This window comes from Argiope bruennichi, chromosome 10, assembly GCF_947563725.1.
Source record: "Argiope bruennichi chromosome 10, qqArgBrue1.1, whole genome shotgun sequence".
In the NCBI taxonomy this organism is placed as follows: domain Eukaryota; kingdom Metazoa; phylum Arthropoda; class Arachnida; order Araneae; family Araneidae; genus Argiope; species Argiope bruennichi.
Window position 1 is genome coordinate 44,089,674 of NC_079160.1, and position 102,333 is coordinate 44,192,006.

The 102,333-nt window shown below is 28.8% G+C and overlaps 3 protein-coding genes and 1 non-coding gene across 7 annotated transcripts; 3 read left to right on the plus strand and 1 right to left on the minus strand.

Annotated features, from left to right (window-relative positions):
- The first annotated feature begins 1,320 nt into the window (after positions 1-1,320).
- Positions 1,321-23,055, plus strand: LOC129988898 (lysozyme-like). The gene is made up of 4 exons (XM_056097181.1): positions 1,321-1,497; positions 8,072-8,127; positions 15,102-15,213; positions 19,805-23,055. Exons 1-4 carry the CDS (start codon positions 1,437-1,439, stop codon positions 20,017-20,019), a joined length of 444 nt encoding a protein of 147 aa, XP_055953156.1. The 5' UTR covers positions 1,321-1,436; the 3' UTR covers positions 20,020-23,055.
- On the plus strand, positions 13,078-13,149 carry Trnad-guc (transfer RNA aspartic acid (anticodon GUC)). The gene has a single exon. It is a non-coding gene; the product is annotated as a tRNA-Asp (tRNA).
- Positions 23,056-28,148: 5,093 nt separating the features above from the next.
- LOC129989134 (lysozyme-like) lies at positions 28,149-41,088 on the plus strand. Its single transcript, XM_056097465.1, has 4 exons — positions 28,149-28,277; positions 30,128-30,186; positions 38,534-38,669; positions 40,792-41,088. Exons 1-4 carry the CDS (start codon positions 28,217-28,219, stop codon positions 41,007-41,009), a joined length of 474 nt encoding a protein of 157 aa, XP_055953440.1. The 5' UTR covers positions 28,149-28,216; the 3' UTR covers positions 41,010-41,088.
- A 10,501-nt stretch (positions 41,089-51,589) lies between these two features.
- LOC129988363 (PI-PLC X domain-containing protein 1-like) lies at positions 51,590-84,279 on the minus strand. Of its 4 annotated transcripts, none has more exons than XM_056096569.1 (4): positions 84,240-84,279; positions 55,394-55,515; positions 54,165-54,476; positions 51,590-52,537 (listed from the first exon to the last, which is right to left on the minus strand). In XM_056096569.1, the coding sequence occupies exons 2-4, from the start codon at positions 55,494-55,496 to the stop codon at positions 51,618-51,620; spliced, it is 1,335 nt and encodes a 444-aa protein (XP_055952544.1). In that variant the 5' UTR covers positions 55,497-55,515; positions 84,240-84,279; the 3' UTR covers positions 51,590-51,617. The 4 variants fall into 4 exon arrangements, with proteins under 4 accessions (XP_055952544.1, XP_055952546.1, XP_055952545.1 ...); XM_056096571.1 differs by lacking the exon at positions 84,240-84,279 and adding an exon at positions 84,046-84,168; XM_056096570.1 differs by lacking the exon at positions 84,240-84,279 and adding an exon at positions 70,871-71,155.
- Positions 84,280-102,333: the final 18,054 nt, after the last annotated feature.

Sequence of the window (102,333 nt, forward strand, 5' to 3'; positions counted from 1 at the left end):
TTGTGTGTGTGTGTGTTTGTGTGTGTGTGTGTTTGTGTGTGTGTGTGTGTTTGTGTGTGTGTGTGTGTTTGTGTGTGTGTGTGTTTGTGAGTGTGTGTGTGTGTGTGTTTGTGTGTGTGTTTGTGTGTGTGTGTGTGTTTGTGTGTGTGTGTGTGTGTGTTTGTGTGTGTGTGTGTGTGTGTTTGTGTGTGTGTGTGTGTGTTTGTGTGTGTGTGTGTGTGTGTGTGTGTGTGTGTGTGTGTGTGTGTGTGTGTGTGTGTGTGTGTGTGTGTGTGTGTGTGTGTGTGTGTGTGTGTGTGTTTAATTCTACAGAAGTGCCTTTAACCTACTATCTCTATCATTTACGAACTTGAAGAATTTCCATAAATTTCATTATTCTTGCTCAATTTAAACAGAATCAAAACTTTATGAATGCAGCTTCAGATCTGAACAAAGAAAATCTGCACATAGTTTTTGAAAGCAAATGCCACTTACAAAATTTCAGGTTTATCTTTAAAAACTTCATCTGGATAATTAGTTTCCAAAGTAAAAATTTTCCTTATTCCGAACCATCATAAAATGAAGTTTGTTGAAATATTGCATTAAAATGTTTTCTGTAATGGTTTGTCTTAATAGGTAATTGATTACCTATTGCACAACTGCGTGCAATACATCCTTTCACCAAGAATTATCTCCACATACGAACTCAATAATTCACAACTTGTCAAATGAGAGGAAATGTGAGTCATTTCAGTTTTTCCCCCTAAATTGACAGACACTTACATTCCAATCTTTGTTAAAACTTTATATCCCTAAGGACATATTTGTCCTTACGAGAGCTCTAAGGTTATTCCAACGTCCGGTCTCTGTGACGTATTAAATTACCTTTCGTATATGACACGCCATATGCAAATTCAGGTGCATATATTCTACTATCCTTTCCTTTATACGTGATATAACGAGACAAATTTGTTCTAATGTGAATACTAAGTAGATAGGCTGAATTTTTCCATCCAATACCTAATTATAACAACTGTCCACTACGCCGACAAAACGGGTTCCTCATATTCCGTGCTATAGACAAGGTTACCTTCACTTTTCTGTTTGTTTGTTTCTTTTTACAGAAAAAAATGACAATTTATCTTGCTACTTAATGTCGGAATCACCCGAGGAAATGATATTTTTTTTAAAAATATTGATGATCAAAGTAAAACGGCGCATGAAATTCCCTAAAATCGCTTAGCGCCAATTTTTCAAATCCTGGACCTCCCCATCCCTCGCATGATGCAGTGAGAAATTCCAATTTAGTCAAGGTTAGATAACCGGCAATGAATCACTAAATAAAACATCTGCAGCAAAAAAGAGCAGATTACTTTCTTATTGTTTTTATATTCTGTTATTTTGTCGTAGTATTTAAATCAAGGTGACTTGTTTGGGAAGTATTCAAAACCGTAACTATGGATTACAGGACAGTTGTGTTTTTGTTAAGTCTTACGGGCTTCATTGCCTTTATAAGAGGTAAGATTAATCTTATTGATTACTTAGTTTAAAATGATTAATTTACATGATAATTTTCAATCTAAAATCATTTACGATGCAAATAACTTTATAAATTAGGTAATTGAGAAAGAAAAATGTCTAATCTTTTCGATGCCTTCTCAGATAATAAGAAGGAAAGAAAGGCCATGAATTCTGTTTCAATAAATGGGAAATTTTATGTTTCTACTCTTATCAAAAATAGCTTAATAACTTTCCATCTTTCGTAATTTATTTCTTAAAGTTATATCATAATCATTTATTTGAAGTTTAAATTACGTAACTCTTTTTTTCCCCGAGAAATTTAGTTTTTTCTGAATTAATTAACAGATTTTTCTGAAAAAATTAAGTAATAGATCAAGGGGCTTTATTTTAATTTTAGTTTTCTTACCTATGAAATCTAGCTATCTTATTTCAGACTAAAATACAAATTTAATTTCTATTTTATAAAGAATTCTTTCAATTTTTACATTTCCAAAATATACTTTTTTCTAAACTTATAAGCACAAAACATAAATTTCAAAATAAAACATAATTTTAAATTGTATTTTTGTTTATGTTATTGGAACGTTAAAATACATTTTATATATTTCTTAAATTATGTGCATTAATTGTACGGGAATTTTTGTGTTTCATGTACAAATTCGAAATTTCATTCGAGTGAATATAGTGTTAGAAAGTTTAAATGATACTACAATCCATCAATTGGAGTGAAATTAGGCCGCAAGTCGAGGATACCTTTTAGCGATTCAGAAATTTACTTTCAAATTTAATTCGCCATATTAGTTTTAATTGTCCTTCCTTTAAGTGATTTTTGTTGCGTCTGATGCGAATTTTAAATAATTGAAATAATAATGCCTTTTAACATTAATGATGTACATTTTTTAATGTATTTCAAAAGTTATTTTAAATAGAAATTTTACTTTTAATTGAGTTATAACTATTGAAAAAGTATTTACGAAAAATTTAACCTCAAGGTATTGATAATTTTTCACGTTTTAGACCTTGAAATAAAAAAAAAAAAGATTTTTTTAAAATTATGTCTATTTATTTTTCTGTATTTTAATATATAATTGAAAAAAAAAACACTCACAATGAAATTTGTGGAAACCTGAAATAAAGGAAAAGTAATTTTAGCCATAAAATAAATTTAATAAATTATATTTATGGTAAGATGGGACAAATAAGTTTAGCTGATATTTTCTTAAGGCAGAGTCGCAATATAATTGAAATTAAATACAATAATTAAAAACGGACTTAATATTTTTACTTGTCGAGAATGGAACATACATGCTGAAGTAATCTAGACCTACGAAAGTAAGTAATTATGTGTGTCTGTCGGCGCTCTTCAGAATAAAATATTAGAGAAAGAGCTACCAAAATTGGCGTAAATACAGTTTAACACCTTGGGTGCAGACTTGTATTTGGAACTGATTTCATTTGCTGATACGTGGATTTGTATATAAAGGCTATAGATTTTGTGGGAGCATTCATTTGAGCAATATGGTATATATATATATATATATATATATATATATATATATATATATATATATATATATATATATATATATATATATATATATATATATATATATATATATATATATATATACTAGCCGCCTTTGGCGACCAGCCGGTTCGCCAATCTTAATGTTCGTTAAAATTTTAATAATTAAATATTTTATGCAATTTCTACTTTAATAGCTTCTTCATCAAAATATTTTAAAACTTCAAATTTTGATTATCATATAATTCATTCATAATATTATAAAGGCCTTCAGTCATAACGTAATATGCATCTCTCTCATTTTCTGTTAGCACCCGTAGAATTTAGGCTTTAAATTAAAGTGGAACGAATTTATCTTCAATTAATATAATAATATTTTTTACTGAAACAAAGCATTTTTTTATAATCTGATTACTGAAAATAGAGTCACTCAGCGTTTAAACTTTATGGGCACTAAAGAATATCTTTTTTAATTTATGTAATATCTCAAGAGTTGGTCAACAAAATTTTCTTAGATTCATTATGAGCAGATCGATTAATTAACAATGTTTAAATTTAAATGCATCAAACACTAAGAAAATAAAACGAATCGTTTAAAATAAACGGTTGAAAACAGGTTTTAAAAAACTACTTAAAAAACGATGTACTTAAAACTATAAGCATATACAAAAAATATATAACTAACATAAATACAATTTACTTACAAAAGCATGCAACTAACCCAAAAATAATTTAAATCTTCCATTGATAACGTTGTCATGGCAACAATCAGAACAGAATGCGCATGCGTGAATTTTCTTCGCCGGTTACGTAACGCAAATACGTGATTTTTTCTACGCCCGTTGGGGTAACGCTATGCGGATTAGAAATTTTTAATTTCCTTTATTCTGTTTTATTTTAATTCAAAAGTACTTCAGAATGAATCTGAAAGATTGATTCATTAACAATGTTTAATTTTAAATGCATCAAACATTAAGAAAATAAACAGAACCGATTGAAATAATCCTCCGAAAAATTTTAACCCTAGCCTCATTACTGTTGGGAGAAAAACAACTGAAGCCTTTCTCGTTTGGCGCTGGGGATAATGGAAGATTTTTTTGGCGGAAAAGTTGGCGGTGGGGAAAATGGAAGATTTTTTTGGCGGGAAAGTTAGTTTTTAATTAATAATTAAAATTCTAATGAAAAATTCGAAAAAAGAAACCTCAGGTGCACATTCCCAACCTCCAAGGTATACATGTACCAAATTTGGTAGCTGTATGTCAAACGGTCTGGCCTTTAGAGCGCCAACACACACACACATTGAGCTTTATTATAAGTATATATATATATATATATATATATATATATATATATATATATAATATGTGTGTGTGTGTAAATTTACCTTTTGAATGAAAAGGCAAGAATGTGTACTTCGAAGCGTTATTTTTAAAATTTTCATTATTCCAAAATTGAGCGAAATTTTGATATTTTTCTTTTATAACTTTCAAAAATATAACGCAAATTTGATTTTTAAACGATTTTGAAATGTAAAATATTTGTTCATTTAATGATGCCAATTTATTTACTGTATAATTTTTTCCCCAACTTTTTTAACTTATAAAAATACTTTTTGCATGAATTTCAATAATCGATTTATTTTATTATGATGAAATTAAAGTAATTTTCATCGCTTCATAAGATATTAATCTCTTGGTTTTCTTTCATTTTTTAAACTTGTGAAAGAACGATTTTACTAACAGACATGAAGCATTAAAAAAAAGTGGTGATTTCAGCATTTTCGGAATTTACTTTTATTATTCTTAAGTCGATTACTCTTCTCCTACGTAACAATTCTACAGCAATTCTAAATATCTCATACATTTTCATATAAATTTATTCATTTTATTATTCAATTAATAATGTTTATTTTATTTCTTGGTGTTTCGCATAATTCATAACTTTATGAATTTCAGCTTTATTTGCTCTAAGCCTCTATCATATCAGTACTAATTATCTGAGTAAATGCCATAAGGAGTTAGATAGTGAAGTTACATTACCCCCCAAACCAACGTGCAATTCGAAATAGATTACTGAAATAAATTTTTAATGCCGCTATAATGTCATTGGACTCAATTTTATTTCAGCAAATGCCCCCTTTTTGAACTTTTGAGATCTGCATACAGATTTAATTTAAATAAATCCCAATCATTATTCTCGACAAACCGGTTGATCGCCAAAGGCGGCTAACATTTGTTCCCTAAATTATTTTTATAATGGAAATAATTCTTCCGACAGATGTATATTACGGATAATATACCTCGTATATACTACCCATAAATGCCCTTATGTATCAGTTATTCAAATTTCATATCACATGTTGTGAGAGGTAGTGTTATTAGTTAATGCAATTTGGATTAGTGTTAAGGTCTGTACTATAAAATTCTCAGAAATCAGCTTCAAATTTTAACTTTTCGGCTTTCCATTTTTTTTTTATTTGATTTGATTTACTAAATAAGGAATTTTTGTGTGATAGAAAGAATCAAAAGCATGTGATTGAAAAGTATTTGAAATAAGAATTCAACCATTGCCCTTGGCTAAAAGTAAGTTTTCGAATACTAGCCACATTTAGCAACTACCGGTAATATTGATTGTATTTAATTTAAATTAAATCGCTTATGCATGTATTATGTATAAGTATAATCACGTATTATGTTTCTCTTAACAAAAGAAGCATTTGCTTAATGAAACTCTATGACATCACAGTGTCATTAAAAACATAAGTAGCCCGGGAATCTGTTTTAAATTACACTTTTTGTTTTGCGGTAATGCAATTTCGGTTTCTGATTTCTCATGCATATCGCCCAGATAACTAGAATGGTATTTCACCCATAACTTTTAGCAATAAAAAAAAAAACTTACATTCTTTTAAATATCTGGTGAAACAATGAAAACGGATTGAATTTCATTGTAATAATGACATCAGTTTTAGAAAATCATGCAAAAAAAAAAAGTTTTATTTTTAAATAGTACAGATTCACTAAAAATTTACACGGCAAAAAAAAAAAAAAAAAAAAAAAATCGTATCCTTAAAAATGTAACAAAAGTATATATATATTTTTTTTTAATTTTTAAAATGGTGAAAGAATTAAACTACGGCAAGAAAATATCAGAATGTTGCTTCATCTTTAATAAATTAAAATTTTGAAAAAAAAAAAAGATTTAGAGGCGCTCATCTCCAACTTCTAAAATATACCTGTATTAAATTTGGTACCTTCAGCTCCAATAATCTGTTCTATTAAGAGCCGACATACGTACACAATATTCCTTTAACTTGTACTAGTCGCCTTAGGAGACCAACTGTTTCACCGGGTATATTGGTTATATGTGATTTCAGATAAATCATTGAGATATAACTTCGTGTCCGTGGTTTCGCCAAGTTTTGCATTAAAGCCATGCTATTTTAATAGTTGGACTAGTTTGGAACTTTCCATAACATCAACGCGCTATTAAAAATCAAAATAACCGGTTCGTTTATGTTCAGAATTTCGAGATATTCTAACTTCTTTTTTATTTGTCTTGTAAACTACACAGTTAACGTTAACGTTAAACGTTATCCTTCTTTAAGTTTTTGACAATGGAGGAAATTAAATAAATATTTAATGAGACGATGAAAACGATTTAAATTTCAGAGCAATAGTAAAATTTTCAAAAAAAAAAAAAAAAAAAAAAAAAAAACATTGACAAATTGGACATTTGACAAATAAATATATTTTTTTTTAAAAAAGGCCAAAATTTAGGAACATTTTAAGATTGTAAATAAGGAAGTTACAAAAATAACTCAAAAAATAAAGAAGATTGGCCGAAAAATCAAGTAGAAAAATGTATACTATACCATAATAAAAAGACAACAACAACAACAAAAAAAAAACTTTCATGGAGTTATCTATAAAATTGGCGGAGAATAATTATGATTAAAATTATGAATTTTCCGTGACTTGAAAAAAGGCTGGCTCTAAATTCAAAAATATATCCTCTAGTTTTATCATACTGTTTATCCGAGTTCAGCAACGGTAAAGTGAAATTTAAGTAACAAAGAAAGTAAACATAAATTATGAAAAAAAAATAATTCTGGAAAACCCTTTTGGGGTGGAATACCGGCTTAATTTGCCTGGTGGTAAGGTCACGGCTTCGGAACCGAAGGGTTTCAGGTTCGTGACCCGATTCCACCGAAGAACCATCGTGTAAGGGGGTCTGTTGCACGTTAAATTCGTCATGACCAAATGTCCTCCCGCTGGTGTGGTGTGGAGAGGGGGGTGCCAGCTCAGGTGTCGTCCTCGTCATCTGACCGCGATTCAAAATGACGAGATCCGTCCCAAAATAGACCTAGTGTTGCTTCAAACGGGACATTAATATAACCAATGCGGTTTAATTTAAAATTAATTCTAAAGAAAACAATTTTTTTTTTTTTTTTTTTTTGTATTGCAAAGTTAAAGTAGTAAAAACAAGTGACAGAAAATTCTAATGAAAATAATAATACTGTTCTGAATTTCATTACAACATTTTATTGTATTGACTATTTTTTACAAATTGTAACTAAAAAAAAATTAAAATTGTGTTAAAATTAATTTTTTAAAAAGTCGTGATTTTTTTTTCTTTATATTTCTGAAAAATGATTATAGTTATTATTTTTAATTTTTAAGTAATAATGGATTTTTTTTTTTTTTTGCATTTATATATTCTGAACATACAGGGAAATAAATCAATTTTTTAAAAATAATTTAAAATCTAATTAAAAGTTTAAAATTTCTCTCCTAGCGGCACCTATTACTGTAAGTGCTGCGTGTTATATTTGGTAGTTCAAGGTCCACCATTCTTTGCCATAGCACACGGCATTCTGTACATAGCATCTCACATGGTTTCAAAAACTATGGCTGCTTGAAAGAAAATGTTAACATTTTCTAAAATTAATATAGAAGTAGCAACGAAACTGAATTTTAGTTTATTACTTTTATAAATCATTTTTAATTATGTATATATATATATTTATATATTTAATAATTGCAGGGCAAAGCCATGGAGTTGGGCAAATCATGGACGACTGCTTGAGTTGCATGTGTGAGGTATGTTGATTTTAAGTTGATTACGTTGATTTACATAGTCTATATTTTCAAGTTAAATTTATTGTTGTATTTGTAAGGTATTAATTGTCTTTATCATGGGAGTATTGCTTTGTGTGATTTCAATTAAAATTTGTCTATATAACTTAGTGTTCATGATTGTGCCGGAGAATAAAAACGGGTTATTTTATTAACTTTATGCGGCTATTTTAATTATTCGGTGATTAAAATTTAAGTATCGGTAATATACTTCTAATTGCATGTTGTCTCTTTTCGGTTTTGAAATTTCACTCTCTGATATCTCATCTAAATTGCTCAGATAATTTGCACTATCTCTTTTCATAAAGTTTCTATAATAAAAAAAAAATTCTCAATAAAATTTTTCAAATTTCATAGTTAAAATAAAATTATTTGTTAAAATTTTGCAAAAATACTTTTAAAAGTATCGAAATTCATGAAAAATTTACACAACAAATAACTTGATCTCTTGAAAAAAAAATATTTTAAAGCTTAAAATAAAGTAAAAAATTTTAGTAACAGCATTTTATTGCCGTGCAACTTTTTTCTCATTTTTAATAATTTTTTTTTACGTTAAATAAAATATTTTTGTCCATTCCATTTTCTTATTAAAATACTAGCCGCCTTTGGCGACCAGCCGGTTCGCCAATCTTAATGTTCGTTAAAATTTTAATAATTAAATATTTTATGCAATTCCAACTTTAATAGATTCTTCAGCAAAATATTTTAAACTTCAAATTTTGATAGTCATATAATTCACTCATAATATTATAAAGGCATTCAGTCATAACGTGATATGTATATCTCTAATTTTCTGTTACCCCTCGTAGAATTTATGCTTTAAATTAAAGTGTAAATGATTAATCTGCAATTAATATAATAATATTTTTTACTGAAACAAAGCATTTTTTTTAATAATATGATTACTGATAATAGAGTCACTGAGCGTTTAAACTTTATGGGCACTAAAGAATATCTTTCTTAATTTATGTAATATCTCAAGAATTTGTCAACAAAATTTTCTCAGATTCATCATGAACAGATCGATTCATTAACAATGTTTCATTTTAAATGCATTAAACACTAAGAAAATAAAATGAATCGTTTAAAATAATCCGCCGAAAAATATTAACCCTAGCCTCTTTACTGTTGGGAGAAAAAAGAAACTGAAGCCTTACTCATTTGGCGGTGGAGAAAATGGAAGATTTTTTTTGGCGGAAAAGTTGGCGGTGGGGTAAATGGAAATTTTTTTGGCGGGAAAGTTAGTTTTTAATTAATAATTAAAATTATAATTAAAAATTCAAAAAAAAGGGACCCCTGGTGCACATTCCCGACCTCCAAGTTATGCATGTGCCAAATTTGGTCGCTGTAGTTCGGACGGTCTGGCCTGTAGAGCGCCAACACACACACACACACACACACTTTGAGCTTTATATGAATATAGATTGATGGACTTCCTTCTGTTTATGTACAAAGACAGCACTTAAAATGCAAAATTTTGGACCAAATCCGTGGAAGGGATGACCATCTTCGGCCAGTATTTCCGTATGCATGCAGACGAATAACTCAAAAACACATAAAGATAAATAAATGAAATTTTTTATGTGTTATTGTGACTAAAATTTTATTTCTGTGTCAACTTTTCTTTTCAATCGATCAGGAAAAAGATGACCAAAATACAAATACTATTTTTGGGTACTCGTGCACTAGCCACATACCGTAAATTAATCGTCAAAGACCTCACGATAGATTCAATGGAAACGCTGGATCCACGCCAATAATTAGTATTTCGTAACAATTGTTCGCCAGTGAAATGCAAGGCGAGAGGGGTAAGGTGAAAAATAACATATTGTTACGAAATTTCCGTGGGTTCGTTTGGATAGTGGGAGTTATATGGTGTGAAGAACGCTCAATCACCAGGCGGCAGTAGAAAATAAAACAAAGACGTTTATTTACACGAAGACACACAGGACAGCACAAAGACGACAACTATATACAGCACAGAAGACGATTATCTTCAGCCGAGACGTGCAGCAACAACAGCATACACAGCAGCATATAACAAGACTCTGTACTGCAGACAGTAGCGCACAGCTTAGTTCAGCACTAGCTTGACTCCGTCGCTGCTCCGCTTATCCCTGGAAGACCAGTTCTTCACCGTCGCTCTCGACTACTCTCTGGTTCACGACTGTCCCAGGGGAAAAAAAAGGGACCCCAGTTGCACATTCCCGACCTCTAAGGTATACATGTACCAAATTTGGTAGCTGTATGTCAAATGACCTGGCCTGTAGAGCGCCAACACACACACACACACACATTGAGCTTTATTATAAGTATAGATTGAACAGATTTCAAGTTAGTTTCTTCGGGTATTTTTTACTTCCGCTTTTATTACTTATAGTCTAGTCAAATTGTTATGAAAAATAGAAAAATGCAGAAAAATTCAAGGCGGCAATTTTATTGGCTTGAATTATTTATCCAGCTATTTAAAACAGGTCTCTTAGGTTTGGATTCAGATATTTATCAGATGGTTTGCGTATGTGTGTGGAAATTTTTAAACCAGTTTTAAATTTATTTAAAAAGCTATTAATCTCAGAGAAAAGGTTTAAATGAAAAAGATTCTAGATACTATAAATACCTATAGAAGAAGCGGTAAAACATAATGATTGTATAATTAGATAAATAATAATTTTTTTTAAAGTGTTAATTTGGAAAAAAAAAATTTTTTAAACTTTTTTTCAGTTTACAAAATGTTTTCAAATTTTACACAAGTACTTGTTATATAGAAGAAAATAAATGGTAAAAATTTCAAAGCAATATTGTGCATAAGTGTTTCTTTTTTTTTTTTTAATTCAACTTTGTTGAGAAAAGTAGGGTGGCCGAAACCCTACTTTTATTACATATTACCAAACATATATTACCAAATACTGACACAATTTTTTTATTCAAATATTATAGAATAAAAAATCCTTTGGGTTGTTATTTTGATTATGGCTCGAATATAAAAACTTTATACACGTTTTGCTTTTGTTACTTGTATACGTTTAGAAGGAATTGACGTAGGTATAGCTGGTATTGCGGCTAATTATATATAAAAAACTCATTAAATTTAATTAATATTATCTTGTTCAAACGGTTGTATATGAACTGACCCTCCCCCTGTCAGCTGCATCATAAGAATACGTTTCTTGACGAACACAAACGGTATGTTACATTTTTCTTATCAAGCTGTGTAAAATAAATCTAGAGTTGTCTGTTTCAACGGTGTGATTTTTTTTAAACGTTACTTAATGCTTTCTGCAGCATTCAGATTCGAGACATTTTCAAAAAGTTGAAATATTAAACGCAAATGAATCTATTTGTTTTCATCTATTATAACTATTAATGTTTTGAAATTTTTATTGCGAATTTTTTTTTTCTTTCTTTTTGTTATCAATTTTTTTTTTCAGCACTATTTTTAAAATATGAAAATTAGAAAAATAAATAAAAAACAATAGGATTTAAAATACTATAATTAGCATTATATTATAAGAAAAATCAGATAAACTTTAGTGTTATATTTATTTAAAGCTAATTACTTTTATTTCTTTATATATAATATAGTGCAACGATTACCAATTGTTCTTGCGTTTTTTGTTTTTTTTGTTTAATAAAACAGTTGAATATTCAGAACAACTAATTTTGAATTAAAAATTTTTTTTAAATTAAATTTGTAACTTTTATCTCATAATAGTTCGAAAAATGGCAATCAGGTAAGTTTTGAAAAACACCATTAATATAGAAATATTGTGACAATATTAATTTTCATTTCAAAGTTGTAACCAAAAAATTTTAATGAATTTTAATAATTTTTAATTAGAACTTTTAATTAAATTTTAATGTTAATTTAACACTTAAATCCAATAACTCCTTATTAATGAATTAAAATAAAGTATAAAAAACATTCAAACATTTACATTTTTGTTTAATCTTTAAAGGCAATAAATCAAATTTACGAATTTTATTTATTTGTTTATTTTTGTTTAAATGTGTAATCATTCAATCTTTTCTAACAATATTCATTCCGATATTGCTACTTTGTTGAATAATTTTGTTAAATTAAATTTCCTTATTTTGTATGACAAATAAAGCATTTTCTAAAATTTTCTTCTAATGCAATTTTTTTTTTTTTTTCGTTCCTTCCTTTTTTTTATTTTATTTTTCGTTATAAGCCTATTAAAAATATGATTGATTTGAAAATTAACTAAATTGAATTTTGTAACTGGATGATTGCTCACCATCTTTTTATCTACAAGCTATTTGTGAGAAAAAATATAAAGTTCCTTGAAAGACACACGCTTTTTTTTTTTAAATTCTGTTTTAACTACATCCCCTTCCACACACACTCACACTTTACTCCTAAATTCATATGAGTAATCGAATTTAAACTGTGGGCTTGAAAAGTATTGATTCCGTTTGGCAACGCACTAATTTTATGTAAGGCAAGTATTTTTTTTTTTATAATCGTCTGAAATCTGGAATGAAAATCCAAATTTCAGCTGCTCATAATTGAAGTATCGTTTTTTCATTTGAAAAGATGTTTTTTTTTTTTTTTGCTCTCTTTGTGCTAATTTAATGAGTTTTATATATATAAATATTGTGTGTGTGTTTCCTGGCGGGACAAATTTAATTTTAGTTGGGACAAATCAGTACTTCGAATTTCAGTTGATGAGTTTAAATATAGGAATTATACATTGGTGCAAAACGAAATAAAGAAAAGAATAAAGCCTTCCACATTATTAAAAGGCTGAATAATTTTTATATTTTAGGCAGTGCATTAATGTAAAATACACAATAACTTCAGATAAGAAATATCCAATTAACTTAAACTTATATTTTAGCAGTATTATTCGAATAAAGTTTGATAGAATGCTTTAAATGTTACTTCAAGGCGTGTCCTCGGTAGTATAGTGGTCAGTATCCCCGCCTGTCACGCGGGAGACCGGGGTTCGATTCCCCGCCGGGGAGGATTTTTTTTCTTTTCTTGCCCTAAAAGTTATGAATATTTTTTTTTTTTCTAAAAATGCTTTAACATTTATAGGTCCATTTATTAATGACGTAGCACTTCTATTATTCCACATTATTTTTTTTAATTTAAAAACATATTTCTGGAAGTGTAAATAATTTGAAATTTCATTAATTTCTACACTTATTATTTAAAAAGCAAAAAATGATAAGGAATTTCTGAATGAATATTAGAAAATGGATACAAAGAATATGAATCACTATCCTTTACTGAATGCAATGAAAATTATTTTTGTGTTTCCCTGCATTTACTTTTTTGATCATTACATTATCTTTACTGTCAAAATTATTTATGATTTTCAATAAATCCTTTAAATAGTTCAAAAATTTATTTTTCCAGAGTACAATTACTTTAGAGAGTTTTTTTTTTCTTGTTTCTCTAAAATGTTAAAATGACTTTCTATCACATATTCGAATTTATATATATATATATATAAATATATATATACATACTGAAATTTATTATTATTCATTCAGTTTTGAGGTCTTTCTGCCAATAGATGGCAGCATGAATTATTTTGAATGATTTCCCTGTGAGCAATATATTGTAACGTCGATAGAATAAATACCATTTAACTAATTCCGATGAAAACGGATTGTTGTACTTTCAGTGTCAGTATCTCGAATTTTTTCTCAAGGCTCTTGAATTTCCTGTTCAATTACTATAAAAGTATCGTCTATAATCTGAATTTGTTTTGGTTAATTTGAAATCAAAATGGAAAGTAATAAAAAAAGTTCACAAATGGTAGTGAATCACATGAATAAATTATAAAGCACAAATTTATTTATGAAAAAAAAAATTAATCAAAACTTTTCTCGTTTTAGAAATTTTATAATATTTTAATATTATTATAGAAATTTAATAATATTTTAATTATTTGTAAATATTTTAAGTAATTTCGGAGAGTAGAGAGGTTTTGACATATAATTTGATTTCGAAACTGTACACCCTATTTGTTTATTAAAATTACTAATATTTATTAAAATTATTATTTTTAATTATTAAAAATTTTCTTATAATTATTATTACTTTTTATTAAAGTATATTGTATAATTTTAATAAATAAAATAATAATAATGATGATTTTTTACTATGTATTCTTTATTCCAATTGTCCATTTATAAATTTTGCTTTATTTATTTAAATTTTAATGCTGTAAAAATAAAACTTCACTGACATTTTTAATATAAAGTTTTATCGTCATCTTTTTTATAATTAATTTTATATCAAAATTTTAAATCGGATTCTTGAAATAAATTGAATTTCTATCGTGGTAACAGTTATTGAATTTTTATTACGTGTGATTTATTATGATTACAATTTTGTACCAGATCACTTCGAGATTTGAGAATCTATAGTTCCTGATACATAGAAACGCAATAATTCAAATAAATAAAATTTGGTATGTGGTCTCGTGACTATAATTGAAATTCTATGCCGGATTTTGGTTTTATTCATTTGGAAAGAAAAGGCTTTCCAAAATTCATTTCCGATTTTCGGATACTTTTGTCCGTCGGCGATTAATCGCCAAAAAATCGCCGCCCACATGCTAGATTTATTAAAAACGCTGTATTTACGCCAAAGAGACTTTTCGTATTTATTGCTCGCCAATTGCTTGTAATTAATTCACAAATACCTATATCTTTAGTTTACCTGTACATGAAGCGCGAAATCCTCGTGTGTGGAAATAAAAATCTGAGCACTAGTGGCGTTTACGGCCTTGTCCAAGGTTTACAATTTTATACGAAAGCAGAGGAATTACTTTTATTTTTATATGAAAAGGTTCCGCTGCTCCCCCCCCCCCCCTATTTTCTTGTCGGCAGTATTTTTGTTCATCTATTATATGAAAAATTAACATAAATAAAAGTAATATTTTTGAATTCTTTTCATATAGGCTTCATCCGAATGTGATGATGAGATCGAATGCCACGGCAGAGGGGAGAAATATTGTGGACCCTACCTCATCTCATATCTCTATTGGAAAGATGGAGGCGCACATGGAGATGGTAAGTTCTATTCTCTGCTAGTCGCCTTAGGCGATCAGCTTATCCATTCATTAATTTTATGAGATCTTTGATCATCGACGTTCTTTTTATCTCTAGTAGAATAATACTTTTACCAAAACAACTGGCCAAGCACAGCAAGTACAACCTAATGCTGCGATTTGTTTGAGATAGAGCTAGTAACAGAACTAGAAATGAAAATTTTTGATACACCTACATATATCATCACCCTTTTCTGTTTCGTAGACTTATAATGGGGATTTTGATCCTTCTTGGTTTAGCTTATCTGAGCAAATCCCAAGTAAATGCGGGGCAGGTGTGTTTGTACGTGTCTTGTTCATTGATCAACGCGACCTTGTTGAACTTATGTAGTCCCTGAGATGGAAACCACTCATCAGAGTTAGTTTCAATGTACAAGGTTTCCATTCTAATCGTTGCCTAATAGCAATTTTCAAAGCCTTAAAAAGTAGGCATATATTTTCCAATGGGAATGTACTTGATATGACGCAAATAATTAATATTGTGTGTTGTTTCATTCAGTAAAATTACCGGTGAAAAAAATTTTGAAAACAAAATTTTTATGCAACTTTTTGGCCTTATTAATCATGTAAAATCGTCAATTTGAAATAAATATTAAGTCTAAGTTTCAAAGAAAATGTATAAAGAAGGAAATGTTGAATCCGGCCTGAAGACTATATCAAGGGTCACTCTCAAGGTGAGAGGTATTGATTCTTCGAAGGGTCAATACTTGGATGAAAGTCAAACTCCTCACAGAAAAAATCCCTGGTTTGAATCCCTGGCTGAGGGTGACCTTTGACAAAGTCTTCAGACTGGATTCATCATTTCTTTCTTTTTTCTTCATTTTTTTTTTTTTTTTTGCAATTTAAATTTAATATTTATTTCTAATTTGGTTAAGTTCATTTGTGCTTTAGATGTAGCAGCATTGGCGCGCTTTAAATATAATATATCTTCCTTTTAATAATTTTTGTTTCAGGAAACATTTACTTTATAAGTTAGTTTTATAAATATTAATCTAAAGTTTGTAGTTTCATGTAAAATAAAATATTTTTGATTACTAAAATTTTAACTTAAAAGAAATCCCTTCTTCTGCGATAAAAACTAACCGAGTTATGAAACTTTGAATATCATTATTTTAGACTATTTGAAATCACTTCAACTGCTACTTTAAGGAATAATATCCAATCAGTGGATTTCCACATTCTCAAGGTAACAATTAATTGGTCTAAAAAATGAAATACAAAAAATCCTTCATTCCGTTATTTATCACAAAAGAAGGGAACTTTCTAATATACAATACCGGTATATTTAGAATTCTTAAAATTAGGCGACTAAAAAGAAATTTAGATATCTCAATTTCTTCATTCTACAATTATTAATAAAAGAAATTTAAAATACAATTCTTTAAGTCATTTAAAAAAAATTTCTAAATGGCAATATATATCTACAATGGTTTAGAAATTACTATTTCTATATTATGAAAGTAAACACAATTTTTATTGGAATCGTTTGCTTTTCTCCGAGAATTTCAGAGAAAACCGACCACATATCTGCATATTTCTTAGGAAAAAACGGAAATTATCAATAACCTCTCCGCCTTAGAGAACAAATCACTATTGGTCTACCAATTTTTGAATGATGCTGGCTAAGAAGACAGTAAAAGAATAGTAACCATAACCCATTTTTCTTCCAATTTATGTTCCTTGTAATTTTGTCATGCCTTATTTCCTTAGACAAATGGTAGGCTGCTAAGACTTGTTCTATGCGTTATTATAAGGTATGAAATAAGCTTTTGAATCTTTTTTCGGAATATATTTTTGGATAATTATTATTATTCAGATTTGCAAATATATTTAACTAGAAATCTTAAAATTCTAGCTGGAACTTCGAAATCTATACATTTAAAGTAATTAAGTAAACTAGAGATCTAATCCTCCAGTCTCAACCACTGGTACGATATCGTGAAATTTAATTTCATTTGTAAATTTCTGTCCCATTAAATATGCCATCATTTATCACTTGTTCTCCACCACATTTTCAGAAAATATCTCAAAAGCATTACTGCACAATTTATTTTCTATAGGTATGGGACCATAATGGCGTCTTCCAACGCCACAGTCATTTAATGAATTTGATTAATTTTTTTTTATGTGGAAGCTCACGACTACTAGATTCGTCATCAGTGTTTGTCTGTCCCCAACTATCCCCCGTTTCCCGAAAAAAGTTTCGTAAACACTACATTCACTGTGTAATAATAATAATAATAATAAAAATGGCAGAGAACTCTGGACGCATCCACAGGACCGATTTCGCTAGCTTGTGTTTTATATGAAAACTGATGGACCTAAGATATGCCACCAATGAATACCTAACTGCCCCCTCCCACCCCATTATTTTTTACTCTTAAAATTCATAAAAAATTGAAACTTTGGCAACGCTTCCAGCCTTTCAATTTGGCTAATTTCTTCACTTTGTAAGCATATCAAATTAATCAGAATATTTTGTATTTATTGTGCAAGTATAAACTCTACTAGTAATAAGGTTGAACGCGTAAGTGTTGGCCTACTATAGACAATTTGACCTGGAACTACCAAATTTATGATATATAAACTTTGGAGGATGGAGTTTAGCATCTCAGAGCGATTTTTTCAATAATTTTAATCACATAAAAATTAAAGCCAAATTTCGATGTTTTTGCGCCACAACTTCCGAAAACATAATAGTGAATAGGAAAATGATTCTTATATTATCGTGAAATAAAAAAAAATTTCTTTTAAATGGTGCTAAATTTTGTTGCATAATTATTTTTGTAATATCAGTTAACTTTTAATAAATGTAAGCATATTTTGCAACAATATGATTCAGTTTTATTTTTTTTTATATATATTTTGAAGGGTGAAATTGTGCACTCTGAAACGAGTTTAAAAAGTTTTTATTAAGTAAAAGTTAACCGAATTTTTGATATTTTTTCTTGATTATTTCCAAAAATATAGTAACACAAAAATGATTCTTATGTAATTTGAAATCAGTGATACTAACTTTTTACCGTATAATTGTTATTAACTTTTTAAATTAATTTTTGAAAAATGTAAGCGTATGTTACAACAATATATTTCATTATTGAAGTAAAACTCGAGTCACTTTGCGAGTAATATTTCATCCTGGTTCTTTTTTCATTGCTGATGAGCAAGATATAAAGATTTGAATTTTTTTTTTCTATGTTGAATAGATTTTAGTATAAAATCATGCTTTTAATAAAATTTTTGCAAGTTTTTTTTTTACTTTATTACAATGGTTTTACTTCAGAATCAAGTACAATGAATTTTTTTAAAAATACACCCTTCTTTAAGCACAGCTGCTTCTGAGATTTCGAAGGTATATAAAGGGTGTCCCAAAGTTAACGCAAGATTTGAATGTGCCACCATTCGTACAGTAAAGGGTTGGTAATCCTATTAAAAAAAATCATGTGACAGTTGATAGTTTAGGGTTAGTAAAAATGAAGCATTATACGATAGAACAACGTGTTTTCATTGTTGAACGATATTTCAAAAGTAATGGAAGTCTGGTGACCATAGTTCAAAAATTTGAGAATTGGTCCTGAAGATCACGTGATTTAATACCCTTGGCAGTTTGCAAACCAAATAAAAACAAAAAAAAATGCATTTTTTTTTCATTACATTGTTATATTTTTATTGAATCGTAAAGTACACAAGATAGGGTTATGTATGGAATAACAGGGCAAATGGACTCCACGGCTTTACTGGCACATACGCACTCTTTTGTCGAAATTTTCCATGATCACTTTGCATAAATGTGGCTGAATTTCGTTGATATAGCGTTGAATTCCCTCCTTCAATGCACGCGTGCATGTGGGTTTGTTGGCATAGACTTTTGATAGTAAATAACCCCAAAATAAAGAAATCCAAGGCTATTAAATCACGTGATCTTCGGGACCAATTCACAAATTTTTGAACTATGGTCACCAGACTTCCATTACTTTTGAAATATCGTTCAACAATGAAAACACGTTGTTCTATCGTATAATGCTTCATTTTTACTAACCCTAAACTATCAACTGTCACATGATTTTTTTTAATAGGATTACCAACCCTTTACTGTACGAATGGTGGCAAATTCAAATCTTGTATTAATTTTGGGACACCCTTTATAAAATACAGACAGAAAATCAGTGAAATACATAATACAATGAACAGAATGGTGTAAACTTTCTAAAATAGTATGAGTTATCTGTCTATCAAAATTCGAAGTTTCAAAATATTTTGCTGAGGAAGATATTCAATTAAATATTTAGTTATACAAAATATTTAATTGAAATCTTTAGTAACCATTCATCTCAGTGAACCAAATGGTCATCAAAAGCTATAGTTTAATATGAAACTTCTCTTTTATTATTATAATATGTAGTTCATTAAATTTAACATGATTACGTTGATACTGTTATAATGGTGGGCTGACAGATGGCGTCAATTAAAATATTGATATTTGAACTGGTTTGAAAGTCCCATTTATAACCACAATTGCTTTTTATTTCAATATTTGTTTTTCTTTTTTAAAGATTTCGAAAAATGCGTGTCATACAGGCCGTGTGCCGAAGCCTCCATCAGGGGTTACATGCGCAAGTGGGCCTCTGATTGCAACGGTGACAATAGAGTGGATTGCTATGACTTCGCTCGTATCCACAAGACCGGAGGTCCTTCCTGTAACAGCAGCTGGGTCCTCAATACTGATTATTGGATGAGGTTCGAAGCCTGCTACAGTCAGATGTTGTAAGCAATACATATCAACACAGGAACTGAGATTATAATTGTATAGTCTCTTGAGTTTTATTTTTATGCATTTAAAGTTCTTAAAAGAGTGGTTTTTAATTTTTTATAATTTGAGACCCGACTTTTAGCTTCAAATTGAATTTCATTTCATTGATTTTTTTAATTGAATTCTTGCCCAACCGTACCATTTTTTGCCCGCCCTACCTATTGAATTTTTGCCTGCCTAAGTTTTTTTTAAAATTGGAACAATTCTTTTCTTTTATCTTTGCTTATATTCCGTCACCAATTGTAAAAAATCATGGTTTTATAATAGTATATATTTTAATAATATTGTATATCTATATTGAACAGTTTTGCATTGCTATATTATACAGTATTGTATATATAGTATATATACACTCATGTCCAAAATTAAGGTCACAAACATAAAATATGCGAAAAATGGAAAAACTATTCACTGTGTTGCCACGAAATTTGGCACAGAGGTACACTACAATGGAAGAAAGAACATAGACACATAACAATATGGAAAAGATTTTAATTGGGAATTAAGAAACAGGATATATCAAAAAGTGTTACATTATAAATCAGAGATAAAGCATTTATCTCGGAAAAAGCCTTTCTAATATGGAATGTGACCACCGTGCACTGCTATGCAGGCTTCACAACGAGCTTTCATACTGTTTGTGAGGGTGTCAATAAATGCTTGGAGTAACAAAGACCATTCTTCAAAAAGTGCCTCTTTTAACTCTTGGAGGGTATTAGGAGGGGAGTTAAGCTGTGCAATGGCTCTTCTGAGACCATCCCAAACATGTTCAATAAGATTGAGATCCGAGGACCTCAAGTTCCAGTCCATACGTCGAATTTCCTCTTCCTCAAGAAAATTATCAACGATTTGAGCTCTGTGTGGAAGCGCGTTATCGTCCATAAACATGAAGTCTGGGGCAAAAGCACACCGGAACAACCTCACATAGGCTTCAAGATCTCATCCGTATAGTGATGTGCATTGACAGTACAAGCATTGAAGACGTGCAATGGTGTGGAACTGCCCAACATTATGCCACCCCAGATAAGGATTCCTCTGTCACCAAATCTATCGATTTATTTCACATAGGAGGGATGATTGCGAGCTCCTCGCTCTCTCCAGATGAATATTCGACGAGTGTCACTCTGTGTGGTAAATCTCGATTCATCACTGAAACGAACAAGCCCCCATTCTTGCTGTGCCCAAGACTGATATGTTAGGCACCACAACAACCGGGCTTTTCTGTTGGATGCAGTCAAAGGGACGCACTCAACTGGTCGCCGGGTATAAAGAGCCCTCTCTGCTAGACATCTGTATGCTTTTTGTCTGTAAATTCTTATTCCAGACACAGCAGCAGGGTCACGAGCAAGTTGAGGAGCCGTTGTCAGCTATGCCGTCGTGCGCTTAATGCTAAATAGCGATCCTGTGCAGACGTCGTTGCTCTGTGACGGCCTTGTCCGGCCTTCCTAGCTACAGTACCACTTGTTTGGAATTGATTCCACAACTTGGATACCACTTTCGGTGTCACTTGTAACCATCGAGCCACCTCCGCTTGAGACTGCCCAGCTTCAAGCCTGCCAGCGGTTCTCCATCTCAAGAAGTCGTCTAAACGATTATGAGAACTCATTCTCACTTGAAACAGGTTAAATTTTTTGTTTTAATGCAATATTCACAAAATTGCAGAAAAAAAATCCCATATGCCTAAACGGTCTAATTTCAGCAGTTCCCTAAAAACTAATGCTAAACAACATTTTTTCTCACAACAAAGGTTAGTATTTTGTTAGCGGTCCTACACAATATATAAAATATAATTTGTTTAAATTTTACCGGTAGCCATTTATAATTACTTTGTAAAACATTTTTGTGACCTTAATTTTGGACATGAGTGTAGAACGATGTTGCTTTGCTATATGCATTCTATATTTTGAATATTTTTTTATTTTGTTTTTGTTTTATATGCATTTACGATTGTTGTTGTTGTTTTCTTGTTGTTCATGTTATTTTCATTTTTAAAATTTTAACATAGAATATATTTTATGTTTTATATACGGGTCAACTAGTTAAAATGGGACGTAAAATTTTATTTGAAATTCTCAAAAGTTTAGTTATTTTATTACCTTTAGTGCTATTTCAGCGGAAATGCTGTTGAAATTTCTAAATAAATTCAGGTTCGAAAACAAAAGTTAGTTGGCATAGTAAGCGTAAAGAATACTTCATCCCATCTTTTATTATTTGATAATATCCAGTGTTCAAATACATAAACTTTCTGCGCTTTTGCGCATGCGCCAATCATCTTTTGATTTTGCGAAAATAAGGATGCGATAAAATATACAAGAAGAAATTGTTACGTGTCTGACAAAGAACTTCTGAAAAGAGTTCTTCTTACTGACAAAGTATCACCCCTCTGAAGATTAAAATTATTTAAAAGTGGTAATCGTGGCTGTATTTAATGAAGAGTACTTTGTATGGTAATTAATTTCTATAAAATTACCATGTTAAAATAATTTAAATATTTAATCCATCGCAGTATGGATAAAAAAAATAGCTGTTGCCACGACAATGTGATTATAATAGATATAACGATAAAGCTATTTAAAAGTTTAATACTATGCAAAAAATATTTATTTCATCTTAGTTGCCACAGCAAGGCTTTTTCAATGAAATTTGTATGATAAAGTAATTAAATTAATTAAACTATTACACTGCTGAAAAAGTCAAAGATAATTGTCATGGCAATGCAGTCATAAAGTATGTTACCATGATAAAGAGCTTTAAAACTTAAAGGATTGCAGTATATTAAAAATAAAAAAAATAGGCAGATAATCCAAATGAAAAAAAAAACATTCTGACAATGGTTTGTTATCAAATAAACTTAAAAAATTCTATGCAAAATTGGTAGAAGTAGAGATAGTAGCAGCGTACATTTAGCTATAATAATAATAATTCTTAAAATGTATACTTATATTGTAGCTACCAAAAAAAAAAAAAAAACATATTCTGTATTTTTTGTTGATCTCCTTTCGAGATATATTGTTATTTTTTATTTTATTCATAATTTAGAATATTTTGTTATTTTTATCATTTATTTTTCTTTGTGTTTTTTGACTTTTTATTTTTCAAGTTTGTTATTTGTTTTAGAATTTTAGTATTCACATGCTTTAATTTTGTAATTCTCATGTTGTATGTTGTAGCACATGAAGAATGAATTTTGCTCAATAAAATAAGATAAAATAATTAGATGATAAATTTATAGCCATCTGACACATATAAGACTGTGTGATTGTGTTGTATATAAAGATGTATATAAGAAATAAAATGAAAAATCTCAAATTTCGAACCCTCTTAATCGAAGAATGATAATATTTTAGATTTTATTTACCTGTTTTGATGACATCAACAGGTGTATTATGTTATAATTATATCACTCTACGTGCAGAAAGAAAGCTGAAAATATTTATCTTATCGACAAAATCAAAAGTGAAAATTCTACTTTGTTGCTGTTATCCAAAGAAAAATATTTATTTTTTAATTTCAACTTTCACATTGCTTGAAGACGACATGTAACAGATTTGACTAAGCAATAAAACTGATTAATAAGTTTGAATTCCGTTATAAAAATAAAAGCATTAGTATCAATCGTATTTTAAAATAATAGTGAAAAATTTATTTAAATTAGAGAAAATATAATTTAGAAATAAAATTGTCTAAAAATTCGACTCTTTAAAAAGTTTTAATCCTCTACGGGCCAATTGTTTTGATATAATAAATTCTAGGTGCGAAAAACTACCTTTTAAAGTAAGTAAGTCCGTATGTGTGTGTGTGTGTGTGTGTGTGTGTGTGTGTGTGTGTGTGTGTGTGTGTGTGTGTAAGCTTTTTGTTATCCAAAGAAAAATATTTATTTTTTAATTTCAACTTTCACATTGCTTGAAGACGACATGTAACAGATTTGACGAAGCAATAAAACTGATTAATAAGTTTGAATTCCGTTATAAAAATAAAAGCATTAGTATCAATCGTATTTTAAAATAATAGTGAAAAATTTATTTAAATTAGAGAAAATATAATTTAGAAATAAAATTGTCTAAAAATTCGACTCTTTAAAAAGTTTTAATCCTCTACGGGCCAATTGTTTTGATATAATAAATTCTAGGTGCGAAAAACTACCTTTTAAAGTAAGTAAGTCCGTATGTGTGTGTGTGTGTGTGTGTGTGTGTGTGTGTGTGCGTGTGTGTGTGTGTGTGTGTGTGTGTGTGTAAGCTTTTTTTTGTTTGAAGCAGAATGCAGGTCCGAAGACATAGACGAGACATTTTACATTTTTAAATTCATTTTAATCCATCCTGGGAAGGCAATTTATTTACAAGCAGGCGCGGACAAAACACATCCCAACAGTGCGGAACAAAAGCAGAAGTAAGGAAGGAACGAAACAAATGATCACTAGTCTTATATAACATGGGATTTCCGGCCACGTGTCGATTGAATACTCGTGTTGACCTTGGATAAGGGCACCGAAGGGATCATTTTCACTTGACACGTGGAACTGATGGCGCATCATTTTTACAAAGATTCAACAGTGGAAAGGGGTCAGGAAACAAGAGAACACTTTAAAATGACCCTCACACCGGCCGAATTAGGCAAAAATTTAAGAAATGAATGTGGATTAAATTAGATATTAAAATATTATTACATATATATATGTGTGTGTGTGTGTGTGTGTGTGTGTGTGTGTGTGTAAGCCTAATTAATTTCCTAATATTCTAAGATATATATATGATGAATTCAGTATTTTCTCATGCTTCGAGTGAAAGGATTAAGAAACCCTAATGCTCACAACATCCTCTCAAAGATATATAAGATACATTTCCTTAAGTCAACATGTATAAAAGAAAACCCTATCAAAATATCATAGTAAAATCACGGAATGGAAAAATTTCTGGTGAAATGAATCGAAGTTAAAATTTCAAAAATTTCTTTTCCACCATGAATCTGCTATAGTACTTTACATACACACACACACACACACACACACATATATATATAGTATATATATATATGAACCATAAAAAAGATAACTGCGGGATTTTAAGAATATATGTATTTAAATCTAAATTATATGATTTTAAACTGAATATGAAAAATATAATACGCAGATAATAAGGTTAATTAATATATGAGGCTTATTAAGTAATTTAAAAGGGTTTTTGGATCATAATATGTTCCGAAATTAAACGCGATAACTCAAAAATACAGTAACTTGGATAAATTAAGTGTGAGTATGTAATCTTGTTGTTAAAATTTCTGTCTAAAAATGTCTGTCGAAAAAAGCGTCCAAATTGCATACTCGATTTTCTTCACAAAACGCTCATGAGCGTTTCTGAAAATAAACATGACATTCTCAATCTGTTCGATAGCTCACAACTTTTATATAAGGCGGGGGGGGGGGGGGGGTAACTCGAGAAAGCATGCGAGAAGATTTCTTAGAGACCATTTCAACTCGTTCGCCCTACAATGAATAGATGCGTGAGAACTAACGAAACATATTGTCATTAAAAGTGAAAAGTGAAAGATTCCATTTGGTACAAATCCTTTTTTATCATTAAAAGATGTCAATTTTCTAAAACCAAAGACAAAACAGCTGCTAATAAGGTAAACAATGTTGTGGAATAGTTGCCCAAAAGAAATTTTTAATATGCCACCGTTTGCACTTTGATTAACCATATGCAAATTGAATCCTCGACGACTTTAATTCGAAAACAAAATATAATTGGAGTGGTTGAATTTTCTAATTAATGCATCAAACAATTTTGAATATATTTGGCGTTTGAATACAAAATTATTTCGATCTTTGGCAGCATTAATTATTGTTATTAATTATTTTTATTTATTAAAGGAAATAAAGTTACTAAAATATAATTATATTGGATCAGTAGAGATAGAATATATTGAATAAGAAGACTAAAAATAAAGTTTCAATACTAAAGTAAGAGTAAGAGTACTTTCCATTAAATCCGAATATTCGAATCTTATAAATCAAATGATTATTTAAATTGATTTCAATAATTTCCTATTTTTGAAAACATTTGAGATTGCGAATTTTGATTGGGTTATCACATTTCTTTGAAGGCGAATATTTACATAGTTGAATGTGCACTATTCAATTTTTTTTAACTTATTAAAACATTCTAGAACTTCTCTAGCCACAGGAATAAAAATTTAATAGCTTCATTAACACACTTAAAATAAATATTCTGAGAAAATTAGAAAAGAAAAACTAAACAGATAGGAAAAGCAAAAAATAAAAAAAACCATTAAGTTACTTACCCATTTAAAATATTTTTTCTTAATTTCACTAATTCATTAAAAAATGACATGTTTCATTCATCTTACACTTTTTCTTCAAAAAATAAATAATAAATAAATAAATTAAATAGTCTCCTAAAGAGATGGAGTTCTAAAAGCCAAACGATTTCCCAAAAAAAAAAAAAAAAATATTATTCCAAAAAAAGAGGCAAACGATTTTTTTTATTATTATTATTAAAATGGAAAGCCAATGAAAATTTTCATTTATGTGATGCGTTAAACTAAAATAATAAATAAATTTAAATTCTATTTAAAAATCTGATTAAAATATTTTTTCGTTTCTTGTTATATTATTTTTAAAAATTATTCTTTGCATATTTATTTGATCGATATTTCATATTTTCCATTTTTCTTATAATTCATAAAATTTTTCATACAGTTTTAAGTAAACAATTCAATGAAAAAAGCAAAAAAGGTGAAATAATTCAATGACAAAAAAAGGTAAAATAATTCAATAACGTCCCAATCAAAATTTACATCGTTGTGAAGATTATGGTTTGAATTTTAAGGTAGTGTATAAAATATTATTAAGAACTAACATTTTAAGAAATTATTACCGCAACATGACAAAATTTCGCTTAAATTATATTCCTATCCTCATCAGACATACGCATATTCGTTTTAATTATTAGTAATTATTCAAAGATATCTGAACATATGGAATAATTCATCTAGAAAGTGAAACCAAAATTTTAAATAATCCAAAAATTGCTGAAAGTTTGTATAGCTTTCAGAAACAAAACAATATTCATAATGGTCAACCATCTATAGAAAGACCAGCAGAATGGCGGTTTTTATAGTTTAGAAACTACAAATATTTGGAAGAAATATTAATATTAATTATGGCTATATTTTACACGTAGGAAATTGAGAACAGTATGAAAATTCATTGCATTCCAAATTGCATTGCTCTTATGTTTCAACGTATTAAGTATATCCACTAATTCAGAAGTAACTACATATCAAATGTAATTATCCAAGGTCCAATATCTGCATTGAAAAGCGTTTTGAACGATTTTTACAGCATGTATCTCGCAATCGGCATAAAATTTCCAACCGCTAACATATTCATAAATATTCAAACATGTTTTAATATACAGTATAAGTTTATTAATTATATCATCCCCACGACTACAACGCACGAACAAGACACGTTGTTTCAAATATTTAAAGACAAGTTTGCCAGTCAAAGTAAGAAGAAGCAAGACATCCTGTTCCAAACATGACTTTTTATAATTTTCACCCATTGTCATTCGAAATATCAAATGTAAATTTTGACTTGCAAATTTCACCTTTTCATTCGAACGTGACGAAATCAAGAATTCTTTCATCCTTCTTTTTAAATATCAAGAAAAATCGTTTGAATTTTCCCAAACGAATATCTAATTATAACAGATATTTACATAACATTTGTTAGTGCCTTACTAAGAAAAGAATTGCATAATATTTCGTGATAAATACACAGTGAAGACGCCACCAATATCTTTAAACAAAAGAAAAAGAAAAAAAATTATACATTTTCTAAAACCAAGGGGGAAATTTTTGTTAGTTAACTACACGAACGGTTGGGCGTATGTTAAAATCCTCAAAAATCACTTAACGTTTCTCTTCTAGCTTCAGTTCTTCGATTTTCTGACCTTATCCTAACCTTTTTGTTGACGCTTTGAGGAAAACCGTTGTGGTCAAGGTTAGACAAAAAAGGTGATGAATCTCTTAAAATAAGTATCATCTGCAACAATAGAACGAGTTGCGTATTACATCATAACAAAAGTATATAAATGAAGGTGACTTGTGGTTAAATGCTCGCAAAATCAATAAAATGGATTCGCGAAGTGTTGGTTTCGTTCTTTGTCTTGTGGGCTTTGTCGCCTTTGTAAATGGTAAGTTGAATCAATGATTAATTATGTATTGAAATCGATCAATTTGTATGAATGTGGTGTTGGCTTGTTTAAACTGTAATTGTGTAATATTTCATTTTTGAAAAAGGGTTTGTAAGTCTGTACAAATGAATATAAAGAATACACAAAAAATAATTAAGAATTTAACTTTGAACGAGTTTTTAAATTGTAATTAATTTATTAGAATCAGTACAAATTTAATTGAAATTTCTCTAAAAATTACTTTCTATTTTCTATTTATTTTATAATAAAAATTTGGAGATCTGAAAAGATATTGGGGAACTGCTTTCCTATTTTAAATTTTGGTCAGATATATAGTCAAGAAATTTAAACTTTATCAATATAAAAATAAATAAAAAAAACAAAAAATTTTTTTCAAGAACTTTATTAGTATTAGAAACTGAAATAAATTGAGATATTTTACATACAACAAGGAATTTTTCTTTGAGTAATAACAGTTGATAAAATAATAAACTATGTTATATAAAAATTAAATTTTGAATTTTTTTAAAATTCTCTTAATAAAGGAAGTTAAGATTTTAGTGTGACTTGTTTTCATTTACACATATTACTTTTCTGAAAAGAAGTTATAGATAAATGTACCGGAGAAATACAGTTAAGAAATATAGATAAATGTACCGGAAAAGAAGTAAAGAACTCATCTGTGGAAATATTTTCTTTTTCATCACACCCTACACTAGAGATTTTTGTCCTTTCATAATAATTACTTCAATCATGAATTACAGATTAATTTGTCATGCATTTTTAAAGGCATAACTTGCTTTGTTGCCAGCCTAATGGAATGAATTTAAGATGAAGAGTTGCAATTGGATGACATATAAATGCGCATGTCTAACTGCATGTTATCTTATGCTTTGTAATAACAACACGTTCTTTTTTCTTTAGCACAATGGGCAGTAGACTTCAAGATTTAAATCACTAAATGCCTATCACATGAACATAATCTAAATGGCATGAATTCTTTAACAGATATATAGCCGTTAATATGAATATTATAAGTCGGTGCGTCCATATCGTCGTTATAGGGTTAAAGTAATCAACAGAACATTATCTACCTCATTTTTGTCACAGTTGAGGCATAACTCTTATGGTTTATTCATATTGCCCTTCCAATAAACTTAATTAATTTATCACGCAGAATCATGTTGGTGTGTTTCACATAAAATATGTTTGCCTATTTAACTAAAAAATTCATTGAATACAGGAGAAAAACTTACGTGATATTTCAGTACAACATGAAATAAAAGATGACAAACGCTGTTACTTTTGTCATGTGACCTTGATGTCATGTAAATTAATTTCATTATATAATTGCTCTGGACTTTTTTTTTCTCATTAGAATTATCGTGGTTTAATGTCTATTATATCACACACATATAAAGAAAACAAATTAAATATAAGTGAATACAAATGATAGTAAATTATTACTATTATTTTTTTTTCTGAAAATGTCATTTTTTAAAATGAAATATATTGTTTTCAGAATAAATTGCCTTGTATTATTGATCTGGATTTTTTTATAATCATCGCGGTTTAATGCATTATTATATTATACATACAATAGAAATATAGAATACAATACATATATAGAAACTAAAGGTATATATAAATACAAATGTCAGCACGTTATTGCTATTGTTTCTTTTTAGAAAACGCCACTTTTTAGTATAAAATATATTGGTTTCCAGAATAAATAAAGCCGAACAGTTCTTAATATGACTGTATTATTTTTGTTTAGAAAATAATGTAAAAATTATGATATAACTTTTACTTCCTATTTCTTACATAAATATATTATTTTCTCATTACAGGACAAGGATTTAAACCAGCTGGACAAATATCAGAAGCTTGCTTTAATTGTTTGTGCGAGGTAAACTTGAATTTACATTTTCAGTTTTTTTATCTGTTTAGTTTTATTTTAATATTTTTTCTTTTCATTTAAAAAAGAACATTGTTTCATTTCATTTTTGTGTAGTATTATTTTTTCATCAAATGCAAATGATTAAACTAGACGACTGTAACAAAAAAAAAGGAATTTATACATTGTTTTGAATATTATAAAATTACCAAAAACTATTAAGCCAATGATATTGATACTGAAATTTCTCTTTTGAGGAATCAATTTAAAACGAAGAGCATCTCTTCACAATTTTTTTTAAAAAAATCGAACATTTTCTGAACAACCTAAGTAAAAATTAAAGGACGTCGTTTTGAATAATTTAGAAAAGTGAACACAGATCAATGATTGAAAACAAATAATATTTTTAAAAGAAGTTCAAAAATCGGATTAAATGACTGAATTCAGACTTCTATTTTTATCAATATTTCTCTTATTCACACTTGTAGTAATGTTCATATTTACAATGATTCATTTCCTCGAGTATATTTTATCAACATTTAAATATTATTGCAAAATGGGCAGATAACTAGAATCAAGGAACAACTGGTTTGTTATATAAACAAAAGTTTTTAAAATGCAGATATGTTAAGGTTGAATTATTCAACTGTTTATCTGCTGTAAAAAATGACCAATTGATTATTATTTTCAATAACTGATTGTTGTTTATACATATATTTTCTTTATTTTATCCTTGACGCTAGCAGATCTTATGTCATTATGATATGTCCGAAAACAAGAAGCGGTTGCTTCAAAAAAAGAAACATGGCTTTTCAATTATAAATATTTCGTGAAATAATTCTGTTATTTAACTGTTTGGCAACTGTAAAAAAAAATAGGCTGATAATTTGCCTTTTTTATATCACTTGCTCGTTTGTACACTTCCGGTTCATCTTTTTTTATGTACTGGTAACAGAAATTATCTTTTGATTTTTAGATATATTTTGTCATAAATTATGTATAAGGGATTCAATAATAAAGATAAAATAATATCTATATGAAATAAAAGATAAAAGCTTCTTAATGTTCTATAAGATGATAAATTTTCATTGCCATTTAAAGCTCGTATTTCTTTGAAGTACGATTTTTGTTATAATTACTGTTTCTAACCATTTTAATCAATTTTAGTTAACCCTTTCTAGGGCCGTGGGAAGTATGCTTCCCACCAAATTTATCAATCTTTGTATGAAATTATGTAGGTTGGTATAAGTTCTGACAAATTTGTTTTAGTAAGTCAGAAACTTAGATGCTTCTGTTCTTTATCTCAGACAAAATGATGCGTCTTGATTTATTACTTAATTATTAATTAACCAAATTAATTAGTTAATCAAATTAAATTTATCTAATAAGCTACATGAATCCCTTTTCTTATTCTAATTTCAAGCCTAAAAATATTTGAACATAATATGAGTAGAAAAAAAAATGGCCCTTTAAAGGGTTAATACAAATTATCCGTTGTCTCATGAGGACATAATCATTCTTGTAATAAAATACTGATTTATTCAGATCAATTTACTGGTAAATTTCTGCCGTTAAAATTTAAGACATAAGAAACTTGCTCCTACATATTCTATTAATCATCTATGGCGACCAAAGCAGATATTGGCTGTATTTAACCCTTAACTGGGAACGTGCGGTCTGTGAGACCGCTAGCGATGTATTTTTTGTCACCCCTATTCTATTTTTAGCTCAATTGAATGGATTGACCCTGTAGCTTCCTGTTGTGTGACCTTCAATACACGTGCACTTTTTCAAGCGATTTCAGCAGATGCTTTATAAAATAATTCAGTTATCTCTTCGAGGGCGGTCTCTAAGACCGCATCTCCCTGTTAGTGTCCCAGTGATAAACAAGGCTTAGAGCAGATGGCGCTAAAACTTGGGCCCCGAAATATCATCCAGTTTATTGATCCTATTATGAAGCAGTGCTCCAGACACTTTTAAATGAAACATAAAGTGATTTTAGTGATAAGGATAATCGTACAGAAGAGTTTTTCGATGAAAGTTCGCATTCAACTGATTTTGATATGTAGGTTCAAACATAATTAATTTTTCTAGTGATAATGTATTTTGAAAAATTTATAAAATGTATTAATATACCAAGTGATATATATGCAGAATTTATAGGTTGATATTTATATTAGTTCTTAACCTGTATGTTTAAAATGAACTAGAAAACCGTGCTATGAAAGTCACACAAGCCGATAAAAAAAGGGCCCATTTTACCCATTGTCATTTTTTTTTCATATAAATGTTGAATTTTACATCATATTGTCTTCTATATACCTTCATATACTGTAAAAACAAATATGATTTAAAAAGTAAAAAGTAATATGCTTTTTCAAGAATATTATTTATTGTAACATGTAATTTGAAAAGAAAATGTATGCTCCAAGGTATTTGCTTTTTTCAATGATAATATATTTTGAAAAATTTCTAAAACATATCTATATATCAAGAAAAATATCTGCAAAATATATTGGCAGTTTTTCATATTTATACAATTATTAGAAAATTTAATTTGAGTGTAAATGAAATGCGGTCTCGTAGACTAAATTTCACTCTCGTCCTAAAATTTCACCTACGCAGTTAAGGGTTAATTTCAGCTAAATGGCTTTGATATAACTTTATGTTCATGATTCCATTCAAATTGTCAATCATTAAAGCCATGTCTCTTGCTTTTATTCCATTCACTGTATAAATGCGCTTTGCAAATGAGACCAATCCCATGATATCAAAGCGCTATTAAATACTGTTCATCCACCTTCTAAATTTCGTGATATTGTAACTTCACTTTTTCTTTTGTCTTGTAAACAACTCAGATATTAAATAGAATCTTTATTCTTTAACTTTCAACAATGGAAGAAAATCATTCATACGCTTTAAATCTTTGATGAAACAATGTATTCTATTGTTAGAAATCAGGCATATATATATATATATATGTGTGTGTGTGTGTGTGTGTGTGTGTGTGTGTGTGTGTGTGTGTGTGTGTAGTACTTTTTGAATCCTGTCGACTAAATAATATGTAACATAATTTTTGGTTGAAGCAGAGTGCAGGTTGAAGACATAGACGAGACGTTGTATTTTTAATTTCATTTTATTCTCTCTCGGGAGGCAAACATGATTATTTACACGAAGGCGCAGCTCGGCACAAACGCAGAAGGCAAAAAGGGACGAAACAAATGATCACTAGACTTATATAACATTGGAATTCTGTCCATGCGCCAATGCAATACATGTGTTGACCTTGAGAAGAGAAACGGAAGGATCACTTTTATTTGATACGTAGTTATGATGGCGCATTAGTTTTACAGAGGAATTAATTAAACCGAAAGTGGAATTGGATCACGAAATAAGAGAATATTTTTAGAATGAAGTTACTATGGGCTAAATTAAGATAAAGTTTTGGAAATTAATTTGGATCAAATCAAGAGTTTAAAATATCATTACATATATATATATATTTAAAAAAAATTAAATTCACAAAAAATTGGTGAGATTTTTAAGTTTGTATGATTAAAAAGATACATTTTTAAATTTTGAAAAGTTGCAAAATACATTTGCGAGCAATAATATTTCCGGAAGTTATTTCAGAAAAACACCAATATTCAACTTAATATTCAATTAATTAAAATTTCAAACAATTGTTCCTAGATGCTTATTCCCACCTTCAAAAATATACTTGTGCCAAGTTTGGTAAATCTAGGTCAAACGCTCTGATCTGCAAACCACTTAAATACACACATTCCATTTTATTACTAGTGGAGATAAAGATGTATAACTGTACAAAAATGAGATTCTTTTAGACATATTAAGATTTAATAAGTATAAAGTATTAATATTTAATATGTCTAAAATATTAATATTTAATATGTCTAAAATATTAATATTTAATATGTCTAAAGTATTAACATTAATTTTTTCAAATTTTAATGGAATTAATTGTTGTGGCATTACTACCACATGTTAAACATACTGAGAATATCATGTAACTACGCTATCAAATAGTAACAACTTTTCCTTTTGCTCGGAGATGTGTTACAACGGAATTTAAAATTAAATCGGCGCTCCATGTTAAGCATGCACCGTTTTATTTCACTTCATTTCTCTTAATTTAGATATTCATGTTTCTCAAATAACATGATTATATGACACCATTTCTGTGAAATTAATTTTTAGCTTAATTAATAGTATATTAATTGACTTCTAACACTAATTTTATGAAATAAATTTCTAGCTCAAATAATATATAAATTCATAATTAAGTGCTCTAAAATTAATAAGGTGGGCTGCGGTGGTCTGGTGGTAAGGTCTTGGCTTCGGAACCGGAGGGTTTCAGGTTCGTGACCCGATTCCACCGAAGAACCGTCGTGTAAGGGGGTCAGTTGCACGTTAAATCCGTCATGACCAAACGTCCTCCCGCTGGTATGGTGTGGTGTGGAGAGGGGGGTGCCAGCTCAGGTGTCGTCCTCGTCATCTGACCGCGGTTCAAAATGACGAGGTCCGTCCCAAAATAGCCCTAGTGTTGCTTCAAAACGGGGCGTTAATATAACCAAACCTAAAATTAATAAGATGTCCTGTGGTCACTAGAAATTAATAATTCCTCAAAAGTTCAGAACTCTAAAACAAGAGGAAATAAGTGAAAAATCGATTGCAAACTCACAAACATGGAAAATGCAAAGTCAAACAAAAAGGTTTAAAATTGTTTACCAAATTGGCCTAACATTCTGAACAGTTTACAAGCTATCCTCCTAATAAGGATATACGAAGGATTTACGCATTTCTTTACCTATATGAAATACTTCCTTCCTTTATTTTCTATTAGTCGTCTCAGTCAACCAGCTTGTTTGCCAGGAATATTCGTGATGTTTGATTTCAAATAAATCATTTAGATATAACTTGCCCATGATTCCGCCAAATTGTCCCACATTAAAACAATTGTCTTGCTTAAGTTCCGTTTATTGTGTACACTAGCCGCTTTTGGCGACCAGCCGGTTCGCCAATCTTAATGTTCGTTTAAATTTTAATAATGAAATATTTTACGCATTTCCAACTTTAATAGATTCTTCATCAAAATATTTTAAAACTTCAAATTTTGATAGTCATATAATTTAGTCATAATATTATAAAGGCCTTCAGTCATAACGTAATATGTATCTCTCTCATTTTCTGTTACCTCTCGTAGAATTTATGCTTTAAATTAAAGTGGAAAGAATTAATCTACAATTATTATAATAATATTTTTTACTGAAACAAAGCATTTTTTTATAATATGATTACTGATAACAGAGTCACTGAGCGTTTAAACTTTATGGGCACTAAAGAATATCTTTTTTAATTTATGTAATATCTCAAGAATTTGTCAACAACATTTTCTCAGATTTATCATGAACAGATCGACTAATTAACAATGTTTAATTATAAATGCATCAAACACTAAGAAAATAAAATGAATCGTTTAAAATAATCGGCCGAAAAAAATTAACCCTAGCCTCATTACTGTTGGGAAAAGAAACTGAAGCCTTACTCATTTGGTGGTGAGCAAAATGGAAGATTTTTCCGGCGGGAAAGTTAGTTTTTAATTAATAATTAAAATTCTAATTAAAAATTCAAAAAAAGGGACCCCAGGTGCACATTCCCGACCTCTAAGGTATACATGTACCAAATTTGGTAGCTGTAGGTCAAATGACCTGACCTGTAGAGCGCCAACACACACACACACACACACATTGAGCTTTATTTATAAGTATAGATGAACTTTTCTAATGGAGACCAGTCTATAATATCGTAAAGCTATTAGAAATATAAACCTATTTTCTAATAATCTATCATCTAATTTTTGTTATCTTGTAACTTCACATTTTTTATTCATCATGTAAATTATACATACATACATACATATATACATACATACATATATATATATATATATATATATATAACTCTAGTTTTCAGAAACGGTATCATGCGATTAAATATTTAGTGAAACAATGAAAGCGATTTGAATTTCAGGATAGCAATGTAAAATATTGTTCAAAATTAAGTAAAATAATAATTTAAAAAATTACCAAAATTTAGGAAAATTTCACATGATTATTAAATTCATATGATTAAAAACAAAGATTTTTAATTTTTAAAACAATGTAAAATTTATTTTTGTGTAGTAATATTTTTGGAAGCTAGCACGAAAACAAGCCAAAATCTAATTTAATTTTTATTTAATTACATTAAAATTTCAAAAAAAAATCGCTCCGAGGTGCGCAATTCTACCCTCTAAGGTATATATGTACCATGATAGCTCTAAGTCAAATGGTCTGACCTATCAAAAGCTAACACATACATGCACCTTCATCTTTATTATTAGTGAAGATTAGGCTTTACAATAAATATAAAATATTTTGATTCATTAGATATGTTAACAAAGTGGCGAATTAACTCAAATTAAAAGGCTGGAGGCATTGTCAAAGTTTCATTTTTTAATATCTCATTTTTTGAAACAAGCGGTGAGCGTACGCATACATTCATATACTTAAATGTTTAATAGTAGTACAGATGATTACATTTTGCTCACTTCAAGAAAAAAAATCACAGCCATCAACAAACAATATAGGTTTCTTCCTTGAGAATTATGAAGCAACACTGAATTTGTATGAAGAGATTAAGAGAATGAAATAGATAGGTTCTTTTATACCGTCTCCAAATCGAAGCATCTCATGCCAGCGGGATAAAATGTTTAGCTGTTTAAACAGCTGCCTGATTTATCATCTGCTTAAAAGAAGGATATTTCTTGCATAAAAATTTAACAGTACAATCCGTTTTAAAGTATCTGCTGTTCAAACGTAAATGATAAAAATCTCTTATCTCTAAAAGTTATCAGCATTATATAATGTATATATTTGATTCAGATAACATAATTTATTAGCAAATTTTCCAATTTTTTTTTCATAAGCGACTTTAAATAAAAGTAAATTCTTCATAAAAAAAACTTGAAATAATATAGTATTTAGTATTAATAAATAAGTATTTTTCGTAATTTAAATTCATTTCTATAAATTATTATCAATTTTAGCCATACTCGAAGAAAAAATAAATAATCACGTGCCCTAGATTTGAAATATTTCTGAAATCTGTAAAATAAAAAAAAATAACTGCTTGTTCAGATTTAACATATTTGCATTTCATTTATTATTTGTTCTAGGAATGAATTATCTTATTTGTACTTTTATACTTCCTCTTATCTTGACAGATGTTGGATTCGAAGGGGGGGGGGAGAGAATCAGTAACAGATTTCTGTGAAATTATTTCTTTAAAATTTTCTTGACAGACCTATGTTAAATTAATAAAACTGCGCAATAAAAACAAATTAAACTAAAAAAAAATCTTGGTGTGTGTGCTTTTTTTTTAATTTTGCGCGCTGCCATCTATGGTTGAGAAGTGGAATTGCTTTTTTTTTTCTTCTCAATTTGCAAATTTTATTTGATGAATTTAAAACGTACCCAAATTTAGAAATTGTAATAGCCTGACATTCAAACTGAATAAATCCTAATATATGATATACGTTTCAAATTCATTGGATTACAAATCAGCCTGATATAAAGCAGGTTTGGGTTATCTATTTATAAAAAAATGAACTTATTAAAGCGAGTATGGATTTTTAAGTCTTACTATTTCCATACAGTATTTCTTCTATCAAAGTTTTCCTATTTTCTATTTTGTGTATGAATAAACAATTCTTTTTATTGATAGACAATGAAAAATGAAATGAAACAAAATAATAAAGAAAGGAATTAAGTTATAAATGTGGAAAGTTATGGGATAAAACTGTCCCTAAATACTTTTCTAAAATTTGAAGAATAATTTGCAAATGAAAATGTGTAGCATTTCTTTATTGGTTTTACATTTTACTGAGTCTGGATTTTTATGAGAAATCAACTTTTCCCACAGCACCTCGGCCGTGAAGATGAGAAGTTTCAAATATAATGATTACTTCTCGCCTTCCGGGAGTTTCTGGGGTCAAATGACCTTCATTTCAATGACGGAATACACCTTCTACAGGGATGATTTGTGATAGACATTAGAACTAACTTTTAATTCCCGCAATAATAGCGATCAATCAAATTTCCTCGAATGCTGATGGGCAGGGCGGATGTAAGTTTGATTAGAATTATATCACAAGTTGATGATTCTCAACTTTTTAGAATTAGAAATATGTTTTTCCTACTTATTGAATGGAGCTCATTCAAATATTATTATTATTAAAAATTTACATTATTTCTGCTTTTACAAATGTTATTTAATTTAAAATATTTCTACTCTACAGGCTTCATCAGAATGCGACGAGAATATGGAATGTCAACGCGAAGGTCCTGGCCAATACCACTGCGGCCCTTACCTCATCTCATACGCCTACTGGAAAGATGGAGGGAAACCCGGTGAAAATCCTGATGACCCTCTCGGTACGATTTCTTATACACATTATAGACTCGATTCCTATATATTATAATTGAAAGTTTGGATAAGTTGTATTCTAAATTATCTAACATCTTTTGTCTTTGTGGATACATACGCAAGTGTAGATATTTTCCAACAACTTTCATTCATTGATACGTTTTGTGATTATTATTACATTATTTGCTTACATTTCCATGATTTAAATGATTAGAAGTACTATTTGCATTAAAGTATTAATGGTAATATTTAATTTCATGTACACTTGTAATCAACAATCTTTCGCCACAACATTATTACGAATCTGTAATACTATGTGATGTTAGTATTGTAGAAAGAGACAGAGAGTTACAGGGATTGTTAAGGGATGATGGACGGATGATTCATTGACTCTTGGCGATTATTTGGCGACAAAAATGAAAGTTCTTCACGGTTCTTGCAAACAAGCAACCCATCTTGAAGACTAATCATCGTTCAGTTCTTTAGTCAATCATTTCTCAACAATCAGTATGGCAGAGTTCATAGCAATTTTTAATTTAAAAAAAAGTTTTCAGTACCAATGCCATTCAATAAGATGGCAATTGTACCGTTTCTTTGCCATGTTAGTACTGTTGTAAAAAAGTTAGAATTACAGTGATTCCAGTGATTCTTAAGGGATACTGCATGAATAATTCATTGACTCTTGGCGACTATTTGGCAACAATTCCTGAAACTAAGCAACGCATCTTGAAGACTGATCATCGTTCAGTTCTTTAGTGAATCATTTCTCAACAATAAATATTGAAGAGTTCATAGCAATTTTTAATTAAAAAAAAGTTTTCAGTACCATTGCCATTCAATAAGATGGCAATTGTACCGTTTCTTTGCCATGTTAGTACTGTTGTAAAAAAGTTAGAATTACAGTGATTCCAGTGATTCTTAAGGGATACTGCATGAATAATTCATTGACTCTTGGCGACTATTTGGCAACAATTCCTGAAACTAACAACGCATCTTGAAGACTGATCATCGTTCAGTTCTTTAGTGAATCATTTCTCAACAATAAATATTGAAGAGTTCATAGCAATTTTTAATTAAAAAAAAGTTTTCAGTACCAATGCCATTCAATAAGATGGCAATTGTACCGTTTCTTTGCCATGTTAGTACTGTTGTAAAAAAGTTAGAATTACAGTGATTCCAGTGATTCTTAAGGGATGCTGCATGAATAATTCATTGACTCTTGGCGACTATTTGGCAACAAAAATGAAACTTCATCACCGTTCTTGCAACTAAGCAACGCATCTTGAATACTAATCACCTTTTAATCCTTTAGTCAATCATTCTCATCAGGGATGCAGAGCTCATAGCAATTTTTAATTTTTTAAAGACTTTCAGTTTAACAAAATGGTCACAACTCATATTTATTATTCTAAAGCGCGGATAAAGCGCTGAATCTTCCCATTGCTTTCCTCCTTAGAAGCTCTTATCAATTTTGTTAAATAATCTCTCATGGAAATCCTTAAAAGCATGGTCCCCTATGAGAATCTGGTTAAAGTAACAATTTCCTCGGTTTATTTTGGTATTGACATTATCAAAGAGTTTTTCATCCATATACTTTTGAATTCCTGGATTCATGTCATATATTTTGCCATAAAATCATCAAGAGAAAGGGAGGAGAAACTGAAACAAGAAGTGTCGATTCAAGATTGTCCTGGTTTATCAGAATTTCTGATCACTTTACCATGCCATGGAAATTACGACACTAAATAATGCTATATACTAAAGTTCATATACCAAGGTCATGCATCTAACTCAAAGAGTATTTGAGATAGTGTGTTCACAAACAGAAAGACAATATGTAAATAAATTTTTCCAGATGCAGGGAGGTCTAAAACATGGAGATTCACTAAAATTCCAAGTTCGAATATTTTGACGACTACAAACTTTCACTTCGTAAAACAAAAGAAAAACTTCGTTACTATAAGAGAAAATAAAATAATAAATACATGGTATTTAATTCAAAACTCAAGACAAATCCAGCCAATCTCAGACAGGAACAAACGGGCATTTTCTTGACTAATCCAAGACGTTGTTTCTCTTTTACTACAATTAAAATCGTATACACAAAATAATAATCTCATTTCTTTGTAGATTTTGAGAAATGCGTGAGATCTAGGCCATGTGCCGAAGCCGCTATCCGAGGCTACATGAACGAATGGGCCATTGACTGTGACGGCGACATGGACATAGATTGCTACGATTGGGCTCGAATCCACAAATCTGGAGCTCCTTCTTGCAACAGCACCTGGGTGCTCAACACAGATTACTGGGCGAGATTCAGTTCCTGCTACAAGGGAAAAGACGTATAAAAGGCATACATTCATATGTTAACAAGCAACGTAGTTTCATTTTGGCATCTTTTAGTTTTAATAAAAATATTGCAATTTATCTATGGCGTAATGCATTTAGTGAATGATAATTCATATAAACGAAAATGTTTTCCATGCATTTAAATAATTAGAAAAATCAATAAACCAGTTTCTTAGTCAGTCCCAACCACTTTCTTATGAAACAAAATGCTTGGTTTATTTTTGTTTCATATGAAAATTCATTATCCTTAGATGTTGGTCAGCTGCCCCTATCTTACTCCCCTGTTTTTCACAGAAATCTCAAAAATACTTCTGTATACTGTCTATGAAAGGAGAAACCGTGATAGAATTCCTCATATTCAATTAATGTATCGATTTCGCCAATTTTTAATTCGTATGAAAGCTTATGACACATCGATAAATCATCAAGAGCCACCTATATTCCACCACTCACTACTTTTTCGTGGGATTTCAAAAACATCATTTCACAGTATATTCTTCTTTGGGGTGGGGACCTTGAAGAACAACAATCTATTTCGCTGATTTCTATTTCATACGTCTTTAAATAAATCATCAATGGTCGCCTGAAGAGTTTCAAGAGATGATGCAAAATAAAATTTTCCAACGCCCACAATAGAACAATTACGCCATTTTTATTCAATAATTAATTTATTTTCTTTCTATAAACACGTAGCTAACTAATCAGTTCACCATGTCGAGAGTAATACCACTGGGGGTATTGGATCATGGGTGATCATTATCTGATTCAGGTCTAAATTACTATTTGTGGGTGAGTGAATGAAATGCGTGAATGAAATCCCCGCCCCCGTAAAGAGGATTGTGACGCGTGTGTAGCTAAGTCGTTCTCTTGGCCCTAGATGGCGCTACTGTAAAAACAAGAGACGTACTCTTGGCTTAAACCACAAATGACTTCTTAAAGTCAGTGGACTTATCTAGACAAGAGCCATTAGAAACAACAATTTAAATAAAACAATTATGTTAAAATTTTATCTTAAACTGCACAATTTACAATAAAACTTTCTCCTTCTTAAATAAGATGTATTTCATTAAAGTTAGTTAATATGGCTAGATTAACGTAATTAATATGGTGATCGAAGGTGGTTGATTCCTGATAAATACAGAAAAAGAATTTTGTAGCCGAATGTTTATTTTCAAATGACATTGGTGCTAAATCAGAACCAAAAAATTAAATCCATCATAAAAATTTAAACATACGATATTAGCCCTGTTGAAAGAAATAAATGATTATCGGGTAGTGGGATAGGTTTGGTTCTTCAAGACTACTTAACAATTAGACATTTGTGGTATTGAATGTAATTAATCTTTACTTAAATCTTATCCTAATTTTGTATTTTAATCAAAGGCTTTATTTGTATTTTTCAGTATGATTATTTTTTTTATCTCTACTAATAATGTTATATATCTACTGGCGCTCTACAAGCCAGACTATTAAGCATACATTAACCATACATATATATATATATATATATATATATATATATATATATATATATATATAACCAATCTAAAGTAAGAAAAAGTTTGAAAACGAAACTAAAATGAAAACGAAACAAAACAGTTTCGAAATCGCAACTAAAATTTATTACCTATTTAAACTAAAACCAAAAAGGAACTTCATAGTATTTAGAGAGCGCAATTGCAGCTACTTCTAAAACACAGATGAATTGATACAAAAGTATTAGAATCAAGTTAATAGGAAAAACAAAAACCAAATAAAAATTAAACCAAAAAAATTATTAAAAAATATTAAAAAAGAATCCGGCCTGAAGACTTTTTCAAGGGTCACCCTCAGGCAGGGATTCAAATAAAGGGATTTTTTCTGTGAGGACATACAGACATTAAGTCTAATAATGATTCCTCGTGACCCGAAAATCCCCCGAAATTATGCTCAAGAGATATACCATTTTAACAGAAAGGAAATACAAAATAACAAATTAGAAAAAAACCACAAAGTAAAAATACAATAAAAACAATAACAATAAAAACAAAAACAGCATTAAAATTAAAATTAAAATTAAAAACGAAAAGGCCAAGACATACCATCCAACAGTGAACGAAACTTTAAACAATCGATTGTGATTTCCTGTTTTTGAAAGTTAACGGTAAATTATGTAAACAGAGGTAGGCACCCAGCGCCATCTATTGAGTGATCCAATATGCAAGTAAATTTCTATTTTTATTTAAGCCAAAAGATTAATCCCAAACCATACCTTGTTTAATTAAAAAATTGACATTACAGTAATTTCTAGGAAAATCATTTTTAATTAAATTTTTAAGGAGGATATTTGATGCTTCAATATAAGAATTTTTATTATTGCAAACCCTTTTGATCCTGTTAACTTGTGAGAAAATAAGATTTTTGAAAATTTTAGAGTTTAGATTGGAATGGTAGTTACATAGTTTTGTTATTTTAAAGTTGAAATCATCCCTTTTATCGTATATACCAACTATTGTTTTATCATTAGCAATTTCGATTTTTAAATCTAGAAAGGTAGCCTCAAGTTGATTTATATTTGTATCTTTTAGAATTAAATCTTTTGGATAGCAATTAGTAATAATATTAGTATTGTCGAAGTTAATCAAAAGTAGGTCATCAATATATCTCCACCCGTTTATTAAATTATATTTAATTATTTTTTTCTCATAGTAATGCAGGAAAATATTAGCTAAAGCACTTGAGAAAGCTGTCCCCATTGGAATGCCCTTGACTTGTTTATAAAAATTAATACCATTAAACACGTAATTTTCAGTAATATTAAAATTACATAACTCAAGCCAGTTATTTTTAGGAATGATATTTTCATTTAAATATTCGTCATATATAAAAGTGCAGACCTTTATTAATTTTTCATGAGGTAGATTAGTGTATAAATTTTCGAAATCAAAAGTATTAAGTTTATTAATGTTGTTATCTTTAAGAAAATCCAATACTTCTTTGTTACTAGAAATAATAAAGTTGTCTTCATTTTTTATTTTGTCCAGGATAATTTTTAAGTATTTAAAGAAATGTTTACCCGTATAGTAATTATAACTACCAGTGCTACAGGTTACGAATCTGAATTTTAATGGATTTTTATGAAATTTAACTGTTGGGAATAAATAAGGATAGTTAAGAGAGCAAGTCTTAGTTTTGTTTTTTTTTGCGAAAGCTAGCATTCTTTTATCTAATTCCTTTTTCCCGGTGTTCTTTAACATATAAGTTGCATTAGAGTTATATTCATTAATTAAAAGTTCTTTATAATAATATTTACAAATTAAACAGAAATTATTTGCTGATTTATCTATTACTGTAATAACAAATTTTTCTTTTAAATTTTTTATTTCATTTTTTAATGTTTTACTAAAATAAATCCCACGGTTTTTAGATCTGTCAAAATCAGTATTCAATTTTATTTTAATTTCCTTTAAAATTCTCACTTTCCATTCCCCGAAACCTTCCGCAGGCCAGTGGTATTTTCTAGATAATTTGGCAATAAAAACATCCAAATCATTACCAATAGAAATCAAAATTTTGTTATGGTTTATTTTTTCTCTTAATCTAAATTTTGTTCCTCTTCCCATCAAATCTCTTAAAGAGTTGGATTCAATAATTTTTAAATTACCTGTAATAATATGACCTTTATCAATATCTATAAAATCTTTATATTTTTCCTTGTTACAGTAACAATCTGTTTTATTTATTTTATCTAAATTTTTGCTATAGTAATTATAATTACAAATTTTTTTCTTTAAAGTTGAAGTGTAACTAAACGCTATTGATACATTAGTTTTATCTGCAAGAGGAAAAAATATATTATTATTATGTATAATTTTGGGTAATTTAAGATATTCGAAGTAAATATCCAAGAATTTAATCACACAGTATTCTTTGTAAACATTATTTTTATTATTAAAAAGTAAATCGTTTTTTCCAATGTTAAGTTTACATTTAATAAGATCTAGAATAATACATTTAGTGTACGAATTTTTAAACTCTAATTCCCCGAATTTATTATTTAAAAACCATTTCATTTTATTATTTCTAAGACCAAAAATGTATTTCCTAATTCTGTGAATGTTTTCACTATTGTGTTCCAGATTACAGTAATTTTGAAATTCCTCAAATATAATTTGAAAATTGCCTCCTTTCCCTTTACCTCTTTTAAATCTTTTAGAAAAGTTATCTTTATTTAGAAAATTTTTAAAAATGTTAAATTTGTTATAAATGCAATTATTGTTTAAATCTGCATAACCTTCCCCATTTAATTTACTATTGAGACCATAAGGAAATAAAGTTTTGATACTATGAAGTTCCTTTTTGGTTTTAGTTTAAATAGGTAATAAATTTTAGTTGCGATTTCGAAACTGTTTTGTTTCGTTTTCATTTTAGTTTCGTTTTCAAACTTTTTCTTACTTTAGATTGGTTACTCGTTCTTGCATTTGGTTGGAATTTAGCTGCAGGTGCGCTGTTCCACGAACTGCAAAATTTTTAAATAAAATATTTTTAATAGTTTTTTTTTTTTTTTGGTGGTGGTGGGGGGTTCAATAGGTTTTTTGGTGTATTGCCTAAAAAATTTAAGAATTTTCAGATCATTTTTTCTGATTTTACTTTTTCGAGAATTCCTTGTTTTTTGGCGTTTAGGAGATATATTTTCATTTTAATAAATAAATTAAACTATGCAAAAAGTTAATAACGAATTTATCATAGCGCATGGCCCGTCGCGCGCTCTACCAAGGGGCACTGTGGATAGCTTTGTGTCAGGAGCATTCACGGAGAAAAAATTACTGACACAATTGTTTTGTTTAAAAAATCTTAAAAATACAAAAAAATATAAAATTTGTGGAAACGGAAAGTGTAGGACATGTCCTTTGGCAGATAAGGAACAGATCAAAAATGAAAACTCAAAATTACAAACATTCTGTAAAAACAAAAATTTGATTTATCTCCTTAATTGTTCAGAATGTAATTTAAAATATATTGGCCAAACTAGCACCGAGCTTAATTTAAGAATTAACAATCACAGATCCGATATAAAAAACTTCATAAAAAATAGGACCACTGACTTCGAACTGGAGCATTTTCAAAACCATAACTTTAACAATATTAATATCTACATTCTAGAAGACAATATTAACGAATTAAACAAAAGATTAGATCTGGAAAACATTTATATTTGCAACCTAAAAACTTTATTTCCTTATGGTCTCAATAGTAAATTAAATGGGGAAGGTTATGCAGATTTAAACAATAATTGCATTTATAACAAATTTAACATTTTTAAAAATTTTCTAAATAAAGATAACTTTTCTAAAAGATTTAAAAGAGGTAAAGGGAAAGGAGGCAATTTTCAAATTATATTTGAGGAATTTCAAAATTACTGTAATCTGGAACACAATAGTGAAAACATTCACAGAATTAGGAAATACATTTTTGGTCTTAGAAATAATAAAATGAAATGGTTTTTAAATAATAAATTCGGGGAATTAGAGTTTAAAAATTCGTACACTAAATGTATTATTCTAGATCTTATTAAATGTAAACTTAACATTGGAAAAAACGATTTACTTTTTAATAATAAAAATAATGTTTACAAAGAATACTGTGTGATTAAATTCTTGGATATTTACTTCGAATATCTTAAATTACCCAAAATTATACATAATAATAATATATTTTTTCCTCTTGCAGATAAAACTAATGTATCAATAGCGTTTAGTTACACTTCAACTTTAAAGAAAAAAATTTGTAATTATGATTACTATAGCAAAAATTTAGATAAAATAAATAAAACAGATTGTTACTGTAACAAGGAAAAATATAAAGATTTTATAGATATTGATAAAGGTCATATTATTACAGGTAATTTAAAAATTATTGAATCCAACTCTTTAAGAGATTTGATGGGAAGAGGAACAAAATTTAGATTAAGAGAAAAAATAAACCATAACAAAATTTTGATTTCTATTGGTAATGATTTGGATGTTTTTATTGCCAAATTATCTAGAAAATACCACTGGCCTGCGGAAGGTTTCGGGGAATGGAAAGTGAGAATTTTAAAGGAAATTAAAATAAAATTGAATACTGATTTTGACAGATCTAAAAACCGTGGGATTTATTTTAGTAAAACATTAAAAAATGAAATAAAAAATTTAAAAGAAAAATTTGTTATTACAGTAATAGATAAATCAGCAAATAATTTCTGTTTAATTTGTAAATATTATTATAAAGAACTTTTAATTAATGAATATAACTCTAATGCAACTTATATGTTAAAGAACACCGGGAAAAAGGAATTAGATAAAAGAATGCTAGCTTTCGCAAAAAAAAACAAAACTAAGACTTGCTCTCTTAACTATCCTTATTTATTCCCAACAGTTAAATTTCATAAAAATCCATTAAAATTCAGATTCGTAACCTGTAGCACTGGTAGTTATAATTACTATACGGGTAAACATTTCTTTAAATACTTAAAAATTATCCTGGACAAAATAAAAAATGAAGACAACTTTATTATTTCTAGTAACAAAGAAGTATTGGATTTTCTTAAAGATAACAACATTAATAAACTTAATACTTTTGATTTCGAAAATTTATACACTAATCTACCTCATGAAAAATTAATAAAGGTCTGCACTTTTATATATGACGAATATTTAAATGAAAATATCATTCCTAAAAATAACTGGCTTGAGTTATGTAATTTTAATATTACTGAAAATTACGTGTTTAATGGTATTAATTTTTATAAACAAGTCAAGGGCATTCCAATGGGGACAGCTTTCTCAAGTGCTTTAGCTAATATTTTCCTGCATTACTATGAGAAAAAAATAATTAAATATAATTTAATAAACGGGTGGAGATATATTGATGACCTACTTTTGATTAACTTCGACAATACTAATATTATTACTAATTGCTATCCAAAAGATTTAATTCTAAAAGATACAAATATAAATCAACTTGAGGCTACCTTTCTAGATTTAAAAATCGAAATTGCTAATGATAAAACAATAGTTGGTATATACGATAAAAGGGATGATTTCAACTTTAAAATAACAAAACTATGTAACTACCATTCCAATCTAAACTCTAAAATTTTCAAAAATCTTATTTTCTCACAAGTTAACAGGATCAAAAGGGTTTGCAATAATAAAAATTCTTATATTGAAGCATCAAATATCCTCCTTAAAAATTTAATTAAAAATGATTTTCCTAGAAATTACTGTAATGTCAATTTTTTAATTAAACAAGGTATGGTTTGGGATTAATCTTTTGGCTTAAATAAAAATAGAAATTTACTTGCATATTGGATCACTCAATAGATGGCGCTGGGTGCCTACCTCTGTTTACATAATTTACCGTTAACTTTCAAAAACAGGAAATCACAATCGATTGTTTAAAGTTTCGTTCACTGTTGGATGGTATGTCTTGGCCTTTTCGTTTTTAATTTTAATTTTAATTTTAATGCTGTTTTTGTTTTTATTGTTATTGTTTTTATTGTATTTTTACTTTGTGGTTTTTTTCTAATTTGTTATTTTGTATTTCCTTTCTGTTAAAATGGTATATCTCTTGAGCATAATTTCGGGGGATTTTCGGGTCACGAGGAATCATTATTAGACTTAATGTCTGTATGTCCTCACAGAAAAAATCCCTTTATTTGAATCCCTGCCTGAGGGTGACCCTTGAAAAAGTCTTCAGGCCGGATTCTTTTTTAATCTTTTTTAATACTTTTTTAATATTTTCTAATAATTTTTTTGGTTTAATTTTTATTTGGTTTTTGTTTTTCCTATTAACTTGATTCTAATACTTTTGTATATATATATATATATATATATATATATATATATATATATATATATATATACGAACAATTTTTTTGAAATTTTAATTTAAATTTTAACTAATTAAAATGTAGGTGTTTGTCCACTATAACATCCTAAAATATGATTGCACAAAAATTAATTTTACACCATTTAAAAATTTCAAAAAATGTTTTTGTTAATGATATTAATTTAAGTCATACAAATTTTTTCTTACTTTTGGCATTTTTTAAAAAAGTTACATAATTACCAACAATAGATCATATTGTTCTCTTGAAATTCAAACCGTTTTCACTGTTTCATCTAATAATTCTTCCATTATTGAAAGCTAAAGAGTAAGCATTCTGTTTAATGACTGTATAGTTTATAAGATGAATAAAAAAGTTGTTGTTATTTCTTATGGCACTTGCATAGGCAAGCCCGCTGTTCGAAGACAGCGGATTTAGGCCTGGGGTGGAGCGCCTCTTGTTTCTATAGTAGCGCCATCTAGGGTCAACAGAACGACTTAGCTACACACACGTCACAACCCTTTCATGGGGCTGACTTCATTCATGCATTTCATTCACTCAAACACAGAGCGTAATTTAGACCTGAATCGGAGAACGATCACCCCTGATCCAGTACCCCCAGTGGTATTAAGCGGCCATCCAACGACCTGCCACCTCACGGATTTGGTCATAAATCTGACATCCAACCCACTGGGGGACCACACTCCCCCTTCGTCCGTGGTACGCCTGTAGTTTCCCGCAAAATGTCGGTAGATGGATAAACATCAAAGAACCGGAAAATTTGTTTGGGCTATGGGGGGGGGGGGGGAAGTGAGTCAAAGAAATTGAGGGTTTTGAGCGGTCGAAAGGGGAACGCGTGCCGTCTGAAGATTTCTCTGGTCGTGGGTCCGCTGCCACAGGCGGGGGTGGCACCACGAAGGAAGGGTGACAGTTTTATGACCACATCTGTGAAGATCATCCGGCCATTGGACCGCGGCTTTACTCTCGACATGAAGGACTTTGTCAGCCACCAAGCACGCGGGGAATCTTCGGCCGGCGGGGTTCGAACTCGCAACCTACGGGACGCGAATCCGACGCTCTACCAACCAGGCTATGCCTTCCTTAATAAAAAAAGGAAAAATACGATACCCCGAAATTTAGCTGAACGGGCATTACTGGTTTTGGTAACGCTGCGTTGTCATGGAAGGGTCTCTATTAAAAAGTTTCATGTAAGCAATGGTATTTACGTATTATCGCAACCAGGTTGGCGCGAATTTTGGCCACCCTGGCGCGAATTTTGGCATTCAATCTAACCAGTAAGCAAAATAATTTCTTTACGAAAAACCACGCATAACACGTAGGGTTGCCGTAAGTAGGGTCGCCAAATTTGGCGATTTATGCGAATTTTGGCGTGGTTGAGTTAATACGTAAGTACCTAAGCAATATATAAAACTATTAAAATAACATGCCTTTAGTGTCATACAATTTGGTGGAATCATGGACAAACAATTTATTAGAAATTCAATATAACCAATATTTTCAGCGAATCAGCTGGTCATTTGAGGCGTTTCGAGAAGAATAAAAGAAAAGGGAATGTTGTGCTCCAATGCTGAATAAATTAAACATAATCATATAATTAGAAACTCTGAAAAAATTGCAAAAAAGTTGCTTATTGTGATAGGGAAGTCAACCAACTAACTCTCCGACCAGCCACGAAGGCACACGGATTTAAACCACAAGGCTGAATGACCGGACAGCCGCAACAGCAACACTGGCAGGAACTTTGGTTGAGTCCTAAAGGCCATTACCGGCCACGGTACAACCCTTCCCGAAGGAAGTACGTCCCGTCATCGATGGGAGAAGTCAGATCCCCCCACCTATTTGTGTACCCTCCAGGGTGGGGAGATCCAATCACCATGCAGGAAGCATCTCATCCTCATTTCGAGGTGCCCCCCGGGGGTTATTGTGATAGGGAAATGTAAAAGGAACAGAACTGAAAAAATTGCGTGAAAAAAGGCTGAATGACCGGACAGCCGCAACAGCAACACTGGCAGAAACTGTAGTTGAGTCCTAAGGACCATCATCAGCCACGGTACAACCCTCCTCGAAGGAAGTACGTCCCGTCATCGATGGGAGGAGGCAGATCCCCACCTATTTGTGTACCCTCCAGGGTGGGAAGATCCAACCACCATGCCGGAAGTATCTCATCCTCATTTCGAGGTGCCCCCGGGGGGTTATTGTGATAGGGAAATGTAAAAGGAACAGAACTGAAAAAATTGCGTAAAACTATGGTGATAGTAGCTATTTTAACTTTTTCCATTACAGATCTAAATCATCAATTCGTTTATTAAATAGTGAGCCCTTTTTATATATTGCAAAATAGTTTATGCTCAAACATATTAAGTTCAAATATAGAATAATTTGCATTAAAAACGATAATTAATTTTCACTAAAACAAATGTTGAATTTTACTCATTCTAATTGAGGAGTAAAAATTCCACTCGTCAACTAAGAGGAGTAAACTTTTCAATAGATTTTTCGGCAAACTCGTTAAGCTTTTCATTGAAATACAATAATATTTCAAAGTATAAATCTTAGTTCATTTAACTTACAATTTAATACACTAAGCGGGTTTTTTTTGCGTGTCAATTTTGGTTTAATTCCACTGATTTTTTTTATCTATAAAATAATATTATAGATTCATGTTGGGTATGTGGTCTGCAAAGACAATGTAAGTAAAAATCCTCAAAGTAACACATATGGAATTTTCATTTTATTATCATACATAATTTGTACCGAACTTTCTTGCATTGGCTTCTATAGATACGTCGATAATGTTATTTCCTAGGAAATAATCAGTTGCCACTATATTGGCGCATTTCCACCATCTCTCTCTAAACCATTTTGTGACATATACGTTAACTTCTTGCGCCAAATTCCTCAGTCCACCGTACTTGTCCATCAGAACACCAGAGGTCGTCGGCGTCAGTTCTGCCATGGCTGACCACAAACCCCTGTGAATGAAGTTACACATGTTCCTGTTCAGGAACTCTTCCAATTCTGGTCGTGTTTCTTTGTTACCCCACAAATGAAACACACCAGGGTACAACAGGTTACTCTCTATGCCTTGTTTTGATGCATAGCCAACAAGCAATCTCTTATTGTTTTTCCACATTTCATTAAGTGGCGTAGAGTACTCGTAAGACGTGGGCATCATATAATTTCCCAGTATACTGATGACCATTTTCATAAGCTCTTTATGCCTGTCGTCTACCCAACTGTCCAAGAAACCCATATAGAAGAGATGGAAATCCATGATAACAATCTCGTTGGTGTTGTCGAGGAACCTTTTCACTTGTTGCAGAACCTCTCGGACAGAGTTGTTAGTCCTGAGGATGTTGTGGGTTATCCAGAACTTCTCTTTGCTGCCGGCCACATGCTGGAAAATGACGCGAAGGTCTAAAAATCGGTTACCATACACCAGCTGGTTAAAGACATCTTCGTCTTGGCACATTTGGTATCGGATTTTGGGAGTGTTTCGATCCGGTCTGTAATGTTCGAAGCTCCCGGCGTTGTGGGTGCCGGGAATCATGAGATCTTTCAAGGTTCTGTTGCCGATTATGTCTTTCATTTCGTACATCCAGCGTGGTCTGGCTCTGATGCAGGATTTTGCGACCAGTTTGTTAAGATTTATATATCCTGGAAAGGAATTAAAGGGTTTGAAAAAAAATGCTGAAAGATCAATATTTAATCTATAAGAAACAAAAAAAAAAATAATGGCTTTTGTATCAAAGCAATAGTTTTATTCTGCTTTTGTTAAAATAAAATTCTGTTTGAAAAAGCCATGCAAAATTGTAATTTAAAGTATGATCTTTCATGCAATGAAAATATTTCTCTTGAAAATTATGAATATTTTTGATATTTAAAGTGTCCTTTCATTTCAGCAAGAAATGTATCATATTTCTGAGCTTAGGAAGTATTATAGTTTGTGTAATGGTTATTATGGCAGCATTAGGCTTAATTTGGCGGAAACCAGATTGGTGTTATTTCATTTCTTAAGCTAATAAAAATCAAAAATATGTTTAAATAAATGGAGTTAGCTGAATACTAAAATATTCTTGTTAAAAATAATTCTCAGTATATATTTATAATAATGATTAGATTAATGAAAACAGAGAACTTTAATAATATGGAACTTTCTATTAAGACATCGTAAAGTCATAAACTCAGTTTTGAACTCTGAAATGAATGATTAAAAACTCAAGTGATTAACATGAATATTTGCAGTTAATATTCTAAGACAGCATACCAAAATATTTACACTTTTAATTTTTATTAATAATTTATATATAAATATATTCGAATGAGTGCAGACTTACTCTTTTTCAAAGTTGTAGAAGTAAAATGTACTTCAAAAAACAATATAAATATGTAGTAAATTCAATATTACTGGGGTAAGAAAATCAATCTTTCATTAATTCAGATTATTAATTACTTATCTTTCCCAATAATAAAGAAAATGTTTTCATCTGTATGTTGGCACCATACAAGATAGACTGTTTGATTTAAAGCTACCAAATTCAGCTCAGATATACTTTGGAGGTCAAAATTGTGCATTTTTTGAGTATTTTTTTTTTTTCGAAATTTTAATCAAATTTTTGGAGGTGTTTTTTTTTTTTTTTTTTTTCAACGATGTTTTACGAAAATACTGAGCAAAACATTTTTCACGCCATTTTTTTTTTATAATTTAAAAAAAATTGCTCTTTTAATGATATCAATTTAAATGTCAAGCAAATTTATGATGAATTTTGTTTCCTAATGTAGTTTTTTTTTTTTTAAATATTTCTTTTCATTATTTGAATAAAAAATTTCATTGCGGCAACGAAAATCAAATCGTTTTCATTGTTTCATCAAATATTTAATTCCATGATTTCCTTCCGTTGTCGAAAGCTGAAAGCAAGATTCTACATATTATAAATTGGAATCCGTAAATTAAATCGTATTACCGCAAAAGACAGCGAGTAATTTGAAATATATTACGCAGGAACTTAAACATTTAATGCTCTTTGACGTCAGTAGACTCGACTCCTTTAGAAATATTCAAGTATACACTAAATAGAATAGGTGTAAAACTATTATAAACTCACGTTTTTGATGTCTATCACAATTTTATGCTTAAAAATACTTTACTGATTGAATCATGAATAAATTGCACAAACGATATTTAATTTAAATTATGCCCAATCAATATTCCTAAGGAACTAACTGGCTGCCAAGGGTGATTAGTAGCATAATCAGGATTATGAACATGAACAAACAGCCTTACCAATCCAGAATCCGAGACACCCATCAGTGAGTTTATTATCGAAAAATTCGATCCTAGGGAAAGGTATTCGTGTTCTATAGTATCCATCCGGGTTATTTCTTGTGGATGCTACTTCTAATGGATCATGGCTACCTTCGGCTGGATCATGGTTGAAGAGACCTACCCAGGATGTGGGGTCTTCATTCATGCCAGGAGGGGCGTTAAACCAGTTAAGTTCCAGCAACCGCTCTGTGATGATGCCTTCCACATTGTGCGAGGCCAGAGAGTTAACGGTCAACAGAACTCTTGGACTTGATGCTTTGTCTTCTACATCTGATCAAAAATAGGAAACAGAACACCCTCTTTAAAAAAATTAATAACAAAAATGAGAAAATTAGCATTATATTACAATATTTTTTTCATTTGATATATAGTGAAGCATAAGGGAGGTTTTAGAGAAAGTTTCTTCACAATTAACTAATCAATTTTTTTATTAATCTGGAGCGGTTACATAACTCGACTGCCTTCTCTTTTGATACAACAGATGGCGTTACCTTATTAACATCAAAGTATATTTCCCATGATCCTTTTTGGGGGTCATTATTAGATTCTATTCTTAGTGAGTGTCGTGTATTTTCGTGTTCGTGTTTGTTTTGACTTGTGAAATGTGGAACTTAGAAAATAGTTAAATAATTGTTCCTGAGATTCATCTATTATTTTTATCTACCTCATAATGAAGTTATAAAAAGTCTCACCCCTCTACAAATTAAATAAAAATTGAAAATCCTTTCATCCTTAACAATAGCATGCTTATTGAATAGGATAAAATAGTTTCATTTTTCTTCGTACAATCAATGCGAGTTATTCATAAAAATGAAAACTTTTAATATTTTTCAAAAGTTATATCCGGGTTCCTTTAAGACGTCCTAAATTTTGTCTATAAAGTATTTTTAGCTTCAAATGTTAACTAAAATCTCAATACGAATTCTGAAATATACTTTGAAGCACGTTAAACTTAGAACGAACAGAAGTTTTTTTTAAATTTCTAATTCTACTGTTTTTGAAATCAGAAATATTAATAAATTAAAGTAAGTAACAACCAACAACAGAAAACAGAGCAGAGCAAACTTTCGTTTTTCCCTTCTAAACATTTGAGCATTTTTCAACAACACGTTCCATTTCTATTCTTTTTGCAAGCCGTAAAATTTAACAGTATGATCGAAATACCTGAAAGAAAAGATAATATTTACCTATTCTTTGAGATGTAACCCAACATCTGGCGCCAGTAGCTGTGAGATAGATGACCACAGTCCAAGTGATCAGTGTGATCGTCAACTTGTGCAGTTGCAGCATTCCTCTGGGTCCCGGACTTCTGTAGAAAAACAATAGTACTCTAAAAACTGCAACAACATATCAAAAACTGCTTCAATGTCTGTACACAGTATCGATGTTTAAAAAATGACCTTATCATCAATGTATCCTTATCTTCAATGACCTTATCATCTTATCATGAAATAAATCACATTTTCTGATGGTAAATAATTTTAAATTCATGCTTCCCGAAGTCTTAAAGAAATTCATTTATATGATTTTAATAAATTTAATTTATATAATTTGAAGAAAAAATAAGCTGATAAAAAAAGTGGAATTTCAAACATTTGAAATTTAAAAAAAAAATGGAATTTTTGGAAAATAAACTTAATAAAAGGAAAAAAAGAAAAAAAATGTACAAGTTATCTAAAAGTCTGAAATATTATCTTTCCAAAAATTACGTTCGAAATAAATCAATTTTAATAATTTTGCTTTTAATGTAGTTATAACAAAGAAATACAAGGTAATTTAAATGCTATTTTAGATGGAATCAAAAGAATTTTTCATTCTACAATCAATTAAAATAAATTAGAGGAAAATAAAAAAGGCTATGTTTTTATTCAATATTTAATAAAAACGTACAAAATTCAAAGCAAAATAATAACTATTTAAGTATAATCTGATTTCGTCATTCAAAAATTAATTCATAACCTTGAATAAAACTATTTCTTGAATATTCTCTCCATGTAGTTCATTTCATAATTTTTGAGAAATTATTCAATGAAGCAATTACAAAAATGTATAAAAAAATAAATCGTATTTTAAAGTAATGCTATTTAAAACTTTCGAATTATAACATTATAAAAAGCAATGATACTTTTTTGAAAAAAAAAGAACGCGTCTTTTCTCAAGTAGACAAATACTTAAACTACACGCACTAATTGAATATTGCACGAACAATTCTTTTTCCTTTATATTTGTTCAAAACGAACAGTTTATAAAAATTCGATAAAGCTAATGCGATGCATTATGTTTATTGACATGATACAATTTATTCTATAGGATATTTAGTTGTCACAAAAAGAAATATTCAAATTAAAAAATGACTGCAATATTAGTAAACAAATACTATTCTCGGAAGACCAGAAGGTTGCTTACGCAGAAGAAATACTTTTCATTGAGTTAAACGCTATTTTTTGCTTCTATTCTATGAATTCTTTTACTAACATAGAGCATTATAAAAATATTTTTCAATAAAAATGCAGGGACGCATAAATAGACATAAAAAGATTCATGGAATATTTTCAATATTTTTGCTATAAGATAAGCGCATGTGCCCCGTTGATGCATAAGTTGATACGAAAGAAAATACAATAGAACACCAATTTATTGAAAGTCCATGCACAGAAAATTTCTGTATATATTGAATTTTATTCAAGAATCTGCACTTTTCTAAACAGAAGAATTGCATTCATACATCGAATAAAATTTCTTTTTATCGAACAAAAATTCTCACATAAAAATTTATAAATAAATATTGCAGTCAAGTCGTTCATGAAAAAACAATAAACATTTGCAGATGAAGCATATATTATTTCTAGTTTCTATTCTACACATCCCTTCCCTAAACTGGTGCGAGATTTTTACTTTAAGCTCAGTTTAAATTTAGATTTCATATGATCATATGATTATCACTGATTAACTAATGAAAATTGTTATAGAAAATCTAACGCATGAAATTATATTTACCTCATGTACACTGTAAACATGAATATAACAATATAAAATCTCATGCATATAGTAATATTTCTTAAGCAAAGTTTTTAAGAAAAAAATTATTATTTGTAATACATTCTAGATATAAATATATAGCAAAATTAAAAGTTTTGTCTAGTTGTTGTGGTATCTTCTCTATCCATAATACTCAGGAATATTCAAATCGAAGCTAATCACTAAAATCAATTTTTAGTCTTTACCATAATCTAGCATTAAAAAATGCAAATAAAACGTGAATTTTCGATCCTACTTAATTTAAATCTAACTCATTTTTAACTAATAACTAAATATATGCATGCTTAGTTTTATTTGTACACCAAAAAATCAGTAAATATATACATTAAAAAAATTTCTCTAAGCTACTAGAGGCCCAAACAGAATTTGGCATCTTCACATTTGATAATGACGCAGTCGAAAACGGCTGAAATATCTTTAACTTCACTCAGCGTAATAGACTGCAGCGGACGATTATAATACTGATTTGTGACAATGATATCGTCTACAGACGATTAAAATTGAAACATATGATACATCGATATACAAATGATAAAAATCGAAACAAATAGCTGAAAAAAGAAGAAACGTCATAAAAGGACATTGACAAAGAAATTAGGAAGTTTTCTGAAAATGGTACTTTTAAAATTTAAATTATATAAAAATAATTTTCTAGCTTCAGTATTTCCTGATTTGGTTGCTTTCCAAATCAGCAAAAAAGGTATAATTTCTCTTCGCGATTTAGCTAAGAAATTTTTAAACTTACAAAAAAAATAATAATAAAATGAATCAATGAAAGTATTTTTATCATTTTTACTTTAAGTTAAAGATAATTATTCGAATAATGACTCCTAAAAATTTGAAAAATATAGCGAATTTACAATAATAGATGCAGTAATTTTATTTTCAATTCATAAAATTTTCCTGAAAATGCTTTTTTTTTTTAATGTCTCAACATTACTTTAAATGTATAAAACAATTTTTCAAAATGGCAACCATTTGTTACTTTTGACAGTGCTCGACTTTTATTTCTGCATACCGATACTTTGAGAAAATGTGAAAGAATAAAAATAATCCGATTTAATACAAAATCTTAAAATAAAACTGTTCTATGTTAAATAATTAAATTTGAGATCCGAAGTGTTTGGAATCACTATTATTTATTTATGTCAAATTTCATTCTCCAAATGCGATAAGTTTGGACACCTCAGAAATATAACGCATGCTAGCACGTATGTATTTACTTCATTTTATAAGAATAGAAGACCAAGCATTGCAATATTTATTTTAAAGAAAGTTGTTTTATATTCTCCTTAGCACGCAGGCTATTTATCAGTCTTGACCTAGATAAGAAGCGTGTCTACTCTAAGACAAACGATTCTTCTTAATTATAAATAAATCATTTCGTAACAGAATTCTCAGTCGAATGTTTTCCTCGATTCTATTTTAATTCAAGTATAAATACATTTTATTTTAAAACTAATTAATTACAATTACATGTTTTTCCATGTTGGGCCATTTAGATGTAACATGATATCAAATAATAGCTTAAATTAATTCTTGGTGGACTTCATGAATAAATATTACTGATAATGTATCAAAATAAAAATATAAATATAGAATTCTCTGCATATAGTAAAGCAGAATGAATAATTTATTTATTAGTTCCTTGTAGAATGAAATAATGCTTGTGAATTGTTTTAAATAATTAAATGCAAACGACAAGATGTTTCCCGCTTAAATCTATTAAAAGCAATCGTAGTGATAAAGCCATTTTGACACGGATTTTTATTTGCAGATATATTCCTCTAGGCATGCCACTGAATAAAATTAAAGCAAATGCATTTATGTATTTCATTTGGGTGGCTTATTACACTTTTTTATAAAACAGATTAAAATTATTGTCCATTATTATTTATAGATAAAAAAAATTTCACGTGATTTTCTTTTTATGCTCAAAAAATTTTTTTAAACGCTTATGCTTATAAATTAGAATGCTTTCTGTAAATTGCGTCATGCAATATGCATGATATGAAAAAATCATTGAAATGTGGACACTCGTCAAAAATCTCGAGTTCGAATTCTTTGACAATTACTATATTTTCTCCATATTACGTATACGAGAAAATAATCAGTCAAAATTTCAATGTTTCCCTCAATAACTTTAGATCATATTGTTGTAAAAACTTTAATACAAAAAAAAAATAATAATAAGTTTTTCAGTGGTATTAATTTTATTTCTGTACTATTTTGTCTCGAGTTTTCATACACATTTAAAATAGTTTAAATATATTTTATCAGTATTATTTAAGTTGGTCGCCTTTGCAGACCAGATTGTTTATTAGTATATTGACTTTCTTACTTGTTAAACTACGATTAATACTGAATGCATTTATTTCAAATGTCTCTTTTGAAAATATGAATTTAATGGAATCAATCTATTAAAATTCGCTGTGAGTGTAAATTTCCAAATTAAAAAATGAATATTTTACAAAATAAAAGCGGAAACGAAAATTCTGCTTCAAAATTGTTGTCCAAAGTTAGCAATTTTTTAATATCTTAATTTAACATTGCTAAAAATATGCGATTGAAGGGTTTGATAGAACAATTAAATTAATTTGAATTTCGACGTAAGAATAAAGCACTGTTACAAATCTATATCAAATTAAGTTTTTTAAAATTATTAAATTAAATTTTTTTAAAAAGTACGAAAATGGCATTGGTTTCAATAAAAAGATAATATTTTTTTATTTCAATTTTGAGATTATATAAAAGTTATTTGGATTAAAAATCGTTTGGTTTTTTTTTTTAATTTTTATTTTTGGAAGAGAGATTTGAAAAGAAAAAAAAAACTTAAGTTTCAATTAATGCATATTTTAAATAATTTTTGAAATTCTGAAACTTGGCATTAATGTTCTTCTCATTTTGAAGAGCATATGTGCTGGCTTACATTCAAGATCTGACAAAAAAAAAAATGAAGATTTGTATAAAAAGCATACGAACAAACATTCATCTGTGTATATATATATATATATATATATATATATATATATATATATATATATATATATATATATATATATATATATATATATATATATATATATATATATATATATATATATATATATATATTCATTGTTTTAGTTACTGAATTTGTATTCACGCGCGCTGTGTTGATGTTAAAAGCATTTTTAATGTTTATGCCATTGCTGCTATATAAAGATAAGTTTTAAAAATAAAATAAAAAAGACAGTTAAATATCTTTATTTCAAGATTAAAGTGTTGATGATTAAGAATAACATTTTGTTATATCTCAATATAGAGATTTGAATCTGCTTTATTTTTACTAACCCTTTAAAGGGCCATTTTTTTCTAGTCATATTATGTTAAAATATTTTTAGGCTTGAAATTAGAATAAGAAAAGGGATTCATTTAACTTATTAGATAAATTTAATTTGATTCATTAATTTATTTGGTTAATTAATAATTAAGTAACAAATCAAGACACATCATTTTGTGTAAGATAAAGAACTGAAGCATCTAAGTTTCTGTCTTTCTAAAAATTTTTTGTCAGAACTTGGGCTAACCTACATAAATTCATACAAAGATAGATAAATTTGGTGGGAGGCATACTTCCCACGACCCTAGAAAGAGTTAATTTCGTTTTATTATCCATCAATATTTGTTTAAGATAAGTGACTATTTTTAACCGTCGATTTTTTCGTGAAATTGTGATTTTTTTTATTTAATATTCTCAAGGTTTGAACGAGATTCATTATAAAATCCTTAGAATTTTGTTTCTATTTTTTGAGAAGTTACACTGATATTTATTTTCGCATTTAAATATTTCATATGTTACTTTACATACTTAAACAAAATTTTCTCAAATTCTTATCTTTGATTGTATTTTATTAAGAAAAAATTCATAAATTAAAATCTAATACATATTTTTTGACAAAAATTTGGTATAATGATTTCGCTATCTGTTCTATAGTTCCTGAACTTAGTGGATAAGTAATGTATTCATTTAGAAATATTTTATGGTTGTTTCAGAGGTTCACAATGCGAACAAAATTGAACATTTCATGCTATTTATCATTTAAAGAATGATACATAAATAATGATTAGAAATACAGTTTATTTTTAGTTCAAGAACTAAATAATATATTTCTTAAGCTATCTGCAAAATTTTAAACAAATCATTTGATGAACTTTTAATCTAAAAAATTTTTGCCTTATCTGTTTTTACAAAAAAAAAGACATTTTTTTCCATTAAAAAAAAACTTTTGCCACTTAACTAGTATATTTTGATTTCATATATATTTCTTCAAGCTTTTTTTGATGCAAATATTCAAAAATATAGCTATTTTCCGACGTTTTTCTAAACACTCATCCCGAACTTAGTCGCATACCTTAAGTCTCTATAAGGAAGCATCAGAAATGAAGAAAAATGATTCAAAAATTTAATTTTTCAACTTAATTTTAATGGAAAAATCACATATAAAGCATTAAATGCTTAATTAAAACAATTTCACTAAAACAAAAATAGAAGGTCAATAATTTTGTTTATAAACTATACAAATTACTCAAAATTATTTTTTAAAAATGACGGAATTGTTGCTAACTTGGATTTGAACCACATAAGCATTCATTAATAGTTAAGTTCTTTAAAACAAGGATAAAAAAAACAATATCACGAAAAAATTTATGTTTTCAAATTCCAAGCTACATTTGATCTTCAATCTCTTGAGTTAAAACGGCATGAAATAGCAATTATAACCATTTATTTTCTACAAATGAACAGGTGGCCTTTGCTATTCCTAACAATTCAGTGGGGGAGGGGAGGGTTGTTGCATTCCACAGTACTTATCAGTGTTATTGACCCACATTCGTATAACAAGTAGAAAAGAAACCGCGAAACATTCCTCGAGGCAAATTAGATCACTAAGTAACAATTTTTCTTGCAGAAACCTACGGCTATCGATTATAGGTCCAAATCGCGTGATTGAAGTTGGGCCAAGTATTGGCAAATGTCTGATGGAGAGGGGAAAAAAATGAAACTTGGCCCATGTAACTATTTTGGGCAAATTTTTCAAGAGCCGCTGCCACAAGAATAGAAACTTTATAGCACTATTATAAAAAAGTATTAATATCATTTGTGTTCATATTAAAATAATAAAATTTGCTCTTGTTGATTTTAAGTATTAGGAACAAAAAAAGTACTATTTTATGAGAAAGTTTCTGCATATCCAATGCAGTGGCGGATTTCTGATGAGATAGATTAGGCAACCTACCTAGATCGCAGACACATCGATTAAAAAATAATATATATCTGACCGAAAAATAAAATGTAAAAAATATAATTTCAATGAATTATAAAATATTAAGGTAATAGCAACAATTTAAATACAATTACCATAACCGGTTACTCCGACCCACCGAAAGGACCACGGAAAATTCTAATTGATGGATCGTCGCGACAGCAAACCTTACGGGAACTATGGTTGAGATCTAAGGGCCATCACCGGCCACGGTACAACCCTTCCCGTGTAAAATACATCCCGTCATCGATAAAAGGTAGCCGACCTCCACCATTTCTTTATCCACCTGGGTGGCGGGAACCAACCACTATACCGGAAGCTTCTGATCCTTATTTCTGAGGTGCCTCCAATGGTAGTTCAATTAGTCAGGTTTCTATTTATTTCATTATGTGTATTGGATATTACAGTATCTATAAACATCAGTCGCCTGCTTAAATATAATTGTGTGTTAACGCACAGACAGCGCATTAAATAAATAATTAATAAGTAATTAAAAATATATGCATTTTCGCAAAGTTATTGAAATAAATCATTAACATATTGATAAAGGCAAGAATATGTACATGTATTAAACAAAATTTAACTATTTATTAAAAAAGGAGCCCCATTTTATGTGCAATGCATATGGCCGCAAAATACGTAAATCCCTCATAGGTCAAGTATATAACAAATAGCTCTCAGTTAATGCAATCCAAATTCTGTGTAGTTTTAATTCATTAAATTTACTGAAAAATATTTTTATAGTGTTCCAGTTAATGCAATCCAAATTCTGTGTCATTTTAATTCATTCAATTTATTTAAAAAATTATATTTTATAGTGTTTTAGTTCATTTTGAATTTCGTGTTTTATTCCTGGTCGAATCTTAATAAGGATCTTAGTAATATATTAAAATTACGTTACACAAGATTATAATTAAGTGAAAAAAAGTTTTGCTATCCTACCATAGATATCAGCTTTACTGAATTCGATGGTGAGATTTATTTATTGTCATTTAAAATACTTCTCTAACAGATAATTGTGATAAAATTAGAGGAATGAGGTCTCTTTGGTATAAACTACCTTTTAGAAAAGAAAAATAACTTTCTTTCAGAAAAAAATATATAAATGAGTTTGATATAGACTTTGTTTTAGAAACGGAAAAATATAAATTACAAAATTATTGATTTTGGAATGAACTGACAAATGAAGGCATAAAAAAATCGAGATTATACTAATATTTGCATTTCCAAAATCAATGGTGCAATGATCTACAAATTAAGGGCGCAGTTAATGTAATTGTTGCCCAATGAAAACTATATGAATTTCTGGCGCCCAAGTCTTCAGTAATAAATCAGCAAGTGCAAATGGCGCTCAGGCTATGGCATTATTTTTTTTTCATTCCTTCATGATATTTTACTTCAAAAAGTGGCATATTCGCATTAATGTTTTAAGTCCGTAGACTCTTAAACTGACTTTAAACCGAGTGGAACACTTATAGTTCCTCCCTTACCTCCTACGCCACCGCTTAATTTCCAGTCATTACGTTGCTTAGTGAAATTCTTTATGAATTTTGTGAGAAACAAAATCTTTGATAAATCTATACTCCTAGTTCGTACATAGCGATAATAAACTACAAGAGCTTATTTCCTCTAAATGTGTTTTTAATTGTTTCAGTCGATCAGATTCAAATCCAATAAAGTACTGCAATGAAGTTTTAAGGGCCAATGAGAACAAAGAAAAGCTCAAAATTGTCGAAATTCTTAGGTTTCAATGTGACCAGAAGTTTAGAAAAAGGAGAACGAGAAATAAAAGGGAAAAGTATTTATAAAATGTCTGAGAATTCTGGTTAACAAATATTTTAGTATTGAATTATTTTTGACAGTAAAATTCATTAATAAATTCTTGATATTAATTTATATGTAAAAATTATAGAATAGAGTCAAAACAAAAGAAGGTCATTTTTCAAAGACTACTACCAAAGATTTTCTGAACTAATCAAGAATTAAAACAGTTGCAATGTGTGAAAACTCAGTTGCTATAGGATTACTTTCAAACTATATTCATACGTGTTTAAAAATTAAAAAAGTAGAAAGTTTGATTAACTGGACGTTACTATGGAAATCTTTAAATGGTTACTATGGTTACTATGGCTGCAATATTATTATGACAATAAAAAACCAGATTGTTTATAGTTTTAATAAATAATGCATTAATTTAAAAGCCGTATTTTAAATTACGGTTTGAAAATAAATTTTTATAGTTTTCCTGCTAATCAAGGCATTCAATCTTAATTCTCCAAAAAAGTGCAAGCATTTTTAAGCAAGATTTTGTTTGCAAAAATGGAAGAGAAAATCGTTTGCATACGCATTCCTAATCATTGCCACATATATTTTTAAGGATTTATAATTTAAGCGTTGATTTACAAAATTACCATAATCCAACAGAATAGAGTTGAAATTATTAATAATTAATATAACAAAACCAATACAGAGGATAAAATTAAAATAAGAATTGCCTTTGTATATGTAAGTTTATACCGAACAAATGTATTTATACGTTAGGCATTTTGTTCTATAAATAGCAATCTAAATTTCGATCTTTAACTCAGAATCTAAAGCTTTATTCTATTCTGAATTTTAGAATCTTTTGTTAAGAATTAAAAAATCTTTTTATTATATATTTCTTGTATAGAAATTCAATTTAAAAAATGTTTACTGGTTTTTTTTTTTTTTCAAATATATAATATTTCAATCAAAGCGAAATTTTATTCTGAAGTTGCTCCAATTAAAAATATATGTATTGGAATAAGAAACACCGTTTTGAGTCGCCATTGTACCGTTTATGTTATCAAAAAAGGTAGTTCATATTTATTCAGAACAAAAAGAAAAGAAAGGAAAGAAAATTATGGAAAATAAGGTTCAATGGGAAAAGGAATGAATTAAAGAATTCTACGAAACACTGTAAAATAGTTTTGAAAGAATCAATAGAAAGAGGAAATACAGAAATAATAACAAATATTTTACTACACAGATTAATAAGTTCAACCAAAAAATGTTTTTATTCGAACAAAATGTAATGGAATATCATTCAGAAAATAAATGTCCTTTGCGAAAGAATATTAATCGTAAAATAAAATGAAATTAAACTTATTATTTTTTAGTAACGCAAGACATGAATCAATGTAACCAGATAATTCGTAATTATGAATAAAATAATTATTATATTTCTTGATAAAAATGAACTGAATATATGGAGAAGAAAGAGGATCTATGAATCATGCTCTAGCAATAATGAGTACTTCGCGTGCTGTTAAGTTCGGTTTATCATTAAAAAAAAGTATATAATTTTCTAAATAAAAGCAATCGCGACGAAGATAAAAGAACAAATAAATTGCCTAAAAGAAAAATCTGTCAATTTATAAGCAGATATTAATCCTACAGTAGATAGTCCGAATTATTCATTTGCAAATCCAGACAAAATATTCAAAAAAGGTTTTTTTAAACATAAGCATTAAAATATTAGATAAAAAAATAAAGAATGAATTATAAAAAAAATGCATGAAGAAAATATAAATTCTATGAAAGAGTAAGAAAATAGAAGTCTAAAAATATGAAATAAAAGTGTATTTTTCTTCAAAGGCAAAATACTATAAATTATTCAAGATGATAAAAAGTGTTATAAATTTAAAACACTATTCAAATTATATTATTTATATAAAAATTGCAATCCTTTCGATAAAACTCCTGCGGTATGAATAGTTTTGTTCCTTATTGCTTTATGTCGCTTTTTTAAGAACAAATCTTTCAGAAATCATTTTGTTTAAGAAGAGGACTTGTATACACTTTTGGCTCTTTAAAAAAAAAATTACATAATATTAAATTCGTTAAAAAATTTAACATTATAATAAATTTAAATTCCAAATGCAATACTATGCAATGAATATAAAAACTTCTCAGAGCAATGAAGCGTTTGAGCTTAAGGTCAAAATTTAGTAACAAAATATGTATGATATGTATGTACAGTGCATGCATATTTAAAACCAGATTTTGATAAGTAGAAAACACTTATATTGACTTAATTTTACATTTCTACTGTGTATATTTAAATTCTCAGAAAATTTTAAATAATAATTTAATTTTGGGTAAAACTTCCGTCAAGCAAAATCGAGACCAAGAAATTCACACACCATGCAATAAACTGATACTGATAAACAGTTTGATTTTTTAATTTCATATTTATTTTGGTCGTTTTTATCTCTAAATTGCTTTGGAATTTTTATAAATTTTCGTAGGTATTCTAAACACTTACAAATAGCATTTTTTATATTTTTAGATATTTAATTCTAAATTGAAACTCTACTTCTAGCCCCCAATTGCTTCATTTAAAACATTATAGCGCTTAATTTCAATTAATTCTATTATTTAGGATTTGATATTGAGTACACCGTCAATGAGGCAATTTTTAGCTTCAAAGACAATAACGCTGTGTTATTTTAGAAGAAATGCATTTTTTCTATTTCTCTTGTTGTTGTTTCTTATGGCACTTGTTTATATATAAGCCCGCTGTTTCGAAGACAGTGATTTAAGCCTGAGGGGGAGCGTCTCTTGATTTTATAGTAGAGCCAACTAGGGCCAAGAGTACGACTTTGCTACTCACGCATCACTCATTCGCTTGCACAATCCCTTTTTACAGGAGGGCACATTCACACATCTCATGGATAGAACAACCATGCCCAAACCGGTACTCGAACCCGGGACGCCCAGATCACGGGGAAGACGCGCTACCCCTATGCCAGGACGCCGGCTTTCTATTTCTTGTGTAATTGAACAATCCGATTGAAAATCAGCCATTTAAAGCGTTGCTGTCTAGTGAATATATCTTCTAACTGCATGTTTTTCGTGGTATTATAATTTCATTTTCATAGTACTCACTAGCCATCTTTGGCGACCAGCTTGGCCTCCAATAATATTGCTTGTATTTAATTTCAATGAAATCACTGAGATATAACTCCATGTCCAAAATTCAGTCAAAGTTTCAGGCAAAGACGTATTTTTTTAATAGCCTTACGCCTTTTCTGTTCTAATAGAATCAAGTCCCCTGACATCATAGTGCTATTAAAAATGTAAATTTCGGGTTCATATATCTTCTAACTGTTGCGATACCATAACTTCACTTTCTTATTTATCGTGTAAACTACACTTCGATAGAATCCTTTTTTTTTTTATATATAGCTTTTAACAATGGAAGAAAATCAGGTGATTAAATATTCGACGAGGCAGTGAAAACGATTTGGGTTTCATTCACAGTTATGAAAATATTGTTGTAAAATATTTTTAAAAATTACTTAAATTTAAACTAAAAAACTTTACAGCAATTTAATTTTCATTAAAAGATAATATTTTGGACTTTAAAAAATTTTAGAAATCATTTTCGCACGGGAATATTTTTGGAAGTTGTCATGAAAAGACATCAACATCTCGCTTAATTTTAATGAATTAAAATTTCAAAAAAAAAAAAATCGCTCTGAGAGGTACATTTACAGCCTTCAAATATATGTGTCTATTTGAAAAATCTAAGTCAAATGATTTGTCCTACAGAGATTTACACAAAAGAGAGACATACAGACATTCTTTTTCATTATTAGAAGAGATATAAACATTGCAGGTAGAAAACTGAATCTTTCTTCCTGAACTTTTGAAATAGAAGAAAATTACACGATTGAATATTAGATAGAATTATGAAAATGGACCAAATTTCAACGGTTACAATGAAATATATTCACATTTTTCTTAAAATCAACAAAATTCCGAAAAAAATTCAGCATCAGGTAAACCGGTATCATCCAAAAAATAATTTTTTGTATTTAAAAAAAAATAATAAAAGTTATTTATTAGTTATTAAGATTATTATGATCTGTTCAATACTATTTCGGAAACTATCCCTAGAAAACGACAACATTTCACTTGATTTTTAAGTACTTACAGTTTAAAAAGTCGTTCCTAGGTTTATATTCTCATCCTCCAAAGTAACTTTACCTCCAACTAACAATATTAAATAATTTTATAATTTTTAAAAATTTAAACTTGTTCTGCTTGTCTTGTTCTCTAACAGAGCGTCAACACACATAAATATTATCCATTATAATTAACTACCCGCTTTTGGCAACAAGTTGGTTATTAATAGTTGCAAAATTTCAGAACAGAATTAATGGTTGCAAAATTTCAATTAAATACTTTGGGTACCTTTGCCTTAATGGTTTCCACAGCAAAACATTTTTTAATTTTAAATTTCGATAGATATAAAACTCGTACTATTTTAGAAGCCTACGGCGTTCTGTTCATTGTACTATGAATTTTTTCTAATTTTCTGTCTATATCTTTATACATCCAATTACTCCCACCAGGGGGCACCTCAGAAATGAGGATGAGAAACTTCCGGTATGGTGGTTGGTTCTCGCCATGCTGGTGAGTACAGAAATGGTAGGGGTCGGCTACCGCCTTCTGATAACGAGACGTGCTTCCTATGAGAAGGGATTTACCGGGGCCATTGATGGTCCTTAGGACAATCTTTTACATACATCTTACTTTATCTTTTTCTCAAAATATAAGAAGGGAATTTAAATTACTTGATCAATAATGTACATGCGGATTTTCACTACATCTTCAGTCATCAGCGATCATTGTAATGTACAATGCGCTAAGCAAGTGACAGCTGCTTCTTTTGACGACATCTTCAAGTTTGTCAGAACATAATCACTTTTATTTATTTTGGCTGTTAATTTTCACAATAACTTGCAAATTTCTAATTTTTTTGAGAACAGAAATTCATAATCTGTTTAAATATTTACTGTATTAAATTAAGAATTATAAATAAATCATTATTAAGCAAATTCGAATTCAGGATAATTTTTGACAAAAGAATCAATATGAGATTATAATATTATGCAGAGAGAGAAGGGGGGGGTGAAAAGGAGGAAGCTTTCCGTTTCTCAGCTCTTCAGTTAAAGTGCTGGATAATTTTTATCATAATGCGTTTTACATGGCAAATTATACGAATCTATATTAATTATACACTATAATAATTATAATATACAAATTATACAATCCACTAAAAAATTTCCCATTGGGCAAATAATTTAGAAAATTAAAAAAGAGTAATTCGAAATTTTTAATATTATATGGAGACATTTATATCCATATATATCCATTAAGAATATTAAAATATTTACTTTTAAAATTAATAAATATAAAAGAAATTTATTTTTGATCATTCCTTGAGTAATTTAATAATATCAGCAATTCTGCGTAAAATATTAAATATTATTATGAAGTATTAATTGCAAAAATCCGTTTTTATATAAAAAGTAAATGAGCTTTTTATGGTTTTAAGATAAATTAATATTTTAAAGATGGATTACTAAATCGATTGCAAAATTGCAATAAAAAAAATCAAAATTTACCAATCAATATTATTTTGTTTTAAATTAATTCATATCCTTCTAACATGTTTAAAAAATATCACGCGTTTGTATTCTGTTAGTGAATTTGAGAAATTTACGTGTAAACATAAGGTTACAGGCAATGTTTGCAATTGTAGATAAAAATATAATTCAATTCTATTCTACTATAAAAGCAAATAAATTTTATTTGTTCATATAATTTATTTTTTTTAATGTAAAGTATAAAGTAAGCAAGTTGTTTAGTAAGAATTATTTTTATTATGGAATATTTACCTTTCAAAATTTTTTATGGAAAGCTGAGAATTTTTTTTTTAAATTATATACACACAGCTATTCAATGAATAAAATTATCGTTGTCGTTTTTATGCTGACACATTTCGAAATCAAAACCATAATAAATACTTCAATTGAATAACTTTTAATAAAAAACTATTACAGTATGAATCATCGAGAAAATCAGTTTTTCAGTTTCTAAATTGGCAATATAAAGCTCGTTTCATGTAAACACAAAATTAAATCATGGGTGGGATGACAGCCTTTGTAGCTAAAAATCCCTAAATCCCCCTCATTCAAACAAACAAAATAAATCATGGAAATTTGTTTTTTAAATTTTAAACATAAAATAAAACCAATTTAATCTTTCAGTAAACATTGCATCTGTAATAGTAGTGTGGAAATCGAATATAATTTCTGAATTTTATAGGTAACTTTAAATAAAATTTTCATGGCTAAACATAAAGAATTCACATTTTTTCGCAACACTATAGCATTGAAAAATACATGTGTCACACAAACATACTAATACACAGAGCATATATAACTTCAGGTCAAAAACGGAAGTAAATTAAGTAAATAAATAAAAAAAAGAATTTTAACTACTTGCATGAGGCCAGTTATCACATTGCGAAGCTTGTCGTGGCATCATCACCACCCATGAGATAACAACAAACGGAACGGCATCACGTTCTTACTTTCCGAACAGCAGGTTTTGACCATGACCCGCTGCAGAAGATTCTCGGACTTATGTACCTACTAAATGAAGAGGTCATTCGGCCGCAAAGCGCATGGAAGAACTGGTGAAAAAACAATTGAGCCGTGCGCCGCGACGAATTGCGAAAGAACGCGCTAATCTGTTGTAACGAGAGCTGCCAGATCTTCCCTCAAATTAGTTTCTTGCGGGATTTAATTCGAGTTGTTAATCGTCTGCGTTTTAATACGGATGAGAAAAACTCCGCCCGGCAAAGAACAACTTCAAACCAAAACTTCCTGTTCTTTTCCCCTATTCGAGGAACTAGGTAAACTACGTGATTATATTGTGAGGATTTTGTTTATATTTTTCGTGATATAGATCGGCATATGTTTGTGGTTTTGTTTTGTAATCTGATCGTCACACGTATTTTCACCACATTCAAAAATGGTTTTTATTTAAGAATATGTTCTGTTTTCTAGAATTGATTTGAAAATACTCGGAATTTATGTTTTAAAAATTGATCGCAAGCATTAATTTCAGTAGTAATTAAAAGGCTCAAGACCTATCAGAAGCCTAAAATAATAGTACATGAATAAAATCTGGATGGAAAAAAATTGGAATGAAAATGTAAATTGGAATGAATTTGATAAATTTCTAAAATCAAATGTCAGTAGAATTTAATGACTAAAAAGAGTCATATAAAAAAAAGAGTAACAACTAAGCAATTGTTGAACAAAATTTGATTATCTTGTAAGCATATATTACATTTAGAAATTTCGCTTGGTTGGATAAAGCTGATTTCTGCAGACGATTTTTTAAAAATTACTGAAAAATTTTATTGATGAGATAAATTTGTGTTTTTGTTGTATGACATTTCACCAAACTGGGTTAAAATAAAAATGATGGAAAATCTATGATGACTTACAAGAAAATATGGATTTTCGATGCTAGATTTAATAAAACTTGAATTTTTCAGAATTTTTTTGAAAGGTAATATTTTTTAATAAATTATCTATAATTAAAATAGCATGTTTTAAGGATAATCGAAGTACACTTAGTTATTTAGAAAATTAACTTTATTTACAGAAATAATTGAAATGTTGTAATATATAGGCTGTATTTTAATGTTTTAAATATAGTCAACAATAATTTATCTATAGATAATTATTTATCGAACGAATGATTGAAAACTCTTTGATGCATTGAAAATTCAATTTAAAATCTGTGCATGTCATATAGACTGAATTGTGTAGCGAAATTGGAATTATAACGGTTTTTAAAACATGTTTCATTAGCTAAGAACTATTTATTTTTCTCTTCATTAATTATAATAAAATAAATTTCAACGGGCGTCCTGCTTTAAATACCAATCCGGAATACATTTTTATGTTCACAATTTGTTCAACTATTCTTCAAAAATCAAAGCTTCTTAAAATTAATAATAATCAATTAGAAATAGCAGATATCTAAAAATCCTACATTATACAAGCTTTCAGAAATAAATTCACTTTTCTTAATCATGAATTGTATTGTATATAAATATCCAAAAAAAATTCCAAAAAAAAAACGATCTAAAATAGTTTTATAATGAAATTAGTTATATATTTTCTATCTGGTAATTATATTTATTTTTAGCTGTATTTTTTTATTTTACATAAATATTCAAATGAGGATTTCCTGTTTTTATGCATAAAAACCCATGTATTTTTAAATTTCTAAAATTGCCTTTGTAATCTTCTTTTTAATAAGTTTAAAAAATAATATATCAAAAAAGCAGATTATATGAGGGATTAATTTAATTATGCTTGTTATTTAGTATAAAACATTGAAAGAAATAAAAAAAAATCACAAGAATTTTCCTCATTCGGATATTTTTTAAAGTTCTTATGTTCTTACAAGATGAATTAAAATAATCATAAGAATTTCAGCTGTCTTAAAGAATAAAAGAACGTTAAACTTGCAATGTTCTAGATCTATTGTAGCTTTTTAAGTATTTACAAGCTCTAAAAAACGAAAATTTTCATATATTATTATGAAAATTGAAATTCGTAATATCTTGTTCTGAATATTAACTCATTCAGAAAAAAATCATAATTTAAAAATGAGCTATTATAGTGTTTTCAGAAAAGAATACTTATTAATAAAAATGGTAAAAATCAAATCTAAGGTGTCAAATAGAGACTAACTGTTTTCGGAAGGAGGGATAATTAACTATTGAGAAATATTTTTACTATAAATCATTTATAATTATTTAAGTCGAAAATAACTGAAAAAAATTTCTCAATACTGAATATTTTTTTATTTTATCATCTTCGAAAATCTTTTTTTTTTAGTAATTTTTTCTCATGGAATATCAGCTTTAAAAAGGGAAGAATTTTAGTAATATTCTTATGAAATCCATCAAATTCTTGTAAAATCCTTGAAAATCCGTACATTTATGATATATTTCAATGAAAATTACAATACGAACAAAATATTTTCTAACATTAAAAGAAATAATAAGTTTAAAGATATTATTTATTAGATAATATTTTTCAGATTCCGCAGTTTATATTTAATGTCGTAATTTATTAAATAAGTCTTACAAACTATTCATTCTGTGAATATCATTGTCAATCCAAATAGAATTTCTTATTCCTGTTATGCAATGAATTTTATCATAAAATCTTATTGTAATTCATGAAGAAAAACGCATTTCCCATATCTTTTAAAAGAAAATTTCATGAAAATAGTATGTTAAAAGTATACTTTTTGTTTTTATTAAATTTAAAAAAATATGCAAAAGAATTTTGTAACTCCACTTTTAAATCAATAGAACAGAATTAATATGACTAATCTATGGCACATCAGATGCAAACGAGTCATTTAAATTTTGGAATCCATACCAATCAGCTCTAAATTTGGAATTCGTGGCATCTTACAGAAGAAAAAATAAATGACGCCATAGTACATAGGGAGACATGTAAGATATATGACATCCATTGTTAATAATATCATCTAATAAGGATGTAATCTGAATTATAAATAATTTACTCATAAATAATAAACGAAGCACTATTTACTAATCATGTTTACCTTAATATAAATAATAGTCCTGGCAACTTTGTATGTTTATATGTATGTATGTATATTCCACATCTCCTAAGTAACTGAGTCAAGTTCATTCAAATTTTATACATTTGTAATTTAAGATAATAGAAAGAATATATAAGATTTTTCGAACAACAAAAATTAATTTAATTAGAAATTTACCAAATTTTTTTATTTTAACATCGTAGAAAATTACTACCAGAAAAAAACATTTCCATGTCATCTTAAAATGCAGTATGTTACCCTTTCAAAGATATCAATTCAATTCCTGTGAAAATTTTATTTTAACATCGTAGAAAATTACTACCAGAAAAAAACATTTCCATGTCATCTTAAAATGCAGTATGTTACCCTTTCAAAGATATCAATTCAATTCCTGTGAAAATTTTCCTTCAATTGTTATGAATGTTTAATACCTTTAAAATAGAATATTATGAAATAATAAAGATATTCTTTTGAAAGAAAACAGTAAAACTTTAAGTTTTCCTTATTTGATTTATTTTTTAATTTTTACTCTCTTATACACGTAGTATTCAGAAAATTTAATAATCGTCAAGAAGTTCGAACTCGTGATTTAGACGAATCTCCATGTTTCAGATCTGCCCTAGTTCGAAAAACACATTTTCAGAAAATGTTCGTCTATTTGTCTGTGACAAAGATACCTCAAAAACGCTTTAAGGTAGATAGCTGAAATTTGGTATATAGGCTTAAAACCAAATTCGTAGACTTCTATTAAATTTTCAGCAAAATCCGTTCAGTGTTCGAATATAAGTTAACACGATAATTACCAAACGATGAGAGCTAGATGGATAAGATTCGGTGCACAGTTTTAAAATCTATCATGTTGATAACTACCAACTTTTGAACTAAATCCTACAAGGAATAGACTATCTGTAGCTCTTTTTCTTTCAGAAACATGAAAATGTGATAAATCAAAAACACGTTGACTTAAATATATCAAATTTCGTATGGGTTTTGTGGATATAAGTGTACTTCTGTATAAAATTTTTGTTTCAGTCGCTTTGGAAGAAACACGTCTAAAACACGGATTCAGTTTTTGGATGCTATTAACCTTCATGACAGGGATTGATCTCTAAATAATTTTTCGGATACTATAAACAGCATGCCATGGATTAATCTCCAAAAAAAAACTAGCCAGGGATCGATAGATTCAGTACTATTATTCAGTAACTGGCGATGGATTCAATACAATTATGCGAAAGATTAATATTTCGTAACTATTGTAAGTCAATGTAATGCAAGGTGTTCTCTGGCATGATAAGTTTATTAGAAAGTATGCGAGAAAGTTTTAGGAAGACCACTCCCACTGATATTTTATACAAAGTTTGTGACATTTTTTATAGGCATTATAGTTTAAGCAAGGCTTAAAAGCAAGCAGAAGTTAAGTCGCTCTGACGAAGAAGAGAAAACTCAAACTTTCGTGAGTGAATGAAGCATGTCCGGCAGCGGCAGTTTCAGGCTATGAGAAATTAGTCAATTTTTTGCATTTTTTTCTGCTGTGACTTTAAAGGAAGTTTATCCAGAAAAAATATGATTTTACACCATTTTAAAATTTAAAATTTTAGCTTTAAAATAATGCCATTTTTGTTTCTGTACAATCTCTTCTTTAATTATTGTTAATTTTTTAAATTAAGGCAGATGAATTTGTTATAAGGAAATTAATAGGTATTACTTTGCTAAGTAGCAAACGTTTTGATGTACTTTGCCACTATTTTTATTAATTTTTCAGTTATTTTAATATAAATATTTGAACTCCGTTTCTACGGGTTTTAACCCTTTAAAGGGCCATTTTTTCTAGTCATATTATGTTAAAATATTTTTAAGCTTGAAATTAGAATAAGAAAAGGGATTCATTTAGCTAATTAGATAAATTTAATTTGATAAATTAATAATTAAGTAACAAATCAAGACACATCATTTTGTGTAAAATAAAAAACTGAAGCACCTAAGTTTCGGTCTTTCTAAAAAAAATTGTTAGAACTTATGCCAACCTACATAATTTCATACAAAGATTGATAAATTTGGTGGGAAGCATACTTCCCACGGCCCTAGAAAGGGTTAAAGTAGTTATTTAATGATGTATAAGAAAGGACGTAAGTTCAAAATGATCTGCCACTGTAACAAATAGAAGGGTATTCCTCTAGCGGCTATAGAGAAATACAAGGAGTCAACTTCTAGACGTCGGAAATATAGCGTCGTTAAGACTTGTCTAAATTTTTTGTGTGTTAATTGTGTTGTATCTAAGTGTATGTGACTGTACATCATTAGATCTTAAATATAATTTTATTTGTGCTAGCCGGCGTCTGTAATTCTTAAATCGCTCAGCAACAATTTTTTCAGCTCAAATAAAATTATATTATATTTAAGATCTAAGAGCTACAGTCCCAAACACTTAGAACAACACAATTAACATATAAAACAATTGAGCGCTACATTTTAGCTAAATGCTAACCACGCTACATTTTCGACGGCTAGAAGTTGACTCTTTGTTTCTCTCTATAGCCGCTAGAGGGCTGTCCTTTTATTTGTTATACCACTTTAATTGAAATCAGAAGGCCAGGAAAATAAAGTTTTCAAGAACAAGTTTAAAAAAAATTATTGTTGAAGAACAAGAATACATATAAAGAGATGTTCCTAGAACTCATTAGCAAAATTCAAAAAGAAGACTTCATTAGCAGACAGTTAACAATTAATATAGCGACAGTTATTGATTTGATTATTTTCGTTTTTTTATATTAATAAAAATTAGATATTTATTTAACTGTCTCAGAATATTCTATAAAAACCTTATATTTCAGAGTTGTGAGCAAAATTTGGAGACCTAATATAACAAATGTCAATGACTAGACAACTTTGGCGAATAATCGTTTGTTAACCAGTTACATTAGTAATATATCTGTGACATCATTAAAACTGCCCTTATTTATCAAATAGTAAGAGCGTTTAATGTACTCCAATACAATGCTTTAATACTGAATTTTTATTTTTATTTTAGCAAAATATCGACATCAAAATGAAAAAAAATGAAACTATATTCGATTGGATGTGAAACTCAGCTCAGAAAACTCGAGACCAAAACCTACTGATGCACTATTCACGACGAATACCCAATCTGAAAAAATATCACTGAATAAGCTGAAATATTTTCTACTTAACAACCAAATATTGGATTTGTGTAGGTGCAGTATGCTAGAACTAAGCTAGCAGCGTAGTACGTCGTAATAAAGAAGGATTATCCGAGGATGTAGATTTAGCCGATATCTCTATCTTTACTTATAAAAAAGACTAATCGCCTTTAACGACCAGCTGGTTCGCCTGAGAAATTGATAATAAATCGTTTCAATTAAATCGTTTAGATACAACATCATGTACACGATTCCCTCAACTTGTCAGATATTAAATTGAATTGTCTTTTACATAGTTTGTTCATTGTGGTCATGGGTCTCCTCAAATCAGTGCTATTAAAATTATTCGGTTCATTTATCTTCTAATTTTTGAGGTGTCGTTACCTCGCTTTTTTTTCTTCGAAAGATTTAAACAGATTAAATTTAAACTGTTCGCAGATTTAAACAGATTCTTTCTTCTTTCAACAATTTGAGAAAATCAAGCGATTTAATATTCGGTGAAGCAATCGAAACTGTTTGAATTTCAGGTCAACAATATTTGTTGGAAATAAAGCTATATATATAGTGGTCATAAAATTTTTTTTCTGTTATATAGACCTCTTGCGACCGGTCCGTTCAACCTATTCTGTGAACAGCAACAAAGTGGTATTTACAGAATTAAACGATTGCGTTTACTGTTAGTTTAATGTTTTAGGCTACGGTTAGAGGTACAGAAATTCGAAATTTTCGAATGGCAATGCCTACTTTTTCAGTCACAAAATATTCAGAGCATGGAAAAAAAAAAGATAATTGGAATAGTACGGGTATCTCAAAAACGGATGCGTTATGTACGCACAAAAAGCAGCTCTGCGAATGTCCCCCTCTCCAAAAAAAAAAAAAAAACGATCTTGTTTTGGGGATACCTCAAAACCAGACCCTGTTAAAAATTTGCTAAATTTTATTTGCTTTCAGGAATAACTTAATCTTTCATTTTGAGCTTTTGACAAAAGCTAATTTTTCTATCGTACCCTTGACATGCTTGTGTGGGTTGAATCTTATTTTTTATCTTATGCATAGTTAGAAAATATCTTTAAAATATTTTTTAAAAAAATAATTAAAAGTAGAAAAAAAATTATACGCCAAAAACATGGAACCTTAAAAGCTAATATTTTTAATTTAAGATGATGCAAAAAATAATTTTTATTCTGTAATATTTTCGAAAGTTATCGTGAAATAACTCAAAAATTTCTCTCAATTTTTAAGTAATAAAATTTTTTTAAAAAGTCATCCAAAATGCACATTTTTAAAGTATTATGGGCGAAGAATAGTTCTAAGTAAAACGATCTAGCCTTTAGAGCGGCAACACAAATATACACACACATAATAGAAGTGTGTGTGTGTGTGTGTGTGTGTGTGTTGGCGCTCTACAACATTTGACCTACTACTACAAAATTTGGCACATATTTAACTTGACAAATGGAAATGCGCTCCTAAAAGATATATATATATATATATATATATATATATATATATATATATATATATATATTGAAATTTTACTTACAGTGCTTTATAAAAGGAAACTGTAATAAAATAAATAAATAAACATGTACAAAATTTTTTGGGGTGTGTTTTATATTTAAAGTTAGTAACAGTTATTACATAACATACATTTTGTCAAAATATTAAAATGTTAATTTAATAAAAATACAATCGTTCAGAAAGGAACAAAAAAAAGCCTCACATAAGTGATGGGACACTTACTTTTCCATCAAATATTTATCCAAAAATTTTACATTTTAAAAGGTTTTAATATTTTGTTGGATTTCTTTTTACTTTTAAAACAGGATTTAATCTTCTTGGGATGGATTCGACTCATTTTTTTTGTGATTTCTGGAGTGATTTTACTCCATTCTTCTTGAAGCACCGATTTTAATTGTTGTTTTGAAGAAATGGTGTGTTTGTGAATTCTTGATTCCAATTCTTGCCAAATATTCTCTATGGGATTTAAGTCTGGAGATTGTGGTGATGTTTTTATTATTTCAGGACAGTTATACAGCAACCAGAGTCTAACGTTCAAAGCAGTGTGTTTGGGGTCATTGTTCTGGTAGAATTTAAAATCGTTATGTAGGTTCAATTTTCTTGCTGAAGATTTCAAATTTTGCTTTAAAATGTCAATATACTTGTACTGATCCATTATACTGTCAATAAAAACAAGATTACCAACTCCAGCGGACGACATACACCCCCATACCATAACTCCTCCTCCACCATGTTTTACTGTTGACACCAAGTTCTGTTTGCAAAATTCTTCCCTGGGTTCTCTCCTCACCAAGATTCTACCGTCATAACCAAATATATTAAATTTACTCTCATCAGCAAATATAACTTTATTCCAGTAATCAGAATTCTTATTTATGTTGGATTTTGCGAAAGCTAGTCTGAGTTTTCTATTCTTTACACTTACGAAGAATTTTTTTTCTGGCTACTCTACCGTGATATCCAGCAGATCGAATTACCCTTCTAATAGTGTCAGGATTAACAATTATTCCATATAATGCTTGGAAATCAGCAGTAACTTTAGGAGCACTCTTTCTTGGATTTTTTTAAATATTTCGAACGATCATTCGCTTTATTCCATTGGATAGCTTTGATGGTCGGCCAGGTCTTCTTTTATTCTGAATAATATGATTTTTTTTATATCGTTTAATGATATTGAAAACTGTTGAATGACTCAAGTTAACTGTTTCAGCAGTTTTTCTAATAGATTTTCCACGTTCAATATGCAAATTAATAACTAATTTTCGAATTTCAGGCGAAGTTTCTTTTCATTTAGCATTCATCGCTTCACAGAGCTAAAAAACACAAAAATTCCAAAACAAACTGGAGAGAAATACTGCAGACGATTTTACAAATTATTGCCAATATCTTTTGAGTAAAAATAAAACCTCCAAAAATATTTTTATTGCTTATTTTAGACGATTTTTGTTGCATATCTAATGGTGTCCCATCACTTATGTGAGCTATTTTTTGTTCCGTTCTAAACAATTGTATTTTTATTAAATTAATATTTTAATATTTTGACAAAATGTATGTTATGTAATAATTGTTACTAAATTTAAGTATGAAACATGCTCACAAAAAATTTGTAATGTTTTTTAAATTTATTTTATTACAGTTTCCTTTTATAAAGCACAAGTGTCCCATCACTTTTGTGAGACACTGTAATTAAAAATAAAGCGAAATTTTAGCCTTTTTCCTGATAATTTTTGAAAAAAAGCACAAAATTACATCACAAAAATAAATTTTTCATTGCTTCAAAAATTTTTATAGTTACTTTTTAATTATATCAATTTGAAAATCATACGAATTTATCCTGACTTCTAATAAATTGTTAACATTATATTTTTTGTTTAATTTCTAAAAAAAGGGTACATTATTGACTTAAAATTCAAACCACTTTCATTCTTTCATGAAATATTTAACTGTTTAAATTTTTTTCCATTGTTTAAAGCTAAAGAAAATAGATTATGTTTAATTCTGCGTAATTTACAAGATAATGACAAAAAAAAGTGAAGTAACAATACTTCAAATTTTAGAAGATGGATTAATTACGTATTTACGTTTCTAATAATGTCATGATACCATGGGGCTAATCTCCATTGGAAAGGTCTAAGTGCACAATAGTAGAATATATGAAAAACAATAAAAATAAAACAACTTTAATATCAGCCAATTTGAAAGAATCATATGCACGAAAAGTTTTAACAAAAATTAAATCCAACCAATATCTCCGGCGAAACAAACAAATGTTCGCCAAAGATGATTGGTTTTTATTATAAACTAGCCACCTCTGGTGACCAGTCGGTTCGCCAATCTTAATGCTCGTTAAAATTTTAATAATTAAATATTTTATATAATTCCTACTTTAATAGCTTCTTCATAAAAATATTTTAAAATTTCACATTTTGATAGTCATATAATTCACTCATAATACTATAAAGGTCTTCAGTCATAACGTAATATGTGTTTCTATAATTTTTTTGTTAGCTCCCGTAGAATTTATGCTTTGAATTAAAGTGGAAATGATTAATCTGCAATTAATATAATACAAAGCATACAACTAACCTAAAAATAATTTAAATGAAGTCCACATCCGTTTAAAATACTTGTCAACAATCAGAATCCAATGCGCATGCGTGAATTTTCAACGCCAGTTGGTAACGCAAATGCATGAATTTTTCTAAGCCAGTTGGAGTAACGCTATGCAGATTAGACATTTTTAATTTTCTTTATTCTGTTTTATTTTAACTCAAAAGTACTTCAGAATGAATCTGAAAGATCTATTAATTAATAATGTTTAATTTTAAATGCTTCAAACGTTAAGAAAATAAACAGAATCGTTTGAAATAATCGGTCAAAAAATATTAAGCCTATCCTCTTTAGTGTGGGAAAAAAAACTGAAGTCTTACTCATTTGGCGGTGGAGAAAATAAGATTTTTTTTGGCAGGGAAAATTAGTTTTTAATTAATAATTAAAATTCTAATTAAAATTTCAAAAAAAAGGACCCCAGGTGCACATTTCCGACCTCCAAGGTATACATGTACCAAATTTGGTAGCTGTAGGTCAAACGGTCTGGCCTGTAGAGGGCCAATACACACACACACACACATTGAGCTTTATATAAGTATAGCTAGAGATAAAGATACCAGTAAGTTTTATCTATCGTCTCAGTATAATCCTTCTTCGTTACAACACATTTCTCATCGACCTTAGCAATGGCAGATTACACCTGCTAAATTCCAATCTTTTGCTGTTAAATGAAAACAATCTAAGCTTGCTTAATCTTTGATAAATAATAATGTTTCGGATTAAGTATTCATCGTGCACAATGTATATGCATAGTTTGACTTCGAGTTTTCTGAGCTGAACTTCTTGTCCATTTTTATCGTTTTGACATTTTCGATATCGTACTGAAATAAAAGATAAAATTCAGTAAATAAGCAATGGAATAGAAGTATATTAAATGCTTGTATTATTTGATAAATAAGGTCAGTTTTACTGACATCATAGATATATGATTAATATAACTGCAAATGAATTCTTTAATGAAGAATGTGAATTTAGTGGTCTACAGACCAGAATCTTTCACATAGGCTACGGAATTTCAAAATAACATACATTGGTGGATGCCAGCGAGTAAATTGAAGGGAATTTTTTTCAAAATTTTAATTAAAATTTTAGTTGTTTAAAAATCAAATAATTTCGTGTTTTTAAGCTGTAATTTCCGAAAATATTATTTCACAAAAATAATTTTTACGCTATTTTAAAATTGGAAGCATTTATGATACCTATTTAGTTGAATTTCCTGAATTTTAGCAGTTTTTAAAAAAGTACGTTTATTTGTAGCAATAAAATTCATATTGTTTTCATAATTTCATCAGATATTTGATGCAGTGACTTTCTCCTGAAACTAAAAATTAAAGAAAGTTTGTTTATTTTTGTCTCAGTCTACAGGCTGAATCAGAAAGTGAAATTCTCAATGCTATTCAAAGCTAACGTACAATTAAATGATGGATTGCGTTTTTAATGACATTATAATATCTTTGAAGTTGACTATATAAACTATGTTCAACTAGTACATAATTAGCATAAAGATGTGAGACTATTAAAACAGAAAGTTTTTGCTGTCTACCACAATTCAATAATAAAAAATATTTTGTTGAGAAAATAATGAACAAGTTATGCAAAAAGACGTAATTGAAATTAAAAACGACTAAATATATTATTAAGTCAACTATATCCAGTCGTCAAAGGCAGCTAATCTAACATATTGCTGCACATTGTCTTATGATGTTCTGCCTTTACTGCTTATAAAATTGGCAATACATTTCAAAATGAGACTATCGGTACGCATTTCACACGTATTAAGCGACCTTGAATGAACTATTATTCAAATAATATTTTAGATATGAAATCCTTTAATTGTTTAATATTCATTTAAAAATCATTCTTTTGCTGTAGTAAATTTTAATAGCATTTATTTAAAAGAAAAATAGCATTTTATTTAAAAGAATCAAACAACTTTTGTTCTTATATTTCCAAATGAAAAAAAAAATCGTTCGAAAGAAATGTCTTTTTAAATAATCAAAGAAAAGAAGTCATATTTAAGATGTTAAATGAAACTATTTCGATTATTAAAAAAATATATTTACAGCACAGAAAATAAATTATTTAATATAATATATAAGTCGTAATAATCTTGATATAAATTGTGATTTATTATAGTATTTTAATAGTGATTTTTTTTTGATAGAACAAAAATTTCAAATATATTATATAGCCTTCATACTATTGATAATGAACTATAAATACAATACTTCTTTAGTGCTAGTTCATATTTAAATACATAAAAGAAAATTTAATTTTTTGAATTGGTTATTATTTTAATTTTATTTTTATTAATTTTGAAGTAACAAAATTATATATAATTATATATATTCAGATGAAAAAAGAAGATTCAGAAGAAGCATTTGATATTAAAAAAAGGTAAAGGCATATAATATATTTTCATTACTGATTATTTTCTGAACATATAAATGATTAAACGATGTTTCAAATGGAAATTTTTATTAAAAAATATGGAATGTTTAGTATTTATTTTATGAGGAATTTTGAAGTAATAAAAATAAACTATTTAGCTCCAAAGTTTCAAAAATAAAGTAAATAATATTGCTCTATTTGATACAAAGCAATACGCATATTTTCAGTACATACTCATTTCCAAATAGATTACAATATAAACGATATTATAAAGCAAAATTTTCGGGAAAAAAAATGGCAGAACTAAATAAAATAGCAGGAATTACTCACTGGAAAACAAATAAAATACTTCAACAAATTACTTCTACAGAAACGTAGTAATAGAGTTTGTATACACTACATTAACGGAAATTTGTAACAGAAGGGGAAAATATCAAACGATTTTCATTAAAGAAATACATCATTTAATTTTGAAATAAAAAATCAGTATGTAGTATTTCTTTTATCTCTAAAAAAAAGTTTACCTTTATTTCCTGTATCCTGTCTACACCCACTCCATAAAATGAGTAATTGTTAATAACCCTGCTAATATTGACTACGATAACAGCATCGCTTGCGTTCACATGAGAAAATCCACATCTGTAGCTTAAACTCAATACATAAGATAACAAGGACAATAAAAGGAGTTAACGCTTAAAATTTTTCGAAAATATTTACTTTTCAAGTTAAAGGATGCAATGTGAAGTCAACTTCCAAACAGAAATTTGGGAGCATAACTCATTTTGCTAATAATAATAATAAGAAGAAGAAGAAGAATGCAGCATTTTTTCTAGCTATTAAATTTTATGTCTTTTTTACTTTCTCGAATACGTACGTAGTTTAGAGAAAGTATAGTAATATTCAAAAAATTCGAACTCAAGATTTTGACAGATCTCCGAGTTTTAGACATTCCTGAGTTCGAAAAACACATTTTTGGAAAATGTCCATCTGTCTGTCTGTAATAAAGATAACAAAGACGGTTGAAATTCGGTATACTGTCTTTAAACCAAATTTGTAAGTTTCTATCAAATTTTGAGTAAAATCTGTCCAGAAGAAATCCATCCGTCCGGCTGTTCGAATATAAATTAAGACGATAACTACAAAATAAAGAGAGCTAGATAGATAAGATTCGGCACATAGATTTAAAATCTGTAGCGTAGATACCAAGGGTTTGACTAATAAAGGTTTGACCGTCTGTCAATCTGTACTTTCAAAAACATTTAAGCTCGATAATTCAAAAACGCAGTGACTTAAATATATCAAATTTGTCATGAGAATTTGTGACTGCAAGTTCAGTTTTGTGTCTAATTTTTGTTTCAATCGGTTGAGAAAAACATGTATGAAGCACAAATTCGATTTTTGGATATTACTAACGCATATCAATGATTAGTCGCCAAATATCTCGCCAATAGATGACATGTTAGATTCAATAAAAAGCTAAATTCACGCCAAATAATATTTCGGAGCTGTTGTAAGCCAATGCTATTTAAGGCACTTTTTGGCATGAGAAGTTTATTAGAGTTTATGCGAGAAAGTTTTTTGGAGACCACTCCCGCTAGTTGCAAATAAGTTTAATTTTGTTTAATAACTTACACGAACTTGAGAACAGTTTATTTCCGAAATCTATAAAATGGTTAGCAGCTGCGTAACTGTAATCACATTGTCATTCAAATTAATAATATCATTAAAAAGTAAAATCAAACAAAAGAGACTTTATAAACTAATCTAATTGCATTATTGAATGAAAAGTGCTAAAAGGTTCATTCAAAAATATTAATTACTAGCCTCTTTTCGCGACCAGTTGGTTAGGGAGATAAATTGGCTGTATTTAATTTCAATTAAATTTCTAATGCATAACTCCATACTGACGATTTCCTCAGTACCGTAAAACATTAAAATACAGCAAACAATAAAATTGCTTTATTTAAACAGCTTTAACTATTACATATTATTTAAACAGCTTTAACTATTACATATTATTTAAACAGCTTTAACTATTACATATTATTTAAACAGCTTTAACTATTATTAAACAACTATTTACTCTCAGCCTTTAGAGACTAGCTTTCTCGCTCAGATTATTGTCATTTTTAGACAGTTAAGCTATAAATATGAAATGATTTTTTTTTCAAGAATTTAAATTGATGTTTGATAAATCTGAAAAATATGAATTTAATTGAATAAGTTTACAATAAATTACAACTCGGCTAAATAAAAAAAAATGTGCATATACTACAAAATAAAGGCTGAAATGTAAATTTCTCTTCTGAATTAATACATAAGAAAAAAAAATTTACCTCAATTTTAAAACTGGCGCAACAACGAGTTTGAATGTTTCGATGAATGAGGCCGAATTTTATCATACCATTAAAAAATATTGTTACAGATTGTATTTCAAATTAAATTTTTAAAAATATCAGAAGTAAAGAAAAAAATGTACAGAGATTAAATTCATATCATTTGATATCATTGAGTAATTAGTAAGTAATAAGAAAAACTTCTGTTTCATCTGCATTAGCGTTTTACATATAAAGAAATATTTTCTGCTCAGCAACAAGCAAAAGCTTTATCTTAGCCGCATTTTCTATTTTGTCATTGTTGTACTTTTCCAATAACTTATTTAATTGCTTTTGGATGAATTTCATTTCAATAATTTATTTGCTTTTGAATATAATGATGGCCTTGATTAAAAATTTAATTGGTATTTAAATTTGGAAGATATTAAAATATTGCTCTGTTATCTTTAATATACAGTTATATAAATATCGAAACTCCGCAGAGTTACTAGAAAAAAACCTTTTTAAAGCAAATTTAAGAAAGGGGAACTCTTTTTTCAGTATGCTTGGCCTCGGCAAGATTTTAGATTTGAGTTCATTTCTGACATCCATCCATTTTTTTCTCTATTATGATATATATTTTTATTATTATTATTTTAATTCTTCTTTCTTTTTTTCTTTCCTTTTTTTAATATATTGCACTTTTAAAAGATAATGCAAAGTTAGTCGTCTCTTTAAATAAATAAGGTAATTTTTCAATAAAATATATTCCTTTCCCTTTTTCTTAGATTGTTCATCAAGATTTCATCAGTATGAGCTATGTTTGAGCTCTTACACTTTATATTAAAATATTTGGAACAGTGTAAAACAAATTTTGCTTCTCTTTTATTATTCCCTTTTTCTGACTGAATTCTTTAGTCAACATTTGCTGAACTGATGAAAACACGAAATAACGAATGTCTTTTATTACTATTATTATTTGAAAATGAGGGGAAAAGAGAAAATTAGTCTTTAATATGTCATACAAAAGATAATATTGTGGCTATATAATTGGCATTGAATGAAGTGCGTCTCTGAGCATTTAAATAAAAATGTTTTGTTAAATCTGAGAATTAATAATATGTGATGAAAGCTTATAAACCAGTTAACAACTATGCTGCACGAGCAATTGCTTTTGTATCATGGTCATGTTACTGGACTGCGAACCACAAGGTTCCAGGTTCTATCCTCGCACATCACATTCTTCCACAAATATGAGAATTAATAAGATTTTAATATTTTTATAAAATCTGTGGCAACAGGAAAAACTTCCACGAATTATATTTAAAATATGTGGTGTAATTAAATTAAAAATTAACAAAATGTTACAAAACCAAAAAAAAAAAAAAAAATAGTGCATTCGGAAAATATTAATCGCTTTTTTAAAAAACTTTTTTACCAATAATACTTCATTTAAAATGCGGAATCTATATTTTTTTACCTTTATTCATTTGTTATGTATATTAGAATTTGTATTTTAATCTATTTCTCATAGATTAATCAACGAATGATGTAGTAGAAAATCTCATGTACATTTGTAAAGTGCTTAAGAAATAAAAAAGAAAAATTATAATTTGTATATAGTAACATTAAAAAAGCAAATAGTAAAGATCTGCAATTCTATGAATTAAAAAAAAAAAATCTCACGATCACTGAAACAAAACTAATTACTAAAAATAGATGGAAACAAATAGCGATTTACTACAGAAAAAAAATGCTATGTCAGATACAAAATACAGGAAAATTACCGAAAGAAAATACTTAATAAACATATAAAATGATAAAATCTGCAAACCTCAGCTCATTAACCTTTGCCACATTCCAATATAAAAAAAATGTAAATAAAATGTGACATTTGCGATCCCATAATTAATTTCTATTCACGCTTAGCTTTATTCGCCCACCTATAAATCAATCATTTTAAACATAAATAAAAAACATGTTTCAGTTACAAAATGCCCAAACAGATTGGGATTTCGCCTCCATTAATTAATCAGATAATATTTTTAATCAGGGATATTTTTAATTCTATCCAGCGTTACAGATGGCAGTGGACGTTTAAATTTACTGATGAATCGTTTGTCTCTGAATTCAACCAAACCGGGAAACAAAAGAGAAGTCAGCCATCTGACCCTCCGACCCACTACGAAGGCACACGGATTTAAACCATAAAACTAAATGACCGGACCGCCGCAACAGCAACACTGGCGGGAACTGTGGTTGAATCCTAAGGGCCATCACCAGCCACGGTACAACCCTCCCCGAAGGAAGTACGTCCCGTCATCGACACATCCACCTATTTGTGTACCCTCCAGGGTGGTGAGATCTAACCACCATGCCGGAAGCATCTCATCCTCATTTCGAGGTGCCCAACCGGGGGGGGGGGGTTGGAAACAAAAGAGAATATGAAAAGCAGTTTCATTAATACATACACGTAAAAACATTTACTTTTATTAATAAAAAATTATTTCATTTAGAATTTCACATTCTCATAAAATATTTTGAGCTGTTTACAAAACTTTTTCAATTCATTTCCATTTGATTAATACAGTCATACATACGTCAGTGTTATAAACTTCTTTTTTCTCGGAAGAGGGGGGGGGGGAATGAAAATATTTAACGAGAATATCTCGAAAAATCAATGACTCAACAAATCAAAATCAAAATACTTTTTTTTTTCTTCTTTGACATTATAACAGTCAGAGGAACACATGTAAGATATAAAATTTTTTCAAAAATGATTTGCAATGAATTCGTTGAACCCAAAATTACCAAATTTGATATGAACGTAGTTATTTCTTGAGTTGTAGATACTAACTAAGAATGTGCCAAATTAATTAAGTTTTCAATTAAAAATGAATCAAAACCATAACACTTTCTTCCAATAAGTTTGGAACATATAATTGCATGAAATTATCTTTAAGTGATTTTAAACTTTAAAATTTAGATTTCAGTGCCAACAATTTAATTTCCATATACTTTTTTTCTCGGAGTTTAATAATGTTTCAAATATATTTTGCAACAATACTTTTCATTGTTTTAATTGCAGGACTTATACTCACAAGCATTGTTAAATGCACTTTTGGCACGCATATTAAATGCATAAAATGCATGATTAAATGTATTTTTCGTATGCATATTTTTCATTTTTGCATTTTTTGGGTGCGTTTTATCGCTACTACAGACTAAAGTGTAATTTTAGAAATTTTATAAAAATAGACAGTTGAAACCTGAAATAATATCATGCATATCATTAAATTTCTTTTCTATGCAAATATTTTAAAACTTAAGACAAATTAGAGCTGTGAAAATGTCCGTGACCGTAATATTCTTTTACGAGGAGTTTTAAATGAAGGATACCCACTGCAATGAGAGTCATGTAAAATCATAATAGGATCGCTAAGATGTATAAACAATATCTTCTGCATTCAGAACTTTAAATATTTATTAGCAAAACCTTTAAAAAATAACTTTGGATGCATAAGTTTCCATAAGAATAAGTTTCAATAGAAACCTGCAATTGAATTCTTTTTTTATTTATCATTAATTAATATCCAATGTTCTTTTTATTTTCCATTTTGGGCAGGAAATAAACAACGGAACTCTTAAGATACGAAAAAGAGATAAAAATAATTTGCAAAATTCCATCTTTACAAAGCAAAAAATGTTTAAATAAATAAAAGAATATTTTTATTCAGTTTTTATTAATTAAAAGCTAGAGAAAAATCGTTAATAAAATCCATCTTTACAAAGCAAAAGAATTTTAAATAAATAAAAGAATATTTTTATTCATTTTTATTAATTAAAAGTGAGAAAAAAATCGTTTATAAAATTCCATCGTTACAAAGCAAAAACATTTTAAATATATAAATAAATATTTAAAAAAAAAACTTACCCATCTAAAAGCTTTTTCTTCAAATCCTGGTACCGTCCATTGATTTCTGCAGGAAAATATATTACCTGCATTGTTTTCATAACAAAATGATATTAAACTCAAAATAGGCAGCATTTGTGCTTTATAAAAGCTTTTAATTTTCGGTTAAAATATTTTGAAGTAATATTATTTAGATTAAAGTTTTGTATTTGCAGTATTACTGAGGTTTTTAAAATCATTTTTACTCTTTAATCTTGGTTTGGCGATGAAAAAAAATTGAAAGAGTATCACTTTTAAAAGCAATCGTAAAGCACACGTTTCACAGACGCTGAGTCTAAAATTTGTTATCTTAACAATTCTTTAAAATTTTTTTAAAATATGAAACCGATATATAAATAAAACATACTTGCTTATCAGAAGTTAAGTATAACCACCGTGATATAAATGTTTGCTATTTTTAACTACTGACGTAGTTTGCCTGATTTTGGCTACTTAGTAACTTCTTGACGTAAATTGTAGAATACGTCAACGCACAAAAAAAACCTTTCTAGTTATTATTTAGTACTTATTGTTGTTAGTAAAACTAGTGTTTATATTTTTTGCTGAAATTTTTAAACAGTTAACTCGATTTTCTTCAAATACTTAAAAATAAAATGCAATTTTTAAAATGTATAACTAAGTTGTTTATATCTTTTTGTGGAAATTTGAAAAAATTAAGTAGTTTTTTTACAGATGTTAAAAATAAAATGTCACTTTTAAAATGTATAACTAGGTTTCTTATTAATTAAATAATTAATTTTTGCGGAATTTTTAAAGCAGTTAATTCTATGTTCTTCAAATGTTAAAAACAAAATGTCACTTTTAAAATGTATAACTAGGTAGGGTTTTTTTTTTTTTTTGGAGGGGGGAGAACTTTTTAAAAAGTCAACTCGATTTATTTCAAATGTTAAAAATAAAACACCTTCCTCTTTTCTTTTCTTTTTTAATTTTCTGATATGTATTTGCTTGTATCGAAATTTAGAAAATCCAAGTAATTTCTTGATATAAATTATAGATTATGTCATTTGATAAAATTTTCCCTATTATCTGCCTAATATTTATTATTGAATGTAAAAATATGCTGTTTACATTTTAGCTAAGGTTTTTAATTCTATTTATTTTAAATATTGAAATTTAGAATGACTTTTCCTCTTTCTTTTTTTAGATATTATTTATTTGTTTCTTACTTCCTTTAATATTATGTTATTATGTTCTTATTATATGTTAAAAAATAAGACAAATTTGTTATTTTTTATAAAATGAGAGGAATTTGTTATTTTTTATAAAATTATTAATTGTGTATATATTAACTTTTAAGTCATAGTGTCGAAAGTTCAAAATTCATAATCTGGAAAAAACATTAATTCGAAAGATTATTATTTTTTACGTATTGTACAAGTCGCCCTCTGGTGTAAAGTTATTGAAGTATCTTTGGTCTCTTTAGCATAGGAAAAAGTATTCATTTAGGCATCATTTGGTGATATTAATCCGAAAGTCATTTTTTTTTTTAATAATTTCACCACTAAGGTTTTCAAAACAAAATATATTTGATATTATTTCTTTCACAATTTTTCAGACTTTAATATAATTTCCTAAGAATTTCAAATTTTGCATTTCGAAATTATAAATTGAAGTTTGGAAATTATAGAAAGATTTCTGATGGCCTCTTACGATAATCTATGTATAGTGTTGAAAAGACACGTTAATCTAATTCCTTTCTCTTTGTTATAAAGGCTTTTTAATTTAGAAGGCGGCTGATGAAGCTCTACAAACACGAATGTGATGTTCCTTTAGTATAACATTACAATTGTAAATGTAATGGACCGTAAGGTGATGTTTTCGTGAAAATTGTGAGAATGGCCTCTTACGATAATGATTAACATATTCTTTTAAATAATAGTAAGTTTACTTAATAATGACATAATTCTATAGTGTAAACAAATTATGAAACGCTCAATGGCAGATTTAGGTATTTTGTAGTCCTAACCATAACACATTATGAGACTTTTTTTATTAAACTGACAAATTTAGTTTCACGTATTTTTCACATATTAATATTTTATTTTAGGTTAATTTTTTTATTTTATCAAACTTCGTGAAAATGTGTTTGTTTTTATTTATCTATTATTCCAGGCTGCACGTCATCTACGTTTTCACACAATATTATTGAAACAAATCTTCAGTCCTTATAAGAATTCTAATATGCAAAGTAAACATAATGAGATATATAAAAACCAATTATATTTGATAAAGTGTTAATATTATCATAATATTTTATAATTCGTAGATTCTATATTTCTTACAAGCTTATTTATATGGAAACTAAGAAAATAAAATTCTTTATTTAACCTGTTGTAGCCCTTTCTCAGCCTAGTGGCCTAGGTAGATTGTTGGTTGTTTAGTCGGATATCCGTCATTGAATATGCTAGTCCCCCCCCCCTCAAAAAGGTAGCTGAAAAGTAACCAGCATAATTGTTCCTCCTTGACCTTTCTCATATGCTAATACTAAGTAATGGTCTTTTTGTTATTTAACTTCATAACATAATAAGAGAACCGAAGAGGCTTTTAAGTACCTTCTGTAGATTGATTAGATCCAAATTCTGATACAAATATAAAATTTGGACATAGAGATCAAATTCAAAAATTTATTGATTTAATTTGGTACGTTTTAGAATGTTCATATTCACATGCGCACAAACGGCAGTCGGACAGACAGTCAATCAGTAAAGGATCTATTTACAATTAGTTATAAATCTACAATTCTAGTGATAAAATAATTCCTAAATTGCTACCATCTAGCTAGTGTTGTTTTTGATTTATCGTGTTGGCATGTGCCCAGACAAAAAAAAAAAAAAAACAGACAATCTGTCCTTTGACGGAGTTTGGAGCCACGGTAACCTAGTGGTGAAGTGTCATCTTGACAAAAGTAATGCAGATTCGAATTCTGGTCCAATTAAAGATCCGGTGGGTATGAAAGCTTGGTGCACGCTAAATCTGACGTCGTGTGCCAAACATCTTCCCATTGGTATAATGCGGAAGCCTGGAGGAGGGGCCACCAGCCCAAAATTGCGAGGTCGGCTTGAAAATAACTCCAGTATTGTTTTGAGACGAAATGTTAATGTAATTAATCTAAACCTGTCAGATTTTTTCCAAAATTTAATACAGATTTACAATTTTGTTATGAAAATCACATACCTTTTTTCATCTTTCCAACTCGATACATCTTTGAATTGTCATGTTCATAAAGAGATACAATTCCAAATCCGACTTTTTGAATTCAGAGAGATTTGGAAATGGAATTGTCTGACATTTTGAATGCTTTGGATTTCGAAAAGAAGAAGAAGAAAAAAAATCGAAAGGTATTCATTCACCAGTTAAATAAATATATGAACATCTGCTAAAGATATCAAAACATATATTGAAATACTATTCCAAGTTGATACTGGCACAGCTGCTACGGTATCAGATCCGCTAAGTAAGGATACTTATGATAAAACAACTTATAATTTATTTATGCCATGCAATAAAGATGGAATGGAAATTATGCTTCCATTCCAAGTATGTTTCAATATATTGAATATAATCACTTTACTACAGGTATACGATATTTCTCAGGTTATACGAGACGCCTTTTGAACTTATAGGGCTTAAAAGAATTTCATCGACCACCTTGCAAACCTTTGACAGGAATCTAGAATTATTTTTTAACAGAATTTATAGTGAGAATATGTATTTTGAACGTCATTTTGATGATTTTGTACCTCTTTTTAAAATTTTGTCACGAAATTACATTATAGTCGCAAGATAACATACCGAATTTCATTGATTTAAGTCATTATGCTTACATGTCTCTAAAAGTATGGATCGCTAGAGGGTCAATCGTTTAATGAATTCGGTTCAAAAGATGATAAATATCAATATTTTCAAAACTAAACCTGTGTACCAAATTTTATTTGCCTTACTCTCTGCGTTTTAAAGTTATCGGGTTCACTTGTACTTGAACAGCTAGACAGATAGACTTCCTGTGAATGGATTTCATCTAAAATTTAAAATAAATCTATAAATTTGATCGCAATTCTATATATCAAAATTCAGCCATCTAGCTCAAAACGTTTTTGAGTTATCGTGTTCACAGACAAACAGACAGACATAATACCAAAAATATATTTCTACGAGGTGGATAAAATGCGGAGATTTATCAAAACCTCGAGTTTCGATCGAATATACCAGTGTAGCTGATTGGTACGCACGAGGATAGAACCTGGTACCTTGTGGTTTGCAGCCGAGTAACATGACCACAATACAAAAGCAATTGCTCGTGCAGCGTAGCTGTTAACTAGCTTATAAGCTTTCACCACACCAAAAGTAAGAACTGCTACTAACTAGAACTACTACCAAACCTGGCTTATAGTTTATTTAAAAATAATAAAATATAAAGTAAATAAAATGTAATGTAAAATAATTAAATGTAAAAAAAATCATGTCATTTTCATTGTTGCAACAAATGTTTTTATAATAGGGTTTTCTTTCATTGCCAATGATGAAGGTATCCAAGATGAAGATCCCAGACTGAATCTTCAAGTAACTTGCAAACAAAGTCCACTCTGGCAAAACAAATTCCGCAGATACAACAGAGATTCTCAGACTCGCCATATTTTATAACATCTAATCTTATCAATAAAATATCTAACAAATTCTACGTAATAAGTGTATATTTAGCAATCTTAAGATCAAGTAGGTCATTATATTTTAAAGAAAAAATAAATATGTGATCGCAGTTTGAGCCAAGATTCGATAATATTTCAGTTTTGAGCAGCCATTTTAACGACATAAAAAAGAAAAATTATTATAATGCATTTTTCTTAAATTCAAATTTCTAAGCGAATGAGATCATTACATTTTTTTTTCAAAGAAATTCGCATGAAAATTAAAACAATTCACAGAAACCTTTTAATTTTTTTTTCTTTTATTAAGTAGAAATCAGAACAAATCCATATTTTCTGTAAGAACAATTTTTTGTTATCATAAATGAAACAAAGTATCAGATTTAATCTGAAATAAAATCCCTCCATTACATCGAGATAAAAAAAAAATATATTATCTAACAGTTGATTGATTACAGCTGAAGAGAAAAAAAAGTAGGGCATTTTTTAAAAATTTTATTTTTATTAGAGGTTTTCGAAAGTAAAGTTTTTTAATTACATTTTTCGCTGAATGATGCCAACGACCTTGCAACTAGATCCCAAAATTGGAAGATTTTGCCCGCAGATGTTCTCCCAGCACATCTGGAATCATTAACCAGAGTGAGTGTTGAGTTATTTTTGGACAGAGAAAAAATATTCGACATAATTCTACTGGACGAAAATGATCTAGGTGGAATAACACGAGGAAAGCAACAAGTATAATAGTATATGATAGCCTATTATAACAAAGAAAAATATTTTCATGAAATGTTTTCGAAGTTTGTGAACTTTGTATGCATCTCTAAAAAAATAATATATTTCTAATTATAAATATAAAAAGATATGTTTATATTATGTGAGTCAAATAAAAATAATTCATATTTTAATTCAGAAAAATGAAAATATCGTCTGAATTACAGCTGCTCTCGAATATGTACAAAATATATACAAAAAATTTCTAAAAATATTTTTAATTTATAAGAATCTTTTAAAACATTTATAGTCTTATAAAATGCATCTTTTCAAAAATAATTTTAGAAACGAATCACATTTTTTAAAAATGTTTGTTCTTATATATAAAGGAAATGTGTTCAGGACAGAAAACAAATCAATAGTAATAAAGTTTCCTTTGTATCCACTTTTTTTTTTTTTCAAACATGCAATTGATAATTGGCTCTGAATTTCTTAGTTCATGTATACTTAATATAAAAAAGAAAGAAAAAGGAAAGAATTTAAATAATGTTATAACCTTTATATTTATTCACTAATTTTTTTCTGTGGTACTACTTATACTATTCTCAATTGTTTAATTATATTTTAAATTATCAATAACAAATCAATTATTAAAAAATTAATTAATATAATATTATCATTACATCAATAATATTAATATCAATTAATATAAATAGCATTTAATAATTTTTCTAGTTTTGTCGTTTGTCTACAACAGAGAAATTCGGGCAAGTTGTGAAGAGTTGGATTTATTATATAAAAGAATATTGCACGTTAAATTTTTAAAATTAAAGAAACTACTTCTTTAAAGCTGTCTGAGCTGAGTTTTATGCAGAGTCGCTCATTTATTGAAATTAGACTATTAAAATAATCCCATGTAATTATTTTAAAATTCTTTTTGTTGTACAGTACATTTTTGTGATGAAACTTTAATAATTTGATGTAAATGCAAAATGAATTATTTGATAAAAACATCATGGAACAACTATTTTCGAGTGAAAGTTTAGTATATTTTCAAAGAATTTTAACAGCACAAGTGAAAAACATAAAGAATAACGTTCGTTTTGAAATTATATAGCGTTTTTCAATGTTATATATCATTCTGCGAGCATGGCATAATTGTTGTATCCAGAAAAAGAAAATGTGGTATTTTTTTCCATTATACCGGCGCAAATCTCGCCAAGCAGACTTTTTGGCGACAGAACAGTCGCCGGAACAAATCTTTATATTACAAACCATCATACCTGCGATATTCCTTTTGGCGGTGTTTGCATCATTATTGGCGACTTTATCGCCTGCGCCGGTATATGGAAAAAGTACATTTTTCATTTTCTCATACTGTCGAAGAAGTCGCTCATTGATATTCGGTTAATGGGAAACAATTATCAGTATATATATAATAGTCCATCGCCGTCTGTACCACTAGGCGGAGTTTAAAAAAATATCACTGCCCTTTTGTCTGCATCATTATCAGATAGAATATAATAACATCTAATTTGGCGGTATTAACTGATATAGTTTTTTTTTCTGTGATTTATCGGTATGGGAATAAACCAATGCATAAATAAATAGTAAAGGTCAATGAGCTGTGGTCTGACAGTTTTATTATTTTATATTCTTGCTGATTCGTTGTATTTTCACTGACCAAATTGAAGGCTATTGTTAAAATTTTTTTCCCGCATCTTTTAAAAATTTTGTTTTGAGCATTGCATTTTTTTTAATGCATCGCTTTGTTCCAATTCGATTTTGGTGTTTAATTTTATTTCAGTGTTGGCGAGCATTATGTATAGAGAAGATCCCATTACAAGGAAACAAAATTTCCTTGTTCCTTTCCTAATTTTTAATTAAACGAAAGCTAGGTCTAAAGTATATCGCAAATGATAATTCTAATTTCGTTTCTAAAACACCGCCAGTATGTATAAGATTTTGTTCTACAACTTTCGTTAATTAATCTTGTTGCATTCGTGTGTCAACAAAAATGGAATACAGACAAACTTATTATTAATTAAAAAAATCTTACTACATTATAAATAATATTACCAAATTAACACCATCTTATTTTTATCCAAACTCTAGTATCTTTAGAAACAGCAAAACCAACAATTCAATAACATATCACTGTTGCCAATAAGAATTAACAACTATTCACAAAATAATATTTATAATTATTAAGCTACTCGTGAGTTACTTATAAATGAAATATTTATAATTTATGTCACAGCATATACTCCCCTACCAGTAACGAACGTTATGTTAGAAAGTAGGAAGTAAATGTCGTCAAAATTTAAATTTTAAATCTCAGTGGTGTCTTAATAATTCTACCAGTTCGAGATTGTCTGATTTGAAATCACGTTGAGACACAGTTTGCTTTGTTTCAAAATGAGCTTCTCTGCATTCAATTTTTGCTGACTCCCGAACACAACAATTTGAGACCATCAAACATCAAATATATTTAATGGGATAATAGTTCATCTGCTGTAGTCCCCGTAAAAATAAATCGTTATTCTTAGTGGAAAAAAAAAAAAAATAGCAAAATTTAAACGTGGTGAATAAATATGTAAAAGGCAAAAATATTTCGAAGTATAAAATAATAATAATTCGGTGATTTATATTATAAATTTCTGTCATGCAATTTCTTGTAATTCTTCAATTTATTAAACTTTTATCATGATCATAAGGAATTAATGCATGGTGATAAAAAAAAGATAACACCATTTCTTTTTCATTTCTAATTGCAATTCGAAAATGTTTTATCTATTTTTAAAAAGAGTAATAATAATTTCTGACAGTTAAAATGTCATACAAATTATACAATACTTAGCGACAATATAAAGGCGAGCAACTTTTTCTCTGAAATCGAACTGAATTCCTTTCATTATTTTAACTGGCTCATAACTGCTACACTCATCGATGTTAAGAAATAAATTATTTCCAGAAATAAATAATCCATAATAATTTTTATCAGAAATAAATAATTCATAAAAAAATTAAATAAATAATTATTACTGTTTTTTTTAAATTATGAAATTTTATAGCAATAGTTTTATTATTAATATCATTCTTTATTCATTTAGTGTTTATAAATAAGAATTTGAATCACTATTAACAAAAAAATTATTCCAAACAATGTTTAAAATCATGAAATATCAAATGAATTGTTGAAAACTACGTTCTGGGAAATGTGAAAAAGTAAAATTAGTTCATTTTAGCACTTGTCAGAATATCAATATAATATCTTTTGCAATCTTATTTGTAAACGAAACGAGACCGTTTATTGCATCAAAAGATTTTCTCGAAAAAATACAAACTGTCCCGTGTGATTTTTAGCAAACACAGAAAGCCATTATTTGTATAAATTGAGACTTTCCAAAGATTGATGCATTTTTGATTTCTCGTATACGTAGTTTAGAGAAAGTATAGTAATCGTCACAAATTTCGCACTTTGACAAATATCTACATTTTATACCTTGTACTGAAAAGCTTATAAGTCAGTTAACAGCTACGCTACTTGAGCAGTTGCTTTTGTATCGTGGTCATGTTACTCGGCAGTGAACCACATGGTCCCAGGTTCTATTCTCGCTCATAACATCCGCTACATCCTCTCTGAGTTCGAGAAACGCATTTTTGAAAAATGTCCGTCTATCTGTGATAAAGAATTCAAAAACGCTTTGAGTCAGAAAATTGGCATGAAAAAATGAAATTGAAAAAAAAAAAATGAAAATTGAATACGGTTTTTACAACAAAATTGCAGATTTCTATCATATTTTGAGTAAAATTTGATCAGAAGAAGTCCGTCTATCAGGCTGTCCGAATTTAAGTTAACATGATAATTACAAAACGAAGAGAGCTAGACAAAGAAAATTCGGTCCACATCTATAATGTAGACACCTGTCAAATTTCGAGCCAAATCCAACTACGGATTGATTGTATGTTGCTCTGTACCTTCAAAAATATGTAAACGCTATAATTAAAAAAACGCAATGACTCAAATATATATCAAATTTGGTATGGGAACTTGTGACTAGAAGTGCAGTTTTGTGTCAAATTTTTCTTTCAATGTATTAAAAGTATCTAAAACACAAATTGGATTTTTGAATACTTTTAACATATGCCAGGGATTGATCGCCAAATAACTCGCCAAGGATTCCAGTAATAAGGCTAAATTCATGATTAAAGTTAATATTTCGTAACTATTGTACGCTAATGCCATGTTAGGCGTTCTCTGGCATGACAAGTTTATTAGAGAGTATGCGAGAAAGGTTTGGGAAGACCACTCCTAGTTAGTCCATTTAGTTAAATGTTGTGAACGGCAACTTGTATCTACCGGGAAGGCGATGATAACCCACAATACCACAAGTTTTTCATCCCCATTTTTGAGATGACTGAGGTGTATTGTCTCGGTATATGAGAAATTTGTGGAAAAGCACAGTTCTGCTGGTTCCAGAAATAACATGGGTAACAACTTTGCAAACCTCATTCCAAATTACAATTAAGGGAGGATTATTAAGGGAGGTACCTTTGATGGCAAGATGGTCTCGATCAGACGACGAGAACGACAGCTGAACCTGCACACCTTCTTCAAATTTCCGCATCATACTACCGGATGAATGCAAGCAATTGTTGATACTTCAATCTTTAAAAGAATTCTTTAATAAGATCAATTTTCTATTCTCATTCTATTCTTTAGATATACGTATATTCTTCTTACTTTAGGCAATTTTTACTTTGTCGTAAATGTGGTATAAAGAAAGTATAGTAATTGTCAAAAAAAATTCAAACCCGAGATTTTGACGAATCTCTACGTTTTAGATTTGTAGATTTCTATCAAATTTTGAGTAAAATCTGTTCAAAGGAAGTCCATCTGTTCGAATGTAAGTTAATAAGATAATTACAAAACGAAGAGAGCTAGATAGATAAAATTCGGTACACAGATTTAGCATCTATAGTGTAGACACTTGTCAAATTTTGAGCCAAATCCAACAAAGGATTGACTGTCTGTCGATCTGTACTTTCAGAAACTGTACTTTCTTAAATATATCGAATTTGGTATGGGTTTTGTGATTACAAATACAATTTGCATAAAATTTTTATTTCAATCAGTTGATTAAAACGTGTTTAAAACACAAATTGACTTTTAGATACTATTAACGCATGCGAGGGATTAATTACCTAATAACTCGCCAAGCAACGATCACACGGATTCAGTAAAAATACTAAATTCACGCCAAAAGTTAATATTTCGTAACTATTGTACGCCAAGATGTACGACGATCTCTGACTTGACAAATTTATTAGAAAATTTTGGCGATGTAAGGCAAAATGTAATTACGCGAGAAAATTTTGGTAGTACCACTGCCATTGGTTATGTTACTAATATCTTCTAATGCTACGTTCATTATCAGATATGATATGCAGGGTGATATAAAAGTCAGTGGACGAACTTAAAAAATAGGTAAGACATGTCGGAATACTTATTTTTGCTTTAGAACATGAGGTCGATAACTGCAACAGAGGGCTCTTAAGCAGTGGTTTAAATAAAAGAATAAAGGAGGTTTTAGACATAGGTTTAATAGAATACAAATGCACAAAAGCATTAGAACATTTACGCGATTGATTGGACTTATTTCAGCCATTATTTCATTGAAGATCCGGAATTCATATCGCTTATTTATCTGAATGACTGCTGAACTTATTTGTTTCTTATCTATAAAACAGATGCTTTTTTTGTTTTTTTCTTCCACAACTCTTTGAACGTCTTACAACTTCTTGATGAGAAGATAAAATTTTGTCATTTATTTATTATATTTCCACTCAGTTCTTTTTCCTAAATGCAATAACAAAGAAGAAGTGAATAGTGTGAATCAGGTTTTGTTTGCACTAAATTTTAATGCTTCCGCTATAAAGCATTTGGAATTTTTTAGGAAACATTGTTGTTTATCTTAAACGTTTATACTAGTATTCTTGCCTATACTTATAAAAGGAAATAATTTATATATGTGTATATGTGCAGTGACCAAACGAATCTATAGCGCTTATAAGCATGAAATTTGGTATATAGATAGTCTTAAAGGTGACTCAATGAATCTCATAACTAAAATTTTAAAATTTATTTCGGAAATATTTATATTTAATATTTTGTTTTGCAATGGGTGATTTCTCGGACGTATTTGCTTTTCGCATCGTTTCTGATGATCGTTTAAAAAAAATCTAATACAATATTGAATATATAAAATAATTACCATTTTAATTACATTTATTTTGAATGTTTAATGTAATTTATTGAATTTTATGAAAGTATAGAAAATAATCTGTTGATCCTAAAAGTTTTAATAATCAAACTTTTAATTCTTGCGTTCTGTATTTTAGTATTGATTTTTCAAATTTTTTGATATAATTAATCGAGTATTCCTCTCTAATTTAAATCCAAAATGTTTGATTTAGCGTTTTTCGTTGAGTTCCCCCACTCAAGATTAGATAATTCAACATTGTTGATCATTTACTGCAGATCCTATTTGATATTCATTGTTGGAGGAACATTATCGAGCGTACTAGGCGAAAATGGAAGTGCAAAGATGAACTCTGATAGTTTTTGTATTGATAGATCTCTTCAACTCTCACATAATTTTCTATTGACAAAATTGCAAAGAACTGATATCATATAACGATTATTTACATATATATATTTATATATATATAATTTCTTGATAAATACTTTTGCTGTACCGCGTATAATTTCTGAGCTGACAAGCTGCCACGGATTAGAAAATACAATATTTCTCATTATCCAACGATACTGCAGTTCTGTCCATCCCTCAATTGGCGGGTTTACACTCGGCCAATTATAAGATTCCAACGAAATAACGCATGCGCAGAAGGAAAATTGTTCATGCGCTGAAAGAGCGAAAAATAGCAAGTACTTGCCACTGTACAGTTTCTG

Coding starts and splice junctions, on each gene's coding strand:
- LOC129988898 (XM_056097181.1), top strand. CDS start 1,437: ATGGATTACAGGACAGTTGTGTTTTTGTTAAGTCTTACGGGCTTCATT. Junction 8,128..15,101: donor GCTTGAGTTGCATGTGTGAG/GTATGTTGATTT, acceptor CTTTTCATATAG/GCTTCATCCGAATGTGATGA. Junction 15,214..19,804: donor TGGAGGCGCACATGGAGATG/GTAAGTTCTATT, acceptor TCTTTTTTAAAG/ATTTCGAAAAATGCGTGTCA.
- LOC129989134 (XM_056097465.1), top strand. CDS start 28,217: ATGGATTCGCGAAGTGTTGGTTTCGTTCTTTGTCTTGTGGGCTTTGTC. Junction 28,278..30,127: donor CTTTGTCGCCTTTGTAAATG/GTAAGTTGAATC, acceptor TTCTCATTACAG/GACAAGGATTTAAACCAGCT. Junction 30,187..38,533: donor GCTTTAATTGTTTGTGCGAG/GTAAACTTGAAT, acceptor TCTACTCTACAG/GCTTCATCAGAATGCGACGA.
- LOC129988363 (XM_056096569.1), bottom strand. CDS start 55,496: ATGCTGCAACTGCACAAGTTGACGATCACACTGATCACTTGGACTGTG. Junction 54,477..55,393: donor GGTTACATCTCAAAGAATAG/GTAAATATTATC, acceptor ATTTTTGATCAG/ATGTAGAAGACAAAGCATCA. Junction 52,538..54,164: donor GTGTCTCGGATTCTGGATTG/GTAAGGCTGTTT, acceptor ATTCCTTTCCAG/GATATATAAATCTTAACAAA.